The 144,179-nt window shown below is 43.5% G+C and overlaps 3 protein-coding genes across 4 annotated transcripts in view; 2 read left to right on the top strand and 1 right to left on the bottom strand.

Moving 5' to 3' along the window:
• The first annotated feature begins 7,415 nt into the window (after window positions 1–7,415).
• SIN3B (SIN3 transcription regulator family member B) lies at window positions 7,416–65,176 on the top strand. 2 transcript variants are annotated; one of them, XM_073656319.1, is made up of 20 exons: window positions 7,416–7,665; window positions 27,335–27,505; window positions 29,593–29,699; window positions 32,040–32,193; window positions 32,282–32,530; window positions 34,446–34,589; window positions 34,715–34,834; window positions 34,932–35,021; window positions 41,085–41,203; window positions 45,307–45,517; window positions 45,968–46,084; window positions 47,728–47,966; window positions 48,598–48,781; window positions 51,174–51,777; window positions 51,951–52,120; window positions 52,977–53,150; window positions 54,016–54,108; window positions 54,700–54,791; window positions 54,902–55,106; window positions 64,168–65,176. In XM_073656319.1, exons 2-20 carry the CDS (start codon window positions 27,425–27,427, stop codon window positions 64,396–64,398), a joined length of 3,384 nt encoding a protein of 1,127 aa, XP_073512420.1. In that variant the 5' UTR covers window positions 7,416–7,665; window positions 27,335–27,424; the 3' UTR covers window positions 64,399–65,176. The 2 variants fall into 2 exon arrangements, with proteins under 2 accessions (XP_073512420.1, XP_073512503.1); XM_073656402.1 differs by having other exon boundaries at window positions 7,416–7,606.
• Window positions 65,177–120,282: 55,106 nt separating this feature from the next.
• On the top strand, window positions 120,283–132,751 carry F2RL3 (F2R like thrombin or trypsin receptor 3). The gene is made up of 2 exons (XM_073651315.1): window positions 120,283–120,505; window positions 130,473–132,751. Exons 1-2 carry the CDS (start codon window positions 120,415–120,417, stop codon window positions 131,555–131,557), a joined length of 1,176 nt encoding a protein of 391 aa, XP_073507416.1. The 5' UTR covers window positions 120,283–120,414; the 3' UTR covers window positions 131,558–132,751.
• A 4,404-nt stretch (window positions 132,752–137,155) lies between these two features.
• CPAMD8 (C3 and PZP like alpha-2-macroglobulin domain containing 8) overlaps window positions 137,156–144,179 on the bottom strand; it is a 265,715-nt gene continuing 258,691 nt past the window's right edge. The window contains exons 42-43 of the mRNA XM_073656527.1: window positions 140,312–140,483; window positions 137,156–140,109 (exon numbers count right to left, since the gene is read on the bottom strand). Coding sequence (XP_073512628.1) covers window position 140,109; window positions 140,312–140,483 — 173 coding nt within the window. The 3' untranslated portion in view covers window positions 137,156–140,108. The remainder of the gene's footprint in view (window positions 140,110–140,311; window positions 140,484–144,179) is intronic.

The following is a 144,179-nucleotide window of genomic DNA, read 5'->3' on the forward strand; positions in this document are numbered from 1 at the left end:
CCAGCTGAGCCTGAAGTCTGAACGGCAGAAAATAAACCAGGTTGTGAGGAACTTGCAGCGAGAACTGGAGGAAAACAGCAAGGAAGTCAACAATTGGAAGGAAAAGTTCCAGAGAAATAAAGAGGAGGTTTTTCAGTTGGAGCTTGACAAAGCGGAGTTTGAAGATGAGCTGTGCGAGTTGAAAGATAGGTTCTCCCTGGTACACGTAGAGCTGATACAAGTGAAGCAAAAGCTGGATGAGGGACTACACCAGAGGGATAGAGAGCTGTCTGCCTTAAAAGAGGCGCTGCAGGTTGAAGTTTCCGGACGTGACCAAAACCTAAAACGACTGCGCGAACAGTTCAACCGGGAGCTATGTGACTCCAAGAAGGAATATGGTGAACTCATGAGAGAACTGCAACAAATCAAGAGAGACTATGAGGATCTCCTCAGGGTTAAAGGAAAACTAGAGGATGATAAGGTGGATGCAGAGCACATACGCCAAGTGGTTGAGACCACTCTGCAGGACACCCGTAATGAAAATGGTGATCTCTGCAGAAAGACCTTAGGTCTGGAAGCTCAGGTGGAGGAGCTGCAGACGTTCTGTGGTAATCTCCAGAGGGCAGAGACGTGCCTTAAGGAAAGGCTCAGCAAGATGGAGGCTGAGCAGAAACAGATGGAGGAGTCTATCGGAGAAGTCACAGACCAGGGCTAGGAGTTGGCAGCTGGTGATGGGAGGTATGAAGCAGATACCTCCTCGAGTGATGTGAGCTCGGATGATTCGGTGGATGTAGGAGCCGAGATCAAGGAGCTCAAGGAGTCGCTACAAACCCATTGGAAGCAAGAGGAGCTTCAGAGACAGGCCGCTGAGAGGCGAGTGGCGGAGCTAGAGGAAGAAGTTTCCGGGCTCAAAAGTCGCCTGACAAAGTATCACTCAGTGAACGAGGCCTTCTTGGAGAAGGAAAAGGGCGAACACGTTGCACTCACTCCCTTATACCAAGAGAGGGTGGACCTGAGGAGAGCTAAGAGAGTGTTAACCACAGATAAATATGAGATGGAAGTGGTCAAGACGGAAATTCGTGAAGTTGTAGCTGGGAGTCAGCTCAGGGAAAGCATACAGGGTGAAGAAGCTGGAGGTCAGTTGTCCCTGAAACCTGAGCTGGTTGATCGTCTGGAAACCACTGGTGAGACCGAAACGTCTCGGTACAAGTGCCTCGTAGATGTACCCGAGGATTTGAGGGAAGAATGCACCAGTGAGTCCGTGCATGAGGAGTTTAAGAAAGCCGTGGGAGCCTGTAAGGTGTACTTGACCTCTGAAGCTAAACAGCTGGTGGTCCTGTCCACGACCGAAGTCACAGTGAAGAGGGTGGCTATCCTAAGTGACATGCACTGGCGATGTATTCGCACGAAGCGGTTTCTCCGGTTGAAGACGGAACAAGCCGTTAGACAACTGGAGTTGATGAGGAAAGCTCACAGTATGCGTGAAGAGGTTATCTGGGTGCCTCATGTTCTGGTGAGGAAGCTCGTTGGGAGAAATGGTCGAGCCATGCAGATGATGGTCAAGAAGTCTGGTGTGGTGAAAGTAAGCAGTCCACATGATCGTCAGGACTGGATACCAGACGAAGACGGCATGGTATCATTCTCCGCTGTAGGAACAGAAGAAAGCCTGGGATATATGCGCATGCTGTTGGAGTACTGAGTGACCTACCTGCGAGAGGTAGAACAGTTGAATCTCGCTAGACTGCGAGTGGATAGACAGCATCATCTGAGTAGCAGAAGATGGCAGCCGTCTAGAAATTATGAGACCAGACAGAGAAAGGGCCCCCTAAATAACAAAACAGCTATAGCTGGAGTTAGGGACCTTTCAAGATGTCCTGAGAGTAGTGGGCGTGGGTTTGGAGGTAGTGAGACCTCCAGTAACTCAGGTTTGAGCAGCCCATACAAACGACCCAATAGAGGACGGGACAGTACGGAGTCGAACCGGACCTTAGATACCAGGGCATGTGAGTCACACCGCTGTATGACTGACCGCTGGGAGCAGGGGAGACCTGACAAGGTTACGACTGACCGCTGGGAGCGGGGGAGACCTGACAAGGTTACAACTGACCGCTGGGAGCGAGGGAGCTCTGACAAGGTTACGACCCGGAAAGATGACCTGACTAAGTCAGTGACAGTGACAAATGGTAGGTCCCTAAGGAATGGGCTAATGTCGTTGACTAATGTTTCAGGGGCTGAGTAGCACAATTGTAAAGTACATGGTCTCTATGTGAGCTGGGGGTTATAGTGATTGTGTATATTATGTGTTCAACCCCACAAGTTTGAACAGAGGGGGGGGATATGTAATGCAGCGACTTGCTGGCATTACGGTAATGGTCCAGGATGTGTTTTACCTGACCATGTACCTTCCCCCTCAGGTGACTGGTCACATGACTGTGACATCAGCAAGGTCCTGTCTGTGTGTGTGTGTGCACGGGATGGATATATAAACCCTGCTTGATGGGAGACAGGTCTGTTCGGTGTGTTGGGCGTGAGGCCTGTTCCCCGTGTGTGTGGGACACCATGATACAGTGAAGCCTGGCAGCCTGAAAGGTCGAGGCTGGATCTTGTGTAGATGCCAGTGGCCTTGGAAGGCAGCGGCTTGGTGAAGAGTCCGGAAAGGCGCAGACTGGATGTGTGTGAGTGAAACATTCCAGTAGCCTTAGACGGGGCGACGGCTAGAGACCCCCACCTGGGAAAGCCTTAAAGCCACAGTGGTGGCGGATTAAATGGACTGCAGCAGCTAAAACCCGGCAAAGGTAATACACTTTGTTATATGGACACTTGTATGGACATTGCTAAAGTATTACCTTGCTGAAGGCTGTAACCTGGGCCAAGTGGGCCTGTCTGCCACTTGGGCTCATGGACATTATATGTGTGAACTGTGGTTTATGAAGTGCAATAAACTGCAGCATTGTGAAATACCGGAAAGACATTGCTGGTGTGCATTAATTGACCCGGTGCAGCGAGTATCCCCCATTATGATGACTAGTGCTGCCTTACAACATATATGTGTATTTATGTGCTCTTTGTATAAACGATTCTTTATGTGTTCTGTGTATACATATGTCTGTGTGTATGTGCTCAATGTGTACATATATTTCTATATGTGTTCTGTGTATACATATGACTGTATGTATGTGCTGTGTATATGTATGTATGTGCTCTGTATAAGTGTGTGTATGTGCTGTGTATAGGTGTGTGTGCTGCGTATATATCTGTATGTATGTGCTCTTTGTATACATGTGTCTATGTATGTGCTCTGTGTACAGTCATGGCCAAAAGTATTGAGAATGAGACAAATAGTAATTTTTCCAAAGTTTACTGCTTCATTTTTTGTAATGGCAATTTGCATATACTCCTGAATGTCAAAGAGTGATCAGCTTAACAGCAATTACTGTACTTGCAAAGTTAATATTTGCCCAGAAAATGAACTTTAACCCCCAAAACACATTTCAACATCATTGCAGTCCTGCCTTAAAAGGAGCAGCTAACATCGTTTTAGTGATTGATCCATTAACACAGGTGTGGGTGTTGATGAGGACCGGGCTGGCGATCAATCAGTCATGATTAAGTAAGAATGACATCACTGGACACTTTAAAAGGAGGCTGGTTCTTGGTATCATTGTTTCTCTTCAGTTAACCATGGTTATCTCTAAAGAAACACGTGCAGCCATCATTGCACTGCACAAAAATGGCCTAACAGGGAATAGTATCGCAGCTACAAAGATTGCACCTCAGTCAACAATCTATCGCATCATCAAGAACTTCAAGGAGAGAGCTTCCATTGTTGTCAAAAAGGCTCCAGGGCGCCCAAGAAAGACCAGCAAGCGCCAGGACCGTATCTTAAAACTGTTTCAGCTGCGGGATCGGACTACCAGCAGTGCCAAGCTTGCTCAGGAATGGCAGCAGGCTGGTGTGAGTGCTTCTGCACGCACTGTGAGGCGGAGACTCTTTGAGCAAGGGCTGGTTTCAAGGAGGGCAGCAAAGAAGCCACTTCTCTCCAGAAAAAACATCAGGGACCGACTGATATTCTGCAAAAGGTACAGGGAGTGGACTGCTGAAGACTGGGGCAAAGTCATTTTCTCTGATGAATCCCCTTTTCGATTGTTTGGGACATCTGGAAAACAGCTTATTCGGAGAAGAAGAGGTGAGCGCTACCACCAGTCTTGTCTCATGCCAACTGTAAAGCATCCTGAAACCATTCATGTGTGGGGTTGCTTCTCAGCCAAGGGAATTGGCTCACTCACAGTCTTGCCTAAAAACACAGCCATGAATAAAGAATGGTACCAGAATGTCCTCCAAGAGCAACTTCTCCCAACCGTCCAAGAGCAGTTTGGCGCCCAACAATGCCTTTTCCAGCATGATGGAGCACCTTGCCATAAAGCAAAGGTGATAACTAAATGGCTCATGGAACAAAACATAGAGATTTTGGGTCCATGGCCTGGAAACTCCCCAGATCTTAATCCATTGAGAACTTGTGGTCAATCATCAAGAGACGGGTGGACAAACAAAAACCAACAAATTCTGGCAAAATGCAAGCATTGAGATTATGCAAGAATGGACTGCTATCAGTCAGGATTTGGTCCAAAAGTTGATTGAGAGCATGCCAGGGAGAATTACAGAGGTCTTGAAGAAGAAGGGGCAACACTGCAAATATTGACTTGCTGCATTAACTCATTCTAACTGTCAATATAACCTATTGGTACTCATAATATGATTGCAATTATATTTCTGTATGTGATATAAACATCAGACAAACACTAATAAAAACCAGAGGCCAGCAGATCATGTGAAAATATAATTTTTGTGTCATTCTCAAAACTTTTGGCCATGACTGTATACATACAGTACAGACCAAAAGTTTGGACACACCTTCTCATTTTAAGATTTTTCTGTATTTTCATGACTATGAAAATTGTACATTCACACTGAAGGCATCAAAACTATGAATTAACACATGTGGAATTATATACTTAAAAAAAAGTGTGAAGCAACTGAAAATATGTCTTATATTCTAGGTTTTTCAAAGTAACCACCTTTTGTTTTGATGACTGCTTTGCACACTCTTGGCATTCTCTCGATGAGCTTTAAGAGGTAGTCACCGGAAATGGTCTTCCAACAATCTTGAATGAGTTCCCAGAGATGCTTAGCACTTGTTGGCCCTTTTGCCTTTACTCTGCGGTCCAGCTCACCCCAAACCATCTCGATTGGGTTCAGTTCTGGTGACTATGGAGGCCAGGTCATCTGGTGTAGCACCCCATCACTCTCGTTCTTGGTCAAATAGCCCTTACACAGCGTGGAGGTGTGTTTGGGGTCATTGTCCTGTTGAAAAATAAATGATGGTCCAACTAAACGCAAACCGAATCGAATAGCATGCCGCTGCAAGATGCTGTGGTAGCCATGCTGGTTCAGTATGCCTTCAATTTTGAATAAATCCCCAACAGTGTCCCCAGCAAAGCACCCCCACACCATCACACCTCCTCCTCCATGCTTCACGGTGGGAGCCATCCGTTCACCTTTTCTGCATCGCACAAAGACACGGTGGTTGGAACCAAAGATCTCAAATTTGGACTCATCAGACCAAAGCACAGATTTCCACTGGTCTAATGTCCGTTCCTTGTGTTCTTTAGATCAAACAAGTCTCTTCTGCTTGTTGCCTGTCCTTAGCAGTGGTTTCCTAGCAGCTATTTTACCATGAAGGCCTGCTGCACAAAGTCTCCTCTTGACAGTTGTTGAAGAGATGTGTCTGCTGCTAGAACTCTGTGTGGCATTGACCTGGTCTCTAATCTGAGCTGCTGTTAACCTGAAATTTCTGAGGCTGGTGAATCGGATAAACTTATCCTCAGAAGCAAAGGTGAATCTTGGGCTTCCTTTCTTGGGGCGGTCCTCATGTGAGCCAGTTTCTTTGTAGCGCTTGATGGTTTTTGCAACTGCACTTGGGGACACTTTCAAAGTTTTCCCAATTTTTCGGACTGACTGACCTTCATTTCTTAAAGTAATGATGGCCACTCGTTTTTCTTTACTTAGCTGCTTTTTTCTTTCCATAATACAAATTCTAACAGTCTATTCAGTAGGACTATCAGCTGTGTATTCACCAGACTTCTGCACAACACAACTGACGGTCCCAACCCCATTTATAAGGCAAGAAATCCCACTTATTAAACCTGACAGGGCACACCTGTGAAGTGAAAACCATTTCCGGTGACTACCTCTTGAAGCTCATCAAGAGAATGCCAAGAGTGTGCAAAGCAGTCTTCAAAACAAAAGGTGGCTACTTTGAAGAACCTAGAATATAAGACATATTTTCAGTTGTTTCACAGTTTTTTGTTAAGTATATAATTCCACATGTGTTAATTCATAGTTTTGATGCCTTCAGTGTGAATGTACAATTTTCATAGTCATGAAAATACAGAAAAATCTTAAAATGAGAAGGTGTGTCCAAACTTTTGGTCTGTACTGTATGTGTGTGCTCTGTCTATACATGTGTGTATGTGCTCTGTGTATAAACGTGTGTGTATGTAGCATCCACACTGGCAGCGCAGATGAGATACTGTATGGGGACATGATGCTGTATGGACAGATTGATCTATTAGTAATTGTTCTGTGCCCATCATTCTTCCTCAGCCGACACTCGTCTAACGGCCTGAAATCAGCGTATGTAAATACAAGCGAAACATTTCTGTGTGTGATGCAATGTGTGAGTCTGATGGGACAATATGTGAGCATTTGGGGCCCCACTCTGTCTATTACCGGCCCTGCCTGCCAGTCACGACAAACACACCATTTACCTGCAGATTACCCCCATATAAAGGGTTTTTGAAGGTGACAAGTTCCATTAATGAGTGAAATGAATCCGTCAGGGATGTGTGGGGTGACATGGGGATCTAACTATATACATTACAAGAGGTTATTCCGCTGCCAGTAATGGCAGAATACTGAAGCTTTACCACCCTACTCTTGTCATCCGCCATCAGTAAGGTCCCAGTGGGGACAATACAAGGATTGTCTCATGAAGACCTCTGTATAGCAACTCTAGTTATAGAAGCCAGAAAGGGGGTCCATGAATCTGTATGCCTGGCACAAGCACCGTTACTGGAGCAGGACCTATGGCTACGTCTTCCTCAGACACCAGTGTGTCTTACTGGGAAACTAATAGAAAGGAGTATTATAAGGTAATGTGCAGCAATACAAATGTACAGTGCAGGGGTGTACTACACGAGCCAACCACAACACGCCTTGCATTGCCAAACCTGTGCTGGGTTTGTGTGAACTGCGATCTGATTGGTTGCTATGGAGAGCACTGACACCTTTTGTCTGAACATATAACACGTGACAGAAGCCGCACTCTCTCCCTCCTCTCCCTACAGTCCGCCCCTATGCTCGCCGAGAACACGCCCACTTTCCCGTACACAAGCCTGCCCCTACTATAGCGCTCAGTCTACCTCCGTGCGTCCTTCCCATGGAATGTGCGACCTGACGTCACGCTACGTGCCCTGACGGCGGCGGATTTCCCGTCGTACCTTGTGTTCATTTGGAAGCCTACGGTGTATGCCCGGTGTTAGAGAAAGCGGAGATGACAGCAGCCCCGGTAAGAAAGATGGCGGTGAAGACGGAGAAGAAATAACAGCGGCCGGAGGAGAGGGGGAGGTGAGAACGGGGTTCTACAAGGGAGAGACAACAGGGAGGTCGGAGGACAGTCACAAAGCCACGGAGCATACAGTGACGGAGCCCGAGCAGCGGCGGCAGCGACTATGGCAGCACAGCGAGGGGAGGAGGGTGCAATGTGTGTATAGGAGGAGAGCACTGTGTGTACACAATAACGGGGGTCTGTGTACCTGGACTGGAGGACGGCACAGAAGAGGAGGAGAGCTGTGTGTATATATGTATGTACACACACTATAATGGGGCTCTGTACAGAAGAGGAGGAGGAGGAGAGCTGTGTGTATATGTATGTACACACTATAATGGGGCTCTGTACAGAAGAGGAGGAGAGCTGTGTGTATATATGTATGTACACACTATAATGGGGCTCTGTACAGAAGAGGAGGAGAGCTGTGTGTGTATATATGTATGCACACACACTATAATGGGGCTCTGTACAGAAGAGGAGGAGGAGAGCTGTGTGTATATATGTATGTACACACTATAATGCGGCTCTGTACAGAAGAGGAGGGGGAGAGCTGTGTGTATATATGTATGTACACACTATAATGCGGCTCTGTACAGAAGAGGAGGAGAGCTGTGTGTATATATGTATGTACACACTATAATGGGGCTCTGTACAGAAGAGGAGGGGGAGAGCTGTGTGTATATATGTATGTACACACTATAATGGGGCTCTGTACAGAAGAGGAGAGCTGAGTGTGTATATATGTATGTACACACTATAATGGGGCTCTGTACAGAAGAGGAGGGGGAGAGCTGTGTGTATATATGTATGTACACACTATAATGCGGCTCTGTACAGAAGAGGAGGGGGAGAGCTGTGTGTATATATGTATGTACACACTATAATGGGGCTCTGTACAGAAGAGGAGGAGAGCTGTGTGTATATATGTATGTACACACACTATAATGGGGCTCTGTACAGAAGAGGAGGGGGAGAGCTGTGTGTATATATGTATGTACACACTATAATGCGGCTCTGTACAGAAGAGGAGGGGGAGAGCTGTGTGTATATATGTATGTACACACTATAATGGGGCTCTGTACAGAAGAGGAGGAGAGCTGTGTGTATATATGTATGTACACACACTATAATGGGGCTCTGTACAGAAGAGGAGGAGGAGAGCTGTGTGTATATATGTATGTACACACACTAATGGGGCTCTATACAGAAGAGGAGGGTGAGAGCTGTGTGTGTATATGTATGTACACACACTATAATGGGGCTCTGTACAGAAGAGGAGGAGGAGAGCTGTGTGTGTATATGTATGTACACACTATAATGGGGCTCTACAGAAGAGGAGGAGAGCTGTGTGTATATATGTATGTACACACTATAATGGGGCTCTGTACAGAAGAGGAGGAGGAGAGCTGTGTGTGTATATGTATGTACACACTATAATGGGGCTCTACAGAAGAGGAGGAGAGCTGTGTGTATATATGTATGTACACACTAATAATGGGGCTCTGTACAGAAGAGGAGGAGGAGAGCTGTGTGTATATATGTATGTACACACTATAATGCGGCTCTGTACAGAAGAGGAGGGGGAGAGCTGTGTGTATATATGTATGTACACACTATAATGGGGCTCTACAGAAGAGGAGGAGAGCTGTGTGTATATATGTATGTACACACTATAATGGGGCTCTATACAGAAGAGGAGGAGAGCTGTGTGTATATATGTATGTACACACTATAATGGGACTCTGTACAGAAGAGGAGGAGGAGGAGAGCTGTGTGTATATATGTACACACACTATAATGGGGCTCTATACAGAAGAGGAGGAGAGCTGTGTGTATATATGTATGTACACACTATAATGGGGCTCTGTACAGAGGAGGAGGAGAGCTGTGTGTATATATGTATGTACACACACTATAATGGGGCTCTACAGAAGAGGAGGAGGAGAGCTGTGTGTATATATGTATGTACACACACTAATGGGGCTCTACAGAAGAGGAGGAGGAGAGCTGTGTGTGTATATATGTATGTACACACACTATAATGGGGCTCTACAGAAGAGGAGGAGAGCTGTGTGTGTATATATGTATGTACACACACTATAATGGGGCTCTACAGAAGAGGAGGAGGAGAGCTGTGTGTGTATATATGTATGTACACACACTATAATGGGGCTCTACAGAAGAGGAGGAGAGCTGTGTGTGTATATATGTATGTACACACACTATAATGGGGCTCTACGGAAGAGGAGGAGAGCTGTGTGTGTATATATGTATGTACACACTATAATGGGGCTCTATACAGAAGAGGAGGAGAGCTGTGTGTATATATGTATGTACACACACTATAATGGGGCTCTACAGAAGAGGAGGAGAGCTGTGTGTATATATATGTATGTACACACACTATAATGGGGCTCTACAGAAGAGGAGGAGGAGAGCTGTGTGTGTATATATGTATGTACACACACTATAATGGGGCTCTACAGAAGAGGAGGAGAGCTGTGTGTGTATATATGTATGTACACACACTATAATGGTGCTCTACAGAAGAGGAGGAGGAGAGCTGTGTGTGTATATATGTATGTACACACACTATAATGGGGCTCTACAGAAGAGGAGGAGAGCTGTGTGTATATATGTATGTACACACACTATAATGGGGCTCTACAGAAGAGGAGGAGGAGAGCTGTGTGTGTATATATGTATGTACACACTATAATGGGGCTCTATACGGAAGAGGAGGAGGAGAGCTGTGTGTATATATGTATGTACGCACTATAATGGGGCTCTATACAGAAGAGGAGGAGAGCTGTGTGTATATATGTATGTACACACTATAATGGGGCTCTACAGAAGAGGAGGAGAGCTGTGTGTATATATGTATGTACACACACTATAATGGGGCTCTACAGAAGAGGAGGAGAACTGTGTGTATATATGTATGTACACACTATAATGGGGCTCTATACAGAAGAGGAGGAGGAGAGCTGTGTGTATATATGTATGTACACACTATAATGGGGCTCTGTACAGAAGAGGAGGAGAGCTGTGTGTATATATGTATGTACACACACTATAATGGGGCTCTGCAGAAGAGGAGGAGGAGAGCTGTGTGTATATATGTATGTACACACACTATAATGGGGCTCTACAGAAGAGGAGGAGGATAGCTGTGTGTATATATGTATGTACACACTATAATGGGGCTCTGTACAGAAGAGGGGGAGAGCTGTGTGTGTGTATATATGTATGTGTACACACTATAATGGGGCTCTGTACAGAAGAGGAGGAGGAGGAGAGCTGTGTGTATATATGTATGTACACACACTATAATGGGGCTCTGTACAGAAGAGGAGGAGAGCTGTGTGTGTATATATGTATGTACACACACTATAATGGGGCTCTGTACAGAAGAGGAGGAGGAGAGCTGTGTGTATATATGTATGTACACACTATAATGGGGCTCTGTACAGAAGAGGAGGAGAGCTGTGTGTCTATATATGTATGTACACACACTATAATGGGGCTCTGTACAGAAGAAGAGGAGAGCTGTGTGTATATATGTATGTACACACACTATAATGGGGCTCTGTACAGAAGAGGAGGAGAGCTGTGTGTATATATGTATGTACACACACTATAATGGGGCTCTGTACAGAAGAGGAGGAGAGCTGTGTGTATATATGTATGTACACACTATAATGGGGCTCTGTACAGAAGAGGAGGAGAGCTGTGTGTATATATGTATGTACACACACTATAATGGGGCTCTACAGAAGAGGAGGAGAGCTGTGTGTGTATATATGTATGTACACACTATAATGGGGCTCTACAAAAGAGGAGGAGAGCTGTGTGTGTATATATGTATGTACACACACTATAATGGGGCTCTGTACAGAAGAGGAGGAGGAGAGCTGTGTGTGTATATGTATGTACACACTATAATGGGGCTCTGTACAGAAGAGGAGGAGAGCTGTGTGTGTATATATATGTATGTACACACTATAATGGGGCTCTGTACAGAAGAGGAGGAGGAGAGCTGTGTGTATATATGTACACACACTATAATGGCGCTCTGTACAGAAGAGGAGGAGAGCTGTGTGTGTATATATGTATGTACACACACTATAATGGGGCTCTACAGAAGAGGAGGAGGAGAGCTGTGTGTATATATGTATGTACACACACTATAATGGGGCTCTGTACAGAAGAGGAGAGCTGAGTGTGTATATATGTATGTACACACTATAATGGGGCTCTGTACAGAAGAGGAGGAGGAGGAGAGCTGTGTGTGTATATATGTATGTACACACACTATAATGGGGCTCTATACAGAAGAGGAGGAGAGCTGTGTGTGTATATATGTATGTGCACACTATAATGGTGCTCTGTACAGAAGAGGAGGAGAGCTGTGTGTATATATGTATGTACACACTATCATGGGGCTCTGTACAGAAGAGGAGAGCTGTGTGTGTATATATGTATGTGCACACTATAATGGGGCTCTGTACAGAAGAGGAGGAGGAGAGCTGTGTGTATATGTATGTACACACTATCATGGGGCTCTGTACAGAAGAGGAGGGGGAGAGCTGTGTGTATATATGTACACACACTATAATGGGGCTCTGTACAGAAGAGGAGGAGGAGAGCTGTGTGTATATATGTATGTACACACTATAATGGGGCTCTACAGAAGAGGAGGAGAGCTGTGTGTGTGTATATATGTATGTACACACTATAATGGGGCTCTACAAAAGAGGAGGAGAGCTGTGTGTATATATGTATGTACACACTATCATGGGGCTCTGTACAGAAGAGGAGAGCTGTGTGTGTATATATGTATGTGCACACTATAATGGGGCTCTGTACAGAAGAGGAGGAGGAGAGCTGTGTGTATATGTATGTACACACACTATAATGGGGCTCTGTACAGAAGAGGAGGATGAGAGCTGTGTGTATATATGTACACACACTATAATGGGGCTCTGTACAGAAGAGGAGGAGGAGAGCTGTGTGTATATATGTATGTACACACTATAATGGGGCTGTACAGAAGAGGAGGAGGAGAGCTGTGTGTATATATGTATGTACACACTATAATGGGGCTCTACAGAAGAGGAGGAGAGCTGTGTGTGTGTATATATGTATGTACACACTATAATGGGGCTCTACAAAAGAGGAGGAGAGCTGTGTGTGTATATATGTATGTACACACTATAATGGGGCTCTGTACAGAAGAGGAGGAGGAGAGCTGTGTGTATATGTATGTACACACTATAATGGGGCTCTGTACAGAAGAGGAGGAGAGCTGTGTGTGTATATATATGTATGTACACACTATAATGGGGCTCTGTACAGAAGAGGAGGAGGAGAGCTGTGTGTATATATGTATGTACACACACTATAATGGGGCTCTGTACAGAAGAGGAGGGGGAGAGCTGTGTGTATATATGTACACACACTATAATGGGGCTCTGTACAGAAGAGGAGGAGGAGGAGAGCTGTGTGTATATATGTATGTACACACACTATAATGGGGCTCTACAGAAGAGGAGGAGAGCTGTGTGTATATATGTATGTACACACACTATAATGGGGCTCTACAGAAGAGGAGGAGAGCTGTGTGTATATACAGTGCCTACAAGTAGTATTCAACCCCCTGCAGATTTAGCTGGTTGACACATGCGGAATTAACTTGGCATTGTGACATTTGTACTGTAGATCAGCCTGGAAGTGGGAAATGCACTGCAGCAAATATTGTTTTTGCTTTTTTTTTTTTTTTTTTTTTTTTAAACGTTAAAAGTTAATTCAGAGTGTCATTTATTATTCAACCCCTCAAACCACAAGAATTCTGTTTGGTCCCCCTAAAGTATTAAGAAGTAGTTCAGGCACCAAGAATAATGAGCTTCACATGTGTGGATTAAAGATCTCTTTTGCCAGCCTTTTCTGACTATTTAAGACCCTCCCCAAACTTGTGAACAGCACTCAGACATGGTCAACATGGGAAAGACAAAGGAGCATTCCAAGGCCATCAGAGACAAGATCGTGGAGGGTCACAAGGCTGGCAAGGGGTACAAAACCCTTTCCAAGGAGTTGGGCCTACCTGTCTCCACTGTTGGGAGCATCATCCGTAAGTGGAAGGCTTATGGAACTACTGTTAGCCTTCCACGGCCAGGACAGCCTTTGAAAGTGTCCTCGTGTGCCGAGGCCAGGCTTGTCCGAAGAGTCAAGGCTAACCCAAGGACAACAAGGAAGGAGCTCCGGGAAGATCTCATGGCAGTGGGGACATTGGTTCAGTCAATACCATAAGTAACGTACTCCACCGCAATGGTCTCCGTTCCAGACGAGCCCGTAAGGTACCTTTACTTTCAAAGCGTCATGTCAAGGCTCGTCTACAGTTTGCTCATGATCACTTGGAGGACTCTGAGACAGACTGGTTCAAGGTTCTATGGTCTGATGAGACCAAGATCGAGATCTTTGGTGCCAACCACACACGTGACGTTTGGAGACTGGATGGCACTGCATACGACCCCAAGAATACCATCCCTACAGTCAAGCATGGTGGTGGCAGCATCATGCTGTGGGGCTGTTTCTCTGCCAAGGGGTATGGCCATCTGGTCCGCATCCATGGGAAGATGGATAGCACGGCCTACCTGGAGATTTTGGCCAAGAACCTCCGCTCCTCCATCAAGGATCTTAAGATGGGTCGTAATTTCATCTTCCAACAAGACAACGACCCAAAGCACACAGCCAAGAAAACCAAGGCCTTGTTCAAGAGGGAAAAAGTCAAGGTGTTGGAGTGGCCTAGTCAGTCTCCTGACCTTAACCCAATTGAAAACTTGTGGAAGGAGCTCAAGACTAAAGTCCACATGAGACACCCAAAGAACCTAGATAACTTGGAGAAGATCTGCATGGAGGAGTGGGCCAAGATAACTCCACAGACCTGTGCCGGCCTGATCAGGTCTTATAAAAGACGATTATTAGCTGTAATTGCAAACAAGGGTTATTCCACAAAATATTAAACATAGGGGTTGAATAATAATTGACCCACACTTTTATGTTTAAAATTTAATAAAATTCAACTGAGCAGCATAACTTTTTGGTTTGTAAGATTTATGGTTCTGTTCATAAAACCTACTCTCGTTTGCAGTTTGAAGGCTCTAACTTATTTGCATCTTATCAAACCAGCTAAATCTGCAGGGGGTTGAATACTACTTGTAGGCACTGTATGTATGTACACACACTATAATGGGGCTCTACAGAAGAGGAGGAGAGCTGTGTGTGTGTATATGTGTATGTACACACTATAATGTGGCTCCGTACAGAAGAGGAGGAGAGCTGTGTGTGTATATATGTATGTACACACACTATAATGGGGCTCTACAGAAGAGGAGGAGGAGAGCTGTGTGTATATATGTATGTACGCACTATAATGGGGCTCTGTACAGAAGAGGAGAGCTGAGTGTGTATATATGTATGTACACACTATAATGGGGCTCTATACAGAAGAGGAGGAGAGCTGTGTGTGTGTATATATGTATGTACACACTATAATGGGGCTCTATACAGAAGAGGAGGAGAGCTGTGTGTGTATATATGTATGTACACACACTATAATGGGGCTCTGTACAGAAGAGGAGGAGGAGAGCTGTGTGTATATATGTATGTACACACTATAATGGGGCTCTATACAGAAGAGGGGGAGAGCTGTGTGTATATATGTATGTACACACACTATAATGGGGCTCTGTACAGAAGAGGAGGAGAGCTGTTTGTATATATGTATGTACACACACTATAATGGGGCTCTACAGAAGAGGAGGAGAGCTGTGTGTATATATGTATGTACACACTATAATGGGGCACTGTACAGAAGAGGAGAGCTGTGTGTGTATATATGTATGTACACACTATAATGGGGCTCTATACAGAAGAGGAGGAGAGCTGTGTGTGTATATATGTATGTACACACACTATAATGGGGCTCTATACAGAAGAGGAGGAGAGCTGTGTGTATATATGTATGTACACACTATAATGGGGCTCTGTACAGAAGAGGAGGAGGAGAGCTGTGTGTATATGTATGTACACACTATAATGGGGCTCTGTACAGAAGAGGAGGGGGAGAGCTGTGTGTGTATATATGTATGTACACACTATAATGGGGCTCTGTACAGAAGAGGAGGGGGAGAGCTGTGTGTATATATGTATGTACACATACTATAATGGGACTCTGTACAGAAGAGGAAGAGGAGGAGAGCTGTTTGTATATATGTATGTACACACTATAATGGGGCTCTATACAGAAGAGGAGGAGAGCTGTGTGTATATATATATATGTATGTACATACTATAATGGGGCTCTGTACAGAAGAGGAGGAGGAGAGCTGTGTGTATATATATGTATGTACACACTATAATGGGGCTCTATACAGAAGAGGAGAGCTGTGTGTATATATATGTATGTACACACACTATAATGGTGCTCTGTACAGAAGAGGAGGAGGAGAGCTGTGTGTGTATATATGTATGTACACACACTATAATGGGGCTCTACAGAAGAGGAGGAGGAGAGCTGTGTGTATATATGTATGTACGCACTATAATGGGGCTCTGTACAGAAGAGGAGAGCTGAGTGTGTATATATGTATGTACACACTATAATGGGGCTCTATACAGAAGAGGAGGAGAGCTGTGTGTGTGTATATATGTATGTACACACTATAATGGGGCTCTATACAGAAGAGGAGGAGAGCTGTGTGTGTATATATGTATGTACACACACTATAATGGGGCTCTGTACAGAAGAGGAGGAGGAGAGCTGTGTGTATATATGTATGTACACACTATAATGGGGCTCTATACAGAAGAGGGGGAGAGCTGTGTGTGTATATATGTATGTACACACACTATAATGGGGCTCTGTACAGAAGAGGAGGAGAGCTGTTTGTATATATGTATGTACACACACTATAATGGGGCTCTACAGAAGAGGAGGAGAGCTGTGTGTATATATGTATGTACACACTATAATGGGGCACTGTACAGAAGAGGAGAGCTGTGTGTGTATATATGTATGTACACACTATAATGGGGCTCTATACAGAAGAGGAGGAGAGCTGTGTGTGTATATATGTATGTACACACACTATAATGGGGCTCTATACAGAAGAGGAGGAGAGCTGTGTGTATATATGTATGTACACACTATAATGGGGCTCTGTACAGAAGAGGAGGAGGAGAGCTGTGTGTATATGTATGTACACACTATAATGGGGCTCTGTACAGAAGAGGAGGGGGAGAGCTGTGTGTGTATATATGTATGTACACACTATAATGGGGCTCTGTACAGAAGAGGAGGGGGAGAGCTGTGTGTATATATGTATGTACACATACTATAATGGGACTCTGTACAGAAGAGGAAGAGGAGGAGAGCTGTTTGTATATATGTATGTACACACTATAATGGGGCTCTATACAGAAGAGGAGGAGAGCTGTGTGTATATATATATATGTATGTACATACTATAATGGGGCTCTGTACAGAAGAGGAGGAGGAGAGCTGTGTGTATATATATGTATGTACACACACTATAATGGGGCTCTATACAGAAGAGGTGAGCTGTGTGTATATATATGTATGTACACACACTATAATGGTGCTCTGTACAGAAGAGGAGGAGGAGAGCTGTGTGTGTATATGTATGTACACACTATAATGGGGCTCTGTACAGAAGAGGAGGAGGAGAGCTGTGTGTATATATATGTATGTACACACACTATATTGGGGCTCTATACAGAAGAGGAGAGCTGTGTGTATATATGTATGTACACACTATAATGGTGCTCTGTACAGAAGAGGAGGAGGAGAGCTGTGTGTGTATATGTATGTACACACTATAATGGGGCTCTGTACAGAAGAGGAGGAGGTGAGAGGCGTCAGACGGTATCCAAGGGGTAACGTATCCTAAGTCAAGTGACAAGGCTCATTGGAGAGTAAATATTGACTTTTAGGATTTCTTCTTCCTATAGGTGGCTCTAGAGTTCTAGTATTCTTCTTTCCGAAGAGACAAGTTGTATTTTTATATACATACTAACGGGAATATTGTATACCCTGGACCGGAGGGCTGCTTCACAGAAGAACAGCGTGTATATTTATATACACAATAATGGGGCACTCGTACACCATGGACTGGGGGGCTACTCAGAATAGGAGGAGACCTCTGAGTGTAATATATTACTACACACACACATTACACACATAATCACACACATCGAAATTAAACATGTTGTTATACTAAGATTCATAGCTTTGTGTAGCATACAGTATATATTTATTTTACACTCACCTGCAGCTCTGCTCTTATTAACCCGGCAAACCCTGTACCCCTGCCCTTTCATCAGTAATGACCCCACAACTGTCCAGTACATACACATTGAATTATGGGTCTTTGAGAAAATGGTATAAGGCCTCTTACGTCTGTCAATGGAAAGAATAAAAAGTTATAGCTCTTTGAATAAGGAAAGGATAAAATGAAATTGCATAATGAAAACAGTCTGTGTCCTTAAAGGGTTACTTTATAACTTTTATATTGATGAACTGGTGTGGGTCTGACACCCTGCACCTCAATAGATCAGTTTTTCTCAGTGCCACTGGATTTTTTCCTGAGCGTTTCTGCATCTCCCTGGCAGAAAAAACGCGTGCGGATTGTACATGCGGATTGTACATGTGTTTTTCCTGCCAGGGACATGTGGATGTGAAGCGTTTTGATCAATGCAATTTCACATGAGGCTTGTCAAGTACTTTCCAACCGATTTTAGCATCACTTGGAAAGTGCTTGACAACTTGGTCACACTATATAAATCCATGGAAACAGCATGGATTTTTTATAGTGTGACCAAGTTAAAAAAAAAGAATAAAAATGGTAATAAAAAACAAAAAACATTATACTCGCCTTCCGATGGCTCCCGGTCTCCTTATCCGATGCGTCCGGTCTTCCCGGTGTCTCGCGGTTGTGTAAAAGGACCTTCCATGACGTCATTTAGTCATGTGACAGGTCACGCGTCCGCCGACGTCGATAAAATAAACACGCCTGTTGTTTATTTATCTCAGCTATGATTGTCCATAAAATGATCTTTATTATGCACCCTTGGTTTGAACAATCTCTCAAAGCACAGTTCTGCCCCCTTTCTCTTTGTTGATACAGCACTCACTTGCTTAGAACAAGCTCTTGCTGAACTAAAGACAGGACCTATCATACCCACACTGACACACACTATGCATTTGCTCAACTCCTGCACTAACCAACACATCCCTTTTTCTTGTCTGCTGTGGCCACTCGCTACCTGGTTGCATATACAGGTGCTTCTCACAAAATTAGAATATCCTCAAAAATGTAATTTTATTTCAGTTCTTCAATACAAAAAGTAAAACTCATATATTATATAGTCATTACAAACAGAGTGATCTATTTCAAGTGTATATTTCTGTTAATGTTGATGATTATGGCTTACAGCCAATAAAAACACAAAACTCATTATCTCAGTAAATTAGAATACTTTATAACAACAGCTTGAAAAATGTTTTTAAAATCTGAAATGGTGGCCTACTGAAATGTATGTTCAGTAAATGCACTCAATACTTGGTCGGGGCTCCTTTTGCATCAATTACTGCATCAATGCGGCGTGGCATGGAGGCGATCAGCCTGTGGCACTGCTGAGGTGTTATGGAAGCCCAGGTTGCTTTGATAGCAGCCTTCAGCTCGTCTGCATTGTTGCGTCTGGTGTCTCATCTTCCTCTTGACTATATCCCATAGATTCTCTATGGGGTTATGGTCAGGTGAGTTTGCTGCCAATCAAGCACAGTGATTCTGTTGTTTGTAAACCAGGTATTGGTACTTTTGGCAGTGTGGACAGGGGCCAAGTCCTGCTGGAGAATGAAATTTCCATCTCCAAAAAGCTTGTCTGCAGAGGGAAGCATGAAGTGCTCTAAAATTTCCTGGTAGATGGCTGCGCTGACTTTGGTCTTGATAAAACACAGTGCACCTACACCAGCAGATGACATGGCTCCCCAAACCATCACTGATTGTGGAAACTTCACACTAGACCTCAAGCAGCTTGGATTGTGTGCCTCTCCACTGTTCCTCCAGACTCTGGGACCATGATTTCCAAATGAAATGCAAAATTTACTTTCATCTGAAAACACCTTGGACCACTGAGTCCAGGTCTTTTTCTCCTTGGCCAGGTAAGACGCTTCTGGCGTTGTCTATTGGTTATGAGTGGCTTGACACAAGGAATGCGACACTTGTAGCCCATGTCCTGTATACGTCTGTGTGTGGTGGCTCTTGAAGCAATGACTCCAGCAGCAGTCCTCTCCTTGTCAAACTCCCCCAAATTTTTGAATGGTCTTTTCTTAACAATCCTTTCAAGGCTGCGGTTATCCCGGTTGCTTGTGCACCTTTTTCTACCACACTCTTTCCTTCCACTCAACTTTCCATTAATATGCTTGGATACCGCACTCTGTGAACAGCCAGCTTCTTTAGCAACGACCTTTTGTGGCTTACCCTCCTTAGTCTACAGAAACAGACTAAGGGACCTTTTTAAACGTTTAGGAAGCCTTTGCATGTGTTTTTTGTTAATTAGGGTTGAGCGAGTATGTTCTGTCCGAGTATGCTCGGGCCGAGCTTCGAGTATTTATAGCTGCTCAGTGATGAGGTTAAATCGCTCCCGTGTGCGTGATTTGCAACTGTTTGACAGCTTTATTACATGTGAGGAATGTCTATTTCTTACACATTCCTCACATGTAATAAAGCTGTCAAACAGTAGCAAATCATGCACACGGGAGCGATTCAACCAGATCACCGAGCAGCTATAAATACTCGGAGCTCGCCCGAACATACTCGCTCAACACAATTAATTATTCTAATTTACTGAGGTAATGACTTTTGTGTTTTCATTGGCTGTAATCCATAATCATTAACAGAAATAAACACTTGAAATAGATGACTCTGTTTGTAATGACTCTATAATGAGTTTCACTTTCTGTATTGAAGAGCTGAAATAAATTTAATTTTTGATATTCTCATTTTGTGAGAAGCACCTGTATAGTGAGCGATTGGCTGCAGTAGCTAGGAAAGAGGGATGCGTGCTCACCTGCTTGGCTCCAACAGTGTTTGCGTGCATGGCCAGGTTTTCAGTTCAAGCTGTGATTGCTCTGGGGAAGCAAGCACTGTCAGTCAACAGAGGAGGAGGGGTGCAATGGTGCACTTTAAGTTTGGCCATGCCAATAGAGCACCTTCATTTGAATAATAAAGATACTGAGAAAACTTAAGAGGAATGAGTCCCGTAGGTGACTGATTAGTGTAAACTCAGTTGTGAGGGTGACACTCCATTTTAATGACCTGTGTTTATCTTAATTGACCAAATGCTTTTTACCTATTTTTATACATGTAATTTATTTGAGTTGCCAAAATAATTTTTGCCCCATATTTTAGACATAAATAAGGCTGTTGGTAGCTTAATTTAAAAAAATATATTTATTTTTTAGTTTAATTAGGGGAAAGTTCTTTATTTTAACACACTTGGCAAATTTAAAGATTAACGTATTGAACTAGTGTTGTGAAAATGTTTGCCCCCTTCCTGATTTCTTATTCTTTTGCATATTTGTCACACATAAATGTTTCAGATCACAAAACAAATTTAAATATTAGACAAAGAGAACACAAGTAAGCACAAAATGCAGTTTTTAAATGAAGATCTTTATTATTAAGGGAAAAAGAAATCCAAACCTACAGGGCCCTGTATAAAAAGTGATTGCCCTTCTTAAATTAACTGTGGTTGATAACCTCTTTGGGAAGCGGAGTTCAATTTCCCTAGCCACACACAAGCCTGCTTACTGCCACACCTGTTCTCAATCAAGAAATCACTTAAATAGGACCTGCATGACAAAGTGAAGTAGATCAAAAGATCCTCAAAAGCTAGATGACATGCTGCGGTCCAAAGAAATTCAGGCACAAATGAGAAATAAAGTAATTGAGATCTGTTAGTCTGGAAAAGGTAATAAAGCCATTTCTAAAGCTTTGGGACTCCAGGGAACCACAGTGAGAGCAATTATCCACAAATGTTGAAAACATGGAACAGTGGTGAACCTTCCCAGGAGTGGCCGGCGGACCAAAATTACCCCAAGAGCGCAGCGACGACTCATCCAAGATGTCACAAAAGACCCCACAACAACATCCAAGCAACTGCAGGCCTCACTTGCCTCAGTTAAGGTCCGTGTTCATGACTCCACCAGAAGAAAGACAAAAACCGCTGCTGAACAAAAATAACATAAAGGCTCGTCTAAGTTTTGACTGAAAGCATCTTGATGATCACCAAGACTTTTGGGAGAATACTCTGTGGACTGACTAGACAAAAGTTGAACTTTTTGGAAGGTGTATGTCCCATTACAACTGGTGTAAAAGTAACGCAGCATTTCAGAAAAGGAACATCATACCAACAGTAAAATATGGTGGTGGTAGTGTGATGGTCTGGGGCTGTTTTGCTGCTTCAGGACCTGGAAGACTTGCTGTGGTAAATGGAACCATGAATTCTGCTGTCTACCAAAAAATCCTGAAGGAGAATGTCCGGCCATCTTTTCGTGACCTTAAACTGAAGCACACAAGGGTTATGCAGCAGAACAATGATCCAAAACAAACCAGCAAGTTCACCTTGAATAGCCTTAAGAAAAAACAAAATGATGACTTTGGAGTGGTCTAGTCAAAGTCCTGACCTTAATCAGATTGAGATACTGTGGTATGACCTTTAAAAAGGCGATTCATGCTCGTAAACCCTCCAATGTGGCTGAATTACAACAATTTTGCAAAGATGAGTGGGCCAAAATTCCTCCAGAGCATTGTAAAAGACTCACTACCAGTTAGCAGCAACAACTGCAATCAAGCGTTTGCGATAAGGGTGGCCCAACCAGTTATTCGGTTTAGGGGGTATTCACTTTTTCACACAGGGCTCTGTAGGTTTAGATTTCTTTTTCCCTTAATAATAAAGACCTTCATTTAAAAACGGAGTGTTTACTTGTGTTATCTTTGTCTAATATTTAAATTTTGTTTTGTGATCAGGAACATTTAAGAGTGCCAAACATACAAAATAATAAGAAATCAGGAAGGAGGCAAACACTTTTCACACCACTTTAGGTCACCTAATTTGTTTAGGTTGTTTTGATGCATATTATTTCAGTCTCCGGTGAATGGCTATGATAACAGATTTTGTTGACCCTGTCGTGTTTTTTTTGTTTTTTTAAACTTGTGCTTTATTTTTTGTTACAAAATATGTCCCCAAGAGCTGCTTCGCCATACTTTTTGCTGTTTTCTACTGTAATTGGTGCATGCAAAGGTTTCCTATTTAGGGTAAACTGTCCTCTCGAAACCAGTCACTGTCAAAGATGACTGACTGGGTCTGCTAAGACTAAGCAGTTATGCCAAGCTGCAGCCGATCAGCGACCGCTGATTTGATTGCTGTAGTCGCATATCACAACAATTTCATGTGACCAACTGAGAACTGCAGCTCTGACCTTGCAGGAATGGGGCAGCCCCAGTAGGCGAGTATTGATTGTTTGTATGTTTTATGGGGAACTGAAGTAATTAAGCAGCAGTTATCCAGTAGTGGATGACCCCTTAAATCAGTGCTTAAGAACCTATTGATAAATCTATAACTTGAGCTTAGTCACGACCGGATAACCTTCATCTTTTGAGATATACAGTACAGACCAAAAGTTTGGACACACCTCATTTTAAAGATTTTTCTGTATTTTCATGACTATGAAAATTGTACATTAACACTGAAGGCATCAAAACTATGAATTAACACATGTGGAATTATATACTTAGCAAAAAAGTGTGAAACAACTGAAAATATGTCTTATATTCTAGGTTCTTCAAAGTAGCCACCTTTTGCTTTGATGACTGCTTTGCACACTCTTGGCATTCTCTTGGATGAGCTTCAAGAGGTAGTCACCGGAAATGGTTTTCACTTCACAGGTGTGCCCTGTCAGGTTTAATAAGTGGGATTTCTTGCCTTATAAATGGGGTTGGGACCATCAGTTGTGTTGTGCAGAAGTCTGGTAGATACACAGCTGATAGTCCTACTGAATAGACTTTTAGAATTTGTATTATGGCAAGAAAAAAGCAACTAAGTAAAGAAAAACGAGTGGCCATCATTACTTTAAGAAATGAAGGTCAGTCAGTGCGAAAAATTTGGCAAACTTTGAAAGTGTCCCCAAGTGCAGTTGCTAAAACCATCAAGAAACTGGCTCACATGAGGACCGCCCCAGGAAAGGAAGACCAAGAGTCACCTCTGCTTCTGAGGATAAGTTTATCCGAGTCACCAGCCTCAGAAATTGCAGGTTAACAGCAGCTCAGATTAGAGACCAGGTCAATGCCACACAGAGTTCTAGCAGCAGACACATCTCTTCAACAACTGTTAAGAGGAGACTTTGTGCAGCAGGCCTTCATGGTAAAATAGCTGCTAGGAAACCACTGCTAAGGACAGGCAACAAGCAGAAGAGACTTGTTTGGGCTAAAGAACACAAGGAATGGACATTAGACCAGTGGAAATCTGTGCTTTGGTCTGAGGAGTCCAAATTTGAGATCTTTGGTTCCAACCACCGTGTCTTTGTGCGACGCAGAAAAGGTGAACGGATGGACTCTACATGCCTGGTTCCCACCGTGAAGCATGGAGGAGGAGGTGTGATGGTGTGGGGGTGCTTTGCTGGTGATACTGTTGGGGATTTATTCAAAATTGAAGGCATACTGAACCAGCATGGCTACCACTGCATCTTGCAGCGGCATGCTATTCTATCCGGTTTGCATATAGTTGGACCATCATTTATTTTTCAACAGGACAATGACCCTAAACACACCTCCAGGCTGTGTAAGGGCTATTTGACCAAGAAGGAGAGTGATGGGGTGCTACGCCAGATGACCTGGCCTCCACAGTCACCAGACCTGAACCCAATCGAGATGGTTTGGGGTGAGCTGGACCGCAGAGTGAAGGCAAAAGGGCCAACAAGTGCTAAGCATCTCTGGGAACTCCTTCAAGATTGTTGGAAGACCATTTCTGGTGACTACCTCTTGAAGCTCATCAAGCGAATGCCAAGAGTGTGCAAAGCAGTCATCAAAGCAAAAGGTGGCTACTTTGAAGAACCTAGAATATAAGACATATTTTCAGTTGTTTCACACTTTTTTGTTAAGTATATAATTCCACATGTGTTAATTCATAGTTTTGATGCCTTCAGTGTTAATGTACAATTTTCATAGTCATGAAAATACAGAAAAATCTTTAAATGAGAAGGTGTGTCCAAACTTTTGGTTTGTACCGTACATTGGAGAAGTATAATTCCAAATGGGAGGTTACTTAAGCAGAATTTGCAACCTGCTTAAATGTCAGTTTTATAACATGTTGTCTGGAGCAATAGCTTTCCATGGGTGCAGGAGAAATCTGAAGCTACGGTTTGGCTTTTGGGGTAGTTTTAGATTGACCGCACGTTGCTTGGCCCTGTTCATGTGTGTTGCATCTACAGTTTTTAATCCATCACACAGGAAGTCATCAGCAGTGCAGTGACTTTTAATTGGCTTTGTCTGCTTTTACTGCCACTGAGGTGTCCATTGTTGTGAAATCTAATATGCAAATTGCCTCTTCAGAGAAAGAGGAGTTGAACTGACCATTGTTGTGAAGGAATTGATGCTCCCTCTCCAACATAGATGTGGGGACAATCCTTTAGACATCTTACTTCTGCAGGCATTGAGGAGTCCAGGTGGTGGTATTATGTCAGGGTTTAATCTCAGGTTGCTACGGTTTTTCTGTTACCTTAAAGGGTAACCGGCTTTTTTTTTTTTTAAAAAAAAAAATCATAAAATAGTACACAAAGAAATAAGGAAACTTTGTAATATATCCTATCGAAATAGTCTTTTTTTTTTTTTTTTTCCTGGACTGATCTTTCATTCTCAGTTCAGGGATCAAATCTGATATCATCGAATACAGATTTCCCTATTAGTGAGAGAGGTGACGGTTGGGGCTCATAAAGTTCTATAGAAAACCTGAATTGTTGTTTCAGGAGAGCTTGCAGCAGGATGTCTGTCTGCCACTAGCTATTCCCTTCTCCTCCCTCTTTCCATAGAATTTTAAAAGCATCAACTGTCTTATATCTCATTAATGTGTAAATCTGTCTTCATTGCATACAGATTTTACCTATGAATTGAGTGTGAAAGATCAAACCAGGAGGAGAAAAAAGCTAATTTCTCTGTTAAGAAATATTATAAAGTTGCCTATTTTCATATGTACTATTGATGAAACTACTAAAACATTGTTTACTATTTAAAGGTAATCTGACAGCAGGTGTTTGCTTTTTAATGTAAGAGCAGCACAATGTAGGGCAGAGAGCCTGATTCCAGGGATATCACCTGCTTGGCAGCTTTTTTTCAATACGGTCCAGTGTTTTCTCATCAGGAGATTATCACTGCCTGAGTAGGTGTTGCATAAAACAGACCAGCTAAACTCTGTAACCCCACCACTGATTGGCAGCTTGCTAACAATGCACAGTATACACTGGTATCTGCCAATCGGGTGTGGTTGGGGTTATTCACAGCTCTGCGTTCTGAGCACTGCTGCATCTGCAGTAGAGAAAACAGTGATTTTATCATAACTACACCCAGTAAGTGATACATCCCTGGAATTGAGGTCTCTGCCGCTACATCATGCTGCACTTAGATTATGTAGCACAAACCTGGTTACAGATTCCCTTTTAGCAATCTTGGGAAAAACCACAATCAAATTATGTCATTAACTACTTTCCTGTACAAGGTGCTTGTAAAGTGGAGCTGTCCTAAGAGTCCTTTTCCTGCAGCTTTGCGTACAGTGGCTTCAGGATCTAGATTAATTATTTAAACTGTGCCGTGGTACTTCTTCCTTCTTCCTTCTTCCTTCTTTCTTCTTCTTTCTTCTTCTTTCTTCTTCTTTCTTCTTCTTTCTTCTTCTTTCTTCTTCTTTCTTCTTCTTTCTTCTTCTTTCTTCTTCTTTCTTCTTCTTTCTTCTTCTTTCTTCTTCTTTCTTCTTCTTTTTCTTTTCAGGACTTCAGAGGCTGTAATCCATACCTTTCAGATGTACTCTCAGCAGAACTGAATTTCCTATGAAATTTCATTCCTCTATTTGCCATAATAAGTGACTTTATTTAAAGGGCATCTAAATAAAGAACCATTTTTAGAGCAGAGACAACCAACCTATGAAATATAAATCATCGGGGGATATGTACCACAAGAGGTGCAGAGAAAAAGTGGATGTTACCCAAAGCGTCCAATCGGCTACCACCACTGGTTTCTCAGTGGTGCTTTGGAGAATAGAAGATTCTACATCATTGGTTAACATGGGCAGAGGCTCTGCATTTCCTTAATATTAATAAATCTCCCCAATATTCATTCGAAATTGACGTCTCTCACAAAGATTACTGAACGCTCCCTTTAACACCTTCTGGCCATCGTCTTGACCCTGATAACAATTGTTCTGACACTTTGATGTCTATGACTATGACTAACGCCATCTGGTAGTTCAGCTTTTTGATTTCAGACTTGCATGTCACTATCTGAATCTTAATTTATATTGATCTAAAAAGTGAGCAACTTGTATTCTTCCTTTCCCCAGTGCCATGAATTATTCTGATATCTGAACATTCCAGCTTCTTTGTGGGTAAGACCGTCTTCTCTACTGATCGGCATTATTTTGGAACCAGAAATGGCAAGTAGCAGTGGAGGTGGAAGTTGCAAGCCAAGCTCAAACAGCTGGTGCAAATCACAGGAGAAGCTTCCCGTGCATGTAAGTAAAGGAGGCGTGTGGCCAAATGTTACAGGAGTGATTGCACAGTTCAGTCTTGGGTACACTCCTCTCCACATTGTAACATATGTAACATCATAAGATTCTATGAGAATCAATCATTGGATTAGTATACATCTATTGATTCCCACTGTAACTCTAAAACACATAGTGTAAGGTTTTTCTGGATCCACTTTTAGAAAAAAAATGTGGATTTCCAATGCAGGCAAATAAGTTGAATAATGAAAAAGTAGGGGAGCAAAGATCCTGGTTTATACACAGAGCACAAATCAGACATGATGTGAAGAGACCTTTTAAAGGTTTTGTCCACTACTAGGACAACCCCTTCTTAAACTAAATGTTCAGCCGCAATAAACTAAACAAACCTATACTCACCTCCCATGCTGGCTCCGTTCCAGCGGTGTCAGAACCGGCGGTCCCGGGACTGTGATGTTGTGTTGTGACATTTGATGCCCAGCGCCCAATCAGCGCCCCAGTGTAGGTTTGTTTATTTTATCGGGGCTGAACATTTAGTTTGAGAAGGGGTTGTCCTAGTAGTGGACAACTCCTTTAATCCTGCAGTTAATATAACATAGCTTTCTGTTCATTTAATAAGAATTGGGAATATTAGCCTTTTACTCAACTTTGTATAGACAAGTGGTGCAGAAAAACATTATCTTGCTTTAGTAATTCGCAAAATAACCTACCTCATAAAATCATAGTATTTATCAGCTTTGGCTTAAAAGGGGCCACTAATTAAAGAAGTTGTCCACTACTTGGGCAACTCCTTGTCATCCCCCACACTTGGGTCCAATAAAAGAATAAAGCCTATACTCTCCTCCCTTGTTGGCACCATTCCAGCAATGTTGGCACTCATTTTCCCTGGGGCTCCCATGCTGTTGTGACACATGAGCCCGGCGCCCAATCAGCGCTGGCGTCACTGTCCCCGCCTTCGTACGAATTGAACATGAAGAGGAAGTCAGAGATCAGCTGCAGCCTGGACTTCCTCTTCACGTTCGTTTGTCTGAAGGTGGAGACAGTGATGCCAGCGCTGACTGGGCGCCGGGGTCACATGTCACGAGAGTTCCGGAACTGCGAATGTTGACACCGCTGGAACTGCATCAGCACGGGAGGTGAGTATAGGCTTTATTTATCGGGGGAAAAACATTTACTTCAAGAAGGGGTTGTCCAAGTAGTTGACAACCCCTTTAATGGTCCAACCACACAAAAAGGAGTAAAAGAAATAAAAACCAGGATTAGTAAATTCTGAAAATATCAGACGTATACATACATTCCTTACAACGGAGGACCAGAAGGTCAGCAAAATAGAAGGGAGGCATTGTGACACCTTCAGGGCTCACTAGACTTGTATACAATTACCATCTGGGATATGTAAGTAACAGAAATGTCACATGGGGCTGTAAAGAGGCAGTCAAAATATGCCAGTTGCATTCACAGGTAAGGCCTTGACGTTTAATTCCACAGTAACATTTAATCTTGTAATTTTATACTAATTTAACAAGAATGGGGAATTTTAACCTTTTGTACAACTTTTTCCAGACAAGTGGTGCAGAAAAACTATTCTGTTGGTTTATGCTCCAAAGCAGCAACTGCCCCATGCAGCTGACTTCAATGGCTTTTTTTTAAGCTGCCCATTGCATAGCTTTCGCCCAGCATGGTGGATCAGTGGTTAGCACTGCAGCCTGGCAGCGCTGGGGTCCTGAGTTCAAATCCCACCAAGGACAACATCTGCAAGTAGTTTGTATGGTCTCCTCCAGGTTCTCCGGGTTCCTCCCACACTCCAAAGACATACTGATAGGGAATTTACATTGTGAGCCCTAATGGGGACAGTGCCGATATTGTCTGAAGTGCTGTGGAATTAATTGCGCTATATAAGTGAGTAAAATAAATAAAATAAAATCCGTTATCTCCGCTCATTCCTTCTTCGCATTGATAGTGCATGCATGATTGTTGTAATAGGGAGATGAGGCATGTGCAATTATACCGCAGGGGAGTAAAGAACACCTGTAAAGAAAAGTCCGTTGTTATGGTAATCGGGTAATAATTTTACCAAATTATATCTTCCTTAGGTAGAGGATGCCTTATCCTATCTGGATCAGGTGAAAATCCGTTTTGGCAGTGATCCAGCTACATATAATGGATTCCTAGAGATTATGAAGGAATTTAAGTCTCAGAGGTAAGAAAACTACAGTAAGAGAAGTTTTTTTTTTTCAGCTTCTATCTCTACTATAAATAGTTAAGGTATTGTCCCTTCTCAGCAAATACTAAAGGCATCTGAACATCAAAGGGTGCCCCTGTACGACTGGTTCCTGTTGTCATATAGCCATTATTTTAGTAATTGGACAGCCATTTCTCTGACTGGCTGCCATGTCCTACTACAATTACCCTGCAGTAGCTGTGGAATTGCTGGGGGTGAGACACTGAGATATAGGAACTTTGTGCTATAAAGTAAAAGCAGAATTTCTCATGTGTTTCCTGTAAGAATTATAGCTAACCTTTGGTTTAGTCTTAGTATTTTGTGTGACTGCGTTAGATCTATGTTCTCATCTACAGCAGTTCTTTCTTTTCCTGTATTGCTTGACCTGTCAGCCTGGGTCAGGAGTGATAAATGCTAGATTGAATAATTGTAGTCTCTACTCATTATAGCTTATAGCAAATTGTAACATCTGTACATCCTACTTGTCCTTCAGCTTCTCTCCAGCATACAGTGGTGGCAAAAAGTATTGGCACCCCTGCAATTCTGTCAGATAATACTCAGTTTCTTCCTGAAAATGATTGCAATCACAAATTCTTTGTTATTATTATCTTCATTTAATTTGTCTTCAATGAAAAAACGCAAAAAGAATTGTCCTAAAGCCAAATTGGATATATTTCCACACCAAACCTAAAAAAGGGAATGGACAAAAGTATTGGCACCCTTTGAAAAATCATGTGATGCTTCTCTAATTCGTATAATAAACAGCACCTGTAACTTACCTGTGGCACCTAACAGGTGTTGGCAATAACTAAATCACACTTGCAGCCAGTTAACATGGATTAAAGTTGACTCAACCTCTGTCCTGTGTCCTTGTGTGTACCACATTGAGCATGGAGAAAAGAAAGAAGACCAAAGAACTGTCAGAGGACTTGAGAAACCAAATTGTGAGGAAGCATGAGGAATCTCAAGGCTACAAGTCCATCTCCAAAGACCTGAATGTTCCTGTGTCTTCCGTGCGCAGTGTCATCAAGAAGTTTAAAGCCCATGGCACTGTGGCTAACCTCCCTAGATGTGGATGGAAAAGAAAAATTGACGAGAGATTTCAACGCAAGATTGTGCGGATGGTGGATAAAGAACCTCGACTAACATCCAAACAAGTTCAAGCTGCCCTGCAGTCCGAGGGTACAACAGTGTCAACCCGTACTATCCGTCGGCGTCTGAATGAAAAGGGACTGTATGGTAGGATACCCAGGAAGACCTCACTTCTTACCCCAAGACATAAAAAAGCCAGGCTGGAGTTTGCCAAAACTTACCTGAGAAAGCCTAAAACATTTTGGAAGAATGTTCTCTGGTCAGATGAGACAAAAGTAGAGCTTTTTGGGAAAAAGCATCAACCTAGAGTGTACAGGAAAAAAAAAGAGGCATTCAAAGAAAAGAACACGGTCCCTACAGTCAAACATGGCGGAGGTTCCCTGATGTTTTGGGGTTGCTTTGCTGCCTCTGGCACTAGACTGCTTGACAGTGTGCATGGAATTATGAAGTCTGAAGACTACCAACAAATTTTGCAGCATAATTTAGCGCCCAGTGTGAGAAAGCTGGGTCTCCCTCAGAGGTCATGGGTCTTCCAGCAGGACAATGACCCAAAACACACTTCCAAAAGCACTATAAAATGGTTTGAGAGAAAGCACTGGAGACTTCTAAGGTGGCCAGCAATGAGTCCAGACCTGAATCCCATAGAACACCTGTGGAGAGATCTCAAAATGGCAGTTTGGAGAAGGCACCCTTCAAATATCAGGGACCTGGAGCAGTTTGCCAAAGAAGAATGGTCTACAATTCCAGCAGAGCATTGTAAGAAACTCATTGATGGTTACCGGAAGCGGTTATTCGCAGTTATTTTGGCTAAAGGTTGTGCAGCCAAGTATTAGGCTGAGGGTGCCAATACTTTTGTCTGGCCCATTTTTGGAGTTTTGTGTGAAATGATCAATGATTTGATTTTTACTTCATTCTCTTTTGTGTTTTTTCCTTGCAAGCAATTTAAATGAAGATAATAATACCAAAGAATTTGTGATTGCAATCATTTTCAGGAAGAAACTGAGTATTATCTGACAGAATTGCAGGGGTGCCAATACTTTTGGCCACCACTGTACATACACATGCAGCTCGTGGGACCTACTAAGTATGGTGAGAGCACCGTTGTAGCAGTCGGTAATTTAAAAAAGCACAAGCAGGGTACTTTTTTTTTTGTGTATTCTTTTTGACTGTTACTCCTATTGCCTAAACTATTATGTGGCTATAACTTTTTTTCTATCTTTGTTGCAGCATTGATACTCCAGGTGTAATACGTCGCGTTTCTCAGCTATTCCATGAACATCCAGATTTGATGTTGGGCTTCAATGCATTTCTGCCGCTTGGCTATAAAATTGAGCTTCCTAAAAATGGCAAAGTTATTGTTCAGTCATCAATGGCGAGCCCGGTAATTAGTCAAACGTAATTTTTTTTTTTCCTCCTAAGAAGATAGTTAAAATAAATTGAGAACATGGTTACTTATTCTGTTTCCATAGGTATCTGCAGATGCTGCCACAAGCAACATGGCTAGCAATCGGCTAGTGGTTCCTCCTGTACCTGAAAATTCCCATAGTGATGTAGTGGAAGAAACCCGCCATCAGGAAAAGGAAAAGAATCCCGCTCCTCCAGAATCGGACTCTCTTGAGTTTCACAATGCCATCAGTTATGTTAATAAAATAAAAACCCGATTCCTTGACCGCCCTGAAATCTACAGGTCTTTTTTAGAAATCCTCCATACTTACCAGGTAATGAAACGCCTTTTTCTTATCTAGCTTAAAACATATTATATAAAAAAATAATTGCTTGATTAATATACTTTAAGTATACGTGACAACCAAGCAAATCTTCACCCAAAAAATTAGATATAAAGTAGTTTAAATATTTTTTATGGAAATTAGCTTCACCATTGCAATCATGTGTACATTCAGTTGTAAGCCCCATGGTGTTGTCCTGTGGATGTCAATGGTATACAGGTCCTCAACTTCAGTGTTCCCATTAAAGAAGTCCACTACTTGTCATACCCCAAGCCTGACCCCAATATAATGAAAAAGCTTATACTCCCCTCCCGTGCCGTTCCTGCGGTGTTGCACTCTCTCTCCCCGGGGTTCCCGTGCTGTTGTTGTGACATGTGACCCCGGAGCCCAATCAGCGCTGGCGTCACTGTCCCCTCCTCCTGTCGAATTGAACATGAAGAGGAAGTCAGAGATCAGCTGCAGCCTGGACTTCCTCTTCATGTTCGATTTGTCCGAAGCCTGAGACCGTGACGCCAGCGCTGATTGGTGCCAGGCTCACGTGTCACAACAACAGCAAGAGAGCCCCGGGACCGCGAGTCAGATCAGCTGTCATGTGCCTGAAAAGATGCATCAAATGCTGTGACACAATTTATGACGTACTTATACGTCATGGGTCATGAAGGGGTTAAAGTATCGGCTTACAGCCAATCGCGTCTTGGCAAAATTTTGTAGCCCATATCCTCTCCTGAAGTTGTTGTATTTTTTGAGTGTGCTATTATTCTGGCTGAGGTGTCTGCCAGCGCTATACATACTGGGTAAGTTTCCATCATGCATTTCATCTCCCTCAGGAGTGTGCACATACATTGCCAAATGCAGATTGCACAGTTGCTAGTGTGCTTACTCAATCTATCGATCTCAATAGGTTTTGATATAATATTTGCAGGCTTGAAAAGCTTGGCTATAGTGTTGTCACATTACACATAAAGTAGATTTGTTTTAGCTGTATGTTTGTTTTTTGCTCAAATTGCAAAATTATAAAGAATTTTCAATATTGCTGGAAAACAGTGTGCTTTTCCATGATTATGTGATGCTCTAAGTAAAATGGCTGCTTGTAACTTATGACTATTGATCCATTTACTACTTGGTGGTATTATCATATAGACTAGGCTGCATGATGTAGAAACAAATAAGGAATATATTTGCCAACTGATCCAGCATTGCTGTCTGAGTGGAGGCTATGCGCCGTGCAGAGAGTGGAGGCTATGCGCCGTGCAGAGTGTGGAGGCGAGGAAGGCTTTCAATCTTGGGGTTCGTTAACAGGTGCAGATAATTGTTTAAAATGATGAGCGATGCGATGATAACGCACAACTAGCTAACAATTTTTGACGTGTTGATACAGGACGAGAATCGTGAATGAAATGGTTGAATAGCGATCGTTACAACAAACCTCTTGCATTGTGTTCACCCAGAAAGATATTCTGAAGTGTATCAAATCCAATCAATGATACAAATTGTTTTGAAGACCTGAATTCATAAAGTATTGTATGAATATTTCCGTTGATAGTGTAAAAAGAATATTTAATCAAATTTTTTTTTCCGCTAGTTACAAATCTGTACTGACTCCATCTGTGACTATGTACTCATTCCAACTGCTACAGAGCTGCTGCCTTAGAACATTGCATCTCCTTTTACATTGCACAAATTTTGAAAATTGCCTACATTTTTTAACTCCTAAACTATTCCATGCATGGTGAACAAGCGTTTAACTTCAGGGGTTAAGATTCATGCATATAAAACTAGAAGCCATATTAATCTTAGTTTATCATAAAAAAAAAAGACAGCAGATTGTACAACTTTTGTTTGTGGCCAGGTCTTGTATTCGAAAAACAGTTTTTATTTTACTCTTTTTTTTTTAAATTTTTGTCAGAAAGATCAGTTAAATCCAAAAAGCCGCCCATTCCGTGGAATGTCAGAAGAAGAGGTGTTCACGGAAGTAGCCAATCTGTTTCGTGGTCAGGAGGATTTGCTCTCCGAATTCGGCCAGTTCCTTCCAGAAGCAAAGCGATCTTTGGTATGTTTGTTTTGCTTTGTTTTTTTTTTTTGTTTGGGTGGGAGGGGGGATGTTTATACGGAAATACAAATTATTAGTACTTTAATAATATTGTAAAGAAGCCTGCTTATTTTTTTTTCATTTAGTTCACTGGAAATGGAGCATGTGATCTTGGTAGTGCCAGAAAACTTGAGTATCAACGTAACCTAGAAAGTCGAAAACGCTCCAGATCTCTCCTTTTACGCCCCATGTCTTGTCCTTCCAAGGTAAAATGCTGAAATAATCATAGGGTTAACACATTAATAATTTATGGGTGTGGTGTTTATTTATTTTTTGTTAAATGGCTCAATTTCATTTTTCCAGAAAAAGATGAAGATGCGAAAGTCCAAGGACCATTCCGTGGCAAGTGTGGGCAAGTATGGAACCCTGCAGGAATTCTCCTTCTTCAACAAGGCAAGTGGAAATACTTTACTATTAAAAATGTTTTAAAACATAATCTGTATCTTTACTCGACTTGCATATTTGCTGTCTCCCCACTATAAAAAGATGTTTGAATTCGCAATTTTTTTTATTATTGGGATAAAATCAACTAATTGGCTCACTTGCACCATTGTTATGAGGGAGGATGACATGGAGCATATTAGTTGAACCCTCTTGGCAAAATGGATAGCTAACATTGGATTGCAGTATTTATAGTACTTGATAGTCAGACCTTCCCACCCTTGCATTTTCCATGTAAAATGACATCTGTAGAGGTTACAGAACATTCCTATAGCACTGTCAAATCGATAATTTCCTTAAGGGCCTCAGAAACCTAAGAGCTGGAATCTAATTGCTCTCTATTGACACAAATTTTATTAAACCTGACATTGTATGTTCATGCACCTGGTGTAAAAATTGCAATCAAAAATTTAAAACAGATTAGATCAAACAATTATGGTATGCAGTGATGCATTCCCTTTTAAAAAGTAGTTGTCTATATTGACTAGGTAGCATAGTTGCCATGGCAGGGTGAATCTACTCTTTCACTGCAGGTGTGCTGACTCCAATGATTTCCCCAAGTGTGGAAACTGGACTGCATGATTTCTGTTCTCCATGCTTAGTGTGGCACATACAGACACACAATGCAAAGATTGGTCAACTTCTCCCCATTTTATCTGGGTTCAGGTGTGTGATTTTCATATTGCCCACACCTGTTACTTGCTACAGGTGAGTTTGAATGAGCATCACATGCTTGAAACAAAGTTGTTTACCCACAATTTTGGAAAAATGCGAACAATTTTTTCTGAATAATTTTTGGGGTTTTGTGTTAAATTTGCCCCTTTTTTTATTTTTTTGTGTTTTTCCAATACACCCAAAGGAAATAAACGTGTAATTACAATACTTTTCTTGGAGAAATACTTGTTACCCTTGAAATTGTTCAAGAAAATTAACACCTTTGACCATAACTGTGTGTGAATGGAGATTTTTTATATATAAAAAAAAAAAATTGTATGTGTGTGTACATGTATCCGACCTGCAGTCTCCAGTTTTGGAGTCGATCCGGGCAAATTAACCCCTTAAGTACCGCTGTCAATCGCGTTAAAAGTGGCTGAGCGAGTTAAAAGACCCCCCCCTATGGCGGGATTGACAACAGTGTATGGTGGCTTGTGAGATCCAGCTATAAGCGTGGTCTCAAAGGCTCTGTCAGTGACTCACTGACCGGTCTCAAGCACTGCAGTACACAAGACCAACGATCAGAGTAAAAATTCTACATGTCCCATAAAAATCAAAAAGCCATTTTGCCACTAAAAACGCAGCTTTTGTAATAAAACAAAGATAAATAAAGTACACACAATTGGTAACGACCTGATCTATAAAACTGTCACGTTATTTATTCCATAACATCGTAAAAAATGAACACACCAAAAATGTTTGTTTCATCATACTGACACACAGAAAAATTAATAAAAAGCGATCAAAAGTTCACGCAAAAAAAAAATGTTTTTTTATCAAGAATGCCAAATTGTCCCTCAAAAAACAAGCCCCAATATGGCTCAAAAAAAAAAATAAGTTGCAACTCTCATGGTGCAAAAAAATGGAAAAAAAAGGGAGGGAGTGTTTTTATTTTAATTGTGTATTTTTTTTTTATTTTTTTTTTTCTTATTACTGGGCAGACACCTCCATTACTAACCCCAGGGCTTGATGCCAGCTGACGCTACACTGCTGACGCTACACTGCTGACATCAACCCCAAATACCATTACCCCAATTGCCACTGCACGGCAATTGGGAAGAACTGAGGCAAAGCACCAGAATTGGAGCATCTAATGGGATGCTCCACTTCTGGGGCGGCTGCAGGCTAGTATTTTTAGGCTACGAAGGGCCCATAACCATGGACCTTCCCAGCCTGATAAAGCAGACAGGTGTGAGATATTATCTTGGCTGGTTATCAAAAATAGGGGGAACCAGAGGTCATTGTTTCTATCTATTTATTTGATTAATACTATGCGGCATAATAAGCTTCACATGTCCTTCACTAACGGGTGCTATTTTATAGTGTCTTGTGTGGTTATGAAGTTAGATATCTGACAGATCTATATCTTTCTATCTCTCTATGCATCATGATCTTTGCACATCTTTAGCCCATGTGCCCACGTAGCGTTTTTGTAGCGTTTTTGCGGCGTTTTTACTGCCATGCAAAGCAATGTGAATTCGGATGTGCTGTGCACATGATGCGCTAATTTGCGCTCTGAATTCGCATTGCGCTGCAAAACGCAGCATGACCATTTCTACCGCGATTATGCTGCAAATTCGCGGCCATTGAGGAACACTGAAACGCAGCAAACCAGCAGGTATATGTGGATTTGCTGCGTTTCAATTAAATTCAATGGCCGTGAATTTGCAGCGTAATCACAGTGCTTGTGGTACCCGGGATGAAGAAGAGACTACAGCTCCTCTTCATCCCGGCTACCACGCGATGAAAAAAAGAAATAAAAAAGTTAAAAATAAACAAAACTTGTATATTCACCTCTCCGGTGGCCCCCGGTCTGCTCCCGGCCACGTCCTCTCTCCTTGGCGTCCCGCGGTGTACTGTCAGGACCTGTGGTGACGTCATTTAGTCACCTGATGGTCACGCGACCGCTGACGTTGGCGGTCAGGTGATGGTTGCGTGACCATCAGCTGACTAAATGACGTCACCGCAGGTCCTGACAGTACACCGCGGGACGCCAAGGAGAGGATTGCAGGATCGCCGCCGGGAGCAGACTGGAGGAGACCGCAGAGGTGAGTATACAGGTTTTTTTTTTTATTTTTAACATTTTAATTCTTTTTTTTTTTTTTTACTATAGATGCTGCATTTAAAGCATCAGTTGTTCGCACATTATAAATCCATGCCGGTTGCATGGATTTATATTGTGTGATCAACTTGTCAAGCACTTTTCCAAGTGATGCTCAAAATCGCTTGGAAAACTGCTTGAAAAAACGCATGTGAAAACGCTGTAAAAACGCTGAAAAAACGCTTCTCTCTGGCAGAAAAAACGCATGTAAATCTGCATGTAAATCTGCATGTGTTTTTTTCTGCCATAGAGAGGCAAAAACGCTCTGCATCAAATCTGCTACGTGGGCACATAGCCTTAAAGGGAACCTGTCACCAGATAAAAACGCTATTAACCTGCAGATGACCGGTTAATCTGCAGGTTAATTGCGTTACTAACCTGCATGTAGCCAATCGCTGCTGGGAGAAAATTAACTTTGTTCTCCTGCAGTGTTCCAGTTTCTGTCACAGGGATGGCAACAGCGCTAGTTCAGTCACTGATTTGAGAATACAGAGCTCTGGCTGTAACCGTGCTCTGGCCCTGACTGACACTGGCTGTGGATTGCGGCTGGCTGTCAGTCAGGACCGAGGGCGCAGTTACAGCCAGAGCTCTATACCCTCCAGAGCGGTGACTGAAACTGGAATGCTGCAGGGGAATACATTTCAAGTGCGGGCACCAGGCGGATTGGTAATGAGATTAAAGAAGTTGTCCGGTACTTTTTTAAAATTGCCCAATGTATTCAGCATGTGGGTATAAGTATATTTGGAAATACCGTGTGTTACTAATAGCGCCCCTCACAGGCATTATCTATATATAGTTGGCCGCTCACAGGCATCACGTGACCCCGCACTGATTTCACGACAAGTGAGTCATGACTCAGCGCTGGGGTCCCCACTATGGCTGCTGGGTTGTGGGCGGGGTTATTCTCCTGCGTCATACCCGGCATTCACTGCTCACTTTCCCAATGAATGGGGAGAGGGAGAGCGCGCGGTGGATGGCGGGTGTGACACGGGAATAACCCCGCCCACAACCCAGCAGCCATCGGTGGAACGTGGAAGAGGGACCCTCGGCTGCAGGCTGGACTTGTCATGACATCAGTGGGTGTCAGAGCCGGCTGCAGCCGGGGGTCCCGTGATGCCTGTGAGCGGCCACCGATAGCGCCGCTCACAGGCATTATCTGCAACACAAGGTATTAACAGAGATACTTATTCCCACATGCTGAATACATTGGGCAACTTAAAAAAAAAAAAAGTACCGGTTAACCCCATATCTGCAGGTTAAGAGTTTTTTTTCTGCTGACAGGTTTCCTTTAACACACTAAAAATTAGTAATTTTTTTAATGCATTTTATTCCGTTACATGTCACTTGGATGGCACACACGTACACACACATGGTAAAAATGGACCATGCCACACGTGTACATGTGAAGGAGGCCTAAGATGTATTGTAAGGTTCTGCAGCATGTGGGGAGTGAATTATGAGTTTCGGATGCAGCTGTAGTGTATTATGAGTTAGATATACACACACTTATTTACATACACATCACTATAGACTTTTAACTTCACAGTACTCATGTCAGGGGTGATGTGGGGACGTGAAGCTCTGTCACCACTGTGGATGTGATGTGGAGACATGTAAAGCTCTGTGACCACTGTGGATGTGCTGTGGAGTGATTGTGCTGCTTTCCACAGATGAGTAAACGGGACACTGCTCTGTTACTTCCAGTACTGGAGTGATGAGAGGTCCGTGCAGGGCAGATACTGACAGCCAATGTGTGTAGTGGACGGGCGCAGGGTGGAGCTGGACACTGAGGCTGGGTGGTGCAAACTCTTGCCATGAGGTTAGATAATAAAGGGAGTTGTCAAGTTTGGTAGAGCCGCAGGTAAACAAAGTGGATGCGGGGAGTGAAGTGAAATTCAGAAGTAACAAAAGATAGAAACAAGAAACTAAATTTATAGGGGTGTTGTATATTACAATACAGCACAGATTAGCTTAAAAATAGATTTCTGGGTCTGGCAACCTCCCTAATAGGTAATTGCCACATAAGTGCAGCTCCTTATACCTGTACCTTTTAAAGCGCACCTGTCAGCAGGATTGTGCTCAGTAATGTACATACACTGTCAGGTGGGCGATATTACACTGATTAAAATGATACCTTGGTTGATGAAATCCATCCCGTGGTTCTTGTGTAATCTTTACTTCAACTTTGGAGATAATATGCTTGTGCTGCAGGGCAGCCTGTAGGAGGTGCTATATCTGGTGCTCTGCTTCTATATTCATCTGTATGCTCTCATGACAGCTCACGGTGCCTTCACTTACCTGCCTCCTATTTTACCTAGCCCCACACTACTAGATGCATTATATAAAATAGGAGGCAGGTAAGTGAAGGCAGTGAGCTGTCATAAGAGCATATAGATGAATATGTAAGCAGAGCACCAGATAATGATAGAGCCGCCCCGAAGCACGAGCACATCTGGTTCTCTACTTACATATTCATCTGTATGCTCTTATGACAGCTCACTGCCTTCACTTACCTGCCTCCTATTTTACATAATGCATCTAGTAGTGCGGGGCTAGGTAAAATAGGCAGGTCAGTGAAGGCACAGTGAGCTGTCATAAGAGCATACAGATGAATATAGAAGCAGAGCACCAGATAGCGCCACCACAAGCCGCCCCGAAGCACGAGCATATCATTTACTTTCAGTTTGGAGATCAGATAACACAAGAACCACAGGACGGATTTCATCAACCAAGGTATCATTTTAATCGGCATAATATCGCCCACCTGACAGTGTATGTAGTTTACTAAGCACAATCCTGCTGACAGGTGCGCTTTAAACCTCTGCACAGATCACATAGCATGTCTAGAAAACTCTTCATTAGAAATTAATGAACATTAACAGTTTGTTTACCTTGGCACATGTGCTTTATTGCAGTTACATCAATGAACTGTGGATAACAGAAAGTCAAGCAAGATGGCATCCCCAAAATGTACAGAATAAAAATAAAGCAAAAAAACCCCACTAGAATACAAGCACACCCAACTCCCATTGGATACAAAAAATATTTTGCCATCTTGTTTTCAATCTGAATGAAAACGTTAATTTATTCTCTTTAAACGTCTGCAAAGCATTATATTTATGCTTCTTTATTGGACTTTATAGATTATCTTGAAAAGTGTGTTCTCTGCAGTATCTATAACATTTTCATTTTTCTGTAAGGTTCGCAGAGTTTTGAAGAGCCAAGAAGTTTATGAAAATTTTCTCCGATGCATTGCTCTCTTTAACCAGGAACTAGTCTCTGGCTCAGAGCTTTTGCAGCTTGTCACACCTTTTTTAGGGTAAGTTTAACATTATAAATACTTATTATAAAACATAGTGTTATTGCAGTGTACATGTTGTTTCCTGCCTCAATTTAAGATATGTAATCTGGTAAAGGACTATTGATCTGTGTGACCTGGAAAATTGACTCCATGAAAAACAAACTAGCAGGATTAAAGGGAATTTGTCAGCAGGTTTTAGCTATGTAATCTGAAGACCGCATTATGTAATGATGTAGGGTTCAGATTCAGTGATGTGTCATCAGGCTGTGTGAGGTTGTTTACTTACAATGAAGATTTTATAACCAGGATATTATCACTGCTGGACTAGGTCTCAAGCGCCTATTAGACCAACCACACTGTCAATAGACAGTGTACATAGAACGCTATGGTGTGGGCAGGATAAGCTTTTGAGCTTTGCTACATCTAAGAAGTGTGTCACAACTGCTGCACCCAGTAAACATATACATAGTTGGAATCAGAATCTCTCTTCCTACATTATGCTGCTCTCAGATGAGGTAGCATAAACCTGGTGACAGAATACCTTTAATGCTGTGTTTTCATGAAAGAGGAAGAAATAGATGATTTAAAGAACAAAGAAAGGCTACAAACAGGCAGCATCAAGTCTGAGCATACAAATTAGGAAAATCCTGTAATACCACAGCCAATAATCTGACTAGAATATAAATTTAATAGAATTAAGGATTCTAGAATTCTTACAAAAATGGAAAATAATAATTTAATAAAATAAATTCAGAGCAAAGTAAATGACCATAGGGCAGGACGCAGACAGCGAGGATTCAGACACCATAGAGATTACATACCCTGAAGGGCAGAAGAGCAATCAAGTCATAATATGTACAATTAAGGAAAATTCTGAAATTATTTTTGCTGACTTTCCCTCTAAAGGGAGACAAAAGAAATAACCATGTATTCTACACAGACCAATCCCTTGCCTGGCATACAACCTTGTGCAAGCACTATAAATGCATATTTATAGTCCTGCTCATTGTTATTGGCACCCATGAAGTTTAAGTACATAAAGTGGAATATCTCCTGAAAAAAATTAATCAAGTGAAAGTTTTTTTGTATAAAGAACCCTCGTTAAATACAAAAGAGCAATTGATAAACAATTTAAAACCAAAAACAATGTGAGGGAATAAGTAGAAAACCCTAAAGATTACGGTGACACTGGTATTGGCACCGTTTACATTAATTTAGTATGGAAACACATTTTGACTCGCCTGTGATAAATCACAAGAGATCCTCTTGTGATTAATTGTTTTTGCCCATGTGACATGAATTAGCCAATGAATGATGACTTCACCGTTTTAAAAACCACATTATTAGCCCTGATCCTTTGTCACATTGGTGAAGACAGAGGAGCTGTCTGAGGATATCAGAACTGCTATTGGCAAACACAAGACTTCCAAAGACCTTGGTATCAACAGTGCGCAATGTTAAGAAGTTTGCCAAGCATGGAACAGTCAAGAACCTCCCTAGATGTTGGGGAAGCAGGAAAATTGACACGAGATGTCTTCGAAGGTTGGTACGAATGGTGGAAAAAACACCACGTCAAACATCTAAAGACTTGAAGGCCAACCTTGAACAGTCTGGGGTCATAGTTTCAACAAGTACCATATGCCGCACACTAAACCAAGAAGAGCTTTATGGGCGAAGGCCAAGGAAGAAACCAGTGCTGAAGAAAAGACACATAAAAAGGAATGCTGAACTTTGCCAAAGAGTACCTTGACAATTCTTCTGGGAAAATGCTCTGTGTACAGATGAAACAAAAATAGACCTTCTTGGCAATGCAAAGCAACAGTTTGTTTACAGATGGCACAATGAAGCTTATAAGGAAAAGAACACCTTGCCAACAGTTAAGCATGGTGGAGGATACATAATGCTGTGGGGTTGCTTTGCTGCTTCTGGTACTGGAGGCCTTGACTGTATCACAGGAATCATGAAATAAGAGAATTATCAAGAGCCTACCCTGTGTAAGAAACTTGTATCGAGTCGAAGATCATGGGTCCTCCAGCAAGGCAATGACCCAAAGCACACATCCAAAAGTACACCGGAATAGTTGAAGAAAAAATGGACTGTTTTAAAATGGCCAGCAATGAATCCTGACCTCAATCCCATTGAAAATCTTTGGGATGAGCTGAAATCTGCCATTGGGGAAAAAGAACCCTGCAAAGATTCAAGAGCTTGAACAAACTGCAAAGGAAGAGTGGGAGAAAATTCCAGCTGAGAAGTGTAAGAAGCTTATAGATGGCTCCAAGAAACGTTTGGAGGCTGTCATCAATTCCAAAGGGTATGCAACCAAGTATTAACTAGGGGTGCCTTTATTGCTGCACAGGCTGTTTATTCTGTTTTGTCTTTGAAATTGCAACATGGAAGTTGAAAAACAATGTTTTATTGTTGTATTACTTTGGTACATTTCCATTTATTTCTGAAGATATTGTATAGTCTATGAAAAAAAAAGGGTGCCAATAACAATGAGCAGGACTGTAAGGGGTAGTGCCCACGATGCAGGTTTGATGCAGAGCGTTTTTGCCTCTCTGGCAGAAAAAAAACACATGCAGATTTACATCTGTTTTTTCTGCCAGGGAGAAGCATTTTTTACATGTGTTTTTGCATGCGTTTTTTCAAGCACTTGTCCAAGCGATCTTGAGCATCACTTGGAAAAGTGCTTGACAAGTTGGTCACACACTATAAATCCATGCAACTGGCATGGATTTATATTGAGTGGCCAACTTACAGGCTTTAAATGCTGCATCTATAGTTAAAAAAAAAAAAAGAAATAAATAGTTAAAAAGAAAAAAACCCTGTATACTCACCTCTCCGGTCTCCTCCCGGCCGCGTCCTCTCTCTCGGCATCCCGTGGTGTACTTGCAGGACCTGCTGTGATGTCATTTAGTCAACTGATGGTCACGTGACCATCAGCTGATTAAATGACGTCATGGCAGGTCCTGCCAGGACGCGGAGGAGAGAGTGAGAGGACGTGGCCGGGAGGAGACCGGAGAGGTGAGTATACAGGTTTTTTTCATTTTATTTTTTTTTTTCACCGCGTGGTAGCCGGGATGAAGAGGGGTTGTAGTCTCCTCTTCATCCCGGGTACCACACGCACCGCGATTACGCCGCAAATTCTTGGCCATTGAATTTAATTGAAACGCAGCAAATCCACATATACCTCTGGGTTTGCTACGTTTCAATGTTCCTCAATGGCCGCGAATTTGCAGCGTAATCGCGGTAGAAATAGTCATGCTGTGTTTTGCAGCGCAATGCGAATTCGGAGCGCAAATTAGCGTATCATGTGCACAGCACATCCGAATTCACATTGCTTTGCATGGCAGTAAAAACGCCGCAAAAACGCTACGTGGGCACATGGCCTTAGTGTGGCAGCAATAAGGGCTGTCAGATCAGAATTAATGACCAAGTAGTTGACCAGTTCACCACACTTAAAGCTCAAATATATGACACGCGTGAGTGTTTGTAAGGGATCAATTTGTCTAAGTGGTTTCAGTGGCACAGTTTTCCCTTTCTACGTCACTGCATTTGTAACATGCTGGTTCACTGTTTGAAGCAGTAAGACCCCATCCCCACTATCAGTATTCGGTCAGTATTGTTTCTCAGGAGTGGGTGATAAAACCAGGTGAGAAACAATCAGAGAAAAGGTATAATAGCAACAAGTCACCAATTCTTCATTATCACCCACTCCTGAGAAAAAATACTGACCAAATACTGATAGTGGAGCCGTGGACTAAGTCTGAGACTCAGAACGAGGCTGTCTAATCCCCTATTTCAAGAAGGGTGTTCTTATTTTAATCATATCTGCCCACCTCTTGTTCAAGCATCATCTCTGTGAATTCGTAAATGTGATCATCCACCCTTTTTAGGTATGATTATCACAGTATTTAAGATGGAATACAACTTTGCGCTGTATCTTAATAATTTGTTTTCTTACCCTTATGGTTCCTGAATGCAGGGGTTCTATACTTAAATATGGATTGTTCTGTGGGCTACAGAAATCTTCCTAATGACCATCACTAGGATAAAATAATTACATTTATTGAAAGTGCGATTCTCATTGTTTTTTAAATGTGTACTTTGTATTTCTACAGGAAATTTCCAGAACTCTTTGCCCAGTTTAAGTCTTTTTTGGGTGTAAAGGAACTCTCTTTTGCTTCTCCGGTAACCAATGATCGCTCTAATGAAGGCATAGGGCGGGAAATTGACTATGCTTCCTGTAAACGAATTGGTTCCAGCTACCGAGCACTTCCTAAGACCTATCAGCAGCCAAAATGCAGTGGTAGGACTGCTGTCTGCAAAGAGGTATGCAGCGTATGTGTGTTAGCAAAAGCACTGAGATGCAAACAAAATATTAATGAGGATCTGTAACCAGATTTCCTAAAACAAACTACATGCTTTATTGAATGGATTTCTTAAAACTCAATTTGATTGGTCCTAGCTTTGATAGAACTGTCAAAGTAAGTACACCAGCCTCATTAGGTAAGAGATCTAATTACTAATGTATACAGATTGTATTGTGTAATCTAGTGACAGGTTCCCTTTAAATTACCCACTAAACATAATATTAACCAAAAAAAAATGTACATTTTACCTGTACATGGGCTAAAGGCTTTGACCTGGGATATCATGAGATCTCAGAATCGGACCACCAGCACCTATCAGACTTTACTACTACTATTTTTTTATTTATGTTTTTTTGACTGCAATCACTTCTAAATTCACACCGAGGGTTTTCTCTCCCATTTCCTGCAGGTATTAAATGATACATGGGTGTCCTTCCCAGCCTGGTCTGAGGATTCCACTTTTGTCAGCTCTAAGAAGACGCCATATGAAGAGCAGCTTCACCGTTGTGAGGATGAAAGGTTTGAGGTCAGTCACATTGTAAAGGAGATTGTGTGTGACACTTCATAGAAGACTGTTCTGCCCAGAAGTTTGTGCAGTATATGTAGACACATAATGTATGATTGTCACACTGCTATCTTACTATAATATACTTAAGCATGTGTCAGCTAGGAATAGTACAAAAATAAGAGATTGGCAGGGCTGAGGGATATTTCATTGAGCTGCATTTGGAGTTTTCACATTTTTTTTTTTCTCCGTATCCTGCATGGTAAAATAAATGTATTGTCCGCCAAACCTTCAAATTCTCCCACAAAAAAAAACCCTCCTACTGCTAGGTTTACTGAAGAATAAAAGGTATGGCTCTTGAAAGAAAAGAGAAAAAAATTAAACCTGAAATTAAGTGGTTGTGTCTTCAGTTTTTTTTTTTTCTCCCCACTTTTATTTATAGGCTGTATATATCAACATTTACCTCAGTTCCAGTTTTAACTCGCTAGATATATAAAATGACCGCTAGTATTCAGTAATAAAACACAGTATTTTATTAAATATTTTAAAAACAATTCATAAAAAATGGATACCTTAGAAAGAAGGGACACTATTCTCATAAAATCCATCAAAAGTGTACTCATGGTAACATAATAGACACATAGGTTAATATCTCCTGATCACTTCATAGCTGTCATTAACATGCATATAAATAGCGGAATATTATACCAATTTCTGAATGCAATTACCTGAAAACATATAGTAGGTCCTGCGTCCCTCTACCCATCTACAGCACACTCCCTGGTGCCTTTCTACTATTTGTTTTCAGGTAATTGCATTCAGAAATTGGTATAATATTCCGCTATTTATAAGTCACTGATTTTATTAAAACCTCAACAAACAGCATTTTAAGTGACACATCATTGGGACCAGGTTCTCACTCCATACATCCTGCTTCTCTCAGATTACATGGCAAAAATCTGTTCACAGGTTCCCTTCAGGCTGTACACTTCAAACATTGTGGGGATGTCAAGCAATTACTTTCTCTTCATCAGCTAAGTGTAAGGGAATATGTGAAAGGGTACCTGTCATGTTGAAAATGGTGTCTGATCTGCAGGCAAGATGTTATAGAGCTAGAGATTAATATACATTTTTGTTGGAAAACTTTCAGTAAACCTTGCATTTTATTCATTGAAATCTCTGGTGTTTGTATGCCTATGAGTCCAGTGGGCTATCCTATCCAGTGACTGACAGTCTCTAATGTATGACTGTGCATGTGGAGATAGCTGTCAGTCACTAGTAGGACCGCCCACTGGACTCTTATACATACAAACACCAGGGATTTCAGCGAATAAAATCCAGGTTATATTGAATCTTTTCCATACAAACCTGTATATCATCCTGCTCAGCTTCTCCTTCTCTATAACATGCTGTCTACAGATCAGACTGCATGTACAATGTGACTGGTTCCCTTTTAGTATGTGGAGGAGAAATCTCTAGAAAAAAAAAAAAAGCTGAACTTTGCACATCAGAATGTCAGCTTCTTGTGTTCCATAGTGTGGAGTATCGCTCTATAGAACTTTCCAGATATGCTCATCATCCATTACTTGAGAGTTTCTCATTTTAGTGTGACTCTTGCATCGTATATTGGGTCATGTTAATAGTTGTCTTTTTACCTTCTACAGCTGGATGTGGTTTTGGAGACCAATTTGGCAACAATCCGCGTACTGGAGAGTGTTCAGAAGAAACTTTCTCGCCTGTCTGCTGAGGATCAGGAGAAATTTAGACTAGATGATTGTTTGGGAGGCACATCCGAGGTTATCCAGCGGCGGGCCATCTATCGCATTTATGGGGACAAGGCTCCAGATATAATCGAGAGTCTTAAGAAAAACCCAGTCACTGCAGTACCTGTTGTACTAAAACGGTTAGTGATTGAGCATGATTTAATACCAATCAGCAATTCTATTTTCAAAGTATTAGCAGATCCTTGTAACTCTGAAGTATTCACTAACTTTCCTAAAATGTTGTGTTGTATAGTGGGACATTGTGCGATATACATGTTATTCCCACTGTTTTTGTGCAATATAAGTCAATTGATAGGAAAACTTCTGCTTGATGTTGCACACACAAGGAATACTGGGGTTTCTGGGGTATTGGATTTTCATCAACTTTAGCTTTGACAAAGTTAAATAAATACGCTCAGGTTTTACTTGAGCCGCCACAGCTGCTTTTGTCTTTGTTGAGAGGCCCCAATGTTTATGCCATGGCTGCAGCACTTGTGACCGCTGCAGCCAATCATGGGGCTGATATAAACAGCTCAAGTAACTGAGCCCAGTGATTTGTTTTCTCTCTAGTTTGAGAAGTGTACCAGTAGGGTACAATCTCCTAATAATTTTATACAAGGTGTAAATTGGTTCCTAATTGCCTGATATAAAAAAGAAAAATAATAATTTTCCTAAGTTTATCCCTAACGGGTCTTAAAATGTTGTGGTGTTTGATTGCGTTTGTCAGAAGAATCACTAAATGTTAACCACAAATCCTATCCTGTTTTACAGCTTGAAAGCAAAAGAGGAGGAGTGGAGGGAGGCTCAGCAAGGGTTCAATAAGACCTGGCGGGAACAATATGAGAGGGCATATCTAAAATCTCTTGATCATCAGGCTGTCAACTTCAAGCAGAATGACACCAAGGCTCTGCGCTCAAAGAGCCTACTCAATGAAATTGAGAGTGTCTATGATGAGGTGAGATGTTTTAAGTAGTTTTAGAGAATTTATTCATATCTATCGATTTAGCTGATCGCAAACCAGCATTATAGGGAATCTGTCACCAGGTTTTTGGTAACTAATCGGACAGCAGCATAATGTAGGAAAAGACACTCTGATTCCAGTGATGTATCACTTAGTTTACTGGGTGCAGCAGTTTTGATACAACCAGGGTTTTTAGATGCTTCCTCTCTGAAAAGACAATTTGTGTAGATGTACCAGAGCTCAGAAAGCTAACCCTGCCCACTCCCCTGATTATCAGTTGGACCAGGATGCACGTGAGCTGTAGTTTACATTTAATTTTAACCCCTTGACTACATATGACATATATACGTGATGTCGCCTCCCTCACTTTGATGCGGTCTCCGGTGCTGGCGCTTCAGGCACATGACAGCTGCTCTGATCAGCTGTCGTGTGTCCCTAACAGATGCTGGTGGAATCGCTTTCCACCCGCAGCTGTAAACATGTTAAATGCCGCTGTCAATCTCCAACAGCGGCATTTAACATTGTCGCGCCAGAAGTGCGGCATAAGAACCGCTCTTCGGTGCGCCCCTCACATGATCGCAGGGCGCCGATGGGTTGGCATGACAACTCAGGGTCTGCAGAAGACCCCCGTGGTTGTCATAGCTGATCTGTTATGAGCGCCGCCACGTGGTCCGCATTCATAGCAGTGGAGCATTTCTGCAACACATAGCAGGGCTTCAGCTGAAGCCCTGCTATGTGTAACACAGACGATCAGACGATCGCAGCTTCTAGTCTCCCATGGAAACTATTAAAGCAAGTAAAAAGTGTAAAAAAAAATTAAAATAAAATATAAAAGTTCAAATCACCCTTCTTTCACCCCATTCAAAATAAAACAATAAAAAAAAATCAAAACCACACTTATTTGGTATCGCTGCGTTCAGAATCGCCCAATCTATCAGTATGAAAAAAGAATTAATCCGGTAAACGAGAAAAAAAAATCAAAATGCCAGGATTGCGTTTTTTTGATTGCAATAAAATGCAAGAACAAGCAATCAAAAAATCATATTTACCCCAAAATAGTATAAATAAAAACGTCAGCTCAGCGCGCAAAAAATAGAGACCCTACGGGTCTCAGAAAATGGCTACCTTTTTTATTTTTCGTATGAACTTTTTTTTTTTCACCACTCAAATGAAAAAGAACCTATACATGTGTGGTGTCTACGAAGTCATAATGACAGATCAGTTTTAGCATTTAGTGAACATTGTAAAAAAAAAAAAAAAAACTATTGTGGAATTGCACTTTTTTTGCAAATTGACAACACTTGGAATTTTTTCCCGTTTCCAGTAAACTATATGGTAAAATCAATGGCGTCATTAAAAAGTACAACTTGTCCCGCAAAAAACAAGCTCTCACATGGCCATATTGACGGAAAAATAAAAAAGTTATGGCTCTGGGAAGAAGGGGAGCAAAAACCAAAAGTGCAAAAAGGGAAAATGGCCCGGGGTGAAGTGGGTTAATCTCCTGCTGATAAAGCACTTCTTGTATTGAAACAGCGCACAGCCTTATAAGTGACATATTGCTGAAATCTGTGTCTCTGCCTCATGCTGCCTTCAGATTAAATAGCAAAAACCTGCTTACAGACTCCTTTTAACTGTAATGGTAGAACTATTTAATGAAGAAGTTGTATTATTTTCTATATGTGCAAGCAGCTGCGCAGAAAACTACAGTGACTGCAAGTTATACTGTTTCCATTTAATGGAAATCTGTCACCACCACCTGGCATGTAAATCTATACCTACCTGTATACCTCATATTAGAGGTCTTGTGGCTGTGAAATGTCTTTTTATTCATTCAAGGTTCTGATGCTTGCAGGCGCTGGGCCCAGAAGAAATCCCCCCCCCCCCCTGTGTTAATTATAATGATTCCCTCCTTCCCTGCATGTCACCGTAACCTGTGATGTGCACGTGCCACAGCCAAATCCAGGCACTGTGTCGTGCAGGGGAGGGGAGAAACATTACAATTACCACAGGAGGCGGGGATTTCGTCTGGGCCCAGGGCCTGCAAGCATCAGAAACTTGAATGAATAAAAAGACATTTCACAGCAACAAGACCTCTAATATGAGGCATACAGGTAGGTATAGATTTACATTTCTACCACCTGTGTGCCCATATTAGAGGTCAGATAAGTCCCAGGGGGTGACAGATTCCCTTTAACCTGCTTTAACCTGGAGATGGAGGAGGGGGCGGGGGAGTGATGTAATTTTTTATACTCGGTGTAGACAAAAAACAATTTTGACTGGAGGAAAAAAATAGCTTTCACTCCCCATTTGTCCTTGAGGTCAATGAATTAGAAACTGTTATATTAACATATCAGTAACTTTTTCCCCCTCTTCTTAATCCTAATAGCACCAGGAACAGCAACCAGAAGGCAGGACGGCTACATCCAGTGGACCACATCTTATTTATACATATGAGGACTGGCAAATATTAGAAGATGCAGCATCGTTGATTAGTTACTATGTGAAAAGACAGCCAGCCATCCAGAAGGAGGATAAGGACACTATCCGCCAAGTTCTAAATCAGTTCATCCCTGAACTTTTTTTCTCTTCCTCCTCATCCTCCTCCTCTTGTCAGTCTCTGTTCAGTTCCACCACTGACGATACTCCCGCAGAAACACCCGTGGAACCTTCTGTAACTGAACCTCCTGAACGTCGGAGGAAGGCGGCAAACCCTGAGGTAACCCCAGAACCCACTACGCCTACACAATCTCCACCAGAGCCCCCACCGAAGATGACAGAAGAGATGTACAGCTTGTTCTTTGCTAACAATAACTGGTATTTCTTCTATCGGTTGCACCACACACTTTGCTCTCGACTTCTGAGGATTTATCGCCAGGCACAGCTTCAGTTGCTGGAATATCGGACTGAAAAGGAGCGAGAAAAACTGCTGTGCGAAGGCAGGAAAGAGAAGTCAAATGGCCCTGCCATGGAACTCAGGCTGAAGCAGCCCAGTGAGCATCTCTACATATTGATCTGATAGAAACTGTTGTTGCATATTATTCAGTTAATGTGGAACCACCTTCATCATATTAGAATTATGTATTTCATTTATTGTGAAATCTCACCGACAAAAAAACTTTTTGTGTCCAGAGACATGAGTTTTAATTCCCTTCTTTTATTTTAGGTGAGGTGGAGTTAGAAGAATATTATCCTGCATTTTTGGACATGGTGAGAAACCTTCTGGTTGGAAATCTAGACCCCACTCATTATGAGGATACACTACGGGAGATGTTCACTATACACGCTTACATTGGCTTTACCATGGACAAACTTATTCAGAACATAACCCGACAGGTGAGTCAATTTTTTTTTTTTGTCCATATGTCAGTCTCTCTCACACGTTACAGTTCGGGTTCGCTCATCTCTAGTCTTGACATACTCTGCTTTAAGAAGTGTCTGTCATTCCCAAAATGCAGCACTATAAAAATCATACTAGCAGTATACATTTCAGTGGCTGAGTAAGCAACTTTTTTCCTATGTAAATGACAGTTCTTCAGTGCAGCTTTGTCATGCAAGGACTCGGTGCATCGCTACACCCTCCGATTTGCATGTCAAGCATATTCCCTGATTGTGATTGACCCTGTTTGCCCAGAGCTGCCTGAACTCCATTCACTTTCCTGCATGTGCACATAGAGACTTTAAGGTGCCCAGCGGTGAGGACAGCGTCTGTGTTGGTGTGCTCTGATTCCTGGCTCCTGTCTGTGGTTGCCACTGACTATGCTGATGCAGCCCGAAGTGTAGCGATCAAGTAGATTCAGAGACGAGTCAAGGGTCAGAGTGCGTCGGTCATTGCCCGCAGGGATGCAGACTTAGTTCAGACAGGGCCATTCTGGGCAAGTGAGCGCTGTGCATCAAGATTATGGAAAGTGCTTGATTTGCATATTGGAGGCTGGAACTGAGCTCCCTCATTTGCATATGAAATGTTGATATATTTTTTTCTGCCACTGAAGCACTGTAATGTATACTGCTATGTGTTTTATATATATATATATATATATATATATATATATATATATTAGCTAAGTTCCCTAGATAAATGATTAAGTAGTTTAATTTTCATTTTGGGAATGACAGACTCCATTTAATATGAGACCAATGTTTTAGAAATTGAATTGTAGTGCAGTATTGTGACCTGTTACCTGTCTTTTAGCTCCATCATTTGGTGAGTGATGAGATCTGCTTAAAAGTGGTGGAGCTGTACCTGAGTGAGAAGAAGAGGGGAGCTGCTGGCGGCAGCCTGATCACTCAGTGTGTCCGAGCATCCAAGGAGACGAGTTACCAGTGGAAAGCAGAGCACTGTATGGCAGATGAGAATTGCTTCAAGGTAATTACAATCTCCTTAAAGGCTACAATTTTTTTGAAACAGTGACTGGCACTGTTATGGGGGACACTGTAGCTTGACCACCTTGTGTGCTTCTCTCTGAGAAGCAGGAGACTTGCATCATTTTATAATGATACCATTATAAAAGCCGCACCCCTCAACACTGCAGTCAGGTAGTTTATTAACCCTTCAAGTGCTTTTCAGCAATTTATGCAAAGTGGCATGGCAGAAATGAAAAAAACATCTTTTTACCACCTAAATGTTGCTAACTTTTAAACAGAACACTATAGCTGAGACTCTTAAGGCAGTTATTTGGCCATGGTAACCATCAGGAGCGCACAATCCTGATCAGCGTGCCAATAGGGTAAAGAGCGAGCCCTCACATTCTGTTAACCATCTGGATGCCGTAGTCACGATTGACAGTAACATCTAACAACCGGTTAAATGGCCATGGTCGGTGCCAACACTGATCATGACTGATGTAGCAGGATGTCCTTTATAATGTACAACCTACAGCTGCTGCATTTTCACCTGTAGGAGGATGCTATTCTCTTATATCTCAAGTTAGCAAAAAGACATTGTTCAGTGAGTGGTTTTTTTTTAACCCCTTAATGACCAATCAGGTTGAAAACCTAGAAGCATGGAGAGTCACTGACAGGGAAATAGATTCTTCAGCTTCTACCAAGTAATTGCTCACCCCAGTAATGGATTGACAGAAACATGTCCTCCATGCTGCTGCTGGGAATTGTGACTAGGTGTGGTAGACTCTGAGAATGTTGCCCTTCAAGCTGAAAATGTTCTATCCCTGCTTTTAGAGATGATACTAACAATATAGATGAATAAAGATCCACATGCTCTTCTTTGTCAGATGATGTTTCTTCAGAGACAGGGCCAAGTAGTAATGACAATCGAGCTGCTGGACACAGAAGATGTACAGACAGAAGACCCCACAGAAGTACAGGTGAGCACAGTAGTTCGGATCATGGTGGTGGTATACGGTGAGTGCCTGGGGTGGAGCAATATATGGTACATGAGCTGCCATTCACAGTGCTGGACATGCTGTCAATATCCCCAGCATCCTTTGTACATGTGGAGCTTATAGTGAATTTCCTTGTCATTTCCTTTATCATGAAATACTTGTTCACAGCTTTAGTTGTCAGGAGAACTTGTCTAGGGTTTCCATATTATAACTTCACTATAATGCTCCACACAATGGAGGACATGGATTTACATATAGCAGATTTATTTCCCCATAAAATGCAGAGGTTTGTAGAAACCCATGCAGAGATTTCAGGAAAAAACCGAGTCACAGAAATTTCTGCCACAAATGTAAAATGAAGGTTTAGTAATAACTGCGTATCCTGTTCCTATAAATGGGGAGTAGCCAGGAAGATAATAAATTTCCCCAGTGGAGACACCAGAAGTTGTAAGCTCATGACAACCCGTCTCTCAATACACTCCATGCACACGCTATAAACATAATTTAATGACGAGGTGACCACTGATATACAGGTGGCTTTATAAGAACTTGTGTCCATTCTATCCTTTACAGCACTTATCCAATTACGTTGAACAGTTCATCAATGTAGACGACCAAAACGGTCAGAGTGAAGGCTTTCTGCTGAAGCCAGTGTTTTTACAGCGGTAAGTTATATTTAAGACCTCCATGAGGGTCAGTGGCTGTAATCTGCCTTTTCAGGACACAAGGGGTTACCACAAAAAGTAAGCAATAAACATAGACTTGTCCTCCACAGAAATATCAGACATTTCCAAAGATGGCAATGCAGAACTATGCGAATGATGAAGGACGAAGTGAAAAGCTCCTGGAAAAGACTGATGGGAGTAGAGTGTGCCAGCAATATGGACTGTCGCTTTAGACTCAATAGTCACAAGATGATGTTTATAGTGAACTCTGAAGACTATATGTATCGCTGGGGAACACTGACTAGAGCCAAAGAGGTAAGAAAGCTGCTTAAAACAAACGGACGTATTTAATGTTTAACCCCTTCCCATCGTGACATAATAGTACGTTACAGGATGGGTTTCTGTGTATGGAACCACCACCACATCCAGAAGATTCATCTTCATGCAGCAGCCAGAGCTAGCTTCAATTGCTGCTGTTTAAATATTTAAATACCGGTGTCAATCTAATAGCGCCACTTAAATAGCATGACTGTCTGTGCTCCTGCACTGTTTCCTATTAGATCGATGGGTTGTCATGGCAGCCAGGGGCTTGCTGAATCCCCCATACCTGCTATTTGTCCTCTCATGAAGCCAACCTGTGGCTGAGCTTTGTAGGAGAATATTTTTTTCACCATACACTGGAAAAAATGTTATATCGCAGTATATATAAACGGTTGCAGGTTCAAGTCCCCGAAGGGGATTAAATAATAAAGTAAAAAAAAATGTCACCCCCTTTTAATTAAATGTGATATCGCTGCGTGGCTCTTCAGTGGTTGAATTGGAAACCATGAATTACTTACTATTACAGCTTGCAAGAAATGTTCAGCCCTCTGTTTTTAGCCTTTCCTGGAAATTTTTGCATGTGTTATCAAAATTTGTTTGTAAAAATCTATTTACTTTTTTTTTTTATTTAAAAAGAAAAAAAAAAAGCGTATCTGAGAGAATACATATATTACATTATAATAATAATATAATATATAATTATAATATATAATTTCTTTTCTGGGATACTAAAAATTCTCTTTCACTAAGTTGTGTAAAATAAAGTACTCCTCTGTGTCCCCAGTTACATATTTTTGCTTCTTTCCATACACAGCCAACCATTTATCCAACTGACAGTGTAAGTGCCATCCTTATGCAGTGTTCATGGTTTCCTGCATTTTGGCATGTTTATACATTCAAAGCAAGGGCACTAAAAGTTAAATACTGCCATCTATGAATGGGTAAAGCATCATATAATTCCTTCTTCTGGTTAAATTTACTTATGAAGAAACCTATCCTTTAGGCTGATGTCCTATGTTTTTGGGCCCGTATTACAGCTACAAAATATGATGCTGATAGTTTTGGTGATCATTTGGGCTTTGCTGTAATTTTTACATTTTTTCTTCTTATTAAAAGTGCATCTATGCAGCACTTTCATAAACACAGAACAGGTTTTTAATGATTAGACAATATTGTACTATAGATTAACCCCTTCCCAATTTCCTTTACTCTGTCGCCTCATTGGGGGACACAGGACCTTTGGGTGTTATGCTGCTGTCCACTAGGAGGCGACACTATGCTTATCTGAAAAAGATTAAGCGTGGCTCCTCCTCTGCAGTATACACCCCCGGACGACATCAGCCTACTCCAGTTTTCGCTTAGTGTCGCAAGGAGGCACATCTCAGACCTTCACTTGTCCCTCGCTTCAGCTCAGGATTACAGATGAAGAAAAGAGGGTCTCTTAAGAGACTCCCGGCATGGCTCCTTCCTCTGCCCCCTACTTAGGGGTGCACAGTTGAAGTTGAGATGGCGTATTCCCCATGTCGCTCCTTCTCCGGCCCCTCGGGTTCAGGCTTGAAGTTGAGACCCCTCCTTCTCCAATTCCTTCGGTCATGGGTCGAAGTTGAGGCAAGAAAAAAAGCCCTCTGAAGGTGACAGCAGCACCCTCCCTAATCCCCCCTGGGGGTATTAGGTTGAGACACCATCAGGTAGGGCATGAACGGCAGCAACTGCAGCTCTTACCAGCCAGCACACCGCAGCCAAGGACCAGCAGCAATACAGGAACCCCAGCTTGGTTGCGGGACCCTGTAGGAGCCAGGGGGAGTGCAGGCAGCAATGGCACATACAGGCACAGGCCTTCACAGGCTCTGTACCTGCGGCAGTTTTTCACCTTAAGCGCCTAAGGGGGACTCTTTTCCACTTATGCCCCCATTGCCATTCTGCCTTTCAATCCGGGGGGGTCCGGTTCTGATCCGACCCCCCCCCACCCCGGACTCTGGACTACCGCGCTGGCCTGGAGCCCTTTTGGGCATAGAAAGTAAATTTACACCGCGGCTTCGGCCTAGCCGAAGCCGCCGCCCATTTTCCGGCCCCGGCCCGCCCCCCGGATGACGATTTTGACTCACTGCGGTGTCAGACAGGGGGCAGATTTAGGCTGCAGGGGGCACATCTCCATAGCGACTGCCGCCCTTGCAGCGTTCCGCCCCCCTTCTCCTTCATCTCTGCAAGCAGGAGAAGAGCTACGGCGGCCATAATAAGCTGCAGGACGCATACAGGCCAGCCAAGTCTCTGGGGAGGCACAGGACCAGGCTCTTTCAGCGCTGTTCACAGGGGCACATTGGTGGGGTAAGTTCACAGTCTGGGTTACCTCAGCTGTGAATTTTATTACTCTGTATCCTCCTCTGCACAGTTAGCCCCCTTGCATAGCCACTCCAGGTGCACTATGCCGGGCTCAAAGTCTAAGAAAACCAGGCAGGACTGCTTTTACGCTTTCTGTACAGCCTGCAGTAATGCTCTTCCCAGCGGCAGCACATATCCGCATTGCAAGGATTGTACTCAGACTACTGAGCCAGAGTCCCAAGTAGCCCCTACCAACCCTTCAGTGTCTAATGCTACGCCGGAATGGGTCACTCAAATGTCACAATCTATGACACAGTCCATAGATATCATGACCTCCAAATTGCTTCAGGCTCTGCAAAGCCATACCTCGACTATGAATGCTACCCAACAAAGGGAAAGCTTGACTCAGTCACATACTGGCCCAGGCACATCCATGTCAAGGTCAGGACGCAAGCGCACCCATAGGTCACGCTCATCTGGTCATCCCATAGCACACGCTCATCCCGGTCTAGGGAGAGATACCGTAGTCCCAGGTCATCTACACAGTCCCCTACCAGGGATAGACATTATATTTCTCCGCACCAATCCCCGTCCAGAGAAATCCCCCATTCTGGGTCACCTAGGAGACACCTTAGTGATACACAGGAGTCAGAAGGCGTCTGCGATTCTGACTCAGACAAGGAAACTGATGGATCCCTAACTCCAATTCCACCTAGCAATGCAGGTCTAGTTGAGGACATAATCTCGTCCATACATCGGGTGCTGGACATCTCTGATCCGATCCCGGACGCACAACAAAATAAGATTTCATTTCAAGGAGCTCTGAAATCGCCTAAGGTTTTCTTGGATCATCCAGAATTTAAATCTATCCTCACAAAACAATTCTCACAGCCTCACAAGAAGCTTACCAATCGCAAGTTTCTGGAGGCCCGTTACCCCTTTCCAAAGGAAACCACCAAAGAATGGACAGACCCACCAGCAGTAGACCCCCCCAGTCTCCAGGCTGGCAGCACAGACACTTCTTTCACTGCCAGATAGCTCAACCCTCAGGGATGCAGCAGACCGGCAGGTAGGAAGTATGGCTCGCTCAATCTGCGAAACCACAGGGGCCTCTCTAGCCCCTGCGTTCGCTTCAGTCTGGGCAGCCAAGGCCATACTGGCTTGGGCAAAGAATCTACAAACTGGCCTCCAAGCTTCTGCCCCTGAACTGTCGGACCAAGCAGTTCAGATAGCAGTTGTGGCAGATTACATGCTTCATGCAGCTCTGGATTCTGCAAGGGGTGCAGCGGGGGCAATATCACACGCCATCACAATTCGGCGTATCCTTTGGCTGTGTGAATGGAAAGCAATTGCAGCCTCAAAGAAGTCCCTCACGCACCTTCCATACCTCAGCGGTCTACTTTTCGGTGAAAGCTTGGACACGATGATATCCAATGCCACCGGGTGGTAAGAGTACCTCTCTTCCCCAACTGAAACCCAAGCGCAATTATAACCAGCGTAACCAAGCTCGCTTCCGATCCTTTCGGAACTCTTCCGGCTGGTCCGTTTCACGGCCACCACAAAATAACAGCCGCTTCACACGCAGCGAAGACTCGAGGCCGAAACAAAAGTCGGACAAATCCTGGCAGTCAAAGGAGGAAAATCTAAGAATTTCTCCTCATCATGACTCACGGACTCAGGAAGACACCCCACCCGTAGGAGGCCGACTTTTACTCTTTCATCAAGTCTGGCTACCTATTGCAGAAGACAGGTGGGTCAGGGAACTAGTGTCTTCAGGATACAAAATAGAGTTCACTTCCAACCCACCAAACAGACTCCTTATATCTGTTCCCCCAAAACCGCCAGCAAAAGCTCGCGCCTTCCACCAAGCGGTCTTATCGCTTCTTCAAGCACGAGTCATAATACCTGTCCCCGCAGCCGAGCGCTTCCAGGAGTTCTACTCCAATCTTTTCGTAGTCCCCAAGAAAGGAGGAGGGGTACGGCCCATACTAGACCTAAAACAACTCCACAAATATGTACGAGTACGTCACTTCCTTATGCAGTCCCTCCGGTCAATCATTGCATCCATGGAAAAAGGAGAATATCTCGCCTCCATAGACATACAAGATGCATACCTGCATATACCGATTGCACCTGCCCATCAGAGATATCTCAGGTTCGCAATCGACCAGGACCACTACCAGTTCGTGGCTCTCCCGTTCGGACTCGCCACGGCTCCCAGAGTGTTTACCAAAGTCATAGCAGCCACCATCACGTCCTACACTCCAGAGGCATAGTAGTCTTTCCATACCTGGACGATCTTCTCGTCAAGGCTTCTACCTTCAAGGACTGCTAGCTCAGTGTCTCAATCACAATCGACACCCTGAGTCGCCTGGGTTGGTTAGTCAACCTACAAAAGTAATCGCCAACCCCAAACCAGTCCCTGACATTCCTGGGAATGCTATTCAATACCTCCAAGGGCCTAGTGCTTCTCCCCAAAGACCAGGCACTGCCTCTCTGTCTAGGAGTTTGCACCCTTCTCAGCAAACCCCCTCGATCTCTCCAGTTTGCCATGAGAGTCCTTGGCAGGATGGTGGCGGCAATAGAAGCGGTTCCATTTGCCCAGCTTCACCTCAGACCTCTCTAACTAGACATTCTCAAGTCATGGGACAGGAACCCTTCTTCTCTCGACAGGAAGTTCCAACTGACGTCTTCAACCAGGAAGTCCCTTTACTGGTGGCTCAACCGGACCTCTCTAACAAAAGGGAAATCTTTTCTCCCAGGTCAATGGAAGGTCCTGACCACCGACGCAAGCCTGACTGGTTGGGGTGCAGTACACCTACACCACAGAGCACAGGGCAAGTGGTCCCCAGCGGAAGCAACCTTGCCCATCAACATCCTGGAGATTCGTGCCATCCTCCTGGCGTTGAGAGCCTTCCATCACTTACTCGCAGCCTCTCACATCAGAGAACAATCGGACAATGCCACAGCCGTGGCATATGTCAATCACCAAGGGGGAACCCGCAGTGCCAGAGCGATGCGAGAGGTGACACGCATCCTTCACTGGGCGGAGAAAACGAGCTCCATTATCTCTGCGGTCCACATTCCGGGTGTAGACAACTGGGAAGCAGACTTCGTCAGCCGACAAGGAATAGACTCGAGAGTGGGCTCTCCATCCCGAAATCTTCCAACAGATCTGTCATCGTTGGGGCACTCTGGACGTGGACCTAATGGCGTCTCACCTCAATGCCAAAGTCTCCAACTTCATGGCCAGAGCATGCGACCCAAGAGCGCTAGCGGCGGACGCCCTGGTTCAGGACTGGACCCAGTTCCAGCTCCTGTACATTTTTCCGCCTCTCCCCCTGATTTCCAGAGTGGTGAGAAAGATCAAGCAAGAGGGAGTTCCAACCATCCTAATCGCACCGGACTGGCCCAGGCGTACATGGTACGCCGACATCTTACGACTCCCAGCAGACGTTCCCTGGCGTCTTCCCGACCGCCCGGAACTTCTGTCACAAGGCCCGTTCTACCACCAGAACTTAGAGGCCCTCAATTTGACGGCGTGGCTATTGAGACCTAGGTTCTAACCCAGGCAGGTTTTTCGCCAAACGTCATTAAAAGCATGATCAGAGCACGAAAACCAACCTCTGCCAAGATTTACTACCGTACCTGGAAAGCTTTCTTTACCTGGTGCGAATCTCGTAACCAGACCCCTCTCCCTTATTCCCTACCCAGGGTACTCGGTTTTCTCCAATCGGGTCTGGAAGCCAGACTATCCCTGGCCTCCCTTAAGAGCCAGGTGTCAGCTCTTTCAGTGCTTTTTCAAAAGTGCATTGCTCATAAACCGCAAGTAAGGACATTTCTCCAGGGGGTTTCCCGATTGGTTCCCCCCTACAGACGACCTCTAGAAGCATGGGACCTCAACCTGGTGCTGACAGCATTGCAGGAAACACCTTTTGAACCCCTTAGGGAAGTCCCACTCCGTCTTCTATCCCAGAAAGTGGTTTTCCTCGTGGCAATCACCTCGCTACGCAGGGTGTCTGAACTCACGGCACTCTCCTGCAGACAGCCCTTCCTGATTTTTTTTTTTTTCCAGGACAAGGTAGTCCTCCGTACGGTTCCATCCTTCCTTCCGAAGGTTGTGTCCAGCTTTCATCTCAATGAAGAAATTTCACTACCATCCCTCTGTCCGGTTCCGGTTCATAGAGTGAAAAAGGCTTTGCATACACTTGACCTTGTCAGGGCACTGCGTATCTATGTGTCTAGGACTGCGCCCTTCCGGAAATCGGATTCTCTTTTCCTCCTTCTGGAAGGTGGCCGAAAGGGTCTGCCAGCTTCTAAGGCTACCCTTGCCAGGTGGATCAAAGCCACCATACACCAGGCCTACCGCCTCAAAAATTCGCCTATTCCAGCAGGTATTACGGCACATTCTACACGTGCGGTAGGGGCCTCCTGGGCCCTTCGGCACCAGGCTTCAGCACAACAAGTGTGTAAGGCAGCCACCTGGACTAGCCTACACACGTTTACAAAACACTACAACGTTCATACCCAGTCCTCAGCAGATGCGAGCCTGGTCCATTGCTTCCCACCCAGGGACTGCTTTGGGATGTCCCAAGGTCCTGTGTCCCCCAATGATGCGACAGAGTAAAGGAGATTTTTGTGTACTCACCGTAAAATCTCTTTCTCTTAGTCTCTAATTGGGGGACACAGCACCCACCCTGTTGCACGTTCCGGGCCGTTAAATTGAGTTCTCATATTGGTTTTCCTTTGAGTTCTTACATAGTTGCCTTCTTATAGGCATGGTTATGTTATCTGTTACGTTCCTCCTACTGCTCTTGCACAAAACTGGAGTAGGCTGATGCCGTCCGGGGGTGTATACTGCAGAGGAGGAGCCACGCTTAATCTTTTTCAGATAAGCATAGTGTCTCCTCCTAGTGGACAGCAGCATAACACCCAAGGTCCTGTGTCCCCCAATTAGAGGCTAAGAGAGAGAGATTTTACGGTGAGTACACAAAAATCTCCTTTTTTGCATTTGGTTTTTCCTCCCCTATTTCTAAGAGCCATATTTTTTTTTTTTTTTTTTTTTTTTTTTTTTTTTTTTACATCAACACAGACATACGAGGATTTGTTTTTTGCAGGTTGTATTGTACTTTTGAATGACTCCATTCATTTTTACCACATTTTGCTCTGTAAAACGCAAATGAGAAATTCCAATTGCAGTGAAATTGTGACTGAAATTATGCTATTTTGACATTGTTTTTTGGGAATTGTTTTTACGGGGTACATTGTTTAGCAAAAATGACCTGGCATCATGTCTGTCCAAGTCAGTAAGACCTAGAGGGACTTGAACTTGTGATCATATACACTGCTCAAAAAAATAAAGGGAGCCCTTAACAGAATGTAACTCCAAGGCAATCACACTTCTGGGAAATCAACCTGTTCAGTTATGAAGAAACACTGATTGTGAATCAATTTCTCCTGCAGTTGTGCAAATGGAACAGACAACAGGTAGAAATGACAGGCAATTAGCAAGACAACCCCTATAAAGGAGTGGTTCTGCAGCTGGTGACCACAGACTATTTCCCTGTTCTCATCCTTTTTGGCTGTTTTGGTCACTTTTGCATTTTGTCATTGCTCTCACCCCTAGGGGTACAGTAGCATAAGGCGGTGTCTACAGTGCAACCCACAGAAGTTGCTCAGGTAGTGCAGTTCATCCAGGATGGCACATCAGTGCGAGCTGTGGCAAGAAGGGTAGTCGTGTCTGTCAGCACAGTGTCCAGAGCATAGAGCTGGTCGTAGGAGGGGAACAACCCAGCAGCAGGACAGCTACCTCCTCCTTTGTGCAAGGAGGAGCCATGCCAGAGCCCTGCAACACAACCTCCAGCAGACCACTAACATCCATGTGTCTGCTCAAACGGTTAGAAACCGACTCTGAGAGGGCCTGACATCCACAAGTGGGTGTGGGGCTTACAGCCCGACACCGTGCAGGGCGATTGGCATTTGCCAGAAAACGCAAAGTTTGGCAGATTCGACATTGGCGCCCTGTGCTCTTCACAGATGAGAACAAGTTCACACTGCGCTCATCTGACAGTGGGATATCTAGGATGTGGTATTTTGGTTTTCCCTTAATTTTTTTGAGCAGTGTATATATTATATACACACACACAGCGGAATAAATAACTATTATAAAATTGGTGATGTGTTCAAGTAAATATATTTCTAGAGGTGCTATTGACATGAAATTCTCACCAGATTTTGGTAACAACCTATCCAATCCACACAGGCAAAGAAATCAAACAATAGAGGTTTATAAATTAAGTTATGCGCAGTAATAAGAAATGACACATGGAAAAAGTATTGAACAAAAGAAGCTCTGTCAAGCATCGGAGGTCTTCAACAGACCCCCCGATTGCCATAGCAACCCATTGGTGCCTTCCGATTTGATAGTTTCACTTAACAGGTTAACAATCTCTGGCAGAGCTTGGCTTCACCTGCGTCTGGTAGTCAGATCTTGGCTGTGACATTCAGCCATTGTTTGCCGGGCAAGCTCAGCCTGCCAGCCTGATCCCAACTTGCACCATACATGTACGTCGAATGTTGGGAAAGGGGGAGGGCGGTGTTTCCACAGGCTAATAAAATTACTTCTAATTGCCTTCAGTTTTGGCACTTTAGCATTCTCTGATGGACAATTTCATCCACTCTGCAATGTTGGTGCTACGAGTCACTAACTGTAAAATGTTTGTCCCATCCTGTGTAGTTCCAGCCGATGGTCTTCCAAAAGCACCATGAGAAGTTTGCTGTATGGCACAACAATTGGCTACAAGAGAACGTCAGTCCCCGAGCAACTGAACTGGTACAGGACTGGTTGACTGGAGAAGATGATGAAGAAATGGTTCCTTGCAAGACTGTGTGTGAAGTCTCTGAGGTTCATGGCATGACAGTCACCCGATACAGAGTGCAGTACACACGCAGAGCGTCCTCTCCCTGACATAGGCGCACATATCCCCTGTCTGCATTTGCTGCTGAAAATTCTTTTTCTACAGGGCTTGTATTTTGCTGTTCCTAAAGGGGTGTCTGACACTAAAAGACATTTTTAAACCAGTGCCATTATACTTCAGTTTGTGCTTTGGACACCTTTATTGATTTTGACATACTGCCCCACTTAAACCAAAGATGGGGTGAAGAGGGCCAGCAAACCTGTAGCCTTACTGTCAGGACGATTAGATCTGGCTACAGTGAACTAAGTTATGAGTCAGTGATGGTAAGAATTTCTGGGATTGACTGTTTCTTTCTTAATGTAAAGTAAGTTATGGTTCTGGGACATTTTTGTTGAAATGATGGAAACGAAACTGATAAATTTGTTAGTGTTGGCTCCACTTGATTTCAATCTCCTACATTGGCTTTCAGATCCTCTTGGTGGTAGCACATAAAGCATTGTGATACTGCCCTCCCAAATGTCTTTATTTCATGTACTAATGAATCTCTGCGGTCTCTTTGCTAAAATGCACCAGAAAATCTTCTTGAAGTTAAAAGCAATTGGGTGATAAAGAATTATGAGCCAGTGTTACCCTGTAGTCCATTAACATTCGCAGTTGGCAGGCACTACCCAAACACAGTATCTCTCAGTCTCAGTAATTCTAAATTAAGGGGCTGATTATTAAAGTGTTCAGTAATACTGCAATTCTATTAAAAAAAAATAAATAAATAACATTGGTCTATACTGACCCAATATAATGGTTAAAATAAATCAAGTGCTGTAAAATTAACATTGTACACGTGTGGTTAATACACTTGTATTAAAGGAAAACTTCAAGCAAAGAATAAAGATTCACTTGTATGTATTTTCCACATTGTACTAATTCTGGATAGGGGAATGATTCAATCTGGCACGGGCATTTGTTCATGTGCCCATTTTCTACCGCACTCCTGTCCTCCACTGCAATGGTGATCTGATGAGTTTCCACAACAGCAGGGGACCTGCTCAAGGTGTTAGGGTGAACAGTTTGATATGTTCACTAGTTGCCCGATCCTGGCCTTATGGATATAATCAAGTGCATGCAAAAAGAATAACATCAGACACACACGGTCGGATGTAAGCTCTCCTTGATCAGCTATGGCACAGCTACAAGTCTCCTTTATTCAACTCCAACATAGATTTATATAAACTCTATATATAGGCTCGGTTAGCCCCAGAATGGGAGTAACCAGATGTATTGATTGGTTAATGGATTGGGCAATAACCAAGTCCATGGGCTGATCCATGAGGTCATCAGGGTGGGTTGGTCCATGAGGTCATCAGGGTGGGTTGGTCCATGAGGTCATGAGGGTGGGTTGGTCCATGAGGTCATCAGGGTGGGTTGGTCCATGAGGTCATCATGGGGAGTAGTCTCTATAGTGTGTCTCCAAGCAACGTGTCGCTCTGTGATTAGTTAGTCCTTCTATAGAATTCAACTTCCTCCCAGAGCTTCCTTGTACGACAGGATGTAGTCCTAAATAAAGTCCTCCACCTTTGCCACATGTACAACAGGATGTAGTCATAGGTCCAGTTGCCATCTTGCATAACAGAGCATGGTGTGATGAAACAGGAGATGGCAGCCATCTTTTGATCTAAACAAGCTTATGTAAGGTGAAATAATTACACTTTATGGGTCTTTTCTCTCAATCTCCTTTGTCTTGAGGTTAATTAAGTATTTGATCCTATGGCTCTCCTCAACAAAGGCCTCCATGCCTGTCTTGTTAATTTTTGTAATTCCTAGCCATCGGCTGAGCTTCATAGTAGACCATAATATTTACTATAAAAATAAAACTCTCTGGTGTCCGATTCATCAAAACGTTTCTGACGCAAGACACTTTGTGTTGTGCATAACTTATGCCAAAAATGTTAATCCAGTTCCTGACTGGAGTAGTATTTATGGTGAGATGCGTGGAAGCTCATGCCACTGAAGAGATGGGCCAAATTCATTGTGGCGTGCATCTCTTAATCAATTCAGCGTAACCTTCCCCGGCCATGCCCTTCAAAATATAAAACTGAGTAAATCCTGGTATTTTTAGGTCCAATATCCCCCCCCCCCCACACACACACACACACACACACACACACACACACACACACACACACACACACACACACACACACACACACACACACATCACCCCTGTATTTTTCCTCGCTGTATACAAGCTCATACTTTTCTTAACATCTCTACACAATTCTGTAAATATTAACATAGTTATTCCAATGGTAGAAAACTGTTCAGTAAAAGTCACCAGCTTTACCCCAGCCACTTTCAGTAATTTGCATCAGTGCCTGTAATCCAAACACTAAAGCCACATTGATCCGTTTCATTGTGGTTATCATTGTAGGTACCACTTTACAAGTGCCTGAATGATGTAAAATGCTGACTGAAATACTGCCATCTGAAAGTAGCCATTTCACTTGGCTATGATCACAATTATGATGATCAATGTTGGGTTGAAGAAATCTGAAGGGGAATCAGTTATCTGAATAGGAGTCGTCGTACTACAGCCTAATCTCTAGGATATTCCTGTGAATAGTTTGCCATATGAGGTCATTCTTTGCCCCATCAAACAATTTATTCCTAGAGCATTTCCACTTTTTGAATTTTTTCCATTTTAACATTTTATTTGTTGTATAGGAAAATTTGTATGTGGTAATGCAAATCAACAATTAAGCAAAATCTTCAAAGATAATCAGCCACTACTGATTGACTATGCTAAAGGCATCACTGTCTACAGTAAAATACAAAGGAGCTATGGTGACCAACACCTTAATGGAAGTATTATTATTTATTATAGCGCCATTTATTCCATGGCGCTTTACATGTGAAAGGGGTATACAAACCACAAGCAATTACAATAATTTTGAACAAGTCAGCGACTGGTAGAGGACATGGGACCCTGCCCGTGAGGTCTCACAATCTACAAGGGATGGGTGAGGATACAGTAGATCGGGGTAGAGCTGGTCGTGCAGCGGTATGATAGAGCGGTGGTTACTGCAGGTTGTACGCTAGTCGGAAGAGGTGGGTCGTTAAGTTCCTTTTGAAGATATCCACGGTAGGCGAGAGTCTGATGTGTTGGGGTAGAGAGTTCCAGATTAGGGGGGATGCACAGGAGAAATCTTGTATGCGATTGTGGAAAGAGGAGATAAGAGGGGAGTAGAGAAAGAGATCTTGTGAGGATCAGAGGCTGCGTGCAGGTAAGTACCGGGAGACTAGGTCACAGATATATGGAGGAGACAGGTTGTGGATGCCTTTTTGTATGCCATGGTTAGGGTTTTGAACTCGAGTCTCTGGGTAATGGGGAGCCAGTGAAGGGATTGACAGAGAGGAGAGGCCTGGGAATAGCGGGGAGACAGGTGGATTATTCTGGCAGCAGAGTTTAGGATAGATTGGAGGGGTGCGAAAGTGTTAGAGGGGAGACCACAGAGCAGGAGGTTGCAGTAGTCGAGGAGGGCGTGCACAAGTGTTTTTGCAGATTCGTGGTTGAGGAATGTGCAGATCCGGGAGATATATTTGAGTTTGAGTTGACAAGAAGTGGAAAGGGCTTGGATATGTGGTTTGAAGGAGAGATCAGAGTCCAGGGCTACCCCGGTGCAGCGAGCTTGTGGGACTGGGGAGAGTGAGCAGCCATTGACTATGATGGATAGGTCAGATTAGGGGGGGGGGGGTTGAGTGAGACGGTGGAAAGATGATGAATTCTGTTTTATCCATGATAAGTTTTAGTAATCTGTCAGAGAAGAAGGATGAAATAGCAGACAGACATTGTGCGATTCTGGTTAGTATGGAGGAGATATAGGGTCCAAAGAGGTAGATCTGTGTGTCATCAGCATAGAGGTGATGCTGAAAGCCATAGGACTCTTATGAGCTGTCCGAGGCCAAAGGTGTAGATGGAGAAGAGCAGGGGTCCTAGGACTGAACCTTGGGGAACACTGACAGGGGGTGAAATGAGGAGGTGTTGTGTGAGTGGGAGACACTGAAATTCCAGTCTGTTAGGTATGAGGAGATCCAAGATAGGGCCAAGTCTGTGATGCCGAGAGATGAGTGTCTGTAGTAAGAGGGAATGGTCCACTGTGTCTAAGGCAGATGATAGGTCCAGGAGGAGGAGGACAGAGTAGTGTCGCTTGGATTTGGCAGTTAGTAGGTCATTGGTGACTTTAGTCAGTGCAGTTTCAGTGGAGTGATGTGGTCGGAAGCCAGATTGTAAGCGGTCAAAAAGGGAGCATGAGGAGAGGTGGGAGGACAGTTCAAGGTAGACGTGGTGTTCCAGTAGTTTAAGTCATAGGGGAGAAGTGATATAGGGCGATAGCTACTCAGAGAGGATTGGTCAAGGGAGGGCTTTTTGAGGATTGGTGTGATCGAGGCATGCTTGAAGCATGAGGGGAAGACACCAGTTGTCAGTGACAGGTTAAAAAGGTGGGTTAGGGTTGGGATGAAGACTGTGATGAGGTGGGATGGGATTGGGTCAAGTTCGCAGGTGGTGAGGTGTGATTTGGATAGTAAAGAGGAAACTTGATCTTCCTTAATAGTGGAGAAGCTGGTTTTGGAGGAGGAGAGTTGAGTAGATATGAGGAGGGGGTGTGGGGACTTTAGGCGAAAGCTTTGTCTGATGGTGTCGATCTTCTGCTTGAAGAATGAGGCAAAGTCTTCAGCTGAGATGAGAGGCGAGGGAGGAGGCGCTGGGGGCGGAGAAGAGAATTGAAAGTGTTGAATAGCTGTTTAGGGTTGTGAAATAGGGAGGATATGAGAGATTAGAAGTATGTTTGTTTGTTTTTCTGCAGTGAGTGTGGACTTGAAAACAGTGAGGGACTGTTTAAATGCGATGAAATGCTCGTAGTGGGACCTTTTCCATCTCCGCTCAGCAATCCTGGAGGCCATGCACAGTTCTTTAGTAAGGTTGGTGTACCTGTTGAGTGTGCGAGCTGTATGTGTGAGGGGGGGCGACTGAATTGAGAGCTGCAGCTGTTGTGTTATATAAAGTGGCAGCAGCATCTGCATTGTGTAAGGAACTTATGTCTGTAAGAGGGAGAAGGAATTCAGAGAGTGAGTGTAGGTCAAGGTGTTTGAGATTTCTACGAAGGTGTGCAAGTTTGTGGAGTGGGAATTGTGCACCTGGAGGAGAGGGAAGAGAATGTAAGTAGGTTGTTGTCAGACAGGGGGAGAGGGGAGTTGGATAGGGACAGAGGCGGGTGAAAACGAGGTCCAGTGTGTGGCCATCTTTGTGAGTGGGGTTAGAAGACCATTGAGCAAGGCCGAAGGAGGAAGTGAGGGATAGAAGCCAAGAGACAGATGAGTGGGAAGTGTCGATGAGGATGTTGAAGTCACCCATGATGATAGTGGGGATGTCAGCAGAAAGAAAATGAAGCAGCCAGGTGGTGAAGTGGTCAAAGAAAGAGGTTGCTGGTCCTGGGGGGCGGTAAATGACGGCCAGTTGGAAGGGTAATATATGTGCACAGAATGCACCTCAAAAGAGGGGAGAGTAACAGAGGGTGACAGTGGGATATTGGTGAAGGAGCAACTGACAGGAGAAAACCTACTCCTCCACCATTCTTGCCGTTGGAGCAGGGTGTGTGAGAAAGATGTAGTCCACCGTATGAAAGTGCAGCTGGTGAGGCTGGGTCAGGGGGTGAGCCAGGTTTCAATGATGGCGAGGTAAGAAAGTTTGTTAGTAATGAAAAGATCATGGATGTAGGAACATTTGTTGCAGGATTTGGAGAGATATCGCATGTGGTCAGAAGGAACAGGGAAAGTGTTAGTAGGTGGGAGCAGGAGAGGGCATGAGGTGGCTGTCTGTTTGGAGACACAGGACTGAATATTGAGGAATAGTTCTGAGGAGGAGGTGAGATGAATGGGGAGGATGGAGGGTGAGATGAAGAGTTCATTACTAGGTGCAGGGATTAGGGGGGGGGGTAGTAGAAAGCGGAGGACTATAGGGGAGAGTGAAAACAAACAGAAAAATTGTTTACTTTGCCTCAGTATCTAGTTCCATTTTGGTTCTCTTCAGATTCAATTTAGGTCTAATTCTTCAATATGCCACACTTGTATGAAGCACACTTAGTGAATTCACACTGGCGAGACTACGGCACCAGACTGTCTTCACAATATATACAGTGGGTACGGAAAGTATTCAGACACCTTTTAAATTTTTCTATGTTTCATTGCTGCCATTTGGTAAATTCTAAAAAGTTCATTTTTTTTCTCATTAAAGTACACTCTGCAACCCATCTTGACTGAAAAAAAAGAAATGTAGAAATTTTTGCAAATTTATTAAAGAAAAACTGAAATATCACATAGTCATAAGTATTCAGACCCTTTGCTCAGACACTCATATTTAAGTCACATGCTGTCCATTTCCTTGTGATCCTCCTTGAGATGCTTCTACTCCTTCATTGGAGTCGAGCTGTGTTTATTTAAACTGATAGGACTTGATTTGGAAAGGTACACACATGTCCATATAAGACCTCACAACTCACAGTGCATGTCAGACCAAATGAGAATCATGAGCTCAAAGGAACTGCCCAAGGAGCTCAGAGACAGAATTGTGGCAAGGCACAGATCTGGCCAAGGTTACAAAAGAATTTCTGCATTACTCAAGGTTGCTAAGAGCACAGTGGCCTCCATAATCCTTAAATGGAAGAAGTTTAGGACCACCAGAAGTCTTCCTAGACCTGGCCATCCACCCAAACTGAGCAATCGTGGGAGAAGGGCCTTGGGGAGAGAGGTAAAGAAGAACCCCAAGATCACTGTGGCTGAGCTCCAGAGATGCAGTAGGAAGATGGGAGAAAGTTCCACAAAGTCAACTATCACTGCAACCCTCTACCAGTCGGACCTTATGGTAGAATGGCCCAACGGAAGCCTCTCCTCACTGCAAGACATAAAAGCCCGCATAGAGTTTGCTCATAAACACATGAAGGACTCCCACACTGAGAAATAAGATTCTCTGGTCTGATGAGACCAAGATAGAATTATCACCAACAAGTTCTAAGCGGTATGTGTGGAGAAAACCAGGCACTGCCCATCACCTGCCCAATACAATCCCAACAGTGAAACATTGTGGTGGCAGCATCATGCTATGGGGGTGTTTTTCAGCTGCAGGGACAGGACAACTGATTGTAATTGAAGGAAACATGAATGGGGCCAAGAACAGAGATATCCTGGATGAAAACCTCTTCCAGAGTGCTCTAGACCTCAGACTTGGCCGAAGGTTCACCTTCCAACAAGACAATGACCCTAAGCACACAGCTAAAATAACAAAGGAGTGGCTTCAGAACAACTCTGTGACCATTCTTGACTGGCCCAGCCAGAGCCCTGACCTCAACCCAACTGAGTCTCTCTGGAGAGACCTGAAAATGGCTGTCCACCAACGTTCACCATCCAACCTGACGGAACTGGAGAGGATCTGCAAGGAAGAATGGCAGAGTATCCCCAAATCCAGGTGTGAAAAACTTGTTGCATCATTCCCAAGAAGACTGATGGCTGTACTAGCTAAAAAGGGTGCTTCTTCTCAATACTGAGCAAAGGGTCTGAATACTTATAACCATGTGATATTTCAGTTTTTCTTTTTTAATTTGCAAAAATTTCTACGTTTCTGTTTTTTTCAGTCAAGATGGGGTGCAGAGTGTACATTAATGAGAAAAAAAATGAACTTTTTAGAATTTGCCAAATGGCTACAATGAAATAGAGTGAAAATTTTAAGGGGGTCTGAATACTTTCCGTACCCACTGTATGCTAGAAAGTGCATTCAGGTGTTAAGGAGAGGGGATAGGCCTCCAACCCATCTTTATCAGATAATTACAAATTGGCCCAGATGCAGAATATAAGTACAAGCAAAGTAAAACAGGCCGGTCATAAAGAGAAGAAAAGTGTTGAACAGGGGTCGTGCTGTGGTCAGCTTACAGACATACCAGGTTAGCCCAGACAGGAATGGCAAGATATATCACACATATGGAGAGCTGGACTGACTTAAAGGATTAAAGTACTAACTTATCCTTTACTTGGTATGCATTAAAAAGACGTCATTCGAAATTATCAGGTACACAGATGATAACATATATAAGTTTATGTACAGTAAGACACTTGTGACTACTTGTCACTTAATTGCAATGGGAGAATGGTCCACCTAATGGTGACATAGATGAATATTCAGAAGTGTAGATAATACCACCAGTTCATTGATCAGAAATGGTTCAGTCTAGCCAAATCATAGCCTACTGGACTGTTCCTACAGCTGGATAGATTGTATGACGCACAGATTCCATATAACATATTGGCTGCAAAGGTGTGCAAAGTGGTTAGGGCTCAGGATATAGTGTCTTTAAATGGATAAAACACACAGAATTTTTCAGCGTCCATCTTTCACACTTGTTCTTGAAGTCAAACACCTACAATTTGTCACATGCATAGAACATGTTTCCACAATGTGGTCACTGCAATGTAATGGAAATATACTTATATGTTTTGCTTATATAGCACCATCATATTTTGCAGCACTTTACAGACATTATCATCGCTGTATGACACCCTGGATTGCTCTGCACTGACCCTCAAAGGCCTCACCTTGACTCCTACCCTGTGAAGAGCAGAACCCAAACTTAGCTCTTGTACACCAATTGCCCTATTTTGTCAGTTTCCTCCCCGGTGTGTTTCATCAAGGATCTTATCTTGACGCTCTCAGATTTATGGGAAGATGGGACTACCCCTATGGTCAGAGGAATTATGCAGCTATAGAAATGCAAGCTACAGGGTCTTTTATAATCTGCGGGTTAACTGCCTGGACGTGCCTATAATTTGTTTAATGGCATCCTCCTACAGCGTGGAAGTGCTTGTCTATGTGCCCACTGAACTTTGTTAAATATTTTGGCCGGCTCCCACTCCAGACTAAGCAATCACTATTTACCTGGCCATCTGTCCCTTTGACAAAATAACTGAGGGAGACTTATCAGTGTTTCGCCAACAAATTGGGCATATAATGCACCACAAAGAAACATCCATTGCTAGACTTGTGAATGCCCACCATAGTAATAAGGAGGACAAAATAAGATTGATTTGGTCAAAGCACCTGTATGCAGCGGCAGCTGGGATACGTACAAGCTGAATTAAGGTGGAGATGAGACCCTTGACGTAATGGGACAAAATAGCTCTTATGTTCAAAATTGCCTTCATTTTGGGTATTGAGCTTGTCAAGGAGGAGTCTTTAAGTGCACAGCGCGCTTAAGGGATTAAATATAATCCCATCCCCCTGCATCAAGGACCCACGACACCCACATGAATGCTGCCAATATGGATGGTCCAGTATGCCACGATTTGTGATGCTGAACTATTTCTTATCCGAGCAATGGTTGATGTTCATCTGAACCACCATTACGTGAACCGCTCTCCCATTGCGATTGTGACAAGTAGTCCCAAATGTCTCCTTGTATGTGCATTTACGGCATATGTTATGTTTGTGTATCTGATACTTTCAATAGATGTCTCTATCACATCCCAGGTAAAGGATAAGGTTTACGATTTCCATTAAGGTGTTGATCACCAATGCTTCTTTCAACAAATTCTTTCGCGAAAAAGCATTTGGATTGTTCCTAAGAAATTGACACATTATGGCCAGCTTAACACCTTTGTAGAAAGTCTGTGTTGGTATGATAAGATTTCATTCTTTAAGTTATTACTTCTGCTTCTATTATATTTTTATATAATGGGTGTCTTAGATAGGTCTTTCACTTTTTGAATTCTGGACACAAGAGGGCAGTGTTACACCAGGTTACATTGGTGTTAGTATTACTATAGCTATATACTTCTGCCATCTATAAGATGTGTGGTCCCAGTAAATCTTACCTTGTTGATTGCAGCCATGACTAAGTTTATAGATGTGCTTATAATAGATCATATAAATCTGTGTCCCACTTCATTTCTGAGTGGCGCTATAACACACTAAGGGTATGTGCACATGCTGCAAAACCACCGTAATAAATGAACATAGTGTGCATGTGTTCTGACTTTTACTACTATTTTTAACCACGTCAGGGTTGGGAAATCATGAAGTGGTTAAAAGAAGTAGCATGTACAATCTGCAGCCTCCTACCGCTAGGAGTCCGCTCCTCGCTGTAAGTGGGAAGTACAGAGAAAAGAGCAGCAGAGCCGCCACAAAAATCCACTGCAAAGCCGCTTCAGGAAAAAGACCACTGGTGTTTTCCTGAAGCAGCTTCATCCAGAGAAACTCAGCAGCTCAGGAGAAAAAAAAAAAAAACCTCTGGATTTCCCATAGAAATGAATTGGAAAAGTTTTCCAAGCATTTTTTAAATGTTTTTTGAGGAGGATCTTGATGAGAACTTGCTAAAAAATAAAACTCTTTAAAAAAAACTGTGAACATACCGTAAAAATATGTGCACTCAGAATTTCTTTTGAGGTGGTCAAAAGCGACAAGTTTTTCAAGAGGGAACCGATTTAGGAAACTCCTTCTTCGAAGAGCTTTTAGAGGATAGATTGTATGACACAGATTCCATATAACATGTTATTGGCTGCAGATGTGTGCAAAGTGGTTAGGGCCCAGGACATAGTGTCTTTAAATGGATAAAACACACTGAGAATTTTTCAGCGTCCATCTTTCACACTTGTTCTTGAAGTCCAACGCCTACAATTTGTCACATGCATAGAAAATGTTTCCACAATCTGGTCACTGCAATGTAATGGAAATATACTTATTTATTATGTTTTGCTTATATAGCACCAACATATTTCACAATGCTTTACAGACATTATCATCGCTGTCCCCATTGGAGCTCACAATCTACATCCCCTATCAGTATGTCTTTGGAGTGTGAGAGAAAACCTGGAGGAAACCCATGCGAACGCGGGGAGAACATACAGACTCCTTATTGATGTCCTTGGTGGGCTACACCAAGGGTACACAGAGCGCCTGTTCTTTATCAGCACAGAATGACTATTCAAACTAAGGAGAAATGTAGCACCCCGAGGGCTCGGCTGCTACAGGGGTATTACACCTCAAACCAGAGGTGTGGTATTCCACTCCCGGGTAAGGATGGAGTGTGGACCAGGACTCTGTAGGCTGCATGCACCACACACACCCCATTTCCGGGGGACAGCTCGACGGTGCTCCCACTAGACAGAAGTGCAGGCACGACAGCATCTGTCCCTGGCTGGAGTGGGGAGGGGAAAGTACACCCAGTGGTGTAGGAGCAGATAGGGGTGGGTCTCTGGGCATAGGTAGGAGCCCATTGGTTGCTAGTCACCTGGGCTCGGGTGCATGGGCTCTGCTCCGCAGGCAGGCCTTGTCAGGAGGCCGGAGCCTGAGAGAGAGAGAAGAAAGAACAGAAGGGAAAGTAAGAAAGGAAACAAGGAACAGGAACACAGAGAAAGGCCCAGAGACACGAGGACAGAGGGAACCCTAAGGACCCAGGAGACTGCGGGTGACGGGTTGGCAGAACAGGGTACCGGAACCCAAAATGGTGGAGGCAACAAATTCCTCAGCCAAAGACCGGAGGTTGAGACCACATCTTGGTGCGACCCCTCACTACATCCACCAGGAAAGCATACCGCATAGGGTCAGGGAAGCCGGAGATAGGTTTCGCCAACAGAAGGCCCGAGGAAGCTGGACAAAGGTGGGTCACTGGTGGGGATGGCCAGAGAAAGGTAGAGAAGGGAGCCCTGAGCCACGCTCTGGAATTGCCTGGGAGTTGACCGAGTCCCTCACCTGGTGGACGCAGCACGGCTCGGGCAGTCATCGCCTGCAGGATTGACCGAATAACAACTGTGAGTAAAGCATTGCAAACTGCAATTACAAGTCTCTGTGTTTCATCGCCGCACCAGCACCATTAGGACTGGGACGCTCACACCATTACTCCCATCATCCACATTAGCTGCCCTGAGGCAATACTTCTCCCATGGGGAGTTATCCCATACTTGGCTGCGCATACAACACCAGCCTCAGCGGTCTGCAGCGCAGCGGCGGTCCCCACTGACCGCAATCCACGGGTGGCGTAGTCGGACAATATAACACTAAGAGAACTGCCACTGAATTGACCACCCTGGGCACGGACCGGGTCAACGCCACGGAGACTACAACCCCCAGCGATCTGGCTCCGGGTATTCCCTGCACAACACAGGCCCAGGGGGCGCGTCAGAAACTTTAGCCCTTGGTCCCACCATTGATAGCACCTCACTCCTACTTTACACCGAAGAGGGGCAAGAATCTCAAAACCGCATATATACAATGGAGGTCTTTTCGTTTTGGAAAAGATTATAATTTGGCTTCATATCCTAGGTCCTGTGGCCAGGCTTTTATATTGACTCCTAGAATTTCTACCTCCATTAGGTGTCACTAAAGATTCTGTTCTTTCCTCTGTGACTATAAAGTCACACTAGCTGTAAATTAAACTTTCCATTCCTAGCTGTGTCTGCAGATTAGCCTCGGTAATGGATTCTGCCTGAGCTGACGCCTAGCCCTAGACCCAGGCCTGCAGGGCCATGACTCACTCAATAAACCATTCCTTTTTAAAAGATACCAAGGGATCGTTAAGTCACTCGTATCATCTGTTTCCATACACACAGGCGGGTTTTGTATACAATGTCCGTGCTGGAGAAAATGGCCCCACTGGGACCCTGCTCATACAAACAGCCCTTTGTTAGGGGCTGCAGGGGGCGGATTTATTACATGCTGGTCTGGTTTAGATTATAGTCTCCCTGTCATAAGTATATGTGACACTCATTCCAACAGAGCCACTGTAAACCAAAATGACCTAATCTGATACTTTTGTTTTTGTAAGAACATTTAAATAAAAATAAAATATAAAGTAGTGTGTAATTGGTACAGAACGACCTTTTTTATCATTTTCGCTGATAACACAATGGTAGATTTATATTGGCATTCATCAAAATTGCTACATGTTATATTAAAAATCAAATGTTTTGTCTGATTTAGCAGGCCCTGATATTACTATGTGATGCTGGCTGGAGGGCCTGGCATCTGAAATCTCAGGTACGTGATTACAGAAGACCTCATTTTCCCAACACAATAGCTTTCATTCTGCTTTTACCTAAACTAATCCATAACCTGTGACATGAACAAGAACTCTAAGGGCTCATTCCCATCGGCGTTCATGAAATCGCTCTGATGTTGTCCCTGAAAAGTTGGACAAGTGTCATGCGAGTACAATGCAATTTTTCTCACCTAGCATCCATATGACACGTGTATGCAATGCGATTTTAACATTCGCATTTACATAGAGTAACTCTGTCATTTAAAGATATTCTTCAAAGTAAATATTCTTCAATACATAGAAATATGTGAGATATATAATCAGTGCTTTGCGTGTGTAGCTTACTGTATATGTGTTTAAGTAATAAATAAATCTGAATGAAAAAAAAATGGTGTGCAGTCCCTCGAAATTTTAATAACCAGCTGAGGTAAAGCCGACAGTTGGAGGCTGATGTTTGTAGTCTAGGCAGGGGGTAATGCACATGGAGCTTCCCAGGCTACTAATATCAGCTCACAGCTGTATACTTAGCCTTTAATGGTTATTAAAATGAGGGACCCCCCCAAAAAATGATGTGGGATCCACCCAATAATTAACCCTTTCGCGCCAGAGCCTGTTTTAGCCTTCGTGACCAGGCCAATTTTTTAAATTCTCACCAGTGACACTTAAAGAGGTAATAACTCTGAAACACTTCAACGTATCCCCAGTGATTCTGAGAGAGGTTTTTTTGTGACAAGTACTTCATTATAGTGGTAAAATTTGTTTCAATATGACTTGTTTATTTCTAAAAATATCGGTAATTTGGCGAAAATTTTGCAATTTTCAAACTTTTAATTTTTATGCCCTTAAACCAGAGAGTTATGTGACACAAAATAGCATTTCCCACATGTCTACTTTACATCAGCACAATTTTTTTAAAACATAGCTTCATTTTTTGTTAGGAAGTTAGAAGGGTTAAAAGTTGATTAGCAATTTCTCATTTTTCCAACAAAATTTACAAAACCATTTTTTTAGGGACCACATCACATTTGAAGTGACTTTGACGTTCCCATATGACAGAAAATACCCAAAAGTGACAACATTCTAAAAACTGCACCCCACAAGGTGCTCAAAACCACATTCAATAAGTTTATTAACCCTTGAAGTGCTTCACAGGAATTAATGGAATGTGGAAGGAAAAAATTAAAGTTTTACCTTTTTCCCACAAAAATGTTATTTTAACCTCAAATATTTCATTTTCACAAGGGTAACAGTAGAAAATGCACCAACAATTTGTTGTACGATTTTTCCTTAGTACGCCAGTACCCTATATGTGGGGGGTAAGCTACTGCTTGGGCGCACGGCAGGGCTCAGAAGGCAAGGAGCACCATTTGAGCTTTGGAATGCGAAATTGGCTGTAATCGATAGTGGAGGCCATGTCACGTTTGGAGAGTCCCTGAGGTGCCTAAACAGTAGAAATCCCCCATAAGTGACCCCATTTTGGAAACTAGACTCCTGAAGGAATTTATATAGATGTATGGTGAGCACCTTGAACCCTCAGGGGCTTCACAGAATTTTATAGCGTTAAGCCATGAAAATAAAAAAAATCACATTGTTCCCACAAAAATGTTGTTTTAGCTCCAATTTTTAATTTTCATAAGGGTAACAGGAGAAAATGGAAGCCAAACTTTGTTGTGCAACTTCTCCTGAGTACGCCCATACCCCATATGTGGGAGAAAACGACTGCTTGGGCGCATTGCAGAGCTCAGAAGGATAGGAGCACTATTTTGGCTGGAATAGGTTGCGTTCACCATGTCTCATTTGAAGAGCCCCTGACGTGCCAAAACAGTAGAAACTACCACAAGTGACCCCATTTTGTAAACTACACCTCTTAAGAAATTCATCTAGGGGAGTAGTGAGTATTTTTAGCCCTCAGGCGATTCCCAAACTTGTATAACATTGGACTGAGTAAATGAAATATTACTATTTTTTCCACTAAAATGTTGCTTTGACCCCAAGTTTTCAATTTTCAAAAGGGGTAATAGGAGAAAACAAATAGTACAATTTGTTACACAATTTCTCCTGAGTACATCAATACCCCTTAAGTGGTTGAAGACTACTTTTGAAGCACAGTGCAAAGCTTAGAAGAAAAGGAGCGCCATATTATACAGAGCCCCTGAGGTCCCAGAACAGCAGAAACCCCCCATAAGTGACCCCATTTTACAAACTACACCTCTTAATAAATTCATCTAGGGGTGCAGTGATCATGTTGAAACCACATGTGACTCACAGAAATTTATACCATTGGGCGGTGAAAAAAAAAATAACATTTTTACCACAAAATTTTATTTTTTTTTAAAGATTTTACATTTTCACATGGGGCAAAGGATAGAAATCGTACCAAATGTGTCACACAACTTCTGCTGAACGTAGAAAAACCCCATATGTGGCTGTACAGTCCTGCTTACCCATTTGGCGAGGCTCAGGCGGGAAGGAGAGCTATTTGACTCTTGGAGAGCAAATTATTATAGAATAGTTTGCCCCTAAGTGCTAGAAGAGCAGAATCCCCCCTCAAGTGACCGCATTTTGGAAATGATACCCCTTTAGAAATTTATCTACAGGTGTAGTGACTATTTTGACTCCATGGGTGTTTTTCAGAAACAAGCAGCAGTGGACGTTGCTGAGTGAAAATTGCAAACTGCCATTGTAGTGACCAGTATGTTGTAGCGCCCAGCACATCGTGCCGTGCTCGTGCTTCCGGAGGCACGCACCGTAAATTAGGCGGGCTCTCATCGCTACAGAAATGCCAAACATGTGGGCGCTAAATGTGGTTTAGGCACACTGGGGCTCAGAAGGGAGGGGGTCATTTGGATTTGGAAGCACAGAATTTGTTGGATTTATTTTGGGGGGTGAGTAGTCATAACGCTTTTCCAGAGCCTTTGTGCTGCCAGTAGCATGGAAGCCCCCTATATTTTTATTGACAGATGACGGAACTGAGTGGCGACTTGACTTTTTTGTGGATTGAGTTGAAGCTTTTGTTAGGAACATTTTAAATAACATTTGGGATCACATTTATCCGGTGCTCTACGCTGAACACTTATATCGGGTTTTCCATCGAACTCACCGAGTGATGTGATTCAGATGAAACACCCAAGGGATTCATTCACTATAACGAAGTAGCAGAGTTATTCTGGACTCCGTCTGTCCTCTGTTCAGTGTTGTCCTTCTTTTCAGAAGGAAAAGAGTCTTCCACCGGGGTTTTATCTGAATCACGTATTTCAGAGATTTACATGGAAACCCCAGTTTAAGCGCTCAGCGTAGGATAAATGTGAGCCAAGCCTTACTGCGATCTTTGGGAGGCAGAATGAACAAATCAACAGCAGGTGAAGAATTGGTTTTATTTATTTTTTACGCCGTTCCTCGTGCGGTATAAGACGACTTTATTCTTCAGGTTGGTGCGATTACAGCGATACCAGATTTATATCGGATTTTTATGTTTGGCTGCTGTCACACACTAAAAGACTCGTTTTTGTAAAAAAAATTAAAAAAAATAATAAAGTTTTTGCATCACCATATTTTGAGAGCTATAATTTTTCCATATCTCTGCTGACTGAGTCATGTGAGGGCTTGGTTGCTTGCGGAACGAATTGAAGTTTTTGTTGGTACCATTTTGGGTCACATGACATTTTTTGATCGCTTTCTATTCCGATTTGTAGGAGGCAGAATGAACAAAAACAAGCAATTCAGGATTTGGTTTTTTTTTATGTCGTTCCGCGAGTGGTAAAATTGATAAGGCAGCTTTATTTTTCGGGTCAGTATTATTACAGCGATACCACATTTATATAATTTTTTTATGTTTTGCCGCTTTTACACAATAAAAACTATTTTATAGAAAAAATAATTGTTTTTGCATCGCTTTGTTCTGAGAGCTATATTTTTTTTTATTTTTCCAGAGACTGAGCTATATGGCAGCTTTTTTCTTTTGCAGGACAAGATGCCGATGTCAGCGATACCATTTTTATTTACATTTGACTTTTTTGATCACGTTTTATTCCACTTTTTGTTCGGCGGTTTGATGAAAAAACATTGTTTTTTGCCTTGTTTTTTTTTTTTTTTATGGTGTGCACAGAAGGGGTTAACTAGTGTGACAGATTAATAGATCGAATTTTTCCGGACGCGGCAATACCAAATGTGTACTTTTTTAGTTTTTACTTAAATATACATATTTATTTGGTTTAAGATTTTTTCTTTTTTTAAATTTATTTTGTGATTTTTTTTAATTTATTTTTTTTACAGTTTTAAAACATTTTCTAACTTTTTTTTTTTTTTACTTTTTACTTAGTCCCTATATGAGACTTCAATTTTTATTTTTCTGATCACTGGTTACATGCATTGCAATAGACATATATTGCATTTCATGAGACCTGCCAGTTTTACGCTGGCAGATCGCCTGTTAGGACTCAGGTGTTGGCTGACCTCCGGCTGCTATGACAACCCCAGATCACTTCACGGGGGCGTCGGAGAGATGAGAGAACGACCCCTCTCCCTCTCACTGTCTTCTAAGTGCCGCAATCCCTATTGATCGCAGCATCTAGAAGATAGGAACAGGTTAACATCATTGGGACCTGATCCAATCCGGTCCCGATGATGTCGCCTGTCAGAGCTGTCACTCTGTACTGGAATCGTAGCGCTTGCAGGACCCCCGGGGGTCCTGAGCGCTGCGAGACCGCCGACCATGGACAAACGTCAGCGCTGCACAGAGCCCAGCAAGCGTCATCGTCTATCTACAGTGGGCGGTCTGGAATGGGTTAATAACCAGCAAAGGCTAGACAGACAGCTGCAGGCTGATATTAATAGGCTAGGAAGGGACCATGGATATTGGCCCCCTCCCAGACTAAAAACATCATCTCTCAGCCTCCTCAGAAATGACGCATCGATAAGATGCGCCAATTCTGGTGCTTAGCCTCCGCTCTTCCCACTTAGCCTGGTGCGTTGGCAAGTGGGGTAATAGTATTGGGGTTAATGTCAGCTTTGTATTGGCAGCTGACATCAAGCCCGGGGGTTAGTAATCTTGAGGCGTCTATAAGACTCCCCAATTACTAACCCTATGGTCAAATTGTAAATTATTTCAAATAAAGGTGTCAGTGTCTTTCTTTCTATTAAAGGATTTTATTCAGGCTGTGTATTATTTTCAATTTGACTTCAGGTTTCAGAAGACGGTAAGCAGTTAAAAATAGCGACCAAGTGGTGCTTTTCACTTGGAAGACGCCAAAAAACGCCAGCATTACATAAAGGGTGTTTCGCTTAAAAAACTCTGCAGATGCAGAGTGCCATTGTGTGCACATACCAAAAGGGTGTGTTCACACTGAGTTTCTTGCTGAGCTTTCTGAGCATCAACTCTCCACTTCTATCAAAACTTTTGTTTTTTTGAACCCTTCGTGGTTTTTGGAATACTCCGTGGTAAAAGTTCTTCTCTCCTACAAAATGATGAAAACTGTCTTTTTAGTGCTATTTATTGGTACTTAACCTGTATTTAGGGATTTTAGCCATATCAAAGTCTCCTCCAAGAGGAAAAGACACCCATTTGTAAGGAAAATAAGTAGGTAGGAAGGTGCACAAAGTGCCTGTGCTTCGTTTGATTGTCATTTTTTGCTGACAAACTTAAAGGCTCTTTAATGGGATGAACATTGACTTCCAGAATAGGTATCTGTAGGTGCCACTAGTGAGGAGACAGTTTTCTTTCTCCTGGAGAGATTATTTGCCTATCTGGGAATTTATGTGAACACTTGAGAAAGGTTGTCATGGAAAAGCTGAACAGCTCCAATTCAAAGAGTTGTGCATGGTGGACAAGCCTGGAAGTAAAGGATTGCCTGTTTATGGATGAGGTGCTTGGAGCCAAGCAGGCTGTGAAAGGCCATTGTAAATGGAATAGTCTGTAGCTGGGGCTGAGTGGAAGGCCTATTGCCAGCCTGCTTAGATCTGATGATAAGAAGAAGCCAAAAAATGGTTGGTATTAATCAAGAGATGAGTGCAGTATAAGGGCTGGGAATACTGAGTGGAATGGAGCATGTGAGCCAGGCGCATGCATTTGTGAAAGATCATCTGCTGTAAACATCACGTATTGAGCCTATGTCTACAGTTAGGCAGAGGCCGTGTCCTTTCAACAAGATAACATGGATTTTCAAAGTAAGTAGGGGTAAAGGCATTAGATCTGTGAGCTGGCCATACACATTAGATGGCTGTCACTCTCAGTCTACACTCTCATACACAGGAATGCTTGCTCGGCTGTGCACTCCTGTATTCTCTATGAGAAAGCCGCCAGCCGACAAGTTGGCCGGTGGCTTATCTCAGGGAGAACAGTGTAATTGATAATCCGAAATCAGACATGCACGATTGACATGTACCCCAACCATCAGTTGTACAAACAAAATGATAGAGTCCGCTCACCTATAAACTCCTTCCCGGTGTTTCCTCCTTTCTGCTCGGATAGCAGCAGGCTGCTGCATTGAACACAACTTCAGACCAAAATCCAGCGAGTGAGGAGACTCCAGTGATGTTGTAATTAAAATTTCCATTTATTTGAAGGATATTTCCATAAAAAATGCACTTACAAAGAGAGCCAATTCACACTATATGGGCAAACAGAGTTTGACTCTGTTTGCCCATATGGTGTGAATTGTCTCTCTTTGAGTCTCCTCACTCGCTGGATTTTGGTCTGAAGTTGTGTCCAACCATCAGTTGGTTGGTGTTCCCATAGACGTTAGACTGTAGGCAGAACCAATCTATATCGGTAGCTTTAGCCAATATTAGTCTAATGTGTATGAGGTCCTTAACCAACAGTCTCACCAATCCTTTTATTATCTGAGGCAAAAAACAACCACCAGAGCAATCTGTCAGTAGCTCTCTCATACAAAACAAAGGAGCCCTTGGAAGAGTCAGGAGAGATCGCTGATGGCTGAACTAGGGGCAGACAGAAGGCTTCACCTGTGCAAGAATATGTGTGCCCTTTGGAGTCCAGTAGTTCATCATATTGCATCTCTTTATGGACTGCTTTGAAAGTGGAAGTGAGTCACCTTACCTCTTGGATCCCAGTTTGACTGCATAAGTTGCACCAATTATATGTCTGGCCCTGGGTTCAACCATTGTTTATCCGACTGCTGTCTATTGTGTATGGGAGGCTTAAAAGATCTAGTTAATAGTGTGTGCAGTTTGTATCATGAAATCTAGGGATAGATCCCTCTAAAACGGATGGGCAATTAATTTTCCCGAGGGGCCACATGAGAGACCCTGACTGTTGTGGAGGGCCAAACCAATAGGCTGAAATTAATTCTGTTCAATATTAATAATGTATTATAATTTTATTTTTATATTAATTGTATCACTTAAAGGGGTGGTCCGAAGGCAAAGCATTTTTCTCCTAACTTCCTGTCTATTTAGTCCCATAATTCTAAGCTATTTCCTAATATACTTACTTTACAAATTCCCTACCGTTCCCTAACTATACTATCTAATTACTTTTGTATTTTTTTTTCTATTTCCTTGTCTGATGACGATTCGTTTGAGTATCACCATTAGAGATGAGCGAACTTGTTCTAAAAACCTTTGTGCCGAATTTGAAATTCGGCACGAACGTTGCACATTCGGATTCACGAGATCGGACACCCGAGTGTTTTTACTTAAAATCGGCAAAATTTACAGCAAATGATTGCATTTCCACTACAATATTTTCAGCGCTGTATGACGAGCGGGGGGGACGTGTTTGATGAGGGGTGGGGAGAGGTCAGAGGAGCAGCGTCCTTGTAATCTAATTTTTTTTTCTTTCCTAACTTAATGTGTGCAAATTGAGGCTAGCCAATCAGGGCGCAGGAACCATACACCATGTGAAGACACAAGGGCTTGAGCCATTGGCTGCTGAAATCACATGTCCCTCTCTATATAAAGAGCAGACAGGTTTTAGAGACATTTTGTGAGTATAACAGGTCAGAGAGGCTGCTCCTGGATACTGAGCGATTTTAGCTAGTTCGCTAAGCGGTTGCTTCTAAGTCTGATAGTTTAGATCAGGGGTCTCAAACACGCGGCCCACAGACACCATAGACCCCGATCGCGGCTCTCTCCAGCAGCTGCCGACATCAGCGCTGTATTGCAGTGTATTGCTGCGCAGAGACGGCTCTCTGCACAGCAATACCAATGCCAGCCGCCGGCCTATCAGTGGCCAGCAGCTGACATCTGCGTCCCAGCACAGCGGCGTATGACCTCACTGACATGCGCAGATGTCAGCTGCTGGGCTCTGATAGGCCGGCGGCTTGCATTGGTATTGCTGTGCAGAGAGCCGGTCTCTGCGCGGCAATACACTGCACTACAGCGCTGATGTCGGCGGCTCCTGGACCGGGCCGCTATTGTCAAGGGGGGGTCTATGGTGCCTGCATGCTGCATGTGCAGAAGGACGCCGAGTGAACGGAGGACAGGTGAGAAGAATCTTTTTTTTTTTCCTCTGTTATGTGCACTATGGGCACCTGGATGGGGACATATGGGCACCTGGGTGAGCACATATGGGCACTATGGTCACCTGGATGGGGACATATGGGCACCTGGGTGAGCACATATGGGCACCTGGATGGGGACGTATGGCCACCTGGATGGGGACATTCCTACAATATGGGGACCTGGATGGGGGATGTTACGACAAGATGTGAACCAGGATGGGGCATTACTACAACATGAGGACCAGGATGGGGCATTACTATAAGATGAGGACCAAGATGGGGCATTACTACAAGATGAGGACCAGGATGGGGAATTACTACAAGATGAGGACCAGGATGGGGCATTACTACAAGATGAGGACCAGGATGGGGCATTACTACAAGATGAGGACCAGGATGGGGCATTACTACAAGATGAGGACCAGGATTGTGCATTACTACAAGATGAGGACCAGGATGGGGCATTACTACAAGATGAGGACCAGGATGGTGCATTACTACAAGATGAGGACCAGGCTGGGGCATTACTACAAGATGAGGACCAGGATGGGGCATTACTACAAGATGAGGACCAGGATGGGGAATTACTACAAGATGAGGACCAGGATGGGGCATTACTACAAGATGAGGACCAGGATGGGGCAATACTACAAGATGAGGACCAGGATGGGGCATTACTAGAAGATGAGGACCAGGATGGGGCATTACTAGAAGATGGGGACCAGGATGGGGCATTACTAGAAGATGAGGACCAGGATGGGGCATTACTAGAAGATGGGGACCAGGATCGGGCATTACTACAAGATGGGGACCAGGATGGGGCATTACTACAAGATGGTGACCAGGATGGGCACATTACTACAAGATGGGGACCAGGATGGGGCATTACTACAAGAAGGAAACAAGGATGGGGCATTACTACAAGATGGGGACCAGGATGGGGCATTACTACAAGATGGGGACCAGGATGGGGCATTACTACAAGATGGGGACCAGGATGGGGCATTACTAGAGGATGGGGCAATACTTCAAGATGAGGATCAGGATGGGCACATTACTACAAGATGCGGACAAGGATGGGGCATTACTACAAGATGGGGACCAGGATGGGGCATTACTACAAGATGGGGACCAGGATGGGGCATTACTACAAGATGAGGACCAGGATGGGGCATTACTACAAGATGAGAACCAGTTCAAAAGGTGTATAGAAAAAAAATGGTATCACTAAAAATGTCACTTTGTCATGCAAAGAATGTGGCCCCCCAAATTCAATTTTTTTCCGTGTGCGGCCCATATACCCAGCTGAGTTTGAGATCCCTGGTTTAGATAGATAGGGTCCTGTGTGGCTGTGAAATCGACCTTCCAGTAGATTTTTTTTGCTATTATTGCGGTCCATACAATGACAGCAGGGCACGTTTCACCATAGAACTCTGTTGTGCACTGCTACTACTAACTAACTACTAACGTGATACAGCACGCCACATCTCAGCTTGTAATTTTCTGGCTGTGAAATTCAGCTGTATGCAGAGCTCGTTCAGAGTAAGTAAAAAATCTATTTTTTTCTGTTACTAACGTGATACAGCAGGCCAGATCTGTTTGAAATTTCTTGGAGCATATAGTCTACTGTATACAGGCCTCATCCACAGTAAAAAAAAAAAAATAATAAAAAAACAGCAGGCAAGATGTACGTTTAGAATATATGCTCCAAACAATTTCAAACTGACATCTGTCCTGCTGTATCAATAGAATATATGCTCCAAACAATTTCATTGTATACAGGCCTCAGCCACAGTAAAAAAAAAAATTTTTTTCTATTAGTAACGTGATACAGCAGTCCATATGTCAGTTTGAAATTGTTTGGTGCTGATATTGATTTCCATACAGGGGTACACATGATAAAATCAAAATTGGTTTTCTTACTACTGTGCTACCTAAAGCAGGCTACATTTCATCTTTTAATTCTTTGGTGCAGATATTGTTCTTCATACAGGAGTACACATGATAAAATCAATTTTTTTCTGTTACTACCGTGCTACAGAAGCTAGGCCACATTTCAGCATTTAATTATTTTGTACTAGTATTATGCTGCACCCAGGAGTCCACATTTAGGAATCTAAATTGCTTGCGCTAATAGCGTGGTCCTTAAATCATGACACATTTCAGCATTGTACAAGGCTTGGAGCAGCATTTCTAACTTTGATCAGTAAGTGGTGGATGACTGACACGTGTAGGCCTGGTGCTCTGAAAGCTCTGCCAAATTCAGGCAACACGCATGAAGGAGACCCAAAGCGCTTTACAGACATTATCAATTTCCCCATAGTAGAAATAGTGTAATGGGGCCCTGACACCCATTCCACTACAGGCAACCCATCAGATGGAGACCCAACTTGGAGTTTTTTAGTAATATCAGGAGCACTAGCAACAACAGGCACAGAAGCCACGACAAAGGTGTCACAGACTGCAATTAGGCAAGATCAGTGCAGCACATTAAAAAGTACACCATCGCCTAGTCTTCATGGTCTGCGACTGGGGTGCAAAAGTCATTGGCGATCCATGACTTGTTCATCTTGATGAAAGTTAGGCGGTCTACACTTTCAAGAGACAGTCAGAAGTGCTTATCCATGAACACACCAGCCACACTGAAGACACGTTCTGAGAGAACGCTGACTGCCGCCCATGACAAAACTTCTAAGGCGTGGCAGGCCAGCTCTGGGCATGATTCAGTTTTTCTAGGCCAAAATTCATAAGGGTCCAAACCCCCCCCGATGGGATTTTTATTGAGCTTGAGATACTCCTGCACCATCTTCTCCAGTCGTTCAGTACGTGTCAGACTTGTACTCTGTTCTGCAGGTGCACGGTCTAGTCTAAAAAAGGAGTGAAAAGACTCAAAGAATTTTTTTACATTTATTTTACTCATATAGCGTCATTAATTCCACAGCACTTACGCTTTATTAGTGGCACTGTCCCCATTGGGGCTCACAATCTAAATTTCCTATCGGTATGTCTTAGGAGTGTGGGAAGAAAAATTAGTACCCGGAGGAAACCCATACAAACTCTTTTCAGATGTTGTTTGGTAGGGTTGGGATGCAGGACCCCAGTGCTGCAAGGATGGTAATGTTTTTGCTTTGAAGATTCAACGTTCCCGGGGTTGGAAGTCTATAACTGCGATGCACAATGTGTGCCTCATTGCTGTCTTGGGGCAAACCACCCTCAAGATTGTCTTGAAGCGTCTTTTGACACTCCAGCATGGGCATGTCCCTTTCCGGGGGGAGCATCTAGCACAATTTACTCTTGTACTGTGGATCGCGCAGGGTGGCAACCCAGTAGTCAGCATGGTTTCTTATCCTAACAATACGGGCAACAATCATGTTGCAGATAGTGCTGCAAGAAGGCGATCATGGGTCGGTCTCTTTCATGAGGTCCAAGGCATAGTGTGTTGGTGGCGGGATAATACTCAAGCTTGCGTCCTCCATCCCCCTTCTGTCAACCATGGACCACAGAGAGGGGATCATTATCCTCTTCTTCTTGCATCAATCAACTCTTCTTCCTTGTCCTCCATTTTTTCCTTGGCTCGTGCACCTTCACTAACAGTTTGTATGGTACCATGAGCCCCCCCGATCACTGTAATCCACCCTCCCATGGCAACCACCTGTGCAAGGACAGTCCGGAACTTAGAGATAGTGTTATCCTTCCGCATCCTCCTCTGCTTCCTTCTCTTTCTTCTCTTCCTCCTCTTCCCCTGGGACCACCACCTCCTCCCGCAGATTATTCAACGTGTGCTCCAGCATGTAGATGACTGGAATAGTGATGCTGATGACGGCATCATCAGCGCTAACCATCTTAGTAGCCATTTCTAAAATGTGCAGAAGAGTGCAGAGGTCTTTCATCTGTGTCCACTCCGCAAGTGTGGTTTGCACCACATCCGTACTGCGTTTGCCCAGGCTATACAACATGAGATACAGCGTTAGGGCTCGTCGCTGCTGCCACAGCCGCTGCAACATGTGGAGAATTGAATTACACCATGTCGTGCACCGCATATCAACCGATTAACCGGTAGGCCGAAAGAGCTCTGTAGTGACAAAAGTCGATGACCCGCGGGTTGCGAATGGTGGAAGTGAGCACACAGCGACTGTGGTTTCGGCAGCAGCGCATCCAGGCCGGGATAGTGGCGGAGAAATTACTGTACCATCAGGTTGAGGATGTGAGTCATGCAAGGCACATGTGTGAGGTTGCCCTGGCGTAGGGCCGCCACCAGGTTTGCAACGTTATCGCACACGGCCTTCCCTGGCTCCAGGTTCAGTGGAGACAGCCATTGCTCAAGCTCGGCATGGATAGCTGTCCACAAATCTTGATCTGTATGGCTGCGATCTCCAAGGCAATATTCATGTCAACACTGCCTGATTGCGGTGAGCCCTGGCTACACAGTACAGAGGTGGGGGGAAATCTCTCTGCACTGTTGGAACGCATGTCTCATTAAGGCAAAGGTTGAAGGCGCAGGTGGAAGCCCTAGATGAGGTGGAGGAGACAGGAGCACTGGAGGAAGTATTAGATACAGAGGTTTGTCCCACAAGCCTTGGGGATTCCAAGACTTGATGTCTAGTGACACCTTGGTGTATAGTTTTTTAATTCTCCATCCCCTGGTGTGTATTTGTTTCATTCTCCAACCCTAGCTGTTTAGTAGTTTAGTTCTCCAACCCCTGTTGTCTATTAGTTTGGTTCTCCATGTTCTGGTGTGTATTTGTTTCATTCTCCAACCCTAGGTGTTTAGCAATTTAGTTCTACAACCCCTGTTGTTTAGTAGTTTAGTTCTCCGCCTTCTGGTGGGTAGTAGTTTAGTTCTCCATCCCCAAATGCACTGCAAGCCTTGGCCATTCTAAGACTTTTGGAGCAGCCCATTCCGTGCCTGCCCCCACAGCCACCAGAGTCACCCAGTGCCCAGTTAGCAAGATGTAACGCCTCTGGCCATGCTTGCTTCTCTAGGTGTCAGTGGTGAAATGCAACCTGTCAGACCTAGATTTTTTCAAGGAATGGGTGATGTTGTCTGCAACACGCTGGTGTAGCGCAGGCACGTCTTTCTTAGAGAAGTAAAGGCGACTGGGCAACTGGTACTGGGGGACTGCTACAGCCATCAGTTTTCGGAAACCTTCTGTATCCACCAGGCAGAAAGGCAGCATTTCCGTGGCCAACAGATTGGAGATGATGAAGTTCAAGCTCTTTGTTTTGGCATGTGTAGAAGGAAACAATCTTTTACGTGACCACAACTGTGAGATTTCTGCTGTGCTGAAAAAGGGTGGAGTAAGCTGAACACGACAAGCTGCTGGACTGTGAGAGAGGTGCAGGCGGAGATGTTACAGTGGATTGAGAGAGATGGAGTGTGCTCGGTGTCTTAGATCAGTCAAAAACAGCAGGCATGTCCACTTCCGTAACAGCGGACGGGCTCTCACACCCCCCGACTGTTGCGGGTAAACAGGTGGAGGTTCTTCAGCCAGAGACCTGTGTGAGCACACTTGCCATGGTGATGGAGGAGGAAGAAGCAGAAGATGCGGTTGATGGGGCAGCCAGTGGTTGGCGGGGTCTGATAGTCTGCATTTTAGCACAGTGAGATTCCCAGATTAACGCATGTTGATCGCGCAAGTGCCAGTTCATGCATGTAGTCAAATTATTTCAATTTTTTACTCTACTCTGTTGTTTTTAACAAAGTTGGCAGATAACGTGAGTTGTGTCATTTTTTGCGGTCTCAAAGACCCAGGCTAGGCAACCTTTTCCACCCCTGCGAAATGCATACACGCAAACTCTGGTGGCTACTGCCAGAGTTGGGGCTGAGGATGCAGTGCTTGTCGTGGTTACATAACTCCGTGTCTGTGCGGGAAGCTGCAATGTAACCTCCTCGTCTTTCTCCTTCTCCACCTCCTCTGCTGAGCTACTCAGCTGCATGCCTCCGGGTTCACACCAAGTGGGATCTACAACCTCATTGTCATCCCCTCTGTTCTCCCACTCCTCGCCCTGTGAGTCATCCTCCTCCTCTTCCTGCCCTGACAGCACAGTACAGTCCGCGTATGCCTCAAGTATCTGAGTCTCATCAGGATCACCTCCACCCCCAGGGGTTAATGTCTGTTGACGAGGGTTTGGATTCTGCTCGGACCCTACTTTGTCCGGTTCCGGATCAAACTGAGAAAAATTTTGGGCATCGCTGCACATGCTTTCCTTCTCTTGAGTCTGTTAATCTTTGGATCAGACCTCTGATGCCCCGGAATAGAATGTGTGAACAGCTCTGCAGACTTGCCCATCTGTGGTTCCCCACAGTCAGTTGGGCGGTTGGAGAGTTGTTACGCTGGGGAAAACTAGGGTAATTGGGGTGCCACCTCTGATGACTGTACTCTGTGTGATGTTAAGGTGGAGAAAGAGGAGCAGAGGCCACTTGATGCAGCGCTTGCCATCTACTGGAGCACATGCTCTTTCTGGCCCTCATCTACGAGGCGTACCACTGTGCGGCTGCAAGAGAAAAGGAGTAGAGTAGCCCGTCCAGTAACAGAAGTTGTCAAAATGCTGCGCAATTGCTCACTGCAGCAAAACAAAGCTACTTCTCATCTCTCATATCATTCCGGTCTCACAACCCTAAACAGCTATTAAGTACTTTCAATGCTCTCCTCCGTCCATCTGCTCCCCCTCCCTCTCTTCTCATCTCAGCTGAAGACTTTGCCTCACACTTCAAGCAGAGGATTGACAACGTAAGGCAAAGCTTTTGTTTAAAGTCCCCACAGCCTCTCTTCATAACTACTCAACTCTCCTCCTCCAAAACCATCACGGAAGATCAACTTTCCTCTTTACTCTCCAAATTACATCTCATCACCTGTGTACTTGACCCAATCCCTGTCCCACCTCATTCCAAATCTCACCACAGTTTTCATTCCAACCCTAACCCATCTTCAACCTGTCACTAACAACTGTTGTCTTCCCCTCATGCTTCAAACATGCCTCGATCACACCCATCCTCAAAAAGCCCTCCCTTGACCCATCCTCTGTGTCTAGCTATTGCCCCATATCACTTCTCCCCTATGCCTCCAAACTACTGGAACAACACATCCATTTTGTAAATCAGAAGTTTATTGGTTATTTGGGGATTACAAAGAAATTGCAAACAATAAAGATTGTAAAATGATTGACAACACATTCGCTAAATCACAAGACATTTCAAATATCAGCTGATAAGTAATTGAATGATATTTAGATGATATTTAGGAATAATTCAGTATAACCAACAATATGTATAAATAACAATTTGTAGTTAGAGAAAAATATAGAAGGAAAGAAAGAATACGGGTTAGATGATATTGAAAAGGTTAAGAGGTAAGTGAAATGGGTAAGAAAAGGAAGAAAAAGGAGGGGGAGGGGATCGGTCTCTCATCCTGCATACCTCATCTTTATGAGTCACGAAGGCGGGTCCGGACTGTTCTGGACAGTAATATGATAGACAGGTAAATGAAACTTGTTATGATATTATGAATGTTAGACATTAAATACCAATATGACCATATTCTAAACCGCAATCAGCTTAACCAAGTGTTCATTCCGAGGTTTCCCTGAATGCAATCCAAGGAGCCAGGTATTATAGATCTTATCTGGATTCCCTGTACTTTGGCCTATTAATTGTTCCATTCTGAAAATAATATTAAGTTTGGATACAAATTCAGAGCGTGTTGGTGATTTTTCTTGTTTCCAGTAACGAGGGATTAAGTTCCTCACAGCTGTAAGAAAATGTTTGAACAAACCTTTCTTAAATCTAGAAACTGAGATGTCGCTTAAAGATATTAAGGCTAATTCCATAGTAGGTTGAATCCTATATAAGGACAATTTGTTGTAGAATTCAAATATTGCCATCCATAGACTTTTAATTGGTGGGCATGACCACCATATGTGTGTGTATGAGCCCCTTTCCTCCAAACATCTCCAACAGTCTGGAGTTGTGGGAAACAGAATGAATGGTGGGGGACATCTGTACCACCGTGATAATACCTTATAACTTCTCTCTTGGAACACTGAGCAAAGGGAGGATCTGAATGTAAATAGGAGATTTTTGGAGCGGTCCTCCGGCAATAGAGGTCTTCCCAAGTCACTCTCCCATTTTGAAAAGAACAAAGGAGGATCATGTAACATCACTTGACCCTCTTGGTATATCTTATATAGTAAAGAGATAGTATGATCTGGAGGGCTCTTTGACAGGCACTGGGTTTCAAAGGGAGTGAGTGGCCTAAAGATATTGTTATGTTTAGATATTGTGTTGAAAAAGCTTTTAAGTTGTTCATAGAAAAACCATGATCCTGTAACAGGGGCAGGGTGGTAGACGGTGGCAAGTGGCATGTCAGTTTCAGTGATTAAATCCTCACCCTGGCCCGCTACAGAAAAAGGGGACTCGGAGAATCCCTGAGTGTGTGTGTGTTGTGGTGCCTGCGTGGAGGAGACCTCCATACTCACTTCTGACCCGCTGTCACAGGTGTTGAGTCTTTTAAGCTTCAGAAGGAGAAAACCAGACCAGCTTAAACACGTAAAAACTTCTGTACTTGCAGCCACAGTCACATACAGGGAGTAACAAGTGATACAGTCTCTTTGTGATCTCTTCACATACAGCGGCACTTTACCAGCAATGAAAGTCACGTACACTTATTTGGACATGAAGACCAACGCTGAGCGCGCCAGCTCTCTGGGCAACCCCATTCTCTGTCCCACTGCCTGACCTGCTTGGATCCACCTTCCTGATGAGGCTGTCCTGTCTTGGCACGTAAGATGAAGTTCCCACATTGACCTCTCCATGTACATCTGTTCCTGTTGTCCCCACTGTCTAGACTGTTCTGATTCACCTTCCAGATAAGGTTGTCCAAAAACTCCCAGACTGTAACACACACACCCTTCTCCTGTACTTTCTCCTGTGTCCTCCTGACACATCTTCAGTAGTCACTGTCCCTCACTCAACTCACTCTGTCTGCCATCAGGAAGTGACTCCTTTCTTCACTGAACTTGCTCCTCCCATACTGGAGCAGCTCCTAAACCCCTTAACTCTTTCCTAACTTACAACTGCATACTCTGTGTGCTACAGTGCCCACCTCTGCACTACTTCTATCAATCTAATAGTCTACCCGCACCAACCTATATTGAACCTATAAGTAACCCATCAGACATTAGATCATGGGGGGTTCATTACCAGAGAATATATCCTGTAATGATTTCATTTTTGAGTGATCTATGTAATCATAAACAATGGGGTGGGTACTTGTCTTTATTCTTGTTTAAAAAATTAGTTTTATTAATACCTGCAGGAAAAGCTGGGCTGTCGGAAATTGGCGTTAAGGGGCCAGGTGTGGATGATATGTGAAGTGTTCTACTGCCATATTTAATAAAAAGGGTCAGATTCCTAGTAAGAAAGGGAAGAGCCCCACTACTACCATCTGCGCTTCTCACTGACCACAAAGTCGCCAGAGGATTATAATAAGAGAGAGCCATTTCTAAGTTAACCCATTTCTTGTTATTGTTGTGATGAAATAAGTCTAGAATACATGTTCCTAGTGAAGCATAGTTATAGAGAGAAATCTGGAAGGCCTAATCCCCCAACCTATTTGGATCTACTTAATAAAAAGTAAGATACAGTACAGACCAAAAGTTTGGACACACCTTCTCATTTAAAGATTTTTCTGTATTTTCATGACTATGAAAATTGTACATTCACACTGAAGGCATCAAAACTATGAATTAACACTTGTGGAATTATATACTTAACAAAAAAGTGTGAAACAACTGAAAATATGTCTTATATTCTAAGTTCTTCAAAGTAGCCACCTGCTGCTTTGATGACTGCTTTGCACACTCTTGGCATTCTCTTGATGAGCTTCAAGAGGTAGTCACCGGAAATGGTTTTCACGTCACAGGTGTGCCCTGTCAGGTTTAATAAGTGGGATTTCTTGCCTTATAAATGGCGTTGGGACCATCAGTTGTGTTGTGCAGAAGTCTGGTGGATACACAGCTGATAGTCCTACTGAATAGACTGTTAGAATTTGTATTATGGCAAGAAAAAAGCAGCTAAGTAAAGAAAAACGAGTGGCCATCATTACTTTGAGAAATGAAGGTCAGTCAGTCCGAAAAATTGGGCAAACTTTGAAAGTGTCCCCAAGTGCAGTTGCAAAAACCATCAAGTGCTACAAAGAAACTGGCTCACATGAGGACCACCCCAGGAAAGGAAGACCAAGAGTCAACTCTGCTTCAGGGGATAAGTTTATCCGAGTCACCAGCCTCAGAAATCTCAGGTTAACAGCAGCTCAGATTAGAGACCAGGTCAATGCCACACAGAGTTCTAGCAGCAGACACATCTCTTCAACAACTGTTAAGAGGAGACTTTGTGCAGCTGGCCTTCATGGTAAAATAGCTGCTAGGAAACCACTGCTAAGGACAATCAACAAGTAGAAGAGACTTGTTTGGGCTAAAGAACACAAGGAATGGACATTAGACCAGTGGAAATCTGTGCTTTGGTCTGATGAGTCCAAATTTGTGATCTTTGATTCCAACCACCGTGTCTTTGTGCGACACAGAAAAGGTGAACGGATGGACTCTACATGCCTGGTTCCCACCATTAAGCATGGAGGAGGAGGTGTGATGGTGTAGGGGTACTTTTCTGGTGACACTGTTGGGGATTTATTCAAAATTGAAGGCATACTGAATCAGCATGGCTACCACAGCATCTTGCAGCGGCATGCTATTCCATCCAGTTTGCGTTTAGTTGGACCATCATTTATTTTTCAACAGGACAATGACCCCAAACACACTTCCAGGCTGTGTAAGGGCTATTTGACCAAGAAGGAGATTGATGGGGTGCTACGCTACATGACCTGGCCTCCACAGTCACCAGATCTGAACCCAATCAAGATGGTTTGGGGTGAGCTGGACCGCAGAGTGAAGGCAAAAGGGCCAACAAGTGCTAAGCATCTCTGGGAACACCTTCAAGATTGTTGGAAGACCATTTCCTGTGACTACCTCTTGAAGCTCATCAAGAGAATGCCAAGAGTGTACAAAGCAGTCATCAAAGCAAAAGGTGGCTACTTTGAAGAACCTAGAATATAAGACATATTTTCAGTTGTTTCACACTTTTTTGTTAAGTATATAGTTCCACATGTGTCATTTCATACTTTTGATGCCTTCAGTGTGAATGTACAATTTTCATAGTCCTGAAAATACAGAAAAAATTTTAAATGAGAAGGTGTGTCCAAACTTTTGGTCTGTACTGTATGTGTGGGCGATTGTAGGACCAAATATATCTAGTTGTTGCCTTCTTGAGTCTGGAGAAAGAGAATGCGGAAAGGAAGAGGGGAATTGTTTGAAAGAGATATAAGAGGCACGACAAAAGATCCGTTTTTATTGCATTAATCCTTCCAAGCCAAGATAATTGTAATTTATACAATTTCTCCAGATCAAGTTCAGCCTTGTGTAGAGCAATCTTGTAATTTGCATCATATAATTGTGATGTTTTTGCGGTTAATACGTCCATTTTGAACTGTCCTCCCACTTCTCCTCCTGCTCCCTCTTTGACTGCTTATAATCCGGCTTCCGACCGCACCATTCCACTGAAACTGCCCTAACTAAAGTCACCAACGACCTACTAACCGCCAAATCCAAGCGACACTAGTTTGTCCTCCTTCCCTTGGACCTGGCATCTGCCTTCGACGCAGTGGACCATTCCCTCTTACTAAAGACTTTCTGATCTCTTGGCATTACAGACTTGGCCCTTTGTTGGATCTCCTCATACCTAACAGACAGGACATTCAGTGCCTCCCACTCACACGCTGACCCCTGGGCCATGGGGTACTTGGTAGCCGGGCCGGTCCTGTATTGGGGTAGTCACGGTGGCAGTGACCCGGTCCGTGGCCCAGGGCGGTCAAATAAAGAACAGAGTATTGGGGAAATAAAGATTTGGGGATAATGTTCGTGACGCCACCCGTGGTATGCGGCTATATGGGGCCGCCGCTGCGGTGCAGATCCACTGGGGCTAATGGTGAAGCAGCTGAGATAGTGCAGCTCTCCACGGGCAGAGCTAAGCTCCAGGGCAGTATATAGTGATTGATGAAGTAGATGTTGTTGGTGCAGTGCAAGGCAGGTGGCACAGCAATTAGGCAAGGACACAGTTGGGTGCAGTCTTCAAATATTTACTCACAGTTGTCAAGCTGCTACAGGTTACACTTTCCGGATTATAACCGCCCACGTCGTCCTGTGTTCTCCGGGGAAGTGATCCAGCCAACTCTCAGTTAATTTGGGTGCACTTGTCAGGGACCCCTTTCTGTGTACCTTCCCACGTCGTCTCTCTGTGCTGGCTCTCGCCCTCCTGCCTTGCGCCTCACACACAGTGTCCCAAGCCAGTGGCCGCGTGCCTTGTTGGGCGACGTCCTCTGAGTCCCCTTGGTCCTATATGGCCACCTTTTCAGCGATTATTTGTGGATTGTAGCTACGGCACTTGAAGATACCGCACCTCCGGTTTGCTAGCTGAGACTTGAAGTACTCCACTAGTCTGGGGCCGGTCCCCTATTGCGGCCTGATCCCTCCACGGTCAGCGTGAACTCGGGCGCACGGGTGGACTCAGCACTCGCCGTGCCCCTAGGATCCGTTCTATCTCTGGAGCCTTTCCCACTGCTCCTGTCTTCTCTCCTCACTCTCCTCCTGGGCCTCTCACACTGGGCCCCACTCCTCTGCTCTCCTGAGCAGGACTGAACTCAACTGCTCCCCTGAGCAGAACTTCCCTCTGAACTCCTTCTAGATCTTTCCACCCTTCTTTTTATATGCTTCTCTCAATGCTCCCCTAAACTTCTTCCTCCACCCACACCCATTACATGGTTCCCTCTCTCTTGTTTCCCCCTTTTCCATCCAGGGACAGGGCTCAGCAGTGACCAAGTGCATCTTGCCCCTCCTGCTGGTCTGGAGTGGTGTAGTGTTGGATGTAGGTGTGTGGGTCCCGGGTAGTACTCCCTCCTTACCTGAGAGTGGGGTACCACACCTCTGGCTGAGATGCAGTACCTCTGTGCAACTGGACCCGCAGGGGCACCACAACAACACCACCTCCTCATATCGCCCCCTATGTTTCGGTGTCCCCCAAGTTTCAGTTCTATGACCCCTGCTCTTCTCCATCTACACCTTTGGCCTGAGACAGCTTATAGAGTCTCACGGCTCTCAGTATCACCTCTATGCTGATGACACACAGATCTACCTCTCTGGACCTGATATCCCCTCCTTACTAACCAGAATTCCACAATGTGTGCCCGCTATTTCATATTTCTTCTCTGCTAGATTTCTAAAACTTAACATGGATAAAACCAAATTCATCATCTTTTCACCATCTCATTAATCCCCCACCAACTGACCTATCCATAAAAGTCAATGGCTGCCCACTCTCCCCAGTCCCGCAAGCTTGACTTTGATCTCACTTTCAAACATCAGATCCAAGCCCTTTACACTTCCTGCCTATTCAAACTCCAAACTATCTCCGAAATCTGCATGTTCCTCAACCATGAATCTACAAAAACACCATAATCTCCCACCTCGACTACTGCAACCTCCTGCTCTGGGCCTCCCTTCTACTACTCTCGCACCCCTCCAATCTATCCTAAACTCTGCTGGCGGACTAATCCACCTGTCACCCTGCTATTCCTCGGCGTCTCCCCTCTGTCAATCCCTGCGCTGGCTCTCCGTTGCCCAGAGACTCAAGTTGAAAACCCTAACTTTGGCATACAAAGCCATCCAAAACCTGTCTGCTCCATAAATTTGTGACCTAGTTTTCCTGTACTTACCTGCGTGCAACCTCCCATCCTCACAAGATCTCCTTCTCTACTTCCCTCTTATCTCTTCTTGCCACAATGGCATAAAAGATTTGTTCCATGCATCTCCCCTACTGTGGAACTCTCTACTCCAACACATCAGATTCTTACCTACCGTGGAAACCTTCAAAAGGAACCTGAAGACCCACCTCTTCTGACAAGCGTACAACCTGCAGCAACCCTCGCCCCACTATACCGATGCACAACCAGCTGTACCCTCACCTACTGTATCCTCACCCATCCCTTGTAGATAGTTTGTGAGCCCTCGTGGGCAGGGTCCTCTCTCCTCCTGTACCAGTCGGTGACCCATTTTCACATGTAAAGTGCCATGGAATAAATGGCGCTATAATAATTATACTACTTGTACTCTGGGTCAATTGATGCCACTTTCCTGGTGTCTGCCCCTAATTTAAGCTGTTTTGCCACCTTTTGGGCCCATTTGAAGGTGTTGTGTATGCATTTGGCTTTGCCTCCCATTGAATCCCATTGAATTGGTTCGGTATGTTTGTCGAACCGTTCAACGAATTATTCGGCGAACATCGGGAAGTTCGCCGAGCTGAGACGAGCCGAACATTTTAAGGTGTTGGGATACTCAAAGGAAGCATCATCAGGGGGCAGAGGCTGCGGTCACTGTCACAGCCCCTACCCCTCCCTGAAACGAAGCGCCATCAGTGACACTCCTTTCAGGGGTGGTGCTATCCCTGCTGTATCCCTGAGTGTCTCCCTTGTGCAGTCTCACTCCTGTGCCCTGTGCAATGAGTGCAGAATCCGTTTTTTTCTCTATATAGATGCATAGTGATAAGTCGGCAGCAGAGCGGTGTCACTATTCCCTGCAGAGACTGCATGCCAGGTGTAGCGATACTGCTCTGCTGCCGGCTTATTACTATTCATCTACTGTATATAGACAACAGACTGGACGCCGCACTCATCGCAAAAGGCACCGGGGGAGACCACACGGGGAGAGACACTGCACAAGAGAGACACTTGGTGACCCAGAGGGACAGCACTGTCTCTGAAATGTGTGTCACTGATGACGCTTCGTTTCAGGAAGGGGGCAGGTGCTGTGACAGTGACCACAGCCTCTGTCCCCTGATGATGCTTAGTTTCATGGAGGGATAGAGGCTGTGACTGTGACCGCAGCCTCTGCCCCCTGAAGATGTCCCGTTTGTGTATCCCAGCATGCACTGGTGATACTCAAACGAATAGTCATCAAACAGGGAATAGGAAAAAAAATACAAAAGCTGTTAGTGTAGTTAGGGAATTTTTAAAGCAAGTATATTAGAAAATACAGTAGCTTAGAATTATGGGACTAAATAGATGTAGAATTAGAGGAGAAAAATGCTTTGCCTTCAGACCACCCCTTTAATATTGAGCAGAATTAGGTCTGTTGACTTGCTGCTAATACTAATACAAGTTACGATAGGTCTTATTGTAATGTGTATTGTTACCACTAGCAGCTAATCAAGCCCATATAATTTACTGCTCTTTATAAAGTTTATAAATCATATGCAGAAAAAAACAAGGGAAGGTCAGCTTACCTGGGAAACAGAGATTCAGTATGCACAGAAGCCTTGTTGTATGTCAAGTTCTGAAACATGAAAAAAGAGGAACAAATTCCAGCAACGTGAATAAATGTCCATTTATCAATAGAAAAAGCCAGAGAAAAGAATCCATCAAACACCAAGAATAAAAAATCAGACGCGTTTCAGACACAGTCCTTACTCATTTCATAAAGTATACAAATAAATCATACACTCCTGTTATTCAGCCCTTGTACCTTGATTAACAGCTCCCCCACACAGTATGATGTGCCCATGTGTCACCCAGGGGGAATATAGGGGACTCGGTACCCGGGCCTTTTACCTTGTTTAGGAGATCACGGCAGTGGGCTCCCATGCCCGTACTCTGGGTCTCTCTTTTAAAAAGGGGTTTTAGTGTACAGTTTGTCTCGTGACGCCACCTGTGGTTTCCGGTAATGGTTACCGGCGCTGCTGCAGACCTCCGGGGGTGATGGGATGGCAGCTGGGATGTTCCTGCTCCCCACAGGCGGAGCGGGCCCCCGGGGCAGTGTAGGTGCAGATGGTGGTGATGCTGGGGCTTGTAGTGCAGGAGAGATGGCACAGCAGGAGTAACTGACAGAGACAGGGGATTCACTTCAGTACCTTTACTGGTGCGGATGTCAGGTACAGTCCAGGGTACTCGGTAGGAAGGGTGCACTTCAGGACTTCTCCCCAGTGAGCGGGTATAAGGCCTCCTGGTCCGTGTCTCCCTCTCTCTAAGCTCCTGGCCAGCCTGCAACTGGGCCTAGCTTCTGTGTCGTGCTGTTCCTTCACCTCTCGCTTGATAGTAGGACCTTTTTCTGGCAACCACTATCCCTGGACGCCGGGGCCTTCGTGGTTCCTAGTCCTGTCAAGGGTTTATCTTCAGGTCGACCGGGGACTTGTAGTCCTCCTGGTATGCCGGTGATCCCTACTGGGTATAAAGGACCCTGTAGGCGCCCACCCGGTGTCCGGTTCGTGTCTTGGGGTGAGCCTATGATGCTCCTCTGCCCCCTCAACTCCTCTCTCCTCTCCTCTTTGCTTCCGGCCACACTCGGGGCCCTCAATACAGCAGCAGCAGACATGCTGCGTCTTTACTGCTCTCAGTGGCAGCACACTCTCTCTCAGACTGAGACTGAACAACTAACTGACTGCCTGGTTCCACCCTCCATATATATATCCCTATCCGGGCTCCCTCTGGTGGTATGAGGTGGAAGGGTGGAGGTGTTTGTTTGTAGTGAGGGCCTCTTGTGGAGAAGTCCATCCATGCACCCTTTTGGGTCCTGTGGTACATGTGAACAGCAGGGTGCCACACCCACAGCCCCCCACATAGTAAATTGTGCCCCCTGCCCCTCCACACAATATGATGTCCCCACAGCCCTCCAAGACAGTGTGGTGTCCCACAGCCCCCTAACAAAGTATGATGGCCCCACTGCTCCTCCTCATGGTGTGATGGCACCCACTCACAATATGATGACCCCACAGCTCAGCATACAGTATAATGGATCTCACAGCCCACCACACACATTATATTTCTGATAGCCCCCCACATGGTATGATGGTCTTCTCAACCCGCCAATACAGTATGATCACCTACAGCGCCCCCCACAGACAGCCTCCCACAAAGAACGATGGCCCCCATAACCCCTCACAGACAGTATGGTGGCCTCCACAGAAAGTATGATGGTCTTCAAAGCCCTCCCTAAACACAGTATGATGTTCCTCACAACCTTCCACACACGGTATGCTGGTCCTCACAGCGCACTCCAAACAGTATGATGGTCCTCATAGCGCTCACACAAAGTATAATGTTCCTCACAGACCCTCACACATGGTATGATGGTCCTCACATCCCCCTTATATACAGTAATGTTCAAAATAATAGTAGTGTGTTCAAAAACATGAGTTAAGCACCAAATCTTTAATACTATTTTTTATTTCCATGCATTGGGAACATTGCACACTGTTTTCTAATTCAAAACATGAAAAGAAATGTTTATAATTTTTAAATACTTTACAGAAAATAAAAAATGAACAATGGGCTGTTCTAAAAAATAGCAGTGTCTGCATTTGTCTTTACAAACTCACAATATATGCTCTTTTTTTAGAGGATTTAGCATTCCTGTGAATCACTAACCCACAGTTTTTTAGAACTGCTTCACATCTATGTTGCATAGTCAACCAACTTCTGGCGCCTGTCCACTGTTATTCCAGCCCAAGATGCTTTGACTACATCCCACAATTTTTGGGCATTTGTTGGCTTTGCCTTAGAAATGGCTTTTTTGATGTCACCCCACAATTGTTCTATCAGATTAGGGTCCGGGAATTGGGCTGGCCACTCCATACTGTAGCATCGGCGTCTCTGCCCTCTGCCAGGCAGAGACGCCGTCCCCCTTACCGCCGCAGTTCTCCTCCGGCGCCTTCCGGCCTCCCTGCAGCTGCTGCTGGTGCACACAGCTTCCCTGGCTCTGTGCTTAGGGCACGCTCCCTCCCTCTTAAAGGGGCCGCGCGCGCCGTCCTAAAAAGTCCCCGGCCAATGGCCGGAGGACTTTCCCTATAAAAGGCACCTCCTCCAATATGGAGGTGCCCGTGCAACATTGTTGCTTTGTGTTACTTACTTTGCATCAGCCCTCAGGTCCTCTGCAAGTCAGTCCTGTCAGCCAGCCTGTTCTACAGTTCAGTCCGCCAGTCTGACTTCTATCCAGCCCGACAGTCCAGTCCGCCAGTCTGTCTATGGGCTCTGCCCACTTACTTACCTGAAAGCACCTGCCTGTTACTTGCCGTGCTCGCCAGCCTGCTTTACCTGGAAGCACCTGCCTGTTACCTGCCGTGCCCACCAGCCTGCTTACCTGGAAGCACCTGCCTGTTACCTGCCGTGCCCGCCTGCCTGCTTACCTGGAAGCACCTGCCAGCTATCTGTTGTGCCCGCCAGCTTGCCTACCCGGAACACTTGCCTGACTATCAGCCTAATCAGCCTGCTTGTCTACCCGGACCACCCATTAGCCTGCCTGCCGAGCTCATCCGCTGTACCGGTCAGTTCCTGCCTTCTGACCCATGGGAGTCACCTGCTCTCATACAAGGTCGGTCCCAGAGTGGCACCGGGTCCCTCTGCTCGGTTCCTCCCTGGTTCACGGACTCGACTGAGCCGCCGTGCAACCTTGGTCGGGCCGAGTAGATACTTAGTCATGCCCCTCTGGCCCCTCCTTGCACCGCAGCACAGAGGTTCCACCACCTGGATCCGTAACACATAACCTCAATTTTGTTGGAATGGAACCAAAATTTTGCTTGTTTACTGGTGTGTTTAGGGTAGCTGTCTTGTTGAAACACCCATTTCAAGGGCATATCCTCTTCAGTATAAGGCAACATGACCTCTTCAAGTATTTTAATATATGCAAACTGGTGCATGATCCCTGTTATGCGGTAAATAGGTCCGGCACCATAGCTAGATACACATGCCCATATCATGATGCTTGCACCTCCATGCTTCACTGTCTTCAGAGTGTTCTGTGGCTTGAATGCAAAGTATGGGGGTTCGTCTGACAAACTGTCTGCGGCCCTTGGACCCATAAAGAACAATTTTACTTTCATCAGTCCATAAAATGTTTGTCCATTTCTCTTTAGGCCAGTTGAAGTGTTCTTTGGCAAATTGTATCCGCTTCAGTACATGTCTTTTTTTTAACAGTGGGACGATGCGGTGACTTATTGGTAAGAGATTAGCTTCACACAGGCGTCTTCTGTCACAGTACTCACAGGTAACCAGAGACTGTCTTTGGTCGTCCTGGAGATGATCATTAGCTGAGCCTTTCCCTTTCTGGCTATTCTTCGATCCATTCGAATGGTAGTCTTCCGTTTTCTTCCACGTCTCTCTGGTTTTGTTTTCCATTTTAAAGCATTGGAGATCATTTTAGCTGAACAGCCTATCATTGTCTGCACTTCTTTATACGTTTTACCCTCTCCAATCAACTTTTTAATCAAAGTACACTGTTCTTCTGAACAATGTCTCGAACGACCCATATTTCTCAGGCTTTCAAGGAGAAATGTATGTACAACATGTGCTGGCTTCACCCTTAAATAACGGCAACCTGATTTACACCTGTTTCTTCACAGAATGATTGACATCACTAATTGAACACCACACTGCATTTATTTTGAACACCTGCCCCCTTTCAATTAATTATTCAAATACACAGACTCAAAACATGCAGATCATGAATGCTGAGTCAGTTGGTTTTCTTAGAATCTACTGCACCAACTGGTAAATTGCTGGATATGTGGTAATATAATTTATACCAAAAACAGTGATTAATCTGGTTAGTCATATTGGACTGCTACTATTTTGAATACTATTGTACAATATGATGGTACTCACAGCCACCCCTACATACAGTATGATGGTCCTCACAGCCCCCAATATACAATATGGTTCGCCACACAGCCCCTCCTATATACAGTATGAGCCAGCACACACACCCCCTATATTCATAACAAGCCCACACAACCGTTTATATGCAGTATGAGCCACCTCTAACAGTAAACACACACTTCTCACACCCCTATATGCAGTAGGAGCCCACACAGCCCCCGTATATGCAGTATGAGCCCACACACAGCCCCCACGTGCAGTATGAGGCCACACACAGCTCACCTATATACAGTAAAAGACACTCCTCCCCTCTATATGAAGTGTGAGCCACAACTCCCTTCCTATATGCAGTAAATACATCCCCTCACCCTTATATGCAGTATGAGCACACACTCAGCGCTCCCTGTATGTATAATGAGCCCACACACAGCCCCGCTATATGCAGTATGAGCCACATACAGCCCCCATAAATGCAGTATGAGCCCAAATAAATTCACACATATTTAAAAAAAATACATACTCACCTGCTCCCGTTCCCGAGTCGCTTTGCTCCGGTCTTTGCTGTGTGTACTGATGCTCTGCACAGCAGACTCGATGTAGTGACGTCATTACGTCTGCTGTCTCAGTCGGACACGATGAATTGTAGAAGAAGGAGCCGGTGACTCCCTCGTCCACCATTATATTCAGAGCTACCTGCATGCTGAGGATACAGATAGCGGTGATATCGGAATGCCATTCAAATGTGTATATTCCTTTTAAAGGGAATCTGCCAGTAGGATTAACCCTCTTAAGCCGTCTATATGGACATATCGGTCATAGGCAGCTGAATAAAATGATACCTTGATATCTGCGATCCAATATCTCCAGAGAAATCTACGTTTTTCTTCTATGTAAATGAGCTGCTCAGGACTATGGGCCGGACACTGATCTGCAGGAGAATCTGCCTCCAGAGATCATTATACATGAAGGGGGAGTTACCAATGTGAGACAAGTAACTAACACAGAACAGGAGAACTGAACTTTTTCTCCTTACAAATAGAACATTTAAGTGTTCGCTTGGGAAATCATCGCCGAATAATTAAACATTCGCCTAATTTATTTGTCGAATGTTCGTCGAACATTACTGAACAGTATAGGATTCAATGGGGGGACAAAAAAAATGCATATACAACACCTTCAAAGGGGCCCAAGAGCTGCCAAAACACATCAAATAAGGGTAGACACCAGGAAAGTGCCATCAATTGACCCAGAGTACAAATACTATAATTATTATTACTATTACAGCGACATTTATTCCGTGGCGCGTTACATGTGAAAAAGGGTCACTGACTGGTACAAGAGGAGAGAGGACCCTGCCCGCACAAACAATGTACAAGGGATAGGTCAGGGTACAGCTAGTCGTGCAGCAGTATGCTGGAGCGAGGGTTACCGCAGATTGTACGCTTGTCACAAGAAGTAGGTCTTCAGCTTCCTTTTCAAGGTTTCCACGGTAGGCGACAGTCTGATGTTTTGGTGTACAGCATTACACAGTAGGTGAGATGCACGGGACAAATCTTGTATGCTATTGTGGCAAGAAGAGATAAGAGGGAAGTAGAGAAGGAGATCTTGGAAGGATTGGGAGGTTGCGTGCAGGTAATTAGTACAGGGAGACTAGTTCACACATGTATGGAGGAGACAGGTTTTCAATGGCTTGCTATGCCAAAGTTATGCTTTTCAACTGGAGTCTCTGGGCAACAGGGAGCCAGCGCAGGGATTGACACAGGTGAGAAGCCTGGGAATAGCGGGGTGACAGGTGGATTAATCAGCCAGCACAGTTTAGGATAGATTGGAGGGGTGCGAGAGTGGTAGAAGGGAGACCACAGAGCAGGAGCCTGTAGTAGTCGAGGCGGGAGATGATGAGGGCGTGCACTGGTGTTTTTCTAGATTCATGGTTGAGGAATGTGTGGATCCCCAAGATACTTTGGAGTTTGAGTAGGCAGCAAGTGGAAAGAGCTTGGATCTGACGTTTGAAGGACAGATCAGAGTCAAGCTTGCGGGACTGGGGAGAGTGGGCAACTATTCACTTTGATGGATAGGTCAGTTGGTGGGGGATGAATGAGATGGTGGAAAGATAATGCATTCTGTTTTATCGATGTTCATTTTTACAAATTTAGCAGAGAAGAAATATGAAATAGCAGACAGACATTGTGGGATTCTGGTTAGTAAAGGGGTCATATCAGGTCCTCAGAGATAGATCTGTGTGTCATCAGCATAGAGGTGATACTGAAAGCCTTGAGACTATGAGCTGTCACAGGCCTAAGGTGCAGATGGAGAAGAGACTGGGTCCTAGAATTGAACCTTGGGGGACACCCACACATAGGGGGTGAGATGGTGTGTGAGTGGGAGACACTGAATGTCCTGTTGGTCAGGTATGAAAAGATCCAAGACAGGGCCAAGTCTGTGATGCCGTGAGATGAAAGTCTGTAGTAAGAGGATATGGTCTACTGTGTCGAAGGTGGATGACAGGTCTAGGAGGAGGAGGACAGAGTAGTCTTGCTTGGATTTGGTAGTTAGTAGGTCATTGGTGACTTTAGTCAGGGCAGTTTCAGTGGAATGGTGAGGTCGGAAGCCAGATTGTAAGTAGTCAAAGAGGGAGCAGGAGGAGAGGTGGGAGGACAGTTCAAAATAGATGTGTTGATCCAGTAGTTTGGAGGCATAGGGGAGAAGTGAGATGGGGCGATAGCTAAAGATTGGATGAGTCAAGGGAAGGCTTTTGGAGGATGGGTGTCATCAAGGTATGTTTGAAACATGAGGGGAAGACGCTAGTTAGTGACAGGTTGAAGAGGAGGGTTAGGCTTGGGATGAAGACTGTGGTACAGTTTGGAATGAGGTAGGATGGTATTGGGTCAAGTTAACAGGTGGTGAGATTTGGAGAGTAAAGATGATCATCCGTGATGGCGAAGAAGCTGGTTTTGGAGGAGGAGAGTTGAGTCGTTAGGAGAAGGGGCTGTTGGGACTTTAAGCAAAACCTTTGCCCTACGTTGTCAATCTTCTGCTTGAAGAATGAGGCTAAGTCTTCAGCTGAGATGAGAGGAGAGGGAAGGGGAGCTGGTGGACAGAGGAGGGACTTGAAAGTACTGAATAGCTGTTTAGAGTTGTGAGACATGTATGATATGCAAGATGAGAAGTAGGTTTGTTTTGCTGCAGTGAGCAATTGTGCAGCATTTTTAAAAATTCTGTTACTGGACTCCACTCCCTTTCTTTGGCAGTCGAACAGTGGTATGCCTTGTAGATGAGGTGCAGGAAGAACATGTGCTCCAGTAGATGACATGTGCTGCATCCAGTGGCCTCTGCTCCTCTTCCTCCACCTTAACATCACACACAGTACAGTCTTCAGAGGTGGCACGCCAATTACCCTTGTTTTCACCCACGTCACAACTCTTCAACCGGCCATCTGACTGTGGGGAAGCACAGATGGGCCAGTCTGGAGAGCTGTTCACACATTCTATTCCGGGGCATCAGAGGTCTGATCCAAAGCTTCACAGACTCAAGAGGGGGAAAGCATGTGTAGCGATGCCCAAAATTTTTTTCAGTTGATCCAGGCCCGGACTAAGTAGGGTCCGAGAAGAATCCAAACCTTCGTCACTAGATGTTAATCCCTGGGGGTGGGTATGGATGGGTTGGAGAAAGAAAGAAATACACACCAGAACATGGAGTACTAAACTAATATACAACAGGGGTTGGAAAACTAAACTACTAAACAGCTAAGGTTGGAGAATGAAACAAATACACACCAGAACATGGAGAACTAAACTAATAGAAAACGGGTTGGAGAACTAACCTACTAAACAGCTAGGGTTGGAGAACTAAACCACTAGACACCAAGGTGTCACTAGACTGTGAGTGTTGGAATCCCCAAAGCTTGCGGGACAAACCTCTCTATCTAACACTTCTTCCAGTGCTTCTGCATCCTCCACCTCTTCTAGGGCCTACACCTGCGCCCTCAACCTCTGCCTTAATGAGACACACGTTCCAACAGTGCAGAGAGAATCCTCCCCACCTCCGTACTGCTCAGACAGGGCTCACCGCAATCAGGCAGTGTTAAAATTAATATGCCTTGCAGATCGCAGTCATACAGCTGAAGAGTTGTGGACAGCTCTCCAGGCCGAGTTTGAGCAATGGCTGTCTCCACTGAACCTGGAGCAAGGGAAGGCCGTGTGCGATAACTTATAAAATTCTCAATAAATTTGATGTGTCACATGAGCCTTTTCCCATTGAAAAAAATAAAGTTGGATCCAAAATGTCCGACTTCAAAATGGCCACCATAGTCACCACCCATCTGGAAAAGTTTTCCCCTTCCCATATACTAATGTGCCACAAACAGGAATTTGATATCACCAATCATTCCCATTTTATTTAGGTGCATCCATATAAATGGCACCTAAATGTATAATGGAGACAGAAACCTATTACACTACAGCCAAATCCAATAGATGAGACCCAATCAGGATTCTCCACATTTCAAAAAATTAGTGGCAGACACCAGCAAACTGGCATCAATTTCACCAGAGTAGAAGTAGTTTAATGGAGACAGAAACCTCTTCCACTACAGCCAAACCCAATAGATGGAGACCCAATCAGGATTCTCCACAGTTCCAAAAATTAGTAGCAGACACCAGCAAAGTGGCATCAATTTCACCAGAGTAGAAGTAGTTTAATGGAGACAGAAACCTCTTCCACTACAGCCAAACCCAATAGATGGAGACCCAATCAGGATTCTCCACATTTCAAAAAATTAGTGGCAGACACCAGCAAGTGGCATCAATTTTACAAGAGTAAAAGTAGTGTAATGGAGACAGAAACCTCTTCCATTACAGCCAAACCCAATAGATGGAGACCCAATCAGGATTCTCCACATTTCCAAAAATTAGCGGCAGACACCAGCAAATTGGCATTAATTTCAGTACAGTAGAAATTGTAGAATTAGGAACCACACCTCTTCCCCTACAGCCAACCCAGTAGATGGAGACCCTATCAGGATTCCCCACATTTCCAAAAATTTGTGCCAGACACCAGCAAAGTGGCATCAATTTCAGTACAGTTGAAATTGTAGAATTAGGAACCAAAACCTCTTCCACTACAGCCAACCCAGCAGATGGAGACTCAATCAGGAGTGCACCATCCTCTCCAGTCGTTCACCACATGTTAGACTTGTACTATGTTGTGAAGGTGCTCAAGCTGGTCTAAAAAATATGTAAAAGGACTCACAGAAATTGCTTCTGCCACTTACACTACTGCTGCTGCTAATATTTTGGCGTTGATGAATTGACGTGCCAGAGGTTGGTGTTAGAACTCTCCTGTTAGGTTTTTTTTAGTTTGCTGGTCACATGACCATTTTTGCCTATTTAATCCGGCTCCGCCCTCCTGGCCTTGCTGGACTTCATTGTATTTACTACTCTTGAGCTAGCTTGGTACTCTGTTGCCGTTCTCTGTTAGTTTTGCTAGGTCTTCTGACCTCTATGCTTTTTGTTGTGTGTCTGTCTTTGACTGCTACTATTTCTGCTAGGAGGTGTCCAACTTATCCCAGTCCCTAGTTCTTGTAGGGATCCCTCCCTCACATCTATAGGTCTTCATACAGACTAGCCGAGGACTTTAGCGGGTCTGATCGCAGGATCAGGTTCCCCGTTACATCGTAGGGATCTAGTTTAGTTCTATTGTAGGGACAGATCTCCTGTCTTTCCTTAGTCCCTGTAGCAGATCATAACAGTAAGTCCAGCCCTAAAAGGAAAAAAAAAAAAAAAAATTTCTCTAAGGAAAGACCTCCAGTTTTCCATCATGGTCTCGGTTCAAGATTTGGCTCAATGCCTGCAGGGACTCTCTCTGGAGGTGGCCAAGCTCCAACAACACTTGAGTAGCTGTTCTGGAGCACATTTTGTGGAACCAAAGGTACGTCTGCCTGATTTATTTTTTGGCGAACAACAAGATTTTTTTTCTTTTAAAAATGCTTGTTTATTGTATTTTCGTTTTAGACCCGGATCCTCTGGTGATGAATCACAGCGCATAGGGTTCATAATGTCACTTTTGCGCAAAGATCCTCAGGGATGGGCCTTCTCTCTCCAACCTAGTGATCCGTGCTTTAGATCAGTGGATAGTTTTTTTTCTGCTTTGGGTATGTTGTACGATGATCCTGATCGTGTCTCATCTGCTGAGTCTGAATTGAGACGTTTGAGGCAGGGATCAGGTAATGTGGAAAAATATTGTTCTCACTTCCGTCGGTGGTCTGCCCAGGTGGGGTGGAACGATTCAGCTTTGAAAAGCTTGTTTCTTGCAGGGCTAGGTGAAAGGGTTAAGGATTTACTGATTGCTTATCCCACACCTGGAAACTTGCAGGAGGCAATGCAATTAGCTATACGGGTGGACAGGAGACTGCGTGCAAGGGTTAATGAGAGCAAATCCTCTGCTATGTCAGCTCCGAGTCCTGAGAGGGTCTGTGCTGACAATGGAGAGCCGATGGAGATTGGGGCGATGGCACCCCGCTCTCAGGAAAAAGACCGCAGGCTTTCTGAAGGCTTGTGCTTCTATTGCGGAAATTCTGGTCATTTTATTAAGAACTGTGTGCTTCGTATGAAGAAAGAAAAAAAAATGGTCAGTCATGCACGTATTGCCTGTTTAAATTTTAAGGGAGTATTCCTATCTGCCACTACTGCTGCTCAGGATGAATTAATTGAATTTCGGGTATTTGTGGATTGTGGTTCTACTCTGAATGTGATTGATGGGGGATTCTTGGAAAAACTTAGATTAGAACCTAAAACTTTGTCATCCCCTATTGCTGTGGTTTCTGTTGATGGCTCTCCCTTGAAGAGTGTTACTCATAAGGTCTGTGAATTTCCCCTCACTATTAATGGTATTCATCAAGAGAATTTGGATTTGGTGGTATTGGATAATTTGCCTTCTCCAGTAATATTGGAGTTACCCTGGTTAAAATTGCACAATCCTGTACTGGATTGGTCTACCAATGAAATTAAGTCCTGGAGCCCTAAGTGTTATGACAAGTGTTGTAACGGACGTATTGCTGCGGTGGAAAAAGGGGAATTACCTGTACCTATTCAGGATTTTTGGAGAGTTTTTTCTGAGGAGTCACAAATTTTGCCTCCCCATAGGGACTATGATTGTACCATTGAATTTGTCCCTGGAGCGACTCTTCCTAAAAGTCGTTTATTTAATCTTACTATTCCTGAGAGAAAGGCTTTGGAGGAATACATACAGACAAGCTTGGCCGCCGGTCACATTAGGCCTTCCAAGTCTCCTGTGGCTGTTGGATTTTTTTTTGTAAAAAAAAAAGATGGCGGTTTACGTCCTTGTCTGGACTTTCATGAGATTAATAAAATTACTGTACGCAATCCTTACCCACTGCCATTGATTCCTGATTTATTTAACCAGTTAGTGGGGGCCAAGTGGTTCTCTAAAATTGATCTCCGGGGGGCATACAATTTGTTGCACATGAAGGAGGGTGATGAATGGAAGACTGCTTTTAACACTCCTGTGGGTCATTTTGAGAATCTGGTGATGCCTTTTGGTCTTACCAATGCTCCAGCATTTTTTCAGAATCTTATTAATGACATCCTTAGACCTTTAATCGGCAAAAATGTGGTTGTGTATTTGGATGACATTCTGATTTATTCGCCTGATCTGGAGTCTCATTGGCGGAGCGTACGTGAGGTATTACAGTTATTAATGGACAATTTGCTTTTTGCTAAGCTGGAGAAATGTGAGTTCGCTGTACAGAGAATTAGTTTTTTGGGCTACATTATCTCCAGTGAAGGTTTTGAGATGGACCTGGTTAAAGTTCAAGCTGTGCAGGAATGGCCTAGGCCTATTGGTTTGAAATCGATACAGAGGTTTTTGGGTTTCGCCAATTATTACAGAAAATTCATAAAAAATTTTTCTATTATTATCAAACCGCTGACCGATCTCACTAGGAAAGGTGCTAATGCGGTTCAGTGGACTTCTGAGGCCATTGAAGCTTTTGTGTTTCTAAAGGAGAGGTTCAGCTCTGCCCCTATCCTTATGCAGCCTGATGTGACTAAGCCGTTTTTGGTTGAGGTTGATGCTTCTTCGGTGGGGGTCGGTGCGGTGTTGTCTCAGGAAAACAAGGATGGAGTACATCCCTGTGCCTTTTTCAAAAAAATTTTCTGAGACTGAACTTAATTACGATATTGGTAATCGGGAATTGCTGGCGATTAAACTCGCATTTGAACACTGGCGCCACCTCTTGGAAGGTGCTGAATTTCCCATTCAGGTTTTCACTGATCTTAAAAATCTGATCTATCTTGATGCTGCCAAGCGCTTGAATGCCCGTCAGGCTAGGTGGGCACTTCTTTTCTCGCGGTTTAATTTTTCCGTTACTTACATCCCGGGTACCAAGAATGTTAAAGCGGATGCTTTGTCTCGCAGCTTTTCTCCCATGGTCGGTGTTGAGGAGGAAGAGGAGAGCATTTTACAAGAAGGTGTTGTGATTGCTGCTTTGGACTCCGTTTTGGAGGATGAGATTCTTAAAGCTCAGGAGAATGCCCCATCTAACACTCCTCATGGGAGGTTGTTTGTGCCTAGGACCTTTAGGAGAGATTTGTTTGTTGAGTGTCATGAGTCTCGGTTGGCAGGCCATCCAGGAATTTCTGAGACCAAGAGACTTGTGGGTCGCAGTTTTTGGTGGCCTGGGTGGCAGAAGGAAGTCATTAAGTGGGTGCGCCAATGTACTGTGTGTGCTAGATCCAAGTCTTCGCATGCTCCTGCTGCGGGGTTGCTTTGCCCTCTGGAGGTTCCTAGTGCACCTTGGACACATCTGGCTATGGACTTTATTACTGACCTTTCCCCCTCTGAAGGTTTCACGGTCATCTGGGTGGTCGTGGACCGTTTTAGCAAGATGTGTCACTTGGTTCCCTTCATCAAACTGCCTTGCGCTAAGACACTCGCTAAGGCCTTTGTCAAGGAAATTGTCAGACTACATGGTGTTCCTACTGACATTGTTTTTGATAGGGGACCGCAGTTCGTGGCTAGTTTTTGGCGTGCCTTTTGTGACAGGTTGGGAGTTCATTTGTCGTTTTCATCCGGATATCATCCTGAGTCTAATGGCCAGACAGAAAGGAAGAACCAGGATGTTGAGCAGTTCTTGCATTGTTTTGTGGCAGACAATCAAGAGGGGTGGTCTGAGTTTCTGCCACTTGCTGAATTTGCTCTTAACAACCATACATCCTCTTCTGCTGGCTGTTCGCCTTTTTTTTGTTGTTCTGGGAGACATCCGTCTTTTGGGTCATTCTCCAAATTGGTTTCGGCTGTGCCTGAGGAGGAGAGTTTTTCCGGTGATTTGGAGAGAGTTTGGACGAATGTGCGTGGTAATCTTCAGGAGGCTAACAAAAAATCTAAGAGGTACTTTGATAGGAAACGGCAAGAGGTTTTGTTTGCTGTTGGTGACATGGTTTGGTTGTCCTCTAAGAATCTGCGATTGAGGATTCCTTCTAAAAAATTGGGTCCCAAGTTCGTAGGGCCCTTTAAGGTGCTTCAGATAGTTAACCAATCTGCTGTTAGGTTGGAGGTTCCTACGTCCTGGAAGATTAACCCGGTGTTTCATGTTTCTCTGTTGAAAAAAGCTGATGTGTCGGATGGTGACGCCTCTGCCACTGTTCCTCCGGTGGTGGAGGACGGGGAATATGAAATTTCCCGCATCCTAAATTCTAGACGGTATAGAGGGAGTTTGCAGTATCTCGTCACTTGGAAGGGTTTCGGACCTGAGGATAGCTCATGGGTGAGGGCAGATGATGTTTCTGCTTCCAGACTTGTCAGAGCGTTTCACAGGAGGTTTCCTTGTAGGCCTGGGCCTGGGGGATCCGGAGGATCCTCTTGGAAGAGGGGGGTACTGTTAGAACTCTCCTGTTAGTTTTTTTTTTAGTTTGCTGGTCACATGACCATTTTTGCCTATTTAATCCGGCTCCGCCCTCCTGGTCTTGCTGGACTTCATTGTATTTACTACTCTTGAGCTAGCTTGGTACTCTGTTGCCGTTCTCTGTTAGTTTTGCTAGGTCTTCTGACCTCTATGCTTTTTGTTGTGTGTTTGTCTTTGACTGCTACTATTTCTGCTAGGAGGTGTCCAACTTATCCCAGTCCCTAGTTCTTGTAGGGATCCCTCCCTCACATCTATAGGTCTTCGTACAGACTAGCCGAGGACTTTAGCGGGTCTGATCGCAGGATCAGGTTCCCCGTTACATCGTAGGGATCTAGTTTAGTTCTATTGTAGGGACAGATCTCCTGTCTTTCCTTAGTCCCTGTAGCAGATCATAACAGTTGGAAGTGTAGAGCTGCGATGCACTCTGTGTGCCTCACTGCTGTCTTGTGGAAAACCTATGTTAGGTTAAGTGCACACGAAGCATTTTTGATGCGCTTTTGCTGCAATTTTCCCGCCGTGGAAATGCTGTGAAAACGCTTGTTAATACAGTAAGTCTGCCAGGTATAGCAATGGTAGTCTGGATGTGTGTGCACATGATGCGGAAATTTCCCTTCCGAATTACCATTGCGGTAAAAACAGCATGACCATTGTTCGGGCATTTCAGTCACGAATTCATGCCCATTGACTTGCATTGAACAGCAGCAAACCAGCAGGTATAATATCTATACTTGCGAATTTCCTGCATTTCAATTAAAGCCAATGGGCGTGAATTCGCGCCGGAAACGAGGTGCAGGTGGTACCCGGGTCGGGAGAGGATGACTACGACTCCTCTCATCTGACTGCCGCTCCCGCTGATAACAGCGAAAGCGACATGGCTGGGAGGAGCAGTAATCTGCTCTGCCCTGCCCGCGGTAAAAAAATAAATAAAAAAAAAGTAAAAATAAAAAAAACCCTTATACTCACCTGTCCGGTGGCCCCCGGTGTCCTCCTGGTCACGTGACCAATCAGCTGCTCGCTCATGTGACCTCACCATGGGAACATTCACAAAAATGCTCCCATGGTGGTAAGTTCACCAGGGCTGATCAGCTGATCTTCAGCTGATGAACCCCAGTGACCTCACTCTAGCGGCATGTACACTGACAGGGGTGATTTTACACCCCTGTCTCAGTGTACATTGCTGGCTTCTACAGCAGTGACATCAGTGATTGCTGATGTCACTGTTGTAGAAGTGACACAGATCGCCGTGGGACATCATTCGCGGTATGTGGACTGCGTTGTTGGCAGCGGACAGGTGAGGGATATGTTTGTTTGTTATTTCACATTTTTTTTCAGAAGATCGATGGCTTCGCGGAGAGAGGGTAATAAAAAAAATTGTAGAACTGTGTTTTTTATTTCATTAAAATACTTTATTCTGGCCGTGTCTTTTATTGAAAAAGCGGCGATCATTTTACTATGCAGTTAGTAATGGGGGCGTCTTATAGACGCCCTCCCTTACTAACCTGGGCTTCACGTCATCCGACAATACAAGGCTGACGTGAACCCCAACCCCATTACTCCACTCTCCACCACTACAGGGCAGTGGGAAGAGCGGAGGCTAAGCGCCAGATTTGGCGCATCTTATGGATGTCCCATTTCTGGGACTGCTGAGGGGTGATATTAATAGTCCCGTTGGGTGCTAGTATTCATGTCCCCTTCCCTGGCTATTAATATCAGCCTGGAGCTGCCTGTTTAGCCTTTGCTGATTAGATTTTATAGGGGGTCCCCACGTTATTTTCTTTTCTGGGGTCTCCCTGTAATCTAGCCAGTAAAGGCTAAACAAACAGCTGTGGGCTGATATTAATAGCCAGGGAACATTGTTGGCTAATGGCCCCTTCCCCGGCTACTAATATCAGCCCCCAGCGGTCGGCTTTCCCTCTGCTGGTTATAAAAATGACGCGGGAGCCCACGCCATTTTTTTAAATTTTCGGCTCTGTGCCCATGATCCGGACATAGCAGCGCTTTGGACGCATATTTTTGCTGCGTCCAAAACTTTGCATTCTATTGAATGCAGGTAAATCTGCATGTGTTCATTGAACCATGCGAATTTACCGCATTCAATACATTCTAGTGGTCAAATTTCTGTTGTGGAAACTAGCGACTCCGCAAGAGAATTTGATATGCTGCGGTCCTGGGAGATGCACCGCATGTCACTGTCCACGGGTGATTCGCAGCCTCTGATGCACGCATAGTGGACATGGGATTTCTAGAGATCCCATCCACTATGCTGTAACATCTTGGCGCTGCGGGTTTGACGCTGTATAAACACGCAGTGTCAAACCTCCAGCTGCTCCTGATTGTGGCCTTGTACCCAAACTCACCCGCAGCATGTCAATTTCTGTAGCAGACACGCTAGTCTCCGCTGCAGATTTTGACCGATTGAAGTGTCATTATATGCGGTGGATTCACTTGTACCGACATCTAAAGTGCGGCATTAGAACACCGCGTTTTGGACGCAACAAAAATATGCTGTGTCCAAAGCGCTGCTGAGTGCTGATCAGGAGGACGCAGCTGCTAACAAACCAGCTGTGAGCTGTTAACTATAGCCAGGGACCATGTTTGCAAATGACACCTTCCTAGGCTAAAAATAGCAGCTCACAGCAGCTGCATAAATTACGTGAATAGAAATGCTAATGAAGATTGGGTGAATAAGACTAGCTGACACCTAGCTCTTTTGTTTGGTGATGTCAAGGTGTCAATCAGACCTTTCCATGACCAAACCTAATTAAAGTAAAGTAAAGAGTTAATAAACACACAGACACAGAGTAAACACTTTATTTGAAATACAACAGACACATTCTTTAATCATTTAAATTAACCAATATACTCACCCCAGTTCTGAAGGTAATCAAGATTTCATTTAAAGAATTGGTGCAATTTTGCTCTGCTAATCTTACCTCTGGCTCGGAGTGAGATTAGTGGATGTTAGGCAATATACAGTAGTTGCCAAGGCTACTGTAACTGCCCATAGAGTCTCCTGGTGAGGTCCTAATACTTGGTCTACGACCTGTGCATGTGTGTCAGTTAATAACTGATGATGTGAATAAACTTTTAGTTCATCCATGTGGAAGCAGGAGTTGGGGAGGGCTGGCTGCATAAAGCGACTAAGTGGCCTGCTGAGGGATTTGTTTGTGTTTTTGGCCTTTGAATATAATGAGTCACAAGAAAGTGTCAGTGGTTTCCTGGCTGACTCATTCCCTCTTATCACCATAGGATGTGTGCTAACCGATGATAACAGATACTGCATAGGAAGAGGCAGGAGGTTTTTTTCATCCCATCCAGCAGTTATATGATCTTAAGGTCACATACAGAAAAGACACTTGAGGTGCATTGCACAGAAAGATGTCAGAAGAAACCAGACATTTGCTTCTTGTCCACAAATCAAGAACCCACAGAAAAGTCTTCTCTATAATCTCTTTGTTGTTTTTAGGTCCAAAATTTGATGCTGAATATTTTTTTAATGTTTTAAGTGGCAAAAGCTCTGTTGTTTGGATGTAGAGCTTCAATTCCCTTGCAAAGAGTTAGAGGGATGATTCATTATTATGACATTGATGACCTATTTTTAAAATAGGTCATCAGTATCAGATCAGTGGAGGTCCAACACCTGGCACCTCCACTGATCAGCGGTTCTCCGCTCTGGCGGCAGCTGGATACAGATACAGGTCTGAACGGCACAGCTCCACCAAATGTTTAGTGGTCACTTTTAGTGGTCATTTTTCAAATCCGCAGCATGTCAATTTCTCTTGTGAGTACGTTGTGTTTTCTGTGCAGATTTTCCCCATAGGCTTACATTAGATGAGGAAAATCCGCAGGTAAAAAATGCACATGTGTTTTTGGTGCGTTTCCGCGGCAAAAACGCATTAAAAATGCATGTAATCTGCACCTAACTATGTCAATAAAGTTCAGTGAAATCAAAATACCAGAAAGTTTCTAAAACAAGCCGGCTTTATTTAAAGAATGACACATCAACCAGAGACGAAAACTGCAGCGTCAAAAACTTGATAAAAACACATGTTAAAAAAACGCACATAAAAACTCAATGAATAAACGCAAGTAACCTTATTTAAATAATAGGTGCAGAAATGGTGCAGAAATTCTGCAACATCAAAAAATGCATCAAAAGCTTGTTGTGGGAATGTAGCCTAGGACCTGGTATTGGCCACTAAATAGTGTACAGAACTGTTAAGGCAAATGTTTACATCTGGCCACCGAGTAGGGCCACCACTGATCAGATATGCACAGTGTTTGGCTGGGTTTCTTGAACTCCCAGGATGTTACTTAAAGTCTAAAATAAAATATTAAAAACAGGCACATACAAAACTTTTTGTATGTGTCATCTTTGGGGTCAGTTACAATATTCTTCATTTGCGCATTTTTTATATATTCTAGGACATGAAGAACACTAAAAAGAAACTGCATGTATAAAATGTAAATATATATATATATATATATATATATATATATATATATATATATATATATATATATATATATATATATATATATATATAGGAATGAAATATGCAGAAACCCCAATCCTTTTTACCATACTGGTACGAAACAAACAACACAGTGCTATCGATGGCTCTAAGAAGAAAAGGTCAACACTATTTGGTCCTAAAGAAAAAAAAGGAAATGGGATACAAATAATTCACTGTTGTGTTTTACTCTCCTCCCTAATAGGACGTTCTCTATATCTGCTTCACATAGACCACTAACCATCCCCCTATATTCACTGCCATGTTTCCTCTACTTTTTTAAGTTTAAGTACATAGGAAGTGGTTAATCGTCAGCGTAGAAACATTCCTTCTCTAGTTCTTAAGAGTTCCTTGGAAAGATGGGTTTCTCCAGCTGCTTGTGGTCATTCTCCATCCCCATGTTGCTCCTAGCTTTATGGGTCAGATCTCTAGCCACACAAGAGTATGATGGTATGTATGACTTTCAGTACTAGATGTCCAATGTCATCATGTTTTATTTGAGTGTTGTCATACATGATGTATGGGGCTTGATTCCTAGAAAAAAAAACATTTTGGCTACAAGATCATTCAGCTCATTAAATTGCTAATTAATCTTAAACATGACTGTGAAATCAGGTTTTGCGCCTGAAGAGAGGACATAATAGCTCCTTACATCATACAGAATTGTAGCTACACAACTGATGTTGGATGAGACAAAGAAACCTACACATATTGTAAAATGACATTATTAGCACAAGACATGAAGACGTATCCTAGGGCTTTTTGAACGACATTCTCTGTAGCTTCCAGTAAGGTCTATCAGTAGAGGAATAATCCAACATTTAAGACACAGCTGAGGGTGTTATGTGTGACTGCCGGATCCTGTGTCCACTTAAAAGAAAAAAAGAGAAAATTAGCCTGAGGAGTTATATATAAACTGCTGACTTGTTAGAGGTGTGCAAATAGCTGGAACAACTGTAGAAGTGGCACAGACATCAGCTGCTGCTTCTTCTTCTTAAATCACGCAAAGGTGCAGCCATTATGATTCGCATCACAGAAGAAGAAAAAGCAAGAAATAAATGGGCGCTGCTGAATCCAGACGGGATGCTTGGATACAGAATATTAGTTAAGTAGGGACAATTTAAACCAAAGACTGAAAAAGGCGCCAAAATGTATTTCTTCTTCTGTGGTACTAAAAGGCATGGTAACATGTTATATTCCAGTCACAAATTGCTATATCATTTATAGGCCAGGGGAGAATTTCATGCCCCCTCTCTTTCAAAATGTTCTACATTTGTTAAATCTCAATTATCGGGAAATTTTACATCTTAAGGCCACATTCACACGTTCAGTATTTGGTCAGTATTTTACCTCAGTATGTGTAAGCCAAAACCAGGAGTGGAACAGTCAGAGTAAAAGTATAATAGAAACACGTCACCAAATACAAAAAATTCAATAAATTCTGTAAAAACCAAATCAAGGCAGCAAAGATTGAGACAGAGAGACTCATTGCCAGAGAAAGTAAAAATAATCCCAAAATATTCTTTAAATAAATAGTAAAAAACTAAAAAAATGATAGTGTTGGTCCCCTTAAAAATAGTGGTAGAAGGCCTGCCATGTCCCCAATGATAATCCGCATGTGCTGTGCACATGCTGCAGAAATTTCCGCTGCGGATTATCATTGCGGAAAAAAACGCAGCACTACCAATTATTTTGCGGAAGCGCTGCGTTTTCGCCGCCATTGACTTGCATTGAATCACTTGGATTCCGCATCACTGGATCTGTACATGCGGAATCCATGCGTTTCAATGTGCGGATGGTACCCGGGTGTGGAGGACAGGAGACTCTCCTCCGGACCCGAGTACCATAGTACCTGTAAAAAAAAGAATAAAATAAAAAATAAATATTATATTTTCCTTCTGATGCCCCCCGGTGTCCTTGTCTTCACTTGCCGGCAGCTCGCGGTGGACTGAAGGTCCTGCGCTGACGTCATAGTCATGTGGCGGCAGGTCCTTCAGTGCAGTGTACCGTGAGCTGCTGGCAAGCCAGGACGGAGCGAATAAAGACTTGGTAGGCCATTAGAAGGTAAGTATAGATTTATTTTTTTATTTTATTCTTTAAGGTCACAGTATATAAATCCATGCCGTTTGCATAGATTTATATAGTGTGACCAAGTTGTCAAGCACTTTCCAAGTGATGCTAAAATCGCTTGGAAAGCGCTTGTCAACCCGCATGTGGAAATGCAAGTGAAGAACGCTTCACATCCGCATGTCCCTGGCAGGAAAAACCCATGTACAATCCGCATGTACAATCCACATGTACAATCCGCATGTACAATCCACATGTACAATCCGCACGGAGATGCAGAAACGCTCAGGAAAAATCCGGAGCATTTCTACATCGTGGGCACATATCCTTACTGTCACTTGCTTAACCAAGCAGGAAGTATGGCGGCGTCTAAAAATCACTAAAGTTGACAAATCCCCGGGCCCAGATGGGATACACCCGCGAGTACTGCAGAAATTAAGTAACGTCATAGATAGACCATTATTTTTAATCTTTAAAGATTCCATAATAACAGGGTCTGTACCACAGGACTGGCGTATAGCAAATGTGCCAATATTCAAAAAGGGGACAAAAACCGAACTTGGAAATTATAGGCCAGTAAGCTTAACCTCTACTGTGGGTAAAATCCTGGAGGGTTTCCTAAGAGATGCTATACTGCACTGTGTGCAGAATTATTAGGCAAGTTGTATTTTAGAGGATTATTTTTATTATTGATCAACAACTATGTTCTCAATCAACCGAAAAGACTCATAAATATCCAAGCTTAATATTTTTGGAAGTTGGAGTGGGCTTTTTTTAGATTTGGCTATCTTAGGAGGATATCTGTTTGTGCAGGTAACTATTACTGTGCAGAATTATTAGGCAACTTAATAAAAACCAAATATAATCCCATCTCACTTGTTTATTTTCACCAGGTAAACCAATATCAGTGCACAAAATTTAGAAATAAACATTTCTGACACGCAAAAACAAAAACCAAAAAAATTCGTGATCAATATAGCCACCTTTCTTTATGATGACACTCAACAGCCTTCCATCCATAGATTCTGTCAGTTGCTTGATCTTTTTTCGATCAACATTGCGTGCAGCAGCCACCACAGCCTCCCAGACACTGTTCTGAGAGGTGTACTGTTTTCCCTCCATGTAGATCTCACATTTTATGATGGACCACAGGTTTTCTATGGGGTTCAGATCAGGTGAACAAGGGGGCCATGTCATTATTTTTTCTTCTTTTAGACCTTTACTGGCCAGCCACGCTGTGGAGTAGTTGGATGCATGTGATGGAGCATTGTCCTGCATGAAAATCATGTTTTTCTTGAACGATACCGACTTCTTCCTGTACCACTGCTTGAAGAAGTTGTCTTCCAGAAACTGGCAGTAGGTCTGGGAGTCGAGCTTCACTCCATCCTCAACCCGAAAAGGTCCCACAAGTTCATCTTTGATGATACCAGCCCATACCAGTACCCCACCTCCACCTTGCTGGCGTCTGAGTCGGAGTGGAGCTCTCTGCCCTTTACTGATCCAGCCTCTGGCCCATCCATCTGGCCCATCAAGAGTCACTCTCATTTCATCAGTCCATAAAACCTTTGAAAAATCAGTCTTAAGATATTTCTTGGTCCATTCTTGACGTTTTATCTTATGTTTCTTGTTCAAGGGTGGTCGTTTTTCAGCCTTCCTTACCTTGGCCATGTCCCTGAGTATCGCACACCTTGTGCTTTTTGATGCTCCAGTAACATTGCAGCTCTGAAATATGGCAAAACCGGTGGCGAATGGCATCTTGGCAGCTTCACGCTTGATTTTCCTCAATTCATGGGCAGTTATTTTGGCCAACACACTTCTTGCAACGCTGTTGGCTATTTGCCATGAAGTGCTTGATTGTTCGGTGATCACGCTTCAAAAGTTTGGAAATTCCAAGACTGCTGCATCCCTCTGCAAGACATCTCACAATTTTGGACTTTTCAGAGCCCGTCAAATCTCTCTTCTGACCCATTTTGCCAAAGGAAAGGAAGTTGCCTAATAATTAAACACACCTTATATCGGGTGTTGATGTCATTAGTCAACACCCCTCCTCATTACAGAGATGCACATCACCAGATTTACTTAATTGGTAGTTGGCGCTCAAGCCTATGCAGCTTGGAGTAGGACAACATGTATAAAAAGTATCATGTGATCAAAATACTCATTTGCCTAATAATTCGGCACACAGTGTAGAGTATCTGAAGAAGAATAACCTCATGACCCAATATCAACATGGGTTTATAAGGGACCGTTCCTGTCAAACTAATCAGATCAGTTTTTATGAGGAGGCAAGTTCCGGACTGGACCAAGGAAATGCAGTGGATGTTGTGTATATGGACTTTTCAAAAGCTTTTGATACGGTTCCACACAAAAGGTTGATACATAAAATGAGAACAATCGGGATAGGGGGAAATATATGTAAGTGGGTTAAGAACTGGCTCAGTGATAGGAAATAAAGGGTGATTGTCAGTTAACAGTGGGGTACCACAAGGGTCAGTATTGGGCCCCCTTCTTTTTAACATATTTATTAATGAACTTGTAGGGGGAATACTGAGTAATATTTCAATATTTGCAGATGACACTAAACTCTGCAGGGTAATCAATACAGAGGACGACAATTTTATATTACAGGAGGGTCTATGTAAACTAGAAGCTTGGGCTGATAAATGGCAAATGAGCTTTAATGGGGATAAATGTAAGGAAATGCACTTGGGCTGAGGAAATAATGTATAATTATATGCTTAATTGTAAAACACTGGGCAAAACTGTCACTGAAAAAGACCTGGGTGTATTGGTGGACGACAAGCTCACGTTTGGCGGCCAGTGTCAGGCAGCTGCTGCAAAGGCAAATAAAATAATGGGATGCATTAACCACTTTTCCGCCGAGGGTGGTTTGCACATTACAAATCTGACCACTGTCACTTTATGAGGTAATACCTCTGGAACGCTTCAACGGATCCCGCTGATTCTGAGATTTTTTTTGTGATATATTGTACTTCATGATTGTGGTAAAATTTCTTCGATATCACTTGCATTTATTTGTGAAAAAATCGGAAATTTAGCAAAAATGTAAAAAATTTCGCAATTTTCAAAATTTGAATTTTTATGCCCTTAAATCAGAGAGATATATCACACAAAATAGTTAATAAATAACATTTCCCACATTTACTTTACATCAGCACAATTTTGGAATCAAATTTTTTTTATTAGGGAGCTATAAGGGTTAAAAGTTGATCAGCGATTTCTCATTTTTACAACAAAATTTGCAAAACCATTTTTTAGGGACCACATCACATTTGAAGTGACTTTGAGGGGCCTTTATGACAGAAAATACCCAAAAGTGACACCATTCTAAAAACTGCACCCCTCAAGGTGCTCAAAACCACATTCAAGAACTTTATTAACCCTTTAGGTGCTTCACATTTAACTTTTTTCACAAAAATGTTACTTTAGATCTACATTTTTTTATTTTTGCAGGGGTAACAGGAAAAAATGGACCCCAAAATTTGTTGTGCAATTTCCCCTGAGCACGCAGATACCCCATACGTGGGGAAAAAACACTGTTTGGGCGCACTGCAGGGCTCAGAAGGGACGGAGCGCCATTTGACTTTTTGAATGTAAAATTTGCTTGAATAATTAGCGGATGCCATGTTGCGTTTGGAGAGCCCCTGATGTGCCTAAACAGTGGAACCCCCCCACAAGTAACACCATTTTGGAAACTAGACCCCTCAGGGAACTTGTCTAGATGTTTGGTGAGCACCTTGAACCCCCAGGTGCTTCACAGAAGTTTATAACATGAAGCCGTGAAAATAAAATTTTAACATTTTTCCCACAAAAATGTTTTTCAGCCCCCCAGTTTTGCATTTTCATAAGGCTAACAGGAGAAATTACACCATGCAATTTGTTGTGCAATCTCTCCTGAGTAAGCCGATACCCCATATATGGGGGAAAACCACTGTTTGGGCGCACGGCAGGGTTCGGAAGGGAAGGAGCGCCATTTGACTTTTTGAATGTAAAATTTGCTTGCATAATTAGTGGATGTGCCCCTGATGTGCCCAAACAGTATAAAACCCCCACAAGTGACACATTTTGGAAACTAGACCTCTCAGGAAAATTATCTAGATGTGTGGTGAGCACCCTTAACCCCCAGGTGCTTCACAGAAGTTTATAACATGGAGCCGTAAAAATATAAAAATCAAACTTTTTCCACAAAAATGATTTTTAGCCCCAAATTTTTTATTTTCACAAGGGTAAGAGGAGAAAATGAAACCTAAAAGCTGTTGTGCAATTTCTTCTGAGTACGCCAATAGCCCACATGTGGGGAAAATACACTGTTTGGGTTCACGTCAGGGTTCAGAAGAGAAGGAGCACTGTGTGACTTTTTTAACTGAAAATTGGCTGGAATCAAGAGTGGACGCCATGTCGCATTTCGGGAGCCTATGATGTGCCTAAAAAGTGGAACCCCCCCCCACAATTGACTAGACCGCTCAAAGATTTTATCAAGGGGCATAGTGTACATTTTGAACCCAGAGGTACGACAGAATTTGATAACATTAGGTCATCATATTGAATAAGTTGTCGTTAGTCTTGAGTGCAAGTGCTCGCTACTTGAGTTTGCATCAAGTACTCGGGTAGGCACCATGTATCTCGGGTGCTCTAGTGACATGCTCGAGTCCGTGCCCCACATGTTTCATGTTAGACACCCAAAAAAAAAACATCCGGGGATCGCTCTTGCATGGCAGGCGATCCCAGCAACGTTTTTTTTGTCCGCAAAACATATGGGGCAGAGACTCGAGCATGTCACTCAAATACCCACGATACTCAGTGCATACCCGAGCACCCGATGCAAACTCAAGTAAAGAGCACTTGCGCTCAACACTAGTCGCCATATCGTCATCATTTTTTTTTCTTTAGAAAAAATCCCAACCCTAACCCCAACCCTAGCCCAACCCTAACCCTAGTCCAAGTCTAACCCTAACCCAACCCTAACCCCTAGCCCACCCCTAACCCTAGCCCAACCCTAAAACTAGCCCAACCCTAACCCCAACCCTAATGCAACCCTAACTCTAGCACAACCCTAACCCTAGAGTTTATTTTTTTACACCGTTCCTCGTGTGGTATAAGTGATTAGACGACTTTATTCTTTGAATCAGTGCGATTACAGAGATACCAGAATAATATCGGGTTTTTATGACTGACAGCTGTCACACACTAAAAGACGCCTTTTTTTTGCAAAGACTAGTTTTTGCATCGCCATATTTTGAGAGCTATAATTTTTCCATATTTTGGCCGACAGAGTCATATGACAGCTTGTTTTTTGCGGGACAAGCTGACGTTTTTATTGGTACCATTTTCGGGCATGTGACATTTTTTGATCGCTTTCTATTCAGATTTTTGGGTGGCAGAATAAACAAAAACCAGCAATTCCGGAATAGTTTTTATGGGGGGCTTTTTATGCCGCTCCACGTGTGGTAAAATTAATAAGGCAGCTTTATTCTTCAGGTCAGTACGTTTACAGCGGTAATTTCGATCGCAGCATTGCGGGGGTTAATGTGCAGGGAGCAGTTTCTACTGATCTTTTTACTCTGAGGCCAGACACGGGGACAAGGGGGCATCTTCTACGTCTGGAGGAAAGAAGGTTTAATCATAATCACAGACGGGGATTCTTTACTGTAAGAGCAGTGAGACTATGGAACTCTCTGCCGCATGATGTTGTAATGAGTGATTCACTACTAAAATTTAAGAAGGGCAAAGATGCCTTTCTCGAAAAGTATAATATTACAGGTTATATGTACTAGATTCCTTGATAGGGCGTTGATCCAGGGAACTAGTCTGATTGCAGTATGTGGAGTCAGGAAGGAATTTTTTTCCCCAATGTGGAGCTTCGTGTTTGCCACATGTTTTTTTTTTGCCTTCCTCTGGATCAACATGTTAGGAATGGGTTGAACTAGATGGACTTAGTCTTCCTTCAGCCTTAAACACTATGTATGTTACCACTTCTGTATTTATCACCCTCTCCTGGTTTTGGCTTACAAATATGGATGTGAAATACTGACTAAATATTGCCGTGTGAACATGGCCATAACGTATGAGCTTGATGCTGCTGCGATACAATTCAAGATAATACACACATATATCTCATTTGTACTGGAGATTATATGATATACAGCTGAAATAACTATTTTGTGCAATCAGAAGATTAGAAGTCACGCAGTAGTCCAATGAACTAAAGGAGTTGTCCCAAACCAAAGGTGATTTTCATATTATATGTCTAGCTAATTCAACAATCTAACCACTTTTATAATATACTTCACTTACAAATTCCTTATCGTTCCCTCTGTATTCTAACTTCCTGTCTGATTTTTTTTATTTCTTTTTACTTCCGATGACATTTAATTTTAGTATCCCAGAATGCACTGCAAATTCTCAAGTGGGATGTATCCAGGGGGCTGGCGCTCTGATGCTGCTGTCACCAACCTGAAATGAAGCGTCATCAGTGACATCTGTCTCAGGGCTTGGGCTAGTCCCTACTTTACTGGGCACATGTTGGTTGTCAATTCTGACACCTGCTCAGCATGCGCCCACAATGCTATATCCCTTTGAATGGGCACTGACATTCCGCACCTTCGTCGATCCTAAGTAGAAGTGATGAGCTAGTAAGAGAGTACACACTGAGTGCACACTGAAAAGGAGAGAACGCAGCAAGCAGGAATATCAGAGACCAGACCAGCCCCCAAAACAGACGTCACTGATGACGCCCCATTTAAGGACGGTGACATCCATTTCAGCCACTTTGTCACTTATCCAAACAATAATGTATTAAATCGCTCCTAAGCTAGCCTCAATACAACAAAATGCCCCATGCCAGTAATTGTGCTTCCTTCTTTTGGATATGTCCTGCTTACATGCTCTGAGATCTCTGTGCCTTTCCCCTGGTCTAACAACACTACTGCAAACAATACATTTTTCTTTATCATACTCCATTACCTCCACAAGTTCAGTTTTCAATTTTTGGCCATCTGCAACCCAACCACAAATCTTTAGCAAGCCATCTAACATGTCTTTGGTGTCTGGACACCAGATATGTGATAACTGTCCGTCTCTGCATTAGCAACTGCACACATTTGGATGGGGTGAGGGAAAAGAGGTTTGTGTATTGAAAAGTGCTATGAATTGATGGAACTACAAAGTTAGCAGTGAAAATGCCCCCATACTCATTAAAGTTTTCCAAATGTGTTATTTTCAAGAAAAGTAGCCTACCATCTGATGTCTATTGTTGCCCTATGACTCTCAACCTATGTTGGGGGAGATAAGGATTGGGTTTAATGGCCTTCATACACAAGAGATTTGTCAGCCAAACCCACAGATACCATCTAACCACCAGGGTCTTCTCACCAGGGTAGCCAACTTGACCTTTTTTTTTCTGCACAGCTTATCAAAAATCATGGACAGACAATATTTTATGGACACTTTGGAAAACCATAATAAATCATTATGATTAACAGTGATCCGTGTCTACAGCCCATAATTGTGATATGAAGACATCCGCTGCATTCACTGTAAAATGATGATAATTGCAGTCATAATGATCTGTATACGTTTTTTTCAGTCTCAAAAAAAAAATGGACACCTTAAATTTTTTTATGAACAGGGCAAAAACGTGCCTTATTTTCATGGACTGCCTTGGAATTTCCGGACGGTTGGCAACCTTGCTTCTCAGATCATCTCAGAACGGAGAGAAGGATCAAGCAGTTTCAATTTAAAAGTCCAATACTTTTATTTCATTGCGACATAAGAAGCGGACAGAGGTGTCTGGCAGTGAATGACTTTGCTCTCCCCATAGAGAACACATGAACGAGTGTTTAAGGGGAAGCTAGAAGATAGAGCTATCAGTTGACATCTATCATAGGTGTATAGGCACCTTTTTTTTTCTTTTAAAGGCCCAGTCCTTTTTTTCATCCTGGGACTCCTAGAGGTGCCTGGCAGCAACTTTCTCTCCGCATTAAATACATATGAAAGATAGGGTAAACGTTCCTGTGTATGATGCAGTTGGAAGATATAGTTGTCAGTTATCTCATGTGCTATACCAGCTCTACCTGTAGCTATCTCATGTGTTATACCAGCTATAGGCTACACAACTTTGGTGGGATGACATGCCACTATATGACAACATGACATAGTATCATGCATACTATGCCATCTTCAAGTCCTAGCTTTTGGGCCATCTATACATTGTACTGTCCATTAATTAATATATAGCAATATAGTAAATAAACATGGTGAAATTTACTTCCAAGAATATCATTTCAAGAGTTGTTCTGGAAACTAACAGTTTGTCTCAATTTTATTACAGATGATTCTGATGAAGCAATTATTTTTTCTGATGAAACAAGTACATCTGAATCGATATCATGTCAACAACTAAGGTCCTTCAGAGGAGTATTGAATAACACATTCTTGCAAATTTCCGCATCATCGAAAGATCACCTGAAAAGTTCCATTACGGTTGTGCTCATACCTTCTGTCTACACTGTTATATTTCTGGTGGGTCTTCCAGCCAATGGTCTTGCACTGTGGGTTTTAGCAACCAAAGTCAAAAAGATGACATCCACAGTGTTCCTTATGAATCTGGCAGTGGCAGACCTCTTGCTCATCCTGGTTCTTCCCTTTAAGATATTTTACTATTATTTGGGAAACAATTGGATTTTTGGTGAGCTGATGTGCAGGGCTGTGACAAGCTTCTTTTATGGGAACATGTATTGCTCAGCCTTGTTGCTCATGAGTATCAGTGTTGACCGTTACCTTGCCGTGGTGCATCCTTTTTTCTCCAGAACATTCAGAAGCAGGATATTTGCTATCTGTATATGTTCTACATGCTGGCTAATTGCCATGCTATCTACCATTCCTCTGTCCACCATGCAGCAATCCTACCGACTTCTAAACACAGAACTCACATTGTGTCATGATGCTCTTCCGAAGCAAGAACCAGCAGAGTATCTATTTTATTATTTCATGTCGGTCATTGTCTTGTGCTTTATTTTACCATTGGTAATTATTGTATTTAGTTACATTGCTGTAATTCGAGAACTGATACTAAGTGGAGAGAAATACACCTATGCTGTAAAGCTAAGTGCATTGGTGCTGTTCATAGTCATCATCTTCTTGACCCCAAGCAATGTGGTTCTTTTGATGCATTACTCAGAGCACTGTCTTCAAAGACACGGAGACCTTTATGCAATCTATATGGTGTGCTTGACTTTGAGCACCTTAAACAGTTGTGTTGATCCTTTTGTGTACTACTACGCTTCTGAAGAATTTCGAGACAAAGTGAGGAACCAGTTTAGGAAAAAATCTGCAATATCCATAACTTCAGTAAAAACCTCTAAAGAGACTCTGCCTCCAAGTTACCCCAAATTTCGGTCTCAAACAGCTCTATGACATTTCTCTAAGCAAATAAAAAACTTTTTGACAATAGCCAAAAATTACACAATGATTTAAGCTGAACGCTCTGAGCCCTAGTGCTGTTCCTTGTATAAAACATTTACGGTATGTTCTTGTATAAAACAGGAGAAGAACAGAATGTTCATTGATCAGATAAGCTTAGTGTTCCTGAGATCAATGGCAGTACATTTTTTAAAAACTACTTGTCACATTGCTTTTGTGTTCCAATATTTTTACAAGAATTTCATTAAAAAAAAAGGAAAAATTGAGACAGAGAAAAATTGTCCTTATGAAGTAGCTTTTCTTGAGCATACGCTGAGCATAGTCACATAGTAAGTATGAAGAAAGCCTTGTGAGTATGACCTCCCAAAATATCAGACTGTCAGCTGAACTAACTGAATTCAACTGGATCTGCCAATAGTCAGCATGTAGATATTGCATATACTGTAATTCAATAGTGACCCTCCGGCAATAGAAAACATCTGATCAGTGCATAAATCAGGAGCTCTCTCCCTTAATCCAGAATACCATAAATAAAGGCAGCAGGTCACATTTTTACATTTGCTTTTTTCTATAGAATTTCTATTTGCATGTACAACCAGGGCAGCTCTAGGTTTTTGTGGACCCCGGGTGAAAGAGCCTCAGTGGTCCCCTTTAACACATACCACGATTCATGATGCACAGATCTGGCAGAGGTAATATAGGTATAATTCAATGCCAGAGATTTCACTTTACATTACATGAGCGATATCTATTGTAAATTATACAATAGCTCAGAGACCAGCGAATCCTCGCAGCGCACAGTGCAGACCGGACAATATAGTCCTCCATACAGTATAATGGCACCACTAAGTCCTCCATACAGTATTATTGGCACCACATAGTCCTCTATACAGTATAATGGGCACCACATAGTCCTCCATACAGTATAATGGGCACCACATAGTCCTCCATACAGTATTATGGGTACCACTAAGTCCTCTATACAGCATAATGGGCACCACACAGTCCTCCATACAGAATAATGGGCCCCACATAGTCCTCCATACAGTATTATGGGCACAACATAGTCCTCCTTACAGTATTATGGGCACCACTAAGTCCTCTATACAGTATAATGGGCACCACACAGTCCTCCATACAGCATTATGGGCCCCATATACTGCTCCATACAGAATAATGGGCCCCACATAGTCCTCCATACAGTATTATGGGTACCACATAGTCCTCCTTACAGTATTATGGGCTCCACATAGTCCTCCATACAGTATAATGGGCCCCACATAGTACTCCATACAGCATAATGGGCACCACATAATCCTCCATACAGTATAATGGGCACCACATAGTCCTCCATACAGTGTAATGGGCACCACATAGTCCTCCATACAGTATTATGGGCACCACATAGTCCTCCTTACAGTATTATGGGCACCACAAAGTCCTCTATACAGTATAATGGGCACCACACAGTCCTCCATACAGTATAATGGGCACCACATAGTCCTCCATACGGTATAATGGGCACCACATAGTCCTCCATACAGTATTATGGGCACCACTAAGTCCTCTATACAGTATAATGGGCACCACACAGTCCTCCATACAGTATAATGGGCACCACATAGTCCTCCATACAGTATTATGGGCACCGCATAGTCCTCCATACAGTATTATGGACACCGCATAGTCCTCCATATAGTATTATGGGTACCACATAGTTCTCCATACAGTATTATAAGCCTCATATATTGCTCTATACAGTATTTGGGCCCCATATAGTGCTCCATACAGTATAATGGACCCCATGTATTGCTTCATTCCGTATGAGCCCAATATATTGCTTTATACAGTATAATGGGTGCCATATAATGCTCCATACAGAATAATGGACCCCATATAATGCTCCAAACAGTATAACGGGCCCCATCTAATGTCCCATACAGAATAATCGGCCCCATATAGTGCTCCACACAGTATAATGGGCCCCATATAATGCTCCATGCAGAATAATGGGCCCCATATAATGCTCCATACATAAAAAAGAAATAATCAAATACTTACCTCTCCCTGTTCCTCCGCTGCTCCGGTGTCCTCAGCGTCTTCTGACTCTCTGCACTGCTATGCACAGAGGGCATGCTGAAGTGACGTCATTGCACCCTCTGCGCTGAGACATCATAGATAGTCAGAAGATGCTGAGGAGATCTGAGCAGCGGAGGAACAGGGAAAAGTAAGTGTTTCAAACAGTTTAAAGTACGATGTGGAGGAGGCCTGTTGCCAGTGCCCGCGCTGGCAGTGGGCTCCCTTGGCTTACAGGCCCCATAGCGTGCCAGTGTCCCCGACGGCGAGTGGGCCCCGTTTGCTCAGAGCCCCGGCACTTGCCTGGGTGCACAGGGTGGTGACGCTGGCCCTGTGTACAACAGTAAAAAGTTCTTATGATTAGTGTTGAGCGAATTTGTTCGGCATTTCAAATTCGGGTTCGTGTTCGGGGCTCCGGCTTTTTCGCGCCAAAAAAATCGCCTTTGCCCAAGAACATCCCTGATTTGCCACGCTGTCATGAATGTTATCTGCGTGACAGCGTGGCAAATCAGGGATGTTCATGGGCGGAGCCGATTTTTTGGCGCGAAAAAGCCGGAGCCCCGAACGCAAACCTGAATTTGAAATGCCGAACAAATTCACTCAACACTACTTATGATATATAAAACACTTGTCACCATAGTCGTCCAGCTTGACTGATGTTACAGCTTGTGATATTGTCATCATCCTAACTTAGAGGAGATGTTTCAACATGCAGAGACATGGTGTGTGCAGACCCTTAAAGGGAAATCTGTCACCAGGTTTTTGCTAACCCATCTGAGAACAGCATGATGTAGGGACAGAGAACCTGATTCCAGTAATGTAAAACTCACTGCACTGCATGTTGTCTTTTTGATAAAATCAATGTTTTATGTGCTGCAGATCTACCAGTTCTCTGAATGCTGAGCTCTGTAAAACCCTGCCCCCACCACTGATTGACAGCTTTCTGCCCATATACAGTGTGGTGGGGGTGGGGTTATATAGCGCTTATGAATATGGAGGACTACATGGCAGCAGGTTTACTAGTCCTCTTATTATAATCTCAGTGACTTTATAAAAACTGCAGCAAGCTGCCTAGTAAGTGATACATTGCTGGAATCAGGATCTCAGGCTCTACATTACACTGCTCTCAGATTAGGTGGCAAAAACCTGGTGACAGATTCCCTTTAATCCACCCTTGCAAGAAATGGTGTCACTTCTCCATGTTTGGAGAACGGCAAGATCACCTCCTTGAACATTGATCACGTTGGGTGACAAAGGTGATGATTGTTTGATTTACCGTTTTGCACTTTGTTAGATTGTATAAGAAAATGAAAATTAAAAGAAGAGCATTTAATAGCTAGAAGTGGACTTGTTGCATTTATTTATTTATTGATATTTCATGCAAATATCCAACTTTACAGAGCTCCTTCATCGTCGATTCATGGGTTTTCACCCTCTTTCCTAAAGGCAGCTAGCTTCCAAGGGTTATTTTAACGTTCTTTAATGAAATTGAAGATTACGTGAAAGCAGAGAAGAAACATAGCAAAGAATTTGTAAACAATTTATTGTCATTTACGAAAAGATGTACGTGTGAGGGCGCCAAGCAACGCTGCACTTATCAAATACAAAATAAATCCATTTAATACACAGGTCTACCATGGACAAACAGTAGAAGCTTACACTAACACCTTGCATTAGACCCGCTACTTACAGGTCACTTAGTAACACTAAAAATACAACTCAGTGTATACTTAAAAACAAAAGAGTAGCCAAAGGTTAATGCCTTTTTCTTGCCTAGTCCCTAAAACATCTTCAAAGTCTTAAACAAATACACCCACTTTGGCAAGAATGATAAAAAAAAACAGTTTTTAACATATAATTTATATACATGTATTAAGAAGGACAGTAAAATTATATATAATTTAACATACTATTTTATACATTAAGTTATCTGTTGGAAGTAGGGTAGCATATTAAAATTAGCAGTCATTCATGTTCCTAAGAGTCTCCCATCACTTGCCTAGACTGGCATTACATCTTCAAGGAATAAACTCCCAAGGGTGTATTTAAGGCTGTGTTCACACTTGAACAGGGTTTCAGGTTATAACACAATCAGAACCTATTGCTGGATTCAATTACAATTGGACTTGGCAGGTTCTACTGTATGGTGGCATTTGTTGTTTTGAAGGTAAAAATTGTATGCACTTATGCAGCACTTATTCTTTTGTCGCCTCTGCCAGGACTGCCAAGCAACGCTCCGAATGGTAGTGTGAATAAAGCCTAAGACTTATGTAAGTTTACCTGGTCTTTGTAGATGAGGGACAGTATACTAAGACATTAGCGGAAACAAAACACATCAGACCCGTGACCCCAATGATAATTGGTTAAGTGCCCCAAACAAGTCACTAGAAATAACCCCAAATAATCATTCCTACTATATTCTTTTGAATGAATCATTATCGTTGTCAGCGGCTGTGTAGCACATAAACATGACCAAACATGGTTCGCTGTACAAGACAGCACCTTCTACCGCTTGCATCCTTAAAGGCTGGCTGGACCCCTGAATGGTGATTGTTTAGTGTTACGATGTAAGGCTGGTTGGACCCCTGAATGGTGATTGTTTAGTGTTACGATGTAAGGCTGGCTGGACCCCTGAATGGTGATTGTTTAGTGTTACGATGTAAGGCTGGCTGGACCCCTGAATGGTGATTGTTTAGTGTTACGATGTAAGGCTGGCTGGACCCCTGAATGGTGATTGTTTAGTGTTACGATGTAAGGCTGGCTGGACCCCTGAATGGTGATTGTTTAGTGTTACGATGTAAGGCTGGCTGGACCCCTGAATGGTGATTGTTTAGTGTTACGATGTAAGGCTGGCTGGACCCCTGAATGGTGATTGTTTAGTGTTAAGATGTAAAGCTGGCTGGACCCCTGAATGGTGATTGTTTAGTGTTACGATGTAAGGCTGGCTGGACCCCTGAATGGTGATTGTTTAGTGTTACGATGTAAGGCTGGCTGGACCCCTGAATGGTGATTGTTTAGTGTTACGATGTAAGGCTGGCTGGACCCCTGAATGGTGATTGTTTAGTGTTACGATGTAAGGCTGGCTGGACCCCTGAATGGTGATTGTTTAGTGTTACGATGTAAGGCTGGCTAGACCCCTGAATGGTGATTGTTTAGTGTTAAGATGTAAGGCTGGCTGGACCCCTGAATGGTGATTGTTTAGTGTTACGATGTAAGGCTGGCTGGACCCCTGAATGGTGATTGTTTAGTGTTACGATGTAAGGCTGGCTGGACCCCTGAATTGTGATTGTTTAGTGTTACGATGTAAGCCTGGCTGGACCCCTGAATGGTGATTGTTTAGTGTTACGATGTAAGGCTGGCTGGACCCCTGAATGGTGATTGTTCAGTGTTACGATGTAAGGCTGGCTGGACCCCTGAATGGTGATTGTTTAGTGTTACGATGTAAGGCTGGCTGCACCCCTGAATGGTGATTGTTCAGTGTTACGATGTAAGGCTGGCTGGACCCCTGAATGGTGATTGTTTAGTGTTACGATGTAAGGCTGGCTGCACCCCTGAATGGTGATTGTTTAGTGTTACGATGTAAGGCTGGCTGCACCCCTGAATGGTGATTGTTTAGTGTTACGATGTAAGGCTGGCTGCACCCCTGAATGGTGATTGTTTAGTGTTACGATGTAAGGCTGGCTGGACCCCTGAATGGTGATTGTTCAGTGTTACGATGTAAGGCTGGCTGGACCCCTGAATGGTGATTGTTCAGTGTTACGATGTAAGGCTGGCTGGACCCCTGAATTGTGATCGTTTAGTGTTACGATGTAAGGCTGGCTGGACCCCTGAATGGTGATTGTTTAGTGTTACGATGTAAGGCTGGCTGGACCCCTGAATGGTGATTGTTTAGTGTTACGATGTAAGGCTGGCTGCACCCCTGAATGGTGATTGTTTAGTGTTACGATGTAAGGCTGGCTGGACCCCTGAATGGTGATTGTTCAGTGTCACGATGTAAGGCTGGCTGGACCCCTGAATGGTGATTGTTCAGTGTTACGATGTAAGGCTGGCTGGACCCCTGAATGGTGATTGTTTAGTGTTACGATGTAAGGCTGGCTGGACCCCTGAATTGTGATCGTTTAGTGTTACGATGTAAGGCTGGCTGGACCCCTGAATGGTGATTGTTTAGTGTTATGATGTTACAATGCATCGAAAGCAGAAAAATGAACCTTTGTAAATAGTCTTAAATAGCAATAATTCTATCATTTTGAGATTATAATTCTACCTCTCATTCGAGTTCTGATCTAGCAATGATGTATTCACCCTTTGCATCTGAACCCTACATATTGCGAATCAGCAGACGTAGGAGAGGGGGCATATATAGCCACGGCATTGATTTGCCTATCTCCTGTATACACAAAATGGCAGGATATTTAAAGATTACTTGCCACCGAATGTGTATATAGAAACAAAGGTCTGTAAACAGCTCACCACACCCTCTGTCAATGAGGGGTAAGACTGAGGACTGAGGGAGTCCGAAAAGGGTCAGCGGTTTACATGTGTTTGTGGTGATTAGCAATGCTGCAAGAAGAGAAATACAGAATGGAGGGTTTTTAATAGAAGAAACAGAGAGATGGCACTTTTTAATTTTGCATTTGCAGCAGAAAGAATAACCAATAGCATCTATGTGCATCTAGGCCACAATATTAACTGTTAGACATGGAATGTATATTAAAATGTAGTGTCTATAAAAAGTGTTCACACTCTTTGGGCTTGTTCATTTAATAAGTAACAATATTATGTAATATTATTAAATCCCAATGGATCTACTTAGACAATATTGATGCTTATAAACAGAAATAGACGATAGAGCGTATAATACAGGTAATAACATAGAGAGAAATACTGAAGACAAAGCTGCTGAACAGAGGAAGTCTGGAGAAACTGTAACTTGGAAAAGATTTAGAGTTTTCAACAAGATAACTGCGAAAATTAAGCCAAAACTACAGGAAAGTGTTTTCAGGGGCAACATGTCCAAACCATACACTGAAATTGTGTGGCAGGGCATAAAGCACAGTAATCTCATGGAGCCTGTATGGGAGACTGAAGCATAGTAATGGCAAAGTAGAGATCTGTTTTTATCTTACATAATCAGTCTGTTTAGTTGACCTCCATCAAACATTTTTGATTAAAGGGTTTATAAAAAAAAAAGTGACTTTTTACGAAAAACATCTCCAGTACTGTATATGGTTCTGCTGTTAAGTGCTGAACACAGCGCATTTTTAAGACTGCCGCCATTCAAATTTTTTTTCCTAATTCTAGACAATTTCTTTAATTTAATTAATGCTATTACACAATACAAGATGATAGAGGGGGTGAGGATAGATTTTATAGGAACTGTATGTCATTTCATTATAATGTTGGCACTGGAGAAGAAGTAACCTTCCTCATTTTTAGTCAAACAAGAGAATAACTAAATGATGTAGGAACATTTTAACACATAAAATATATTGCATCTCTAAATACTCTTCAGCCTGGATAACCCCATTGTTTTGTAAAGCAGTTTTATTATTTTTCTTATGGAAACCTGGGAATAGGTCCACAAACCAAGACACGCAGAAGGCTTCCTCCCATTCGGTTCTTTTTCATCTTATGGATAACATTACACATCAAAATGCAAAGCACAAACTGCCCGATATGCCAGGAATCGTGATGCTATAGATCTGTACAGATGCATATCATCCACTCATGGTTTTCATATACATAAAAAAATAAGAACTTAAACCAATATACAAAAGCAACGAAGACTGTGACAAGAAGAAAACCAAGGTTTGCCTAAAGACAGGGTTAGAAGTGTCTTGTCTCAGCGAGTGACTTGATTTCCTCTTGCAGTTCATGCAGACAGTGGTCCCGATGAAGCTCTGATGTGGTCGCTGGAACATGTTACAACTTAGATAGGAAGCTTATAAAGCTACATTATTTGAATATGATGGCGTTAGTGGAGTCAGCAGAGGTCTGCTTTTATCTCAAATGGTAAGAGGAGGGTTCTTGGTTTTTGGCAGGGGAAAATTTCATGCCGCCTCTCCTTCAAAATGTTCTACATTTGTTAAATCTCAATTATAGGGAAACTTTACATTTTAAGGCCATGTTCACACGTTCAGTATTTGGTCAGTATATTACCTCAGTATCTGTAAGCCAAAACCAGGAGTGGAACAATCAGAGGAAAAGTATAATAGAAACTGGTCACCACTTCTGTATTGATCACCCACTCCTGGTTTTGGCTTACAAATACTGATGTAAAATACTGACCAAATACTGAATGTGGTCTTAAAGAAACAAATAGAAAATAAAACGTATACTAGGCTGGTTAAGGGAAAAAAGATATAGAATACCAAATAAGTTTTATAACCAGCGGGAAACTCCTGATACCAAGAATTTTACAAACAGAAGCAGCCCTCCATCGATCAAGATTTTCTTCAGACCTTCAGATTCTAAATTTAAAAAAAAAAAAGTTGACATGAAAACTAAGCAAGTTGTAGAAAACTAGGTAGCACAATGTCTTAGATAGAATGTGCAGTTTGATGTAAGTGTTTTAAAGAAGATTCCAATGGAAATGTATTGCTTCTATAAGAGACTATTACTAGATTTGAAGCTGTGGAGTAGTGGACTGGATTATTTTGGACCTGCCATTACCATTCTGTTATGGATGATGTATCCACTCTGCCTGTGTCCTCGGCCAAGTCAGAAACTGTTGTGAGCTCCACGGTAAAGTCCATGCCATCTTCAGTGTCAGCAGCATATGGATCTGTATCATACTCATATGAATAATAGGAGTCTTCTGGCTGGTGAATAGGAATTTCTTCTTCTATGTGAATAAAATGTATAGTTAGGTATCTGATTATTGCTATTTAGTCTGCTTTCTAGTTCTTCTAATTCAGATAACTAATTGTGTTCCAGAACTGAAATTAGGTACCGTTCACATTGCATTGATGATGTACAGTACAGACCACCTTCTCATTTAAAGATTTTTCTGTATTTTCATGACTATGAAAATTGTACATTCACACTGAAGGCATCAAAACTATGAATTAACACATGTGGAATTATATACTTAAAAAAAAGCGTGAAACAACTGAAAATATGTCTGATATATAGGTTCTTCAAAGTAGCCACCTTTTGCTTTGATGACTGCTTTGCACACTCTTGGCATTCTCTTGATGAGCTTCAAGAGGTAGTCACCAGAAATGGTTTTCACTTCACAGGTGTGCCCTGTCAGGTTTAATAAGTGGGATTTATTGCCTTATAAATGGGGTTGGGACTATCAGTTGTGTTGTGCAGAAGTCTGGTGGATACACAGCTGATAGTCCTACTGAATAGACTGTTAGAATTTGTATTATGGCAAGAAAAAAGGAGCTAAGTAAAGAAAAACGAGTGGCCATCATTACTTTAAGAAATGAAGGTCAGTCAGTCCAAAAAATTGGGAAAACTTTGAAAGTGTCCCCAAGTGCAGTTCCAAAAACCATCAAGCGCTACAAAGAAACTGGCTCACATGAGGACCGCCCCAGGAAAGGAAGACCAAGAGTCAACTCGGCTTCTGAGGATAAGTTTATCCGAGTCACCAGCCTCAGAAATCGCAAGTTAACAGCAGCTCAGATTAGAGACCAGGTTAGTGCCACACAGAGTTCTAGCAGCAGACACAGCTCTACAACAACTGTTAAGAGGAGACTTTGTGCAGCAGGCCTTCATGGTAAAATAGAGGCTAGGAAACCACTGCTAAGGACAGGCAACAAGCAGAAGAGACTTATTTGGGCTAAAGAACACAAGGAATGGACATTAGACCAGTGGATATCTGTGCTTTGGTCTGATGAGTCCAAATTTGAGATCTTTGGTTCCAACCATCGTGTCTTTGTGCGACGCAGACAAGGTGAACAGATGGATTCTACATGCCTGGTTCCCACCGTGAAGCGTGGAGGAGGAGGTGGGATGGTGTGGGGGTGCTTTGCTGGTGACACTGTTTGGGATTTATTCAAAATTGAAGGCATACTGAACCAGCATGGCTACCACAGCATCTTGCAGTGGCATGCTATTCCATCCGGTTTGCGTTTAGTTGGACCATCATTTATTTTTCAACAGGACAATGACCCCCAAACACACCTCCAGGCTGTGTAAGGGCTATTTGACCAAGAAGGAGAGTGATGGGGTGCTACGCCAGATGACCTGGCCTCCACAGTCACCAGACCTGAACCCAATCGAGATGGTTTGGGGTGAGCTGGATCGCAGAGTGAAGGCAAAAGAGCCAACAAGTGCTAAGCATCTCTGGGAACTCCTTCAAGATTGTTGGAAGACCATTTCCGGTGACTACCTCTTGAAGCTCATCAAGAGAATGCCAAGAGTGTGCAAAGCAGTCATCAAAGCAAAAGGTGGCTACTTTGAAGAACCTAGAATATAAGACATATTTCCAGTTGTTTCACACTTTTTTGCTAAGTATATAATTCCACATGTGTTAATTCATAGTTTTGATGCCTTCTGTGTGAGGCTATGCGGATTTTACATGCGGTTTTCCCGCCAGGTAGAAGCGTTTGTGAGGCGTCTTTGCAGTGTCTTTGCATGCATTTCCGCATGCGGGTTATCAAGCACTTCTCCAAGTGATTTAAGCATCACTTGGAAAAGTGCTTGACAGCTTGTTCACACTATATAAATCCATGCAACCGGCATGGATTTATATAGTTTGACCAAGTAATAGTTAAAAAAAAAGAATCAGAATGGTAAAAAATAAAAAAATAAAGTTTATACTCACCTTCTGATGCATTCTCTGCCCCGTCCAGAGTGTTGAGCTGCTCACGCTGTTGTATGCAGGACCTGTGGTGATGTCATTGAGTCATGTGATGGGTCACATGACTCATGACATGGCAGGTCCTTCACACAGCAGCGCGACGGCGGGAAAACATCAGAAGATAAGTATAAACTTTATTTTATTCTTTTTTTTACAGGTTCTTTGGTACCCAGGTCTGGATGAGAGTCTCCTCTCCTCCAGACTTGGGTACCATCCGCACACTGATTCCGCATGCGGAAACGCAAAATTAATGAACATGCTGCGGATTCTTGACTGCAGCATATACGCTGCGGAAAAATCTGCAGCATGGGCATTGACATTGCGGAATGCCATTGGGGACCATGGGGTGCGGATATACATGCGTTTTACAAGCGTTTACGCTGCGGAAATTCCGCAGCATATACGCTTGTAATACGCAACGTGGGCACGCAGCCTGAATGTACAATTTTCATAGTCAAGAAAATACAGAAAAATCTTTAAATGAGGTGTGTTCAAACTTTTGGTCTGTACTGTACCTTTTATATATGCTATGTGTACTGTATGTTAAATTGCCAAATTAATATTTACTAGAAGCGCAAATTTCCATATCAAGCCAAACCTGTCATAAGAGTGTCCTTGTGGCATATGCTTGGTTGAGTAATACTCTTGTAGTCAATATCAGACATACAGGCAACAGTATTCCTATACAGTTACATCTATAATATAAGGCGGGATGTGTGTTTCTGTCCGAAGCCTCGATAGACTGCGCATGCGTGATGCGCAGTCTGGCTCCAGAGAGAAGCACGCATCCAGCCGTTACAGGTAAGAGGAGGTGTATGGCGCCGGAGATCGCAGTATGCGTAGACACTGAACACATACCGCGATCTCTGGCGCCATACTTACCTGACCGGGAGGAGCGTTGCCGCGGCGCCTCTCTTCGCTGGAGACCAGGGGCGGAGTGAAGGCGTCTGACCGGCGCGTGCGCATTGCACTATCTGGCGCCATTTTACTGAAGACACATTTACAGTGTGTCTTCAGCAAAATGGCGCCGGACAGCGCGGTGCTCCGGCGCCACACTCCTCCCCCGGCCTCCGGCAGAAGAGGACGCAGCAGCGCTGGAGTACAGAGAAGAAAGGTGAGTATAACTGTTTATTTTTTTTGTATGTGTGTACAGTGTGAAAGGGATGAGGGGGCCACACATAACAGGATTGTGAGGTGAGGGGACCATGCATATATCAGGATTGGGGGGTGAGGGGTACCACACATACCAGGATTGGGGGTGAGGGGTACCACGCATACCAGGATTGGGGGGTGAGGGGTACCACGCATACCAGGATTGGGGGGTGAGGGGTATCACACATACCAGGATTGGGGGTGAGGGGTACCACACAGACCAGGATTGGGGGGTGAGGGGTGCCACACATACCAGGATTGGGGGGTGAGGGGTGCCACGCATACCAGGATTGGGGGGTGAGGGGTGCCACGCATACCAGGATTGGGGGGTGAGGGGTGCCACGCATACCAGGATTGGGGGGTGAGGGGTGCCACGCATACCAGGATTGGGGGGTGAGGGGTGCCACGCATACCAGGATTGGGGGGTGAGGGGTAACACGCATACCAGGATTGGGGGGTGAGGGGACCATGCATACCAGGATTGGGGATGAGGGGTGCCACGCATTCCGGGATTGGGGATGAACGGTGCCACGCATACCGGGATTGGGGGTGAGGAGTGCCACGCATACCGGGATG

This window comes from Phyllobates terribilis, unplaced genomic scaffold (genome assembly GCF_046119375.1).
Source record: "Phyllobates terribilis strain yellow unplaced genomic scaffold, ASM4611937v1 Scaffold_1__5_contigs__length_1240528914, whole genome shotgun sequence".
Classification (NCBI taxonomy): Eukaryota; Metazoa; Chordata; class Amphibia; order Anura; family Dendrobatidae; genus Phyllobates; species Phyllobates terribilis.

What these genes read in the sequence shown, in the direction of transcription:
- SIN3B (XM_073656319.1), top strand. Translation starts at nt 27,425, where the DNA reads ATGGCAAGTAGCAGTGGAGGTGGAAGTTGCAAGCCAAGCTCAAACAGC. An exon ending in GTGAGGATGAAAGGTTTGAG is followed by an intron (nt 46,085 to 47,727) that starts GTCAGTCACATT and finishes TACCTTCTACAG; the next exon opens with CTGGATGTGGTTTTGGAGAC. An exon ending in CACTGACTAGAGCCAAAGAG is followed by an intron (nt 55,107 to 64,167) that starts GTAAGAAAGCTG and finishes CATCCTGTGTAG; the next exon opens with TTCCAGCCGATGGTCTTCCA.
- F2RL3 (XM_073651315.1), top strand. Translation starts at nt 120,415, where the DNA reads ATGGGTTTCTCCAGCTGCTTGTGGTCATTCTCCATCCCCATGTTGCTC. An exon ending in AGCCACACAAGAGTATGATG is followed by an intron (nt 120,506 to 130,472) that starts GTATGTATGACT and finishes ATTTTATTACAG; the next exon opens with ATGATTCTGATGAAGCAATT.